The sequence below is a fragment of the Diabrotica virgifera genome, chromosome 10 (genome assembly GCF_917563875.1).
Source record: "Diabrotica virgifera virgifera chromosome 10, PGI_DIABVI_V3a".
Taxonomy (NCBI): Eukaryota; Metazoa; Arthropoda; class Insecta; order Coleoptera; family Chrysomelidae; genus Diabrotica; species Diabrotica virgifera.
The window spans coordinates 65,691,664-65,835,842 of record NC_065452.1 but is presented as its reverse complement, the minus strand read 5'-3'; the positions used below and the strand labels follow the sequence as shown (position 1 = coordinate 65,835,842).

Below are 144,179 nucleotides of genomic sequence, written 5' to 3'. Positions count from 1 at the left end.
TCACATTGATGGAGAAAATTTAATCGCACCGCCAAAAATTATGCTCATTTGATAGTTGATTTTCTCGTGACGAATTCCACTTTTTTTATTATTGTAGATTTTTTCTTTGGTATTTACACTGTTGGGCAAAGGTTTACTCAAACTTCTCCCTTGAGTTTATACCGGAGATGAAAGAAATGTTTTCTGGTTAAGTTTGAGACACCCTGTAGGAAAGACAAAGTACAATGGTGAGTATACATTAAAATCATGCTATAGTCTCTTTGTCAGGGTGGTAGTTGGTCTCGGACATAATCCATTAGCCACAGATTTTCTATAGTGTCTTGTTTTGTGAATATTTTGTTTTTTATTTTCGGCGATATCTTTAAAGACAAAGAAAATAGAAAGCAATACTAAATTAACAATAAAAAATAACAACAGTTGACAAAACTCTAAAACAGGCAGAAACATAACGTAAACTCAGGGCCGCCGTTACCATGTGTGCAAAGTGTGCATCGCACACGGGCGGCCGATTATAGGGGCGGCCAAAAGCAGTCCACTAATGATAATTTTTTTAAACGAAAATAAATTCAAAAAACAAATAGTAATGATTCAGATATTTCTATAAATTCTAATATTCCAAACAATCTAAACAAAAATGCCAGAAAATGTTATTTATTATATGGACTGCCCTTTTGCAGCTGTAGTCATAAAGTAGTTCTGGGAATGCGTTTTAATTCAAAGTGGCTGGCGGTTTTCGGACTTTAATACCGCATTTATACTCAGTCCTCTTGGACAGGGAATTGGGCAGGGAAGTGGGCAGCGTGAATGTGTAAATAGCTCACTCGCGCTGCTGCTCGTCATGTTACTGCCATTGCACCTACATACCCAAAGAGTCGGTTTTTGTGGCGGAAGTCAAAGGAGAGGCAGCGCGAATACGAGTGGGTATTTACATTCAGCTACTCTCTCTCACTTGCAGCCGGCAAAGCGGCAAGTGAGTAAGGGAGCAAGACGATGCTGTTGTCACATTCCTTTCTTGTGAGTCGTTCGGTAATAAATTCGGTCGATATCATATTTCGGGCAATATTTCCGTCAACGGCAGCAGCAGTGACAGTAGCTGAGTATAAGTCCGGCATTAAGGATATTTTTATCTACGTGGTCCATATGTGAATTTTTCAAATTCTGAACATTTATGATTTGTTAAGAGAGTACGACACGACAATAGGATACTTTCCGAGAATTTAGATGAGTGCTTGTTAAGTTGCTCTCATTGAGTAATAAAAAAGTCTTTTTTATTACTCGATGGTTTAAAAAAATCTTTTTTATTACTCGATGGTTACTCTGTTATAATATTGTTCCTTTATGCTTATGTATGGTTATAGATGGGTTATAGTTCAGTCTAAGTTGAGCATTTGATGATTTTAGACACGCTTTTGATAAACGATTTTGTTTGTAATAGATATATAGTATGGTTCATTCCAGGATTATCGCGACAACGAATATTTTAGTGTACAACATAAGAAGTACGAAAGTAAATGGCTCTAATAATTATCAAAATAAACAACAATGTAATTTGCAATTTACTTTCGTTCTTCATATTTTGCACAATAAAATATTCGTTGTAGAGATAATCCAACACAGTCGTATGTCAAAATAGGCCTGGATCCCTCGTGCCAAAAAAAGTCGATTAATAGCAAGCTGCAAAGTTGTTAATAGCTTAACGGTGTCTAGTCGTGCAACCTTTGATGTACGGGAACACTGGAACAGGGAAAGTTTTAATTGTGGAACAGTTTAAAAATTTGGAACGTCAGATTACGAAAACGTCCCACGTATTTTGTCGGACAGAACATCCAATTGATTTGTTACCCTTTCATTAAACTCTCGTGCAAAAATCAGACTGCTATTTACCACCAACACGATTCCTGTAATTTGACATGTTCTTCGTGTTTCACTCATTAAAATGCCCAGTTGGTCATAGACACCAGTCTGATTTTTGCATGAGAGTTTAATGAAATGGTAACAAATCAATTGGAAGTTATGTCCGACAAAATACATGGAACATTTTCGTAGTCTGACGTTCCAAATTTTTAACCTGTTCCACAATTAAAACTTCCCCTGTTCCAGTGTTCCCATACGTCAAAGTTTGTCCGACTAGTCACCGTTAAGCTATTAACAAATTTTCAGCTTGCTATTAATCAACTTTTTTTTGGTACGCGGGTTCCAGGTCTAAAAGTAACGTCGAAATCTGAGCAATTATTTTTCATATTATACCCGTTACAGTTACGATGTATCTCCTGCACATTTCTTTAAATACTAGTACCTACGTTGAAACCACTAAAGTGTTAAAATAGTCTAAGAGCTAGAGCCGAAAAATCATCGTCATAAGTAATATGGAGTTTGGCATGTGAAATGTGTCTATTGTATATTGATAATTATGACCCCTTTCAGGCTGACACCACAGTGGATACAGGAAGTAGCAATAAGGGATGGAAGGGGAAAGTCAGTGTAGTCTTTAAAGGTTTTCACCTCCTATTTTGTTAAACCTCCATCGATTTGCATGAAAATTGGTGACTAGTTAGAGCCCCAAGAAATAAAAATGATTTGGTGCCAACTTGCGCTTTTACCCTGGGGGTGAATACCACCCCTTCTCGGGGGTGAAAACTATTTTATTAAAAATATCCCCCCAAATCGATAGAGGGACAAATTATAAGTAAAATTTGTTATATCATGTTATTAAAATAAATCAATAATTTTTGAGTTATTAACGATCAAAGATTTGTCTGTTTAAGAGCACATGCGTGAAGTTACGGATAATAAAAAGAACATATTAATTAATTGTAGGTTACTAAAATATTATTTTTATATTATTTCGCTATTATAAATTTAGCAAAAGTGTATTCGAATATGTCAAATGTACCCATTATTGGACACCCCCCGTTTCTGGACATATTCAGTTTATATTGATAGAAAATATTAATAATATAAAAATAATATTTTACTAACATACAATTAATTAATATATTCTTTTTTTCATCCGTAACTTCACGCATATGCTCTTAAATAGACAAATCTTTGATCTTTAATAACTCAAAAATATTGATTTATTTTAATAACATGATATAACAAATTTTACTTAAAATTTGTCCCTCTATCGATTTGTGGGGATATTTATAATAAAATAGTTTTCACCCCCGAGCAGGGGTGGTATCCACCCCCAGGGTAAAAGTGCAAGTTGGCACCAAATCATTTTTATTTCTTGGGGTATGTTCTAACTAGTCACCAATTTTCATGCAAATCGATGGAGGTTTAAGAAAATAGGAGGTGAAAACCTTTAAAGACTACACTAACTTTCCCCTTTCATCCCTCATTGCTACTTCCTGTATCCACTGAGGTGTCAGCCTGAAAGGGGTCCTAATTGTCAATATACAATGGACACATTTCACAGGAAAAACTCCATATTACTTATGACGATGATTTTTCGACTCTAGCTTTCCGTCTAAAAGGGGGGCGGCAAATATTAAGTTGCACACGGGCGGCCAACACTTTAGCGGCGGCCCTGCGTAAACTAATATAGCGTGTTTCTCTCTCTACTTCTGTGATGAGAGACGAGTGAAGAGAGGAAAGTTTGTTTAATAGAGGCTCTGTGATGTTTTAGGGTGGAATTTCCTTCACATCAAGAACGGATTTGGTGTCTTTATCGTATCGCATGTTATTACTGAATATTTAAGTTAGGTAAATAATCAGAAATTAAATTGGCCCTCTCACAATCCCGACATGAATCCTACAGTCGGAAAATGAAAGAATACCCATGGACGAACATATAAAACACGCTGTATTTTCCTGTCACCGTGTCACAAAGAAAATTGTCCAGTGCAAGTACATATAGTACATGTAACAATAATTATTAGATGTACTTGCGCTGGCCAACTTTTTGTGTGACACGGTGACAGGAAAATACAACGTGTTTTATATGTTCGTTCATGGGTATTCTTTCATTTTTCCTACTGTATTGAACACTTATCGGATATTGTCGGTAGACAAGACTTCGTCAGCGCCTTTCTGCTTTTTGCAAGATATAGAAACTATGGTTACTGATATCTGCAACGCCATAGACCAAAATCAAATAGCCAGTATATCCAGCATACCTATTTAGGCGATGCTGTTATTATAAGTAGAGGGGAAAACACGAAATATTAGTTTACGTTGTTTGTTCTGTTTTAAAGGTTTGTTAACTGTTGTTATTTTTATTCTTAAGTTAATATTGTTTCAATTAAAAGACATGTTTAAGAATAAAACCGTCCATTTTCTTTTTTTTTTATTTATTAGGAAAATTAAAAACCAAAATGTTCACAAACCATGACACTGCAACATGATTTCGATGCTTACCTACCCTTGTATCTACCTTGTCCTCCCCACAGAGTATCTCAAACTTAACACAAGTAAACAACTTCTTTTCTTCCACCTGATATAAGCCCAAGGAAGTTTAAGTAAACCGTTGCAGCAGTATAAATACCAAAGAAACAAATTAATCTAAAATAGTAAAAAAATTAACCGAATCTATTAATCCGTTCACCAGAAAATCAATTATTAAAATGAGCATAATTTTTGGTAGTGCAAAACTTTTGCGGTTAAGTGTACCTATATTAATGACAGTAATTGAAAAGATAGAAATCACTATAAAACTTCAGTAGAGAAAAAATGAGATTAGAAAAATCATTTGTAACGTGCGTCAGTTGTAAATAACCTGTGGTTATTATCAACATCCAACTTGCTGCGCGAAATGTTAGGCATAGTCTTTTTTCAAAAGTAGCCATTCTTTTCTGTTTTGAATCGGTTGGATCCAGTGTTTGCACAGTCTGTTATTAGACTTGTTCATCATTTTAATATATTATCCTCCAGCCTCCATCATTCAATGTTATCACAAGACTAGTTAAGTTCCGCTTTAGTTTGGTAATAAGTTCAATGCATATTTCTTTTCCTGTTTGGCGTCATCAACTCATCGACTGTTTGTCCGCCACTGCTGTTATGTCGTATATCCATCTCATTTGACCCCTCCTTTTACTTATTTCGTCTCTATTGGTGTTGATTTTAGGATTCTTATCAACTATACTATATATTTCTTTTGTTTGCAATTGGCAGCTCATTACAAATAATGCAAATCGTCACTAATCTGCAAACAACAGGTAAAGTGGTCAAATTGAAATAACTCAAAATAATATCCTCTCCTGTTGAAATGTAGTTTTAGTTAAAGATATTATTTTTCAAATAATCCACCGTGTTTACATAGAAATAACAATACAAACCAAAGGATTATACACCTAAGGCAAGCCGCACACCAAAGAAACATGAAACAAAAAACATGGAACATGAAACGTAAAACATGTTTCATGAAAAGAAAACACTGCTAAACAAATCTCAAAGTCCGCCTACCAATGAAACGAGTGTGATTCATGCTCATGACACATTTTTATTTTCGGAGAGTTTCATAAATGGCCGGACGTATATTTGTTTAGCAGTGGTTTATTTCCATGAAATGTAATTTACGTTTCATGTTTCTTTGATGTGCGGCCTGGCTAAGAGGCATGAAAATCATATATCAGTGTTGGAGAATCAAAAAATGACAGATATATTATGTTAAATAAAATTAGCGTTAAAGCGGATACATTGTACCTATTGATATTTGACATTTAAGCAATGTGCATAAATTAAAAACTTACTGATTTACTTATATTTTGGATTTCCATCTCTTCCTCTTCTTTTGCGTCAGATTCGTTGTCCGGCCAAATTGGAATGATTAAAAATTGATAAAGTTCTTTAATGTTATTATCAACATTCCACAATCTTTCTTCCTCTTTTTATTACGTGGTTTACGTCATTGGTTCAGTTATCTTTCGTTACCTTTTCTATGGAATTTAATAAAAGTTTGACATTCTAAATTTAAAAGTTATATTTTGTTTGGTAACTTCATTTTTTACTTGAGCCCATATTAACTCTATTGGATTTAGTTGACAATAATAAGGTGGCAAACGTAATACCTACTGTTATTCCTTTTGTTTTTGCCATTACGTCCATGACATATTTCTTATAGTACGATTTATGTTGCCTTGCAATTCGTAATAATTCCGTTATGCATAGTCTAATCATACAGTACGTAAATCGTTCAGCTGGACATAGGGAATATACATTGAGATAATTGTGGCAACTGCGCTCTCTCGACGACAATATGATTGTTAGCATTAAGGGGCATTAACCTCAAAATTGACAATTAATTTCGGCTGACACAAATAAACGTCAAAACATGACAATGTAGTAGCTAAATATTTTTGGCCTAACCTAAGGGAATGGGAAAACTGTCTGTTTAATTTTGAAATTAGATTTTGAAAAAAAATTATTTTAAAAATTAAAGTAAAAGTATTAACTGATTAATAATAATCTTTGATTTTGATTTATTTATGGACAGCCTTCCAAACTCACTTATTCTATTCGTTCTAACAGCTCTATTGCACCAGAAACTCGTACTCGAACAGAAGTTTCAACTAACACAAGTTAGCGCAGTTGCCACAATTACCTCAATGTATATTCCCTATGTCCAGTTGAACGATTTACGTAATGTATCATCATAATATCTATAATAGATATTGTTAGGCTATTGATTATGTACTTTAGAAAGGAACTACGTTAACGGGGTTTTATTGTTTCACATGGTCAATGGACCTCTAAATATGAAAAAACCGCGGAGTGCTACCATTTATAGGGCAGCGTTTTTGAGAAAGGGGTAAATTAGTCCCTAGGCACAGGGTGCATTAGGGTAAGTTCTATGCACTTTTGGTACAAACACGTCTACAGAAAAATTGTTGCAGATTAAATTTACTATCAAAATATCATTTTAAAATCAAAAATGTTTTTTTTTACAAAAATATATTAAGAAAAAAGCAAAAAAAAACACGAAAGAAAGGAATTTTGTTTTTTGTCTCATAAATTTTTTCCACGGGAATATAGGTATAGGCATTGCTTCACAAAAAAAATTCTTGGAAAACTTTTTTATTATCAACTTGAAAAAAATTATTGTTTATAAAATGCTCTGCATAGTCGAAAACCCAAGATGCAATCATCAGATATAAAATTTTATCAATAGTATACGATGTACAGTGGAACTTCGATAACTCAGATTAATCGAGACCGCGGCCGATCCGGGTTATCGAAAATCCGGGTTAGCCAGAGAATATGGTAAAAATTAATAAAATACGGTATACTTACAGATAAACTCCGTTAGAATTGAAATAACATGAAATATATATGTTATGGACAAAGTGATTATGTTAGCCATTATGTATAATGCCCAGTCATTATTAATAATGACTAACTTCAGCGGGCAATTTGATAACTTTTTACAATTTATCATATTGTCTGGTCATTATGAAAAATGCTATACTATGGCCGGGCAATGTGATAAATCGGCGTTCTTAGTAAATCATACGATCTTCAGCAGCGAATCAACGCGCTGTATCCAAGGTTACAGTCACCGAAGCACGTCGGCCATTATTTATAAATCATATTGTGTTGAATGTTAGTAATGGTATATACGACAAGTGGTTTGTTTGTGACATTTCTTTGTTAATTCTTTGTTTATAAAGTATTGCATAGTGAACTATGGAAAAAGAAGAACCATTAAGTGATATGAAAAATCGATTTAACAATCGGTTAACTGAATTAGTTTCAGTAAAAAGTCAAAATTCACAAATTTTCACAAAAACAGCCTACATGGAAATGATACAGAAGGTAAAAAACTCTAAAAGTAAACAGACAAATAAAACGCCGAGTGAATATCAGCGCTTACGAAGATTCGACGTTATGACGATTAGAGAAGTAGAAAAATTGATTGTTCCTGTGAAAGAAGATAACGTAATTAAATACTACGTCCATACAGAAGAAATATTTGATACATTGCGCGATCTTCATATTACTATCGGGCATGGTGGTAGAAACCGAATGGAGAAGGAAGTACATTCTAAATTTAAAAATATTACAAGGGATATGATTGTTATCTATTTAAATTTATGCATGACCTGTCAGAAAAAACATAATGTTCCAAAGAAAGGCTTGGTGGTGAAACCAATATTGAGCAAGGAAATGAATTCAAGATGCCAAGTCGATTTAATCGATATGCAGTCACAAGCCGATGACTGTTATAAAATTGTGCTTGTTTATCAAGACCATCTTACCAAATTTGTCCAACTTCGACCTCTTAAAAGTAAAAGAGCAGAAGAAGTATCGCATGAACTTTTGGATATTTTCACAATATTTGGGGCGCCGAGTGTGCTTCATAGTGATAATGGCAGAGAATTCGCTAACCATATTATCAAAGAGCTGTGTAGCATGTGGCCCGAGTTAAAAATGGTACATGGCAAACCCAGGCATTCTCAGAGTCAAGGATCTATAGAAAGGGCCAATCAAGACGTAGAGAATATGCTTAGTTCGTGGTTAGAAGACAACAATACAAACAAATGGTCTGAAGGCTTACGTTTTGTTCAACTAATGAAAAATAGAGCTCATCACACTGGTATAGGTTGTAGTCCATATGAAGCCATGTTCGGCACAAAGTTGAAAGTTGGTTTAAAAAGCTCTCTACCCCAAGAAGTTCTGACTGATGTTAATTCGGAGGAAGACTTAGAGGTCCTGTTCAAAAATCAAGAGGCTGGGCTATCTACAGAACCGGATATAATAAAAAATAATAATATAAATGTGGACTCTTCAATAATGTTGCCCGAATCAAGTTCATCTCATGTTCAAAATGCATCTCGTGAATCTAGTCAAGTTCCAGAATTTTTAACAAATGCGGTAGAAACGGCTATTGTAGTTAATTTAGAAAATAATGAAAATCTGGGTTCCAATATAGATATTAGAATAAACGATGTAAGGAAGAAAAGAAAATTGGCTTTGACGAATCTAGAAAAACAAGCAGAGAAGATGTTAAAATTTTCCAATTCCAAATATCCATCGGCTAAACTAGGTAACATGTAGCAAAAATACTACTTTGCAGTAGTATTTGTTGAACTAAAATGATAAGAATGAAATGAGTGAAGGAAGGGTGATGAACTGATAATAGAAATATGGAAAGACAGAGGCAAACTAAATAGAATTGGCTCGCAAGAGAACAACTTGACACTCAAGTATGGGTACGGCTCGTTTTCATGCCTGACGAAGAACAGTAGCTCAAACTAAAGAGGGATGATGACTAGAAAAAGAAATGTGAATATGAAAAGAGATGCTTATAACATAGATAGAATAAATATAATAATATAATAAAAATAGAAGAATATAGGAGATAAATACAATAGACTGAATTATAGGCGCCAGAAGTTGGGATGGACCAAACTTCCAGGTATCTTACACTGCTGTTAAATATTAAATATATTAAATTCAAAAATGGAAAAAAATAATTGATATACAAAAACAAATAAATATTTATTAAATATAACTACTTAGATTTTTGACAACCTCTGAGTTAGAAAAATACAACTATGTAACTCTAAAATGACAATGGGAAATAATTACCTATAGTAATATAAATATAATCTATAGTTACATTAGTAATGGAGTAGCTCTTATATGGAGCGTACCCCCAACTTACATATACTAGGTTAAATAACAACCTTCACCAAATAATTGTACGATTGCAATACGTACCGCAACGTTAAACCCTATAGAACTAATGAACCAGAATATAATTAAGGGAGGATTATTCACAATGAATAATTTCCGTAACTCTCAAAGAGTTAAATAGGCACTAGCCTCATTAAGGTGAACCTACGGTCTACTTGATATATAAAAATCAGTTGCTTCGACACGTAGTCACTAAAAAATATAACAAGTAAAATGGATAGCTATTCAAAGGGAATAGCGTCCAAAGATATAATTAAAAATTGATTAAATGAATTTAAGTAAAGTTAAGCAAATAAGTTAAATAATTATGATTGACTAAAGAAAGATAAAAGTTATATGAATAAGTTAATAAATTAAGCAAATTAAGAGGAAAAAGTATATAAATTTAAATTGATAAGTGGAGACAAGCAAGGTTAGTACTAAAAATATAAAGTTAATTAGGTAAATAAATGGTACAAGTAAATTTCAGGTAATATATAAAGGTAGAGAGAATCTCATATGGGGAAAAGATGATCTGAGCTCAAACCTCTTTGACCAGAGAGTTTACTGGTTTGGGGAACACTATCAACTATTATAGATATATAAAAACAATATGCAACTTAAATATTGAAACAAAATATGTGCGATAAACTATAAAACTTAATCATCAAAATAAATGTCCCGAGTCTTATACAAAAAATGAATGTGGTGTAATAGTGGAAGTGACAATCACTAGCAGATACCAAGTGTCCCAAAACAAACCCTATATGGTCCCCGAGAGTGTCCTTGCTACGGATTCCAAAATCCCTGGTAGGCGAATTAGCACAGGGATGGTGCTAGCTTGTACCAAATAATATACCGATGCCCTTCTGGTGTGCAGAGGGCAGGATACAAAGTAGGTATGTGGGAGGTTCTCCAGACTGGTCTCCAAATGACCTGGCTTAGACTTGGCGTAGAACGGTTGCTCCCAGTTGTGAGGGGAGCTGACGGACTGGTTACAGTTTAAGATTTCCCCCAAGTGGCCGATGACATGACTTCCAATTCCTCCGGGATCTCCCAAAACTTAGTCTCCTAGCTTCTCCAAAACACCACCAATAATTTGCCACTAAATATCACTTATAAAAGCTTGAAACTATTGTATTAAAATTTCCGTCCTTTTCAATCAGTCATCCGCCACTTTTCCGTTCTAGCGTACCAAGCGAAGTGTCCAATATTTCCCGTCGTTAGACGAGAAGCCCCACAGAACGAAACTTACATGACAGCGAATGGTGTCTAATACCAACTGAAGTACTTGTGCCAACTAATAGTTAAGTATGACGTCAGTCAAAGATTTATTTTATTTAGATCTTATTATTTTTAAGTATAATTTAATGACAAACCGTTATTAAAATTTAAATAAAATAACTATAAAGATAATTAAAGTTAACGGACTGTTATAAACACAGTTAGGATACGAGTGCCAGATGTGGACCGAGCTCGTAGTGATCAAAGAAATCTACTAGCTACCGTGACAGAGATAACTGAAAAAAAGCTTTACAAACTAGGCACAAAATATGGCATACTAAATCAGTTATATTCAAGAAACCAGTTTACCGTTTGTAAAGAAAAGTTTATCTCCATAGAAGAGATTCCAGACACTGAGATATCTCTTAGAGAATGCGCAAGAAAATCTTCTAACTGTGGGGGACAAGGATACAGTAGGTGCGGTTGTAAAGGTGGGTGTAAATCTGATAAGTGTAAGTGTCGTAAAGAAAAAAAAAATATGTAACTCCAAGTGTCACCATAGTGGAACATGTTTCAACAAATAGTTATGTATTGTAAATCATTCATACAAAATAAATTTCGATGATGTAGCACGCAAAGGTGGTAAGTGTATTTTTATTTAAAATTGAGTTTGATTTAGAAGAAAAACGATTTAATTTCTCACTGGCCGCTTTGTGTGTTACCATCGATTTCGGTCATTAGAAAAAAATGCAAATAAAAACACAGAATTCTTTTTTTGGTTTCCTCAATTACCGTTAATACGTATTATATTTTTTATGTATACTTATTCATTAAATGTACTCATGTGCCATTTCACAGAAGACTGCAAGACTGTTTTCATTAGTATATAAGAAATATTTTAGTTTTTACTACATATTTGATTGTATCAAAATAAATATATTTCATATTTAATAAAAATAAAAGTAGTTTTAATCATCCTGTCTAGTAGATGCCAAGCATTATACATAATGCCCGGGCAATGTGATGAATTTAATAGTATTTATTATATTGACCGACAGTATTGGGCATTTTTTATATAGCCCGGGCATTATGAAAAATGACCAATTAATCATATGGTCCATAACATATATAAATATGCACAGTACCTACACATACACATCTAAATTACTAAAAACACGCAAACACAAACCTAAGCAAACGGAAGCGAACAATACTATACTGTATTCATACAGTCACAATCGGAACGATATTTTGTTATTACCTATGTATTAAGAACAGTGAAAACTAAGACCATTGATTAAAAAAGAATTTTTTAAATAGCCTTTCTTAAACAATGCTAATACAGTTTGAAATAAAAAATAAAGGAATACTACAGACAGGTGCCTGTTGTTTCTGCCGGCTTGTGGCATGAGTCATTTTTACTATCGTATAGTTCAAATTACACAAATACACATTATCTCTCAAATATTATATTACATACATACATTTTTATTGTTGAAATGTTTATCTGATAATTAACTATTTTGATGGGAAATAAGCCACAATTAAATTGAAAAAATAATTTTATTAACATTTCGACGCCCAGAACGGGTGTCATTGTCAAAATACAAAATATGTACTGAAAATCAAAATGTTTATCTGATGAAAATCGGTCCGGGTTAGCCGGACTTCCGGGTTATCGGGGCCGACTTATCGGGGTTCCACTGTATGTTAAAGATATGAATTTCGCTCAAGAGTAAAGTACCTTTATATTTCACAATATTGATGTGTTATTAAAAAAGTTATTTAGAATTTAAAATTGTTTTTTTTTTGTTTGGCTTTAAGGTAAAACCCACACAGCCAGATACAAATTTTGTAAAAGAGAGTACAATGATTTTACACAAGGATTACACTCTTCTCGCCCAGGAGCCGATCAGGGCATTTTATAAACGATCAACGGTAGGCCTCGGATAGATAAGGTATACATTAAGGAAAGACAAAAGGTAGCAGCAAAAGGTATTGTTGAAAATTATGTTATAATATGTAATTATATTCTTCTAACTGAAAAAAAAAAATAAAAAATTTCAAAATTTTTCTTAAATTACTGATATCATTGGATATCCTACGGATATCTTGTTTAAAAATAGCACTAGAATTTTTTACAATACACCATTTTAAAGTAAAGAAAATAAACCTTCTTTTTTATTGCACAATGTATATACCTAAATGTTCAAGAAAAAAAGTTATAATGAGAAATTTAAAAAATAATCATAAAAAATATCAAAAATCATTAAAAGTATAAAACTTTGAAAAACCGTAACGCTTAAAAATGGTCGAAATGCCTTCAATAGACAATTTTAAAGGTAATTGACTTCTCTTCCTACTAAATGTACCTATAACTAGAAATGCGTAAAAAAAAAGTTACAGAACAATGGTTGCGAAATAATGGGGAAAATGGCCCAAAAATGCTGTGAGCGGCGAACTTTCAAAAATCATATTTCGGAAAATATAAATTCTATAGACTTTTACCAAACCTCATTTTAAAGATGAAGGATGGAAGTTTTTCTTCTGTGAAGCAATGACTATACCTATATCACCGTGGAAAACAATTATGGGGCTAAAAACAAAATTGCTTCCTTTCGTGTTTTTTTGCTTTTTTTTTGAATATATTTTTGTAAAAACAATATTGTTGACTTTAAAAGGTGATACTTAGCTCGATAGTAAATTTAACCTGGAACAATTTTTCTGTAGACGTGTTTGTACCAAAAGTGCATAGAGCTCACCCTAATTCATCCTGTGCCTAGGGACTAATTCACACCTTTCTCAAAAACGCAACCCTTTAAATGGTAACACTCCGCGGTTTTTTCATACACTGGGGTGCAAAATTAACCGGACACCTTAAAATTCGGTCATTTTTGATGTCTCAAATTTTCTAAACCGGTTGTCCGATTTAAGTGATTCTTTATTATGTTATAGCCTTATTCTTTAACAATATCGCTGTAATAATATTGATGCTAAACAGGTAAATTTTCATTGTATACCGGGTGTAGCAATGAAACTGTGTTTTTTTCTCAAACTTCGCATCACCCTGTGAAATATTCTAGCATTTATAAAATACTCAAATTAAAACCCAACTATAGCCTCATGTTTTCTCAACATTCTGTTTTTTGATTCATTCGCTTATGTTAAACCGTAAAAAATTTAGGTACTTTAAAAATTAACCATGTTTTTCATCAATACAGGGTGTTTTTCAATAAGCATATCAAACTTCAAGGGGTAATTCTACATGAAAAAATAATGACAGTTTGCTTTATAAACCTATGTCCACAAATGCTTCGTTTCTGAGATCGAGGGTGTTGAAATTTCTCTTACAAAGTGAATATTTATTTATTGCTTTAAAACCGGTTGAGATATGCAAATGAAATTTTGTGGGTTTTAATATTTTTTTATTGTACATCTTTTGATATACAAGCAGGAATTTAATGTTCACCATTGGCGAGCATACGGGTAATATGACGGCTCATATTACCCGTATGGGCGCCAATGGTTAATATTAATTTCTTACTTGTATATCAAAAAAATGTAAAATAAAACAACCTTAAAACCAACAAAATTTCATTTGCATATCTCAACCCGTTTTAAAGCAATAAATAAATCTTCAGTTTGTAAGAAAAATTTCAACACCCTCTATCTCAGAAACGAAGGATTTGCGGACATACTGTTTATAAAGCAAACTGTGATTATTTTTCATGTAGAATTACCCCTTAAAGTTTGCCATACTTATTTAAAAAAACACCCTGTATTGATGAAAAACATGGCTAGTTGTTAAAGTACCTAACTTTTTTATTGTCTAATGAAAGCGAATGAACCAAAAAACAAAATGTTGAGAAAACATGAGGCTATAGTTGGATTTTAATTTCAGTGTTTTACAAATGCTAGAATATACCACAGGGTGATGCGAACTTTGAGAAAAAAGCACAGTTTGATTGGTATACTCGGTATACAATGAAAATTTAACTGTTTAGCAACAATACTCTTACAACGATATTGTTAAAGGATAAGGCTATAATATATTAAAAAAATTACTTAAATCGGACAACAGGTTTAAGAAATTCGAGACATCAAAAATGACCCATTTTTAAGGTGTCCGGTTAATTTTGCACCCTAGTATATTTAGAGGTCCATTGACCATATGAAACAATAAAACCCCGTTAACGTTGTAGTTCCTTTTAGCCCTCTTATTTTTAACATAATCAATAGCTTGTTTTGCGTTGGAGCCAGTTAATTATATCTACGTTTTTCCATGAGACCATCGGTAACTTTTCCACTAATTTTAAGTGATAGCTGACGTTATCGAAAACAACCACAGCAATATTTGGTAGACAATTCAATACCTGAGAAAAGTAATATGTACTCAAAAACATCGGAGGTCATTTCTTCGTGGTAATCTTTAGTGGAGTTTGAAACGAACTCAAATAAACCATTCTCCACAAAACCAAGTTCGCTACCAATGTGGATTATGAATCTTCGACTATTGATCTTATTAATATTGCAATATTTTTATCTACCCATACTTTTAAAACGGTGTGATTTTCGTTTAGCCACGTTTCATCTAAATAGAAAATGCATCTTCCTTCTAATCTAAATCTTTTTATAGTTCTCAAATATTGCCTTCAGCAACAAACAATCTCTTCTGTATTATTAAATATAGGTTTTTTTCTTGGATTTTCATAGCAAAAACCGATTTCTTCAAATAATTTTCATAACTTATCTCGACTAAAGTGAGGAAAATTATTATCTCTTATTGCGTTTAATATTTTATCTAATGTAGGAATCTCCTTGTTTACTTTTCTCCAAACTTTTCTCCAAAGGACGTTTCTATGAAAGTCAGCAATTTCTATTGGTTGTTTTCCTTCATGTCTTTTTGGCTCAGTAATATTTATTCGGTTATTAACATTGTTAATAACCGTTGTTAAAGTGTTGATTGAGGTATTGGAACCCTCCAATACCTCAATCAACGGTTAAAGGTTGTTGATGAACAAGGGAGTCATGAAAACTTAACACAATAATTTTTTCTCTAAGAAAAAACGCGCTTTTTTAAGTTTAGCAGTAACAAATTGAATTGATGATGCCATTTTTACAGTTTTATTTCAGACTCACCCTACTGAGTTTGAAATAAAACTGATACCACTACATACATGGCAGCATACTATACTGGAGACCATAACAATTGTTTTGGCAAGGAAGACTGGCGTGTGGCAAAAATAGTGGTATATCAGGACAAACTAAAATAGGCCATAAACTCATTTGAATCGAATATATACGGGAATATATACGGAATTTATCCAATGTAACACAATGAAACACAATCACAAGGGCGATTTTTCTAATAGAAATAAACGAAACAAGCTGATAGATTACTTATATGCAGCGAATAAGTAGCAGATACAGCACAGGTAGCCAGATTATGTCCACAGTGGAAGCCTCATTTCCTGTCTTGTGGGACCTGGCATAGATAAATGGACAGTTAAGCTCATTAACGGCATATATCATATCTTGGGCTATACGGATGTTGTGGTCATCTCAGCCCACTACACCACTATCCTCTGGCTCGTTGTCCCATCGGCCCTCTTCAGTGAACAACTTTTCTGATTTTTGCACTTTCCTCTCGACTGATTACATGCCCTGTCTATCTGAGGCGTACTATCTTGATGACTTTTACCACGTCAGATTCCACAAAGCGTCTATACAACTCAAAGTTGTAACGGCTGCGTCACAAACCTTGCTCAACAGTAGCGTACTGATAGATAAGCGGGCCCTGGTTCCAGTTGGGTTGCGGGCCCCCGCCCAAAACATTAAATACATATAAATGATCATATATCATAAAATATATCATAAAAACTGAAGCTAATTTATAGTCCATTTACTCGCGGTTTTTGCTGTACATTTTAAAGAACTGCTCGGATTGAGATGAAATTTGGCATACACATAGCTAATATGTCAAACAAAAAAAGTAATACCTATTTTGCCGATGTGCGCTTCTGCCCTAGGTATGTTTTACCCCTTCTCGGGTGAAAAACATACGTTCAAGATAAGTCCGGAATTGTATAAACTGACTAATTCTAAGCAACCTTTAAATTCTATAGAGTTTTTTCACTAAGTCAATACTTTTCGAATTATTTGTGAGTGAATATGTTCATTTTTCAAAAAAAACACGTTTTGAGACGGTTTTTCGCAAATACCCACAAATAGTAATTATGTTATCGAAAAAAATGTTCTTAGTAAAAATATAGCTTATAAAAAAGTGAAAAATGTGATACGAAGTCTTTAAACCCAGTAGGTCATGAAATAATGTAGGTTCTTATTAGTCAAATTCCAAATCGAATATTTTAACGTGAAATAACTAAAAATGAATCAATTTTCGAGAAAAAAAGTTATCACAACTTTTTTAATATATTTTTGTCATTTTTTGTTTCTAGCATCAATATTAACTATGTAACGCTGAAAATAAAGTTTGACACTTTTTTTGGTAAACAAATCGTAAAAATCACCCCCTAATTAGCATCCCAAATGAAATTAATCGTTACCGCTTCACAAGTTACTTGACTTATGTATCGCTTATATGATCTGTAAGTTTTACCGCTTCACAGTGCTCATTTTTGATAACAATTTGGTTTTAAATTAAAAAAAATTTATAATTGTGAAAAAATTTTGTTTTTTCAAAATAACTTTATTAATTATTGGTGATACCAAAAATCTTAACTAGTATAAAAAATATAGGTTTTGCTATTGTGAATATTTTGGACTTTTTGTTTTCCTGAAGACAAAAATTGGTTATAAGCTATGTCTGTTCAAATTTTGCATACACTCGTGATTAGTGACTCGTTTAAGCCCATTTGACTACAGCCTTTTCAAAAATAGGCAATTTGAACCAACGAATCTTACATATCTTACAAACAATAAGTGAAGTAATTTGTGAAGCGGTAATATCATTTCGGATGCTAATTAGAAAGTGATTTCACGACTTTTTTACCGACCAAAAAAAAAGATATCAACATTATTTTGATCGAAATTTACTTACTTTTGATGTTAGAAACTTTTTAATAAAACAATAGACTATTAAGACAGTAAATTAATATTTATCCTATCGTTTTTCATACTCACATTATTGATCACTTTACGCCAGCCGTTTTTATAAATAATAAAACTCAAAAATTTTCTACATCTAAAATTCCAGTCATAATTAAAAACCTTATGATTAAAAACCTCATTAATATCGGAAAAGTAACACAGCTTTTAAAAAATGAACATTGGAATAAAATTTATATCAACAAAATAGATTCTGAAATTGCATAATATGATACATTTATAAATAAGTTAAATAATTACATACACACCTCTAGGGAGATAAAACGCTTAAAAAATATATCAAAAAAACCCTGGATATCGCTAGGGTTGATATATTTTATTAAACGACGAGATTTTCTTAAAAATAAATTAGTGTCTATAATATATTATAGTGCCTTGTTATCCTTACCACTATTGTCTATATTTAGAATTTAATTTCAATTTTTAAGAATTACCTACCTCTATAAAAGTACAGGCTGATGATAACGGTTCAATAAACACGATTATCGAGCCTATTGTATTGGGATTATTTTTATGGCCGTATAAAACTTGAAATGCATATTTACAACTTTGTAGTTTACCTACATCTTATTCATAATTCTTGCTAATATACAAGTGTTTGAGTTAACACGTGTAGGCAGGCCCTGTCGGTTAGTCTTTACAATTGTTGAAACATTAGCTTTAGAAAGCAGGTAAAACGTGTAAGGAACCTTACAACAGGGTTTCCTGTATTTCAATAAATTTTATTTTCAAATTTTTTGAGAAATAGGTTTTCTTCGTTTTTTTTATAAGTACCTACACAAAAATTAAAATCTATTAAGGAGTTACATTTCCTATGTGTGTACTTCAAAATGTCTCCATCAAATTAGAAACAAAAGAAGCAAAAAGCGCATTAGAGCGGGCCCCTCAGTGCGCCACTGTTGCTCAATTATTTCTCTATACATTCTTCTGGGATTTTCTACTCGAAACGTTTGTTCTTGGACATTCTGTGTAAGTAACCACGTTTCTCCTCCATATTTTAGCATTGGTTCTATTAGTGTGTTATAGACAATCACTTTAATTTTCCTGGGTAGTTTTGAGGCTATCGGTCTTCTAATGCCATAGTAACACTTATTGGCAAGCACTATTCTTCTTTTAATTTCTTTCCCCACCCTGTTATCTTATCTTTAGTCAACAGCGGCTTATGGACTAACGATGCTTGTGCAATAATTTCATCAATTTTAAATGAATTATTAACACACTCAAATATACACTGCAGAAATAATTGCAATTAACAAGGCCTCGTAACAAGGCCAATTAACCTCTTTGTATTGAAAGAAATATTAAAGAAGCAATAATTTTTTCAGATGCTAAAAGCGCAATCGAAAAAATACATAACACCACCTGGGGGGCTAACAACCATATTTATTGTAAACCTAACTGAAAGACTCATTATTATATTGGGTCAATGGAAGCAGGATTTAATTTAATCGTAGCTTTTATTCCATTTCAGACCATAATGGAGTAATAGGAAATACAGAGGCTGATAAATTAGCAAATAAGGCAACACTTTAAATGTTCCTGCAAACTTAAAAGTAGATAAACTTGACTTTAATGGCATATATATTTTTATTAAAGAAAAAATTAGAAATGAGTTTAAAATTGAATGGACAAAACAGTTTAAAACAAAAGGGAAATGGTATCAACAATGCCAAAGTGAATTCTCTACTAATCCTTGGTTCCACAAATTCATATTTGTGGATCGAAGGCACAAGAGATCAATTTTAGGATGCGAACGGGTCACTGCCTCACACCAGACCATTTGTTTAAATCAATTGTAGTGATACTCCTTTTTGTGAATGCGGACAAATAGGAAGCTCACATTATGTTACTTGAATGACATTAACAAAACAAATCAATTTGATCTATATCAGGAACTTGTTAATATAGGAAATCCAACCCCTATTTCAATACAAAATCTTTTACATGATATTAATGACCAAATCTTAGGAAAGATCAATCAATTTATAACAACTTTTCAAATTAAAATATAAAATAGTTTTTTGACAGTCATAATACAATTAATTTAACAAAGAAAATATGGAAAAATCCAGAACCCGTGAAAAGAGGATTCCCTCCAACTACAGTCCAAATACGAAAACTGGCCAAGTACCTAAGATGTGGAGCCAAGAAACTAAAAGAAGAAGAACTATTAAAACATGGGGATTTATATTGTTAATAGTAATATTATAATTATTGCCATGTATAATGTATATACAGTATGGTGTAAATGTTTGGAATAAATTCGTTATTTCGTAAACCAGCAACTTTAAGGAAAAATCCTGAGAGAGGTCGATTTTTATTTTTGAATTATGATTGTTTGACATATGTAGATATCATACTAGTGATGTCATCCATCTGGGCGTGATGACGTAATCGATGATTTTTTTAAATAAGAATAGGGATCGAGTGCCTGTTCATTTGAAAGGGTATTCAATTTTCTATTCAATAATATAAACAATATAATTATTTATACAGGTTGTCTAAGAAAAATTATTTTAAATTAATTTAATTGACACATGAAGAAGAATGTATGTAATTTATTTTATTCAAAAGACATTCTACTGCTATCAGAAAACAAAAAACAATGTTTATTTCAAAAATAAACATTGTTTTTCGCTTAAATTAAATGTTCAAACTGTCAAGAGGCAGATGCGTGGCAGCTTGAACATTGAAATTAAGCGAAAAGCAATGTTTATTTATCAAAAAAAAAAATTTCTCATCGTTTTCAAAAAACGATGAGATCCAAAGAAATCTATAATATTAGTACCTATTCACCAAAATAAACAGTACCTACCGAAAGTGAACATTGTATTTGTTTTTACTTTACATATTCAAGATGAACACAATTGAAGCGCAAATAAACTTTACAACGATTTTACAGATTATCCAACATATTTATAAAGATTGGTTGCTCCAGTTGTTGAAAATTTCGTAAATCTTTACCAAAAGGTGTAATAATGATCCCCCTATTACGCTTTTGGTTAACAGTAACTGGATGCTCATTCTCATCTTCAAGAAAATAACGACGGGACCAATAATATCCATTCACAGTACACCAAATGGTAACCCGTTCACTATATAGAGTGGCTTCTCTGCAATGATATTATTATCTAAGCGTGAAAATCCAAGAAATAAATGTGTTTGTCTATTAATATAACTCTTGCACGTTTGGTTGCAACGTTCAGTCTTTGTCCAATTTTAATGCGGTAAGGATAATCATCAAGAGATCACCAGTCACAAAAGTCGATGTGTAGATATTTCACTAGTATTCAGTTTTGGAGATTGTAAAGGCACGTATCCACTATGTTCTCGAACCTTTTACGCTCCGAGCTCCCTTTAACTGCTCCAATGGATACGGCATGCGCTCCTCTACATATAAAACGCCACTGATTGGAGCGATGAGGCGGAGTGCGCTCTGTTGCACGGTCCGGGAGCGCTAACCTATCCACTATGTGGAGCAGTTTCAGGAGCGCGGAGCGCGAACATAATGGATATATGTTACGGTTAAATTTCAGAAGTGGATAATCTCGACATTAACCGGATAAAAACTTATTGCATATAAGTTATTATCTATGTCTTTTATGTAGTTTGGGTTTATCTATTTTATTACCCCCTACCCCCATGTCAAATCTTACGCCACTGTTACTGAAGCGCCTTCATAAAACTGAGGAACGTCCACAACAAGTGCTCCTAGAGCAGCACAAGACATCTCACGTTTTCACGCATGCAGAATAGAGAGCGTTTAAGAAACATTAGAAACAGTAGCGTTTGCAAATAGCCTAGATTCCTAGATGGTTTCCAAAGAATAATGCCGCGAATATCAGATATATAATAAAGTAGGGAAGATACATTATTAAAAAGGACTTACTGATGTATGTAGGTATACAAGTTGAGACAAGGTTTAAGTGACAGTTTTCTCATGGTTTTGTTCGATATAGCAGCAAATATAATATAATAATAGCAACAATTTGTTAGTACATACAATAGTAGATCGTCTTAGAACATCGCCCGTTAAAATAAGGTTTATTGTGCAAAACATTGGATCGAATATAGTTGTGCCATAGCTCCTTGTATTTGACGATTTTTTTTTTCTAAAAAAATCTTAAAAGAGATTCTGCATAATATGCATAATTTCTATGTAATAACATGATATTTTAGGTACTGTAGATGCAGTAAGTTCTTCATTTTTAAAAATTATGATTCAGCGTTTTTTTGAAAATCAAATGGTGATGTTGCTGAGATCAGGTTTATATTCTGCATGCGTGAAAACATCTTGTACAGCTTTAGCAACTTAATATAGACGGAGAGCTAGAGCAGAAAAATCATCGTCATAAGTAATATGGAGTTAGGCATGTGAAATGTGTCTATTGTATATTGATAATTATGACCCCTTTCAGGCTGACACCTCAGTGGATACAGGACGTAGCAATAAGGGATGAAAGGGGAAAGTTAGTGCAGTAATTAAAGGTTTTCACCTCCTATTTTGTTAAATCTCCATCGATTTGAATGAAAATTGGTGACTAGTTAGAGCATACCTCAAGAAACAAAACTGATTTGGTGCCAACTTGCGCTTTTACCTGGGGGTGGATGCCACCCCTTCTCTGTGGTGAAAACTATTTTATTAAAAATAACCCCACTAATCGATAGAGGGACAAAGTTTAAGCAAAATGTGTTATATCAAGTGATTAAAATAAATCAATACTTTTTGAGTTATTAAAGATCAAAGATTTGATCAAAGATCAAAGCGGTTTTTCATAAATAATTCAAAAACTCTAAGTTTTAACAAAATAGTTATGATTACCTAAATTGAAGATAATAAAAAATCAAATAAATTCTTTACATGAAAGACCTTTTATAATTAATTAAAAGTGAGTTGTAGTTGATTGAATATATATTTTTTTCAGCTAGTACTCAAATCTGAGTATTCAAGCTTAAATAACTGGAAAACGATGCATTTTATAAAATATACTTAAAAACATTTGCCAAAGTACTCAAGAATACCTATCAAGTTAGCTCCAGATGAAGTTGATAACATCAAAGCCAAGCAAGTGATGATGAAAATAAGAGAACCCTTTCGATTTTTTTTAGGAAAAAGTGAAAATTAAAACATACGCTATATATATTTATTTTGAAATTAGTTAACAGAATAATTTTCAAAGGAATTTCGGGAATGAAGTTAGGATTATAATTTAATAATTAAATTATCAAGTTCGTTTTATTACAATTCAAACAAGTATAACAAGCTAAAAATGCGAGCATTATTATAACGAAAACTTTGTTTATTTATGTATTTAAATTCCATATAATGAAAATTGCTCTTATGAAAAGTTGTTTAGAATTAAAAATTATGTTTTAATGTGCAATTATATCCTATATTTAAATATTGTGTAATATAGTGTAGCTATAGTGTAGATATATATATAGATACTTTACTGAGCGAATTTCATATTTTTTTACATACCTCGATTAAAATCGATACAATTTTATATATTATATGATGATCTTGGATTTTAGACCATATGCAGATCTTTTTATGAAGAATAATTTTTGTTCGTTAAATTAATTATAAAAGAGTTATAAATAAAAATGATGATGGGTATTTGTAATTTGAGAAAAAATTTAAATATTTTTTTTTATTAGAAGAATGTAATAATTACATTATTATAATAATTATTAATTAATTAATTATAATAATTACAATTATTGCATATATTATATATATATATATTAGCATATATATTATGAATATATTATATTGCATATATAGTTTTTAATTCCAAACAATTTTTCGTAATAACAATAATTTGGTAGGTACTTTACTCTTGAGCGAAATTAATATCTTTTTAAAATACCCCGTATAGTAGGTATAGATAAAATTTGCTATCTGATGGTTGAATCGTAGGTTTTAGACGATGCCGAACTTTTTATGAATTATAACTTTATTTCGTAAAATTAAAAATAAAAAAGTGTCCCGTAATATATGTGTACAACTTAAGTAGACACACTCTATATAATATACAATATAATATGCCTAATACATAAATCATTTGGTAGACAGCTCAACAAATTTGTAACCTGCCATTTAACATTACTTCCAAGTATAATAATAAATAATATTTATTTATTTGATATTTCAATTCTTCTCCCGTTTTTTATGTGTCAAAAGAAACAAAGACTTGCATCTCGGGACAGCAATTTAGGATCTTGATCGCAAGCATTTTTAGCCGATGTTAGTCGAATCACGCGCTAGTTTGAAATAATATAAAATATTCATTTACATTGTTACGTACATTAGGTTTAATGCATTTTAGCAGTGTCTCCATTGTAGAATTATCTCGCTATCTAAAATTGCTAAAAGATCCGAAATTGCTGTCCCGAGATGCAACTTGTCTTTGAGGTCGGTTACCTCGTACACGGTTTGAGATATCGAAATGCCGTTTTCAGATTTGGATTCAGGAGACAAAACTACATCGATATATCAGTAGATAAGCTGCAGATATTGCAGGGGCGGCAACGCACGAACGAACGAACGGACTTTACGAATTTATAAACAAAAACAAAATTTTCGTTGAAAATACTGGGGTCGTGAGGACATATTAGGGGGGCGCGAGACAAGTAGAACATTAAATTAAATTTAGTTAACCGCTTGTTAAATTGTGTTTGGTAACACAGAGTAAGCAAAAGTTATCTCAAATACCTCTTTTTGACACTGTGAAACGCCGGCGCCGCATTGATGATATGACCGAAGACATACAAAACCAGTTAGTTGATGCAGTAAAATAATCGCCATTTTTTGCTATTCAGCTAGACGAGAGTACCAGGGGCGTCATTTGGGCGTCCAGGGGGGGGGCATTTGCCCCCCCTGGCCCTAAAAAATGACTGAAATTTACAAAAAATACATCAATATTCATCATAACATCATATATAATGTATTGTATATATAGTGCTTGCCCCCCCCCCAAACAAAATTTCAAATGACGCTCCTGGAGAGTACTGACATAGCATAACGTTATCAGTTAATTGTTTATGTTCGGAATATTCAAAACAAAAGAATGAAAGACGAGCTACTCTTTTCTACAGAGTCGGAGACTGGAGACCACGACAAAAGCTATTAATGTTATGAAAGCAGTGTGAGAGTTTTTTGACAAACATGAACTCTCTTGGTTTATGTACAGATGGCGCACCTTCAATGCTTGGTTTTCGCTCAGGCTATTTGCAATTAGTAATAGAGAAAAATGCTGATGTGGTTGGGATACATTGTTTTATACATCGACAAGTCTTGGCAGCAAAAACCCTCCCAAACACATGGCTGTCTTAAAGTTGTGTATTAAAGTAGTGAAGTACATAAAAAACAGTGCGTTGAATACTCGACTGTTTAAAACTCTTTGTGAAGATTTAGAAAGTGATCACAAAACACTGCCACTTCATACAGAAGTACAATGGCTCTCAAAAGGAAACATGTTGGCAAGATTATTTGGGCGGAGGTAAATTCCTCACCAACCAGTAAAAACATATAATCCGACAGGTATTTTCCTCACCAAATTAAAAGGTTCCTATTAATCCGGTAGGTAGTTTCCTCACCAACTCACTCAGGTAATAAAATAAAAATATAGGTTTAATTTAAGAATGTCTATTATGAAAGCATCCGAAATCCGAATACAAGACATTAATTTCCTTACATTGTAATAATAGTTTATAATATAGATAATATGCAAGACTATAAATTATTATTTAATATTTACTATAATAAGACAGACACTTTACAAAATTCATTCTAGTCATTTGGTTAGACTGATATCTTATTAATAAATTTACTATATTTTTCAATTTCAGTTTAACTTGTTTATCTTTGATAGGTTTTGCAATATGCAAACTTTAAATTTTAACATACGTATCTACCTGAAATTCTTTAATTTTTTCAAAGAAAATATATATGGATGGATGCGTATTACAAAACGATAAATTAAAATGCGAATGAAAAGATTCGCAAGCATTCGTAATACGAATAACAAAAGAATTTGCCTCTGTTCACAAATATGGGGAGAATATGGCATTTTCGTCTATATAAGTTTAAACTAAATAATCAACATATCTATCTTAAATTTCATTCGGGGGCGTTCAAGTATTACGTAACGCAGTTTTTAAAGATTTTTGACTCCCATCCCTCCATGTAACGCGCCGTAACGTTATGCAAGACCCCCTCCCCCCAAGGTGCGTTACGTAATACTTGAACGCTCCCTTTCCTGGTTTGCATGACATTAAATCAAACACAAAACAATCTGATACGTCTTCTGGTTTTATATGTAAGGCCAAAAGTATGTTTGAGCCACTTGCCTCTTTCAGAATCATTTTTATATTCTGATATTAAATCAAGAGTCGACCAAGACATTTCTATACCAAGCTTAGTGTAGCTGAAATTTACAACCATGTATTTCAGTGTTCGGACACATTTCAATAATTGCACTCGTTTTCTAAATCTTCAAAAATTTTACTAGCATTAAACTCAATTTTGAGAGCTTTAAAAATTTCTGATTTTAACAAATAAAAAATATTGTTGTAAAGGACATCGCACACATCTTATGGAAAATATAATGTCACTCAAATTCAATAAAATTTATACGAATAGATTCGTTTTAAATTAACGGTCAAATCTTATCATTGCGCCAACTCTTAATTATGATTAATTACGGCGCAAATTGCAATTAAAGTTTATCGAAATCACATTTTTTGAGTCAGTAAAAGTGTCAGTTACAATTACTATTGCTCTGGGTGCTATTCACAAGAGCTTAAACCCCGCTGGGTCTAAGCGGATTAGTGAAACTAATCCGCTGATTTATGGAGTACCGACAATTTGGGTATTTTAAAATATTTTTTCTCTCTCTAACTTATGTACGTACCCATTTGATTTCAGATTTATTTATATCAATTTCTGCTCTTATTATTGAAAATATAGAGTTGGCGCAATGATAAGATTTGACCGTTAATTTAAAACGCATCTATTCGTATAAATTTTATTGAATTTGAGTGACATTATATTTTCCATAAGATGTGTGCGATGTCCTTTCTATTTTTTTTGTTTGGCAGTAAAACAGTATAATAAAGAAATATAATGCCCATTAATTAGCCCATGAATAATGAATAATTGCAATGTGCCATCCATATAATAAAATTAAATGTGGCTAAAAGTCTTATATTTGTTTCACAACTAAATACAATTATCCTACTTTTGACACAGTTTATAAAGAGAAAATTTTCTCTCTTGGTTGTTTTTTGAGCACACCCCGTCACAAATTCTTGAACCTCATCAACATTGGAAGGAAGTCGACCAGGCATCATTTTTCGTCGATAATTATATATTTTTTCTTATGTAACCGACAACAATCGTAGTAATTGTTTCAGACAAATTAGCTGCAAGTGCTTGGCGTATAATTTTTGCTGGTTTTTCAATTCTCTTGGGCTTTACGTTTACAATAGTTATAAACAATTTTTCGATCTAACTTCTGACAATCTGGTTCATGATTATGTTGTCGGCTACTTCTAGATATTGTAAAAGTTGCACCAATAGTAAAAAATTTCGCACTACAGGTTGTTTTATCCTCGAGAATACTTCTTCACTTTTTAAAACTTTCACTTTATAAAAAATTAAATTTTCAAATACCAATACCGCGTAAGGTTTACCGCTTTCACTTTCTATTAAACATTCCATTTTTGTCAAAATTCCAATTGTAACTAAAAATAAAATACTATAATTAATTAATTAATTATTATAATTATAGGTACCTACTGTAATTTAATAGTAGATAAATAATTCAATTGAATGCCTTTTAGTAAAATCTACCTGAAATAACCATTTTGGTCTTGGTGAGGAAAATACCTGTGGGATTATGACATACCCTTATAAACGCAGGCAAAAGATTATTTTGGTGAGGAAATTACACCCGCCGGATTATTTGACCTTTGAGATGAAGTAATCACCTTGGAACATCAAAAAAGCAAAACTAGCTAAACATGGCCTTCAAAAAACATTGTACCCAAGTAATATTGACTTATTTGCCAGACATCTTTGACTCGTTGAACATCAACCAAAAACTGCAGGGTGGAGACTCAAATATAGTAGTTACTCATTGTGATGGAGGCTTAGTTACTCAACTTTGGAGGAGTAAAATATCAGCAAACCCCTGAAATTATTTAAATTTCTCTAAAGTAGAGACAATCTCAGAAGAAACACGCTTCAAGGACATTTATGAAGGATCAAGTTTGAAAATCCAAATATCAAACCATTTGGAGAGTCTAATTGAAGAGTTCCAGAAATACTTCCCAAACACTTGTGACAATTTTATTTACAGAATGTCAACTGATCCATTCCATATCAACATAGACTCCCTGCCTGAATCACTTCAAGAAGATGCTTTGCAAATACATCAAAATGATTTTTTGCATGATTCCTCTGCCAAATACTTTGATATAATGGACAAACCTTTATTTTGATTGAAATATTTCAAAGTGTATCTTAGTGTATCACGGGAAGCTCTTCATTTATATTTACCTTGTTCAAGTAACTATTTGTGCGATCTTCAACACTTGTGGCAATTAAAACAAAGTATCGGAATAAACTTGATGTTGCTAATGACTTGTGCTGTGCACTTATTAAAACTCAGCCACAAATAGGCATACTAGTAAATAAAATGCAAGCACATCCATCTCACTAACCAATCTAATCTATTTTTCTTTTATTAATAATTTTTGTATTTTATGGAAACTGATATTGTTGTATCTTATGGCAGAATAAATAAATGTTTTGTTTTCAAGCTAATACTTATTTGATTTTGTTTTGTTCCTATTTAGGCCCATACAGTTTATTGTAAGGGGGGAGGGCGCGAGAAGATTTCATTTCAACAAAAGGGGGCGTGGTACAAAAAAGTTTGGGAACCCCTGCTCTAACTAGTCACCAATTTTCATGCAAATCGATGGAGGTTTAACAAAATAGGAGGTGAAAACCTTTAATGACTACACTAACTTTCCCCTTTCATCCCTTATTACTACTTCCTGTATCCACTGAGGTGCCAGCCTGAAAGGGGTCATAAATATCAATATACAATAGACACATTTCACATGCCAACTCCATATTACTTATGACGATGATTTTTCGACTCTAGCTTTTAGACTATTAGAGGTTGTTGCTCAGTTCTGAAGGAGCTTCATTAGTAGTGGCGGATCGAGACATTTTCCTTGGAAGGGGGGACTTCCAATGAAACACCAACTAAAAGACATAAAAATTACAAACTGAAACTAGGTACATAAAAGACGTAGATAAAAATTTATATGCAATAAGTTTCCTTAATTTTCCTAACTGTTAAGTTAATTAGGTTGAATTTTTCTGTCTGTAGTTTTAGTTTCATGTCAGCTAATGAATTTTTATGTTTCAACAATTTCTTCTTTAATTCCGGACAGTGTTACGGGGGCAGCACCCTTATTCCCCCCGTAGATCCGTTACTGTTCAGTATTTTTCTGAAGATAACAGGAACTGCACTTATGCTGGTATTGGATAAGTGTCAAGCTTTCATGAAAACATGCTAATTCTTATGTCGCTCTAGCAGCACATTTTTTTATCGCACTTATTCAGTTTACAGAGGAATTTTCGGAGATTTTCTGATGACTAAAATACGATGAAAATATTTTTGACCACGAATTCATATGCAACCTGCAAATATGCATGAAGAGATTGAGTCCCTATTCAGGAGCGGATCTAGAAATTCATAATAGGGGGGTCAGACTTACCTCAAATATTATATTTTCCAGATTTAGCCATACCTACGACTCACACTTACTCTAACGATAAAACACACTATATTTATAATCCCAGATACCTACAGTATCAAAAAGATTGACCTCTGATGGGACTCTTTCCGTATTATCAAGCCGTATTTGCAAGTAAAATAAAACGGAATTATCATAAATACATTTAATATTAAATCACTATTAATATACACAATTTTAAATATGAAGTGACAAATATCTTTATCTAAGGTCGGGAATAATATAACAATAAAGACAAATATATTAATATAACGGTTTCTACAAGTTGTGAATAAAGTAACTATAAACCAGATTTACAGAAAGCAATACATACCCTACTAAACACAATTCGTGATACTGGGAACAGTTTTGTTTAACAATACACATAAAGGAAACAAAACTAAGTTATCCTAGTTTATCTAAGAAAACTTACGGTCATCAGTAAGAAATATAAAGTCATAACAAGAATCCAGATAAAAAATGAAGATACTGAACAAATGGACAAAATGAAATACTTTAGGAGTCTGGATTAAGGAAAATCTAAATATGCAATCAGAAATTTAATCAAGAATAGACCAATCAAAAGCAGCCTTTGTGAAGATAAGGAAATTACTAAGTATGAGTAACCAAAGACTCAAATTGCAACTCCTATATCGAGTGGTAAAATGTCCACTCTACTCTATTCTTCTTTTAAGGTACTGAAGCTTGGACTGCTAATGTTGACATAATTAGAAAGTTGGAGACTTTTGAGGTTTGAGATGTGCCATCTTAGAAAAATTTTGAAAATACCATGGACTGATCATATTACGAACGAAATGGTGTTGCAAAAACCGGAGGAGACAGAGAACCTTTGACCACCATTAAAAGGAGGAAAACAGCATCTTTTGGGCACATACTTAGAAATGATAAATACGATTTGTTATAGCTAATTATGAAGGGTAACATCAAAGGAAAAATGGGTCCTGGCAGACGACAAATGTCCTGGCTAAAAACATTCGCGACTGGATCGGGTTTAACACACAGACGCTTCTAAGAAAAGCAGAAGATAGAGACGAATTTGGAATTCGTCAAATGATGGCATAAATGAATATTATGTACGTTAGAATGGTACAAAAACAATGAATTAACCTTGAATGACAGAATAATAGTAAATAATAGTGATATCTAATAAAAACAGATTCGCACAAAATGCAGTTAATAAATGTAATGCAATAAAATAAATATAAATATACAATTATACAATACAGTTTATGAACTGCATTATGTCGGTTTGAATCTTTCGTTTGGACATATTCACTATTAATAATTAATGAATAATTATTAGTCAACGCTAGCAAACACAATTCACGACTATTAATCTCACTGGTCACTTTTTTCCAACTAGAGGTGTAAATATTAACGTTTCTACCATCAATGAGTAGGTATGCGCCCCTGGATTATCTAGTAAGATTCAAATTTTTATATCTTTATTATACCTACCGCAAATTTGAAACGTGACTTTTCAGGAGGTAAGGTTTATACCCAGTGTAATGTATTTGCATTTTAAGATATCATTTCTGTTATTCTTTGAATTGAGAAAAATATTTCAGTTGTTTATGGCTCCATCAGTACCCAAACAAATGAGGCTTCAATTTATTTTTCAGAAAAGGCTGGTTTTATTAGATTTTATTGCTTGTTTCAATAATTCTTTGGAAGCGGTTGTCGTTTAATTTAGTGTTCTACTGATGGCTTAAAGTTTAGAGTTGACAGAAAAAAATAATAAATAATAAAAAAATACTTATAGACTAAATACAATAGGGGGGTCTATAGACCCTTTGCCCCCCCCCCTGTATCCGCGCCTGTCCCTATTCCCTCTTGTTTCAATAATAAATATTTTCATTCACTTGACAGAGAATTAGTGCACTTATAACGTAGACCGAGCGCTTGAATCGAATAACTTTAGAAGGCTGTAGCTTCAGAATAATAGTTTTTCAGACCTAGGTCCCATGGACTTTTTTATTGACCGAACTTTCGTTAAATTTGACCGGGGCCACTTTTCCATAAGGGGTGTTGCGGGGTCCTTTACGATACCTTGACTATATTCTAGGAGTTCGATATAATCTATTACAATTAAAAATTATTAGACAATTCAAGACGATACAATGTAGTTTGGAAAAAAGAACAGGTTGGATACTAAATAGGAACTTGGTTCAAATGTAGGTGTATCAAAAGATCTGTTTACAGCAGAAGAAACCTTACAGTAAGACTTAAAGGATGAGAAGAAATACTAGAATCTAAAATTAAATGGAAGTAGGTGGTACTTACATATTTTATGATCGCTTTCTTCACTAACATTGGTATCCTTATTGCAGTCTTCTGTTTTTTCGCAACTTTTTTCACAACTTTTTTCCGAATTAGTTTCGTCGACTGTCTTAACTTCCGAAGAACTAAGATAAGGGTCCTGAGATTGGATAGACAAATTATTTTTGCACCACTTGGTCTTTTCGGAATCACATGTTTTCTCGGGGACAACACTAGATGTTTCTGAACTTTCATTACACTTTTCAGTAAAAAAATTTCGTGATGGATTTAACCGCAAGTCGATCCCGACGGTGGTATTTACAGGCTTTTCTATATCCGAGATCAACCAGTTTTTGGGTTTTTTCACATCATCGCACAGTTCTTTCTCAATTTTTATGAGAGGACTAACGGATGAGTTTTTCACTTCGAACGTCATGTGACAGTGCTCGTTGTTGTTATTTTCGAAAGACTTTGAGACGAATTGTGTTAATTTCTCCATGATTATAAACGATAATCTGAAGTATGTTTTGAAAGAGTCATATGGAACTGAAATCACCATTTGAAATTCAGGGATGGTGGTTGCCTAGGTAACTACACAGGGTTGTGAGGGTTGCGGTTACTGCTGTTTCCACCCTTAACTGCGGAAGTTGCCGCTGCTATTGGTCGCGCTTAAATAGGGGGTGGCACTATACATTAAAATCCTGTTTGTGCTATTCCCCCTTTATTTATTATTAGTCGATTGCTCACTCTAAGTGGCTGAAGTTTTTACTACTTGTTTTTCGAGCTGTGTAATTATGTAGATTCCTTTTGAAACATGCGGTCGTAGAAGAATATTAAATATCATTGCATTTAGCTACATTATCGGCTATAAATTTGAAAAGACATTAGAGGTCATAATATCGACAAATCGATTCTTCAACGAAAATAAGTATAACTTTGTAAAACATTGAAAAAAATATGTAAAGAAACTTATGTCTACCGGAGAGCTACAAACTTGCTTTTCGAATTATTATTAAACAAAATTGAAGTTTTAAAAACTTCAATCGAACATAAAATTTAATTGAGTTTTGTTGAATTGTCTATATAATAATATATATAATAATTATATATACAGTACGTAAATCTTTCAGCTGGACATAGGGAATATACATTGAGAAACATGTGGCAACTGCGCTAACCTGTGTTAGTTGAAGCTTCTGGTCAAGTACGAGTTTTTGGTGGAATAGAGCTGTTAGAACGAATAGAATGAGTGACTTTTGAAGCAAGGCTGTCCATAAATAGGATCAAAAACAAAGTTTATGATTAATGAGTTGATAATTTTAGTTTAATTATTAATTTTCTTTCCAATCAGAAAACTAATTGTCAACAACAGACACAAAACATCTGCTCCTGGAAATTCTTTGAATTTCATAGTTTAAAGTGAGTCTTTTATTTTGCAAATAATATCATTTTATGGATAAACTTGTGAGTTATACAGTGGCTGTATCCGTTTTTATCCTATTTTTGAGGAATTTGTGTAATTTGCAATATACTGCTAAAAATAAAATACTAAAAATTTAATTGTACAAAGAACTAGTTCTGATAAGGTAATTTGAAGATAGGCCAGTTAATGAGTTTGGCTTGTATATGGATTTAATTTAAACAAGCAGAACCTTTACTCATTATAGGCCAGGTTTTAATTTGATTTTGCTTCATCAGTGTACTTAATATCTCCAATTCAACTTTAAAATGGTTAGCAAATGTTCCAGTTGTAATGATGATCTTCTTGACAAGTTTGTCACATGTGATAGGTGCTATGTTACTGTGCACCAATCTGAACACTGTACTGGTTTATGCGCCTCTGAACTACGCGCTGTTGTTATCCAAAAAAGAACCTTAATGTATTTTTGTGCTGATTGTCGTTTATCTTTTAAAAGTGTACCCAAACTTATTAGGGAAATTGACAATTTTAAAAAGGAACTTAATGCTTTGAAACAGGACATGTTAAAACTTAAGGCTGAAAAAGGTGCTAATTCATTTTCTGTTGATGATGTGGTAAACGAGCTTCATGAACGGGAAAAAATATCTAAAAACATCCTCATTTTTAATCTTCCTGAATTAAGTAACACTTCTGAAGATGCTTCTCAAGTAAAATCTATTTTATCAAAGGTCCATGCCTCCATCAACACAAATGAAGTCAAAATCTTACGCTTTGGAAATGTGAACAAGAATGGTCCTCGTCCCATTAAAGTAATCTTTTCTTCAGCAAGTGATACTCTTCATGTTATTAAAAACAAACAAACAGTTAGTCGCGAAAAAAAAGATATATTTTATTTTAGATCAAACCCCTAACCAAAGAAAGCTGTTAGATAGTCTTAGGTCCGAGCTCTCAGAGAGACAAAACGCTGGAGAAGTTAATCTCACGATTAAGTATTTTAATAACATACCTAAAATTATTCAAAAAAACCTTTAAACTCTGTTGTAAAACTGACTTGGGCAAGTTTACAGTCTATTACCAAAATGTCCGGGGTCTCAGAACAAAACTTACTGAATTAAGCCTCAATGTTTTTAATTGTACCTATGATATTATCATTCTAACAGAAACTTGGCTCAATAGTGACATTGCTGATGCTGAAATTGGTCTTGTCAATTACAATATCTATAGACAGGATCGTACACCTGCCTCTAGTTCATCTCTTAGAGGGGGTGGAGTATTGATAGCTATTTTAAGGAAATATTCATCATTACGAATCCAATCTGATCCTTCTATTGAACAGCTGTTTGTGCGGTTCCATGGCAAACTTATTCTGGGAGCTCTATACATTCCACCCCAATCTCCAGCCTACACCTATCAAGTTCATGCTGACCAACTGATGCTTCTAAGTGAACAATTTTCATCCCTGAAATTTCACTTATTTGGTGACTATAATCTCCCCTCAGCTAGGTGGAGAGTTGAAGATTATTGCTCTTCTGCAACCTCACAAACTCCATCACCGCTAGCTGTAGTTGACGCCATTGAGATTGTTTCAAATATGTGTGCTTATCATAATCTTTTTCAGTGTAATTTTATATTTAATAGCAGGGGTGTTATTCTGGATCTTATCCTGGCCCCAGAAGAGCTTGTCATTTCTGAACCTGGCGATGCTCTGGTTTCACCTGACTCTCATCATCCTCCTCTGTTAACATCATTGCAGCTTAATGTTTTTGATAGGTCAATTTCTGGTAACGAATATTATTATGATTTCCGTAACGCAAACTTTTCAGCAATTCACCAATGTCTAGAATATATAGAATGGGATAACCTGTTTCGTGGTAGAGATCTTTCAGACATGATTGCTATGTTTTATGACATTATTTACTCTCTTATTGAACGTTTCACTCCAGTTAAATATTTTAGTACTAAGAAATTTCCTTGTTGGTATTCTTCTGAGCTTGAGCAATTGTTAATCGAAAAAATAAAAGCTCATAAAATTTATAAAACCTTAAAGACTCCTGAAAGCTATGCTGATTTTTGTCATCTGAGAACAAATTGTAAAAATCTATCTAAATGCTGTTATGAAAATTACATACGTTTCACCGAATTTTCTATACAAAATAACGCAAGGCATTTTTGGAAATTTGTAGGTAGCAAGCGTGAAAACAATTGTATACCTGATTCAATGACCCTGAATGACTCTGTAGCTTCATGTGGCAATGATTAATGATATTGCCAACTTATTTGCAGATAACTTTTCATCAGTTTATAGTGATATTACTTTAAATTGCAATGTTGACCATATTCAGTCTAAACTCAATATCTCATCATATCGTATCCAGATTTCCAAAATTTACGAAAAGCTTTCATCATTAAGTGTCAACAACGGTCCTGGGCCTGATGGTATACCACCTAATTTTCTTAGGGAATTCAGTTTTATACTATCTCGACCTTTGTTTCATATATTTAATAAATCTTTGGATGTAGGTCAGTTTCCAGACTTTTGGAAACTTTCTTATGTCACACCAATATATAAATCTGGTAATAAATCTAATATTAGTAATTACCGCCCTATATCTATTCTTAGTGTTATACCAAAGGTTTTTGAAAGTATTATAACTGATTTCCTCAGCTTCGATAGCTCCGGGATCCTAAACTCTCAGCAATTTGGTTTTACTACAGGTAAGTCTGCTTTAACTGAGTTTTGTGACCTATGTTGATTTTCTGTCTGAAGCCTTGCAAGAGGGACTTCAAGTTGATTCAATTTATACTGACTTTTCCAAGGCCTTTGACAGAGTAAATCATGAACTCCTGATTCGAAAGCTTAGCTCCTATGGCATAAGTGGACCTCTGTTGCAGTGGTTACAGAGTTATTTAACTGAAAGGTTTTAACAGGTCCGAGTGAACCACTTTTACTCACAAACTTTTTCAGTTAAGTCAGGTGTACCACAGGCAGTGGCGTAACAAACTCCGTCTGGGCCCCCGCAGAATTGGAAATGGGGCCCCCTTTAAAAAATTACTAAATGCGACATATGTAACAAATACCTATATGTGTTACAGCCCAGTAAATGAACGTAAAATATGGCGATACCGTGTAATTCTCAGTGTCACCACCGAAGTGGTTAACTCAAGACTTTTCGAGTTATTTATGAGTAAAAATGTTTATTGTTCAACAAAAAAAAACACGTTTTTATGCGATTTTTCGCAAATAGTTCAAAGAGTAAGTATTTGATCGAACAGAATATTGTTAGCAAAAATGTATCTAGCTTATAAAAAAAAATGAAACAAAAATGAAGTCTATCGACCCAGTAAAAGAAAAGTTGAAGCTCATGAAAAGTTTTTCTTATTCGTTAAATTCCAAATCGAATATTTCAACGTGAAATAACCAAAAAAAATACTTTTCGGGGCAACTCATTAGAACTTTTTTAAAGTGTTTAAAAGAAGCTTTATTTTTTACAAAAGTTTCTAGCATCAAAACTAAGCCAGTTACGCTCAAAATACAGTTAGTCCCATTTTTTGCTAAAAAAATTGTGAAAATCTCCCCCTATTTAGCACCCCAAATAAAAAATGAAACTAATCATTATCGCCTTTCAAATTATTTATATGAACAATTTTTTATATGACCTGCAAGTTTCACCGGTTCAAAGTGCTTATTTTTAAAACGAGTCACGAGTTGAAAGGGCTTGAACGAGTCACTAATCACGAGTATATGCAAATTTTAAACAGCCATATCTTAACCAATTTTTGTCTTACAGAAAAACAAAATAAAGCCAAAATATTTATAAAAGCAAGACCTACATTTATTTACTCTTTGAGATTTTTCTTAGCACTAATACTTACTTTGTTGTTTTGAAAAAAAGGCATTTTTCCAAAATAAAAAAACTTTTTTTACTATAAAACCCAATTTTTTCAAAAATAAGAACATCGAACCGGTCAAACTTACAGATCATATAAACAATAAATATTTAAAGTAAATGGTAAAGCGCTAACGATAAATTTTATTTGGGGTGCGAAATAGGGGCAGAAATTCACGATTTTTTTTACCAAAAAAAGGGGCCAACTTTATTTGAGCATAACTCGTATAGTTTTGGCTATACTCGTAAACATTTAAAAAAAGTTTTAGTGAGTTTTTCCCGAAAAGTGCTTAATTTTTTGGTTATTCCAGGTTGAAATATTCGATTTGGAATTGGACGAATAAGAATAATTTGTCATGAGCTTCAACTGTGCTTTTACTGTGTTGATAGACTTCATGAATAAGTTCACCATTTTTTTGTATCCTATAAGTTTACATTTTTGCTACAAATATTTTTTCGATATCTAATATTTAATTCGATAAATACTTATTTTTGAGTTATTTGCGAAAAAAAACCTTTCTGAAAACGTTGTCTTTTGTTAAAAAATAAGCATTTCCATTCGCAAACGACTTGAAAAGTATTAACATAGGTAAAGAAACTCTATAGAATAAAAGTTGCTTATAATTAGTCAATTTATGCATTTCCGGACTTACTTTAAACGTATATTTTTCACCCCATGGAGGGGTGTTACCCACCGAAGTAGAAGCAACCAATGGCATAAGTAATACTTAGAAGTGGAGTGTAACTAGAACCTAAATCTCGTGACGCTGATAATTTCACTCCAAAACTGTCATTTACTGAGCTATTGGTGTATTCATGCATTGTTTATAACGACTTACATTTTTCATCTTTATTGGTATAGACTAAAATAGAATAAAAATTACTAAATGATTACATTAGTACATAGTATTATTCTATGAGATGAACAATTTTCTTCGTGCACTATGTACTATCAGCGAATATATCCACAATTCTATTAATTCGAATGGACAACTTCATTTTCAATACTGCACTGCTTAAAAAAACGTATGTATGCAAATAATATAGCAACACATTTTTACATATATTAGACGACAAGATGGGGCCCTTGGAGGTATAACCTTGGATAGGATACTAAACGTAGATAAAGATTAAAGAAGAAAACACATTTCTAGATTTAGAAATTTTGTTCTAAAATTCGGCAAATAACAATTCTCAAATCTTTTATAGTCACGTACAAAGCATTATAGTTTATTGTCGTCACCATAAAAGTTCATGAAACCGGAAAGGATTAAGTTTCTAGATATGAGATGATTCACTTGCCGAATACGCCTATTTAGAAATTTACATTTTTAAATTTAAACACATAAAGTAAAATTCTCTACCTATAAAAGATTTTTACATAATATCAGACGACAAGATGGGGCTCCTGATCGATTGGGGCCCCCCGCAAGCTTCACGCTGCGGGGGCCTCTGTTACGCCCCTGACCACAGGGGTCCCATTTGGGTCCATTACTCTTTAATATATTTATTAATGACATTACCAACTGTTTTCATGATTGTAACGCCTTGCTATTTGCTGATGACTTGAAGTGCTTTTTTTGGCACAGGCTTTTGCCATTCAGAGCCAGTCACAACTTTTTAAGTTCTTCCTAATGCAAAGAAAAGAAAGTAATTATCACAATACCTATTTGATTATCAGTAAGGAATACACATGGTTACTCGCTTCTCGTCTAGGGACCCATCAAGACATTAAATTAATACACAAACTAGACTGGGTCACGGAAAGAAGGTTTTAAACAAATGGGGTAAAACAAAGGTTACTAGTTTAACTGTGCTCACAAGTTAAGGTTACTTTTTGAAATAAATTCTGTTAAATAGTCATATACGGTTTTATTATTTAATGACAAAAGGTAGCAAATGTTATAGGGAGGAAGGATTTTATGTTTGATTAAATTTTTTATTAAGTCATCAGTTTGTTGTATATATTTTGTACATTCAAAAAAATATGGTTTATATCTGCTTCTTTTTGACAATCTTCGCATACATTGGAACTTAAAATTTTAAGTTTTGCCAGATGGGCTGGATAACACGCGTGTCCAGATCTCATTCTGATAATAGATGTAATGTATCTACGTGGGACAGAGTAATTTTTAAACCAAAATTCACTCGGGATTGTGGGTTGTATCAGTGCATATTGTGAGTGGGAGTGTTGACTATATTCATAATATTCTTGTTTCCACTGCTCGTTTAGATCATTCTTGATTTTTATAAATACATCTGGAATGCAGAGCTTATAATCTGTTTTCACACCAGAATCAATGGCTTTCTTAGCTAATATATCTACATGCTCATTATACTCGAGCCCTATGTGAGCTTTAATCCACAAAAATCTAACTGTTCTTTGCTCATGGTGTAATTAAAAAATAATTTTTTTAATTAGAAGAATGTAAATATTTGTGTTTTTACTCGGTAAACACATAGTCTCAATGGCTAAAAGAACCGACAAAGAATCAGACGCAATTGTTGCGGAGCTGTCATTGGAACTCTTAAAATACTTTAATGCTTTATAAATTGCTATGGCTTCAGCAGTAAAAATTGAAAAATTATGATCCAGTGTAAACATGTTTTCTATACTTTTTGAAGGGATATAAAAAGCGCATCCAGTGCCAAAAGAAGACTTTGATGCATCTGTGTAAATAACTGTTGATTCTGGCCAGTTTTCTAATAAATTTCTTAAAATATTGAAGCTGATTGCAGTATTTACATGGTATCTTGGTTTAATTACCGTAATAGTTTGCAAAAAAGCATTTAAGTCTTCAAAGTTTGAGCTATTATATGTATGTGAGTTGGTGTAATCGCAATATGAAAGATTTCTAAAAGCCTCACATAGTGGAGGAGAGTTCTTGTGGATCCAATATTTATTTATTAAATCTGCATTATTAAGTTTGCTAATATTGGAGTAGAGAGAGGGGTTTCTATGACAAATATTAATCAGAAATTTTTGACTAAGATATTCTCTTCTATATCTGAATGGAAATTCAAGAGCTTCAACATATAACGAATTGGTTGGAGTTGACTTCATAGTACCCAGGCAAATACGTAATATTGTATTTTGAAACACGTCTATTTTTCCCAAGATATACTTAGCTGCTGAACCATACAAAACACATCCATAATCGATGATTGATCTTATGTACGATCGATAAAAAAGCAATGCCGTTTCTACATCGGCTCCCCACCAAGTTTTAGAAATTGCTTTAAGGAAATTTAATCCCTTGTTGCATCTGTTTAACATGAATTCGATGTGTAGCTTCAAAGTTAATTTACGGTCAAGAATCAACCCTAAATATTTAATTGAGGCACAGAAATTATACTCACGATTCCTTACTGTTATTTTGTCTATTTTTGGGAGATTATGTCTCGTGAAAATACATATACTGGATTTGCTTGGTGCTATTTCAAATCCATTTTCTTTGAACCAGCTATTAGAGAAGTCGTCCATTTTTCCTAAAATTTGTATGCACTTTTCGTATGATTTGGAAGATGAGTAGGTATATCAGAAAATCATCAGCATATTGTATTATATTAAAGCTGTTATTTACCATTGAAATATTGTGCAAGTCAGCTTTATACAGATTAAATAATAGAGGGCTTAAAACTGACCCCTGTGGAAGTCCTAAGTTATTATATCGGGAACCTATTAGTTTATTATTATTAGATCTCAGATAAATTTTTCTGCAAGTGTAAAAGTTGAGTATGGTTTTCGCTAATGCAGCTGGTATGTGAAAATTTCTAATCATTCTTTCCATTAGGATGTCAAGACAAACACTATTATATGCACCTTCTATATCTAAACATATTGTAAGTAGATATGCATTATTGGTAAATGTATCCTGAATGTCTGTTACTAATGTAGCAATAGCGTCTATAGAACCACATCCTTTTTTGTATCCAAATTGAAATTCTGGAAGTAAGTTATTCCTATCTAACCACCATTCTAGTCTATGTTTGATCATTCGTTCTAATGTTTTTAGTAAACAAGACATAAGGGAAATGGGTCTGTACGAATCTGCTAAGTTGGAATTTTTACCTGGTTTGAGAATAGGAATAATAATTACTTCTTTAAATTCATGAATAACTGAATTATTGATAATTATGTCTTTAAATATATCTAATAAAAAGAGTTTAGCAATTTTAGAAAGAAATTGAATCATAGGATATTTAATATTGTCTAATGTGTTGCATCTGTTTTTGAGTACATATTCTAACTCAGCAATTTTAAATGGTTCTAGTAAAAATTCCTTTTCATTATTTTTTGTAGTATGTATTATAATTTCTCGTGGTTTAACAGATGGTGGTGCTATCAGGTCAAAAAATTCTTCCTCTAATGTACTGTCAAAGCATTTTGTATTCGATATTGGTTTTCTGTTTATTTTCCTGGCTTGATTCCATAAGTATGATGATGGAGTATTTTTGTTTAGGGTGGAGACAAAATGTTTCCAACTTTGTTTGGCGATTGCTTTCAGTTTTTTCTTACCGTTTGCTATGGTCTCTTGGCATTTCAAATAGTTCTCAAAATTCGAATTGTGTTTATAATTTGAAAGTTATTCTTGTCTCTCACTGATGATTTTGTCACAATCTCTATTCCACCAGGGGGGAGGGGTTCGAATTTTGTTTTTAAAAGGTTTATACCGTGGAATTGAAATTTCTGCTGCCTGGTTGATCCCATCTATTAAGAAATTGTATTTTTCTGATATATTTTCCATTTGGTATTGCTTATCAAAAAATTGTTCTACAGAAGATGTATATAAATACCAATTGGCCTTTTTTACGTTCCACTTGCTTGCAGGATTAATCTCCTCATTTTTATTCTGGCAATTTATTTCCATGTTGATTATAAAATGGTTTGAACCTAAAGTGTCAGGATATACGGACCAGTTTATTTTACTAGTTAGTTCAGGCGAAACAAAAGTTCCATCAATGGCTGAAGTATTTTGGTCAGGTTGGGTAAAAATAGTTGGTGGACCATTATTTATTACTATATAATCCAAGTCATCTGCAACTGTTATAAGTTGTTTTCCAACTGCGTCATTAAAAGTTGATCCCCAGATTGCATGATGAGCGTTGAAGTCTCCACCTATAATTGCTGGTTTACTGATTTCCGAGAAAATATTTGTCCAGTCATCTACTGTGCTCTTACTTTTAGGTGATCTGTATATAGATAATATGCTTAATTCACTTTTTTCATATTTAATCTTTGTACCACAAACTTGAATATCCTTATTAAAATTACAATTTAAGTTTAATTCACTAAAAGAAATTGAATTATGAATTAATATTCCCACACCGCCAAAACCATCTTCGCGATCATTTCTGATAAGATTGTAACCATTAAATCGATACTGCAAATTTCTTTTAAACCATGTTTCACTTAAGAGGAGAATGTCTATTTTTTCTTTGTTTAAATTATTCACTAAGCTACCTTTCTTGGCAACCGCAGATCTAGCATTCCATTGACTTATTTTAAAAGTATTTTTAAGAGACATTAAAATTTACTATTATCTATTTTATACGATACTAGTTCTAAACCTGAAATTATTGTTTTATCGTCTATTATTTTTATGTCTTCCAACGTACGAATGTTACTTAAAAGATTGATTATAAAAGATGACACACATTTAGCTAATTCATTTTTGTTGTCAGCTTTTCCATAGTTTGGTTTGTATGGGTTAGGAGGTAAGGGTTGTGAGGGTCCAAATGTGAATGGAAAATGTGGTTGATGTGCTGGTGATTGCATAGGAGGAGTGTTGGCTTTTCTTTTCTTTGCTGTAGGAAGGTTTTCACTACTAGAATTAGTTTGACGGTGTGTTTAAAATTGGTTATGTTTCATACTTATATTAGGCAGATTTAAAGAAGCATTATTGTTATTTACAGGGAGTGTGGGAAATTCTTTATCATAACTTGAAAGAACAGAAAAAGGATTGTGACTGATTTGGCCGGAGAATGAATTTTCGCAATACAATTTTGCTTCTAAAAAGGTGGTTTTTTGCTCTATCATAATGGTCTTGATTTTTTTCTGCTTTTCATAAAAAGGGCAGTTTTTAGATATTGTTACATGGTTACTATTTTTACAGTGAATGCAAAACATACTTTTCTCACATGTATGATCTGGATTTTTTATTTCACCACACTGTATACAGGATTCCTGTGAGCTTTTACACTGCTTAGAAACGTGCCCAAATTTCAGGCACCGGTGACATTGTACAACCCTACCAACAAAATGCTCAACAGGAAAATAAACACGATTGAAAGCAACGAAACTGGGTAGAATATTTCCCTCAAAAGTTATGACTACAGTTTTCTTATCTACGTATTCTATTATACTTTCTTTTTGAATCCTACGTTTTGTTCTATATATGACTATATATATTATGACTACAGTTTTCTTATCTACGTATTCTATTATACTTTCTTTTTGAATCCTACGTTTTGTTCTATATATATTTAAAACTTTTGACGTACAGTCAATATTCTCTAAAAGATAATTAACATCAAACGTCGTATCCACGTCTCTTACCAACCCTTTCACTTCTAACAAGTGATTTGGTATATAAGCTCGTAAATTATGTTCTTTTAGAGACTTATTATTTACTAAGTTGTTAGCATCTAAACGAGAATTTAATAAGACTTTTATCCTGTTCTTCCCAATACTGCGTAATTGCTGTATGTGAGTAAATTTTAACTTTTTAAATAGTAAATCCCCTAAAACCATGGGGTGAAATCTTGATAAATTACTTAAATCACCAATTCTTTCAATATATACCCAGATATTATTCAAATTGTACTTATCTGACTGCAAATTAAAATGCTTTATCTCCTTTTCCTTGGACTGCAAATCATCTTTTTCCTGAGGTGTTTTCCTGAGGAGTTTTCAATACACTATTTCCACTAGACACGTCCATATCAATTTCTTTCCTCAAAGAGGACGTCTTTAGAATTTTTATCCCCCATTACGGGGTAAATGCTATTTATTTAAAAACACACAATTTATGTATTTATTTTTAAACGATCACCAAAACACAAAGAAAAAACTAGAACTAATTAACAAGCTATTAAACCAAATACGATTACTAGACACGTCCGTATCACTTAAAAGTATGCAGTAGAATGTTGAAGTGCTTTAAAGTTATAAAAAATCATTATGATGCTGCCATATTACAATTAGAACTGACTAACCTCTCTGCATGGTGTTCACTTAATGGTATGAACCTTAATTCCAGCAAATGTCATGTAATTAACTTCAACCGTACTCACCACCCAATATTATCAAACTATTACATTGATGGCCAATTGCTCAACACCAACACTGTAAATAAAATCAAGGACTTAAGGATTACACTGGAAAATTCTTTTTGTTTCAATACTCACATCATCAATGTCATTCAAACATCTATGAAAATGCTGGGTTTTGTAAAAAGAACAACTCGTGATTTTACAAACATATCCAGTATTAGAGTTCTTTATTTCTCCTTGGTCAGGTCTCACCTCGAGTATTGTTCTTCAGTGTGGTCCCCACACTACTTGGTCTACATTAGGAAACTTGAACAAGTCCAAAATAGTTTCTTCCGTTACATTGCTTTTAAGCTTCATACCTATCAAGATTACACTGTATGGCAGCATCAACTGCAGGTCCCCTCCCTTGCAAGCCGGAGAAAACAAAGGGACCTTTTGCTATTATTCAAGATCTTAAATGGTATATGTAGTTGTTTTCAAGTACTTAATAAGATTGCACTATTTGTACCACCTCGCACCACTAGACAAGTGCGAACATTTTATGTACCATTCCATAGGTTTAATTATTCACTTTTTTCGTTCGTACCCAGAGTCTTGAATTTAGCAAACTCCCTTTACAATTTACAACTGTTCGACAACTCCATCAGTCGTTTTAAAAGAAATTTACATGGGATCAATATTTGAGTGAAACGTCTGTAATTTGTTAACTTGTTTTATGATGTTATTTCCTATTGCATATTTACTTCTATATTATATTTATATTTCTGTATGTCTGTTTTTTATATTATATTATGTTATTGTTTTTATCTGTACACTATTTATTTATGTAACACTTTATGTTCAATTAAAAAATGTAATGTATTTTTATAGAATTGGGCTTGCCCGTAAAATAAATAAATACATAAATAAATAAATAATTTTTATTTCAAAAATAATTTCAAATCTAAACAGTTTTCTCATTCCCTTAGTTAGGCCAAAAATATTTAATTAAGTATACTACATTGTCATAATTGGACGTCTAGTTGTGTCAGTCGAAATAATTTTGAGGTTAATGCCCCTTAATACTAATAACCATAGTGTCATCGAGAGAGCTCAGTTGCCACAATTATCTCAAGGGACCGTTCAAGTATTACGTAACGCAGGTTGGGGCAAAAATCTTCAAAAATTGCGTTACGCAATAGTTAAACTCCCATAAGAGTGCGTTACGGGGGGGGGGTTAAAAATCTTCAAAAATCGCGTTACGTAATACTTGAACGCTCCCCCAATATACTACAATATATGTATTTATGTATCTAAATATACGGGTAGCGGGTAGGAACTCTTTTGGAGTCCTATGGATTCTATTGGATAGTCCTAACAGGGAAAATGAATCAATCCCTGCTCCCGCAGATTCCAGGAGCTTCTTGACCCGGGAAGCTAGCACCTGCTAAGGGTCCCTTGTCCAGGGTCACGGATGAAGTCCAGAACGGCATCCAAGGCGAAGAAGAATACTTTCGGTACGGCGAAGATGGCAGAGCTGGCACCCCTTGATTTTAGGGATAGTATAGGATCACAAATTGTAGCGTCTGATCCAGAGTGGGCGGCTACGAACAGCGTCTGATCCAGAATGGACGGCTGATTAAACACTCACCAACACGTCTGGCCAGCGCGGTGTTTTAAGGCTAATAACCTCCCCAAAACTATGGCGAATTCTAAAACGATAGGAGTAGGTCCCCAGGTGGGTAAGTCATACAGTGTTGGCAAGTCCCACTCCTTTATAAAAAAGGACAGCTTCACGGAATCTGGGGGAAGCAAGAAATTGCTAAAAACTACAAATTTGAATATAGCAACACTCAACGTAAGGTCATTAAACAAAGATGAGAAAATCTATGAGCTAGAAGAAGAAATAAAGGACCTGAACTGGGACATAATTGGTCTCGCAGAGGTAAAAAGGAAAGACGAAGAGCGCATAACATTGCAATCAGGTAACATCTTGTATTACAAAGGGCACGATGAGTAAAGTCTAAACGGCGTAGGATTTCTGGTTTCTAAGAAATATGCTAGTAGAATAGAACAATATGTGGGAATCTCGGAAAGAATTGCAATGATTATGATGAATATACACAAGAAAATCACCCTAAAAATTATTCAAGGGTACGCCCCAACTTCAACACATCCCGATGAAGAGATAGATGAGTTCTACGAGAAAATAATAGAAACCAACACTGCTATCACAGCACCTATACACTAATAATAGGAGATTTCAACGCTAAGATCGGACAACGACTAGAAGAAACTGAAAGCTATATTGGTGAATTCGGCTATGGTGTTAGAAATGATAGAGGAGAAACTCTTGTGAACTTCCTACATAGCAACAAATATTTTGCAATGAACACATTTTATAAGAAAAAACCGCAAAGGAAGTGGACGTGGTTATCACCAAACGGAAAAACACGGAACGAAATTGATTACATCATGTGTAACAAGAAAGATATCGTAGAAGATGTAACAGTAATAAATTCGGTCTCTCTGGGAAGCGATCATAGAATGGTTAGAGCTAAACTAAGAATTGGGTATAGCAAACGTACAACTAACTTTAAGAACACGACACAAATAGATACAGAAAAGCTAAAAGCCGATAAAGAAAAATATGCTAGTAAATTAAAAACCGCCCAAGCACTGAATCTGGAACAACTCAGCATAAATAAAATTAACTCAGTTATAACAAAAGAACTATTGAATACCAGCTCTGAAATAGCGACCCGTCATAAAAATAAAAAATCCAAAATAACTGCAGAATCGCAGAATATGCTGAAATAACGAAGAGAGCTCTTGTCACGAAACAAAATAAATACCACAGAATACAAGGAACTTAACCGAGCCATACGAAAACAGATAAAAGACGATATTAAAAAACAGCAAGAAGACCATATAGAAGAAGTGATAGAGAAAAATCGAAGTCTGAAATATACCAAACCGAAATTAGGCAAGAAAAATATTATAGCTATAAAAAATCAACAAGGCCAACTAGAAACAAGCAAAGCTCAGATATCGAAGATAATTGAAAACTTCTATACTGAATTATACCCCCCGACTGTTCAAAGCAAAATCTGAAAAGACAAATAACAAACGTAAACTCTGAATTAATGCCCGAAATAAGCGAAGCAGAAATAGAAAATGCACTTAAAGAAATGAAAAGAAATAAAGCACCGGATAACGATGGAATTCTGGCAGAAATGCTGAAAGACGGCGGGGAAGAAGTTATCAGATACCTAAAAATACTTTTTAATAAATGCCTATTTGAAGGAAACATACCAAAGGAATGGAATACTGCTAACACAATCTTAATACGCAAAAAAGGTGACAATACAGATCTGAAAAATTATCGTCCAATATCACTACTATCACAACTTTATAAAACATTCACAAAAATAATTACAAATAGATTGACAACAAAGTTCGATGTATATCAACCAGCAGAACAAGCCGGTTTTAGAAAAGGTTTCAGTACATGCGACCATCTTCACACACTAAAGATCCTAATAGAAAAAGTTAACGAATACAATTTACCAATCTGCTTAGCATTTATAGATTACGAAAAAACTTTTGACAGCATAGAATTATGGGCTATTGAGGAAGCACTGGTCAATAGCAGAATCGATTCTAGATATAGGCTATTAATACATAATATATACAAACATGCTGAAATGGTAGTCACGATGGATAACGACATGAAAACTAGGCCAATCAAAATCAACCGAAGAGTAAGACAGGGAGACACCATATCTCCAAAACTATTTACTGCCGCACTTGAAGACATCATTAAATCATTAAATTGGGAAACAAAGGGACTCTCGATAAATGGAAAGTATTTAAACCACCTAAGATATGCAGATGATGTGGTACTAATAGCCGACAGCTGGAAAGAACTGAAGGTGATGATCGATGAGCTTCATAGAGAATCCTTAAAAAAAGGACTAAAAATGAACTTGAGCAAAACTAAGCTAATGTCGAACAAAGATGATCAACCAACGATAACCATCCAAGAAACAAAAGTGGAACATGTAAAAGAACATGTCTAGGTCAGAATATCAAGGTAAACGAAGAAAACCAAACTACCGAAATAAGCAGACGAGTAAGAATGGGATGGGCTGCATTCGGAAAACTCTCATATATACTAAAAGACAAAAAGATACCACAATACCTTCGAACCAAAGTGTTCGATTCTTGTATCCTTCCCGTTCTCACTTACGGAGCTCAAACCTTTTTTTTTTTTGAGTAGGTGGTAAATATTCTAAATACCGTACCAAGCCGTGTCCACTTAAGGATGGCTAAGCGTGTGTTGGATTCAGAGAGGAAGAGTTTACCCCCATGCATTTCCCCCTAAGAAGTCCTGCCTACGGACACCCTCTGGCTAACTGCCTACCAACTAAAGTCCACCCCCTTCTCCCCCCGGTGCACACGGTACAAATTCCTTGGCGGATGTAACTTCGAGTGCAGCGGGGCAGTCTGTCAAGCCTAATACGGCTCAGATAACTTTCCAAAAAGATAAAAGAAAAAAGAAAAGAAAATAATGTATACAACAGGCAAATAATTATCTGTATGATGTCATGCTTAAAATATACACATATTTACACATACAGACATTCACACATACATAGTACACACAAACACATATACACATATATACTTCGTCCGTAGTTTAGTCCCATCAATCCAGTACAAGTCTATCCACCTTGATCCTCTCTCGCTCTCTCAAGCGTCTCCTTTTTCTTCATAATTCCGGTTATCAGATCGACCACCAAATTAAAGTTATCTTTGCTTTGCAAAGATTTTTCCATAACGTTATCAATGGAGATTTCTCCTAACCTTGTTTCTAGAATCAATCTCTCTCTTTCAAAGAGCCTGCAGACAAATATGCAGTGTTGAGCGTCGTCTCTGATGTTGCATTCTGAACATTGGTCATCTACTGTCTTCTTGATAACATACGTATACGATCTAAAGGAACCATGGCCGGTGAGGAACTGTGTAAAATAATAATTTAATCTTATATACTTACATGCAGACCAGGCCACCACATCTGGAATGAGCCTTTTGGTCCATTGAGCCTTTTCGATTTGTGCCTCCCATTCACCTTGCCATTCTTGGTACATCTGTCTTCTTACCTCAGACTTTATGTGGGGCAAGTGGCCGTAATCATTTGCATATAATAGCATTCTTTCTTTGGCTAGGAGGTGAATGGGGAGCGTACCTGATATTGCCTGAAGGGCAATTGTCGAGGTAGTCCGGTACGCACTTGTTAGTCTCAAGAGGGGTGTCCTTTGTGATTTTTCCAGCATGTTTTTATACTTTGTCATTCTCAAAACTTCGTACCATATGGGGGCACCATACAGAAGAGTAGAATGCACTACCTGAAGGTACATTCTTCTTTTATGACTGCTTGGTCCGCCGATATTTGGCATGATCTTTGATAATGCAGTGGTCCTTCCTTCTGCTTTCTGGACTATTTTACTAAGATGTTTGGTATATCTAAGACCTGTATCCAGGTGTATGCCCAAGTATTTCGTACAATTTGTCGGCTCTATTCTTGTACTACCTACCATGAAAGTTAGATTGGAGTCAAACCTGGACATTCACAAAAATGAACATGGACAAGATTAGAAAAACTCAAAGAGCCATGGAACGACAGATGCTTGGTATCTCACTCATAGATCGGCAAACAAACGAAGCAACCCGAAACAAAACAAAAGTAAGGGATGCCGTGGAACAAGCGGCTAAATTAAAATGGAAATGGGCTGGACACAACGAACGTCTCGAAAATGGTAGATGGAGCAAGGAAGTTGGAAACTGGCGACCGTACGAAGCGAAGAGACCAAGAGGAAGACCTCAAATGCGCTGGAGCGATGACATCAGAAGAGTCGCAGGACCAATGTGGAAACGCCTCACACACAACAGAGATGAATGGCGAGAAATGGGAGAGGCCTTTATTCGAAATTTCGAATAGAAAAAAGGCTATAAAAAAAATGTTCCCTATGTCCAGCTGAACGATTTACGTACTGTATACAGGGTGTTTCATTAATAATTGTCCATATAGTAACTGGAGAAACCTTAGCACAAAATACGAAGATTTAACCTAAAACACTTAAATAAAATGTGGTTCCTTACTGAGTTACAGGGTGTTTTTTCTAAAAATTTAAAAAATATTTTTGCTCAGAATTTTAGAACTATTCGACCTATCCTTTTCATACTTAACAGAAAGTGCGACTACTAGACACCCTACTAAATTATGATAAACAAACGTTTCTAGCTACTACCAGAGGCGTACGACAGGGGATGGTGAATGGTTGACCCTTCTCAAATTCTACGCCACTGGAGGAATTACTATTTTAGTGCCATTTTTAAAATCCCCAATACTTTCTACGTAAATAATATACTCTTAATTGATAACGATAAAGTCATTATTTTTCGAGATATTTGAAGTTAAAATAAAACGGCACAGTTATTTTGATTAATTTATGATATGACTCATATGATTAAAATTTAAAAATTATTTGTACCCAGTACTTTAAAACTACTTGGCGTATCCTTATCATACTTGGCAGAAAGTGTAGGTACTGGACACCCTACTAAATTAAGATAAATAAACGTTTCTAGCTACTACCAGAGGCGTACGACAGGGGATAGTGGCTGGTTAACCCTTCCCAAATTCTACGCCACTGACGAAATTGCTATTTTAGTGTAATTTTTTGATGTTGCAATACTTTTTATGTAGATTATACACTCTTCATTCGTAACGATAAAATTATTAGTTTTCGAGATATTTGAAATTAAAAATGAAGCGACACAATACACTAATCACAATAACCGTGCCGTTTCATTTTTAACTTCAAAGATCTCGAAAACTAATGACTTTATCGTTACGAATGAAGAGTATATTATTTTCATAGAAAGTATTGGAGAATCCAAAAATTGAACTAAAATTGCAATTTCGCCAGTGGCGTAGAATTTGGAAAGGGTCAACCATTCACTTTACCCCGTTGTACGCCTCTGGTAATAGCCAGAAACGCTTGTTTAGCATAATTTAGTATTTTTTATAGTACCTATACTTCCTGCCAAGTATGAAAAGGATACGTTGAATAGTTTTAAAATGCTGAGCAAAAATAATTTTTAAATTTTTAGATAAAACACCCTGTAACTCAGTAAGAAACCACATTCTATTTAAGTGTTTTAGGTTAAATCTTCATATTTTGTGCTAAGGTTTCTCCAGTTACTATATGGACAATTATTAATGAAACACCCTGTATATAGGGTGAGGCAGATAAAGGGCCTATTAGAAATATCTCGAGAACTAAAGACAACTGAATTATGAAAATTAGAATAAGGGGGTTTTGAAGACTGATCTATTTAATGAAAATATTTTCATCTATTTGGTACTTCCGGTTATACCGGAAGTTGCTTATAACTTCGTTTTTTTAAATAGGACACCCTGTATATTTTTACATTTTTGGATTCTCCTCGATTTTTTCTTTCTTAGAATATAAGGTTTTGTCAGATTATACAGGGTCGGTTAAAAGATAATTACTTTTTCTTATTAATTTCGTAGCAATATTCACACCCTGTAGGATTGTAGTAGTTTGACATAATAAACTCTATTTATGTTCAAATGATTTTTAATATAGTCTACTATTGTTACCAATTATTAGTGTAGCTAAATTTTTAATTTTAGTATACAGGGTGGGTCGAAACTCGGAATGAGTATTTTCTGAGTTTTCTTAAATGGAACACCCTATATTTTAGTATTGCAATGAAATGATATTTCATGGTACTTTTTACTTCTTAAGCATTACCTATACCTAACTGCTTTAGTTTGTGCTTAATTGTTAATCGCACCAACAATCTTAACTTCGATGGTATTTTGATACCTCAACCACTATTGGCAATTTTAAGTATCAGTATAGATTAATATGTATTTATTTCCAAAAAATTATTTGTGACTGAATATTTTCACGGCCAACCTAATACAATTTCATTCACCTATTTTGTGTTGCAATTAATGTTTGGTTTGATCACCAATAACTCACAAATTAAAGGAGTTAGGTATAGGGAATGCTTAAGAAATTAAAAAGTACCATAAAATAACATTTCATTACAATACTCAAATACAGGGTGCTCCATTTAAAAAAACTCAGAAAATACTCATTCCGAGTTTCGACCAACCCTGTATATTAAAATTAAAAATTTAACTATACCAATAACTCTTAACAATAGTAGACTATATTAAAAATCATTTGAACATTAATATAGTTTATTATGCCAATCTACTACAATCCTACAGGGTGTTAATATTGCTACGAAATTAATAAGGAAACGTAATTATCTTTTAACCTATCCTGTATAATATTACAAAACCTTATATTTTAAGAAATAAGAAATCGAGGAGAATCCAAAAATGTAAAAATATACAGGGTGTCCCATTTAAAAAAAACGAAGTTACAATCAACTTCCGGTATAACCGGAAGTAGCAAAGAGAAGAAAATATTTTCATTAAATAGTTCATACCTCAAAACCCCTGTATTCTAATTTTCAACATTCTCTTAGCTTTAGTTCTCGAGATATTTCTAATAGGCTCTTTATCTGCCTCACCCTGTATAATTGACATTATTGTTATATAGTAGGGGTGTCCTAATGCGACCGATATTATAGTGGTAATTACATTGCTGTCAAATCTTCCGTTTTTCTGGAAATCTAATGAACTTTCTTATTTTAAATGGAACAGCCTGTATATTTTTTGTTTTCAAGTCCTTAAGAAATACTGATTATTTTTCATGTTATGTTCCCTATACCTAAATGCCATAATTTCGGAGTTATTGCTACATTTATAAAAAAAAATTGTAACAATTTATAAAAATCAATTTTTTCGGCCCAGGTAGACATTATTTTAGGTTTTTTTGGATCATTGGAAACAAAAAAGGTCTTTTGTAATTTTCCTCCAAAGTTAATCGTTTCCGAGTTATAAACAATTTAAAACTGAAAAAAATCGAAAAATGATGATTTTCAAGGTTCAAAAACACAAGTAAAAGAATCATTTTTAAAATTACGAAGTACCTAAATTCAAGCTCAAACCTTTTTCTATCAGATCCCTATAAGAATTTTTGGCATATTTTATTCTAAAACATTGTTTTTTTAATTGTTAATAAAGCTCATAATGAGAGGACGGGCTATCGCGCTGCATAAACAACTAAAAAATAATGTTTTAGAATGAAATAAGACCAAATCGCTTATCGGCATCTGATAAAATAAGGTTTGAACTTGAATTTAGGTAATTCATAGTTTCAAAAATAATTTCTTTTACTTATGTTTTTGAACCCAGAACATCGTCATTTTTCGATTTTTTTTTTCAGTTTTAAATTGTTTATAACTCGGAAAAGATTAAATTTGAGGAAAATTACAAAAGACTTTTTTTGTTCCCAATGACTCAAAGAACCTAAAATAATATCTACCCGGTTCAAAAAAATAAATTTGTATAATTTGTTAAAAAAAAAATTTTTTAGTAAATGTAGCAATAATTCCGAAATTATGGCATTTAGGTATAGGGAACATAACATGAAAAATAATCAGTATTTCTTAAGGACTTCAAAACGCAAAAAATATACAGGGTATTCTATTTAAAATAAGAATGTTCATTAGATTTCCAGAAAAATGGAAGATTTGACAACAATGTAATTATCACTATAATATCGGCCGTATTAGAATACCCTTACCCACCAAAATTTATAACAATCGTTTAAAAGGTTTCCGAGAAATTACCGTGTTTCGATACATTTTCGCTACCCTGTATAATTTTTATGGGAAAAATTTAGAAAACTAATTTATGTCAAAGACCACGAGATCATAGATTTCCATCGCCCTGTATATGGCCAAAAATTGTAAATAGTATAATTTAGTTAGTAAACAGTGTTTCGCGGAAAGAGGAAAAGTTCAGTATAAATGATTCTATGAACGGACTTATACAATTAATACGGTCGGATTAGAAAGTACATGCATTCGCTTTGAAGTGAACAATAGGACGTTTATAAATGCTTCTCAGAAGGATAGACGGCAGAGGCGGCTTTACCTATTGTGCAGGGTGTGCGGTGCACACGGGCGCCGGGATGTTGGGAGCGCCGAGCGCCAAAGAGCGGATTCTATATTTTGTTTCAACATAAAATATGCTTTAAAATAATTAATAAAAAATTACATTGGCACATTTATAGATTGCCGCCCGCCCATCTGTCCGTCCAACGGGCGGGCGGCAATCTTTTGATTCGTTTGAAGACATATCGACAATGATTTCGAAATAGGTTGTGGAGCCTATAAAGGTCAAATTGCTTGGGACATGCCGGGCATTTTCAAAAGCGTTTGTACACGTATGCCGCAGGGTAATTTTGCGAAATAAGCTTTGACGGAATGGATTAAGTATTAGATTTAAGTCAACATGTAAATATAAAGTAAAGCGGCTTTTCTTTTGATTAAAATTATTTAAAAGGAAGATTTTCTTTTATTATTATTCAATTATTGCGACTTTCAGCGGAGTCAGAGCTCCTCAAAAATTATCCATATTAACAATTTGTTGAGGATTCTTGTGCAGTGAATTTGTTGAGGAGTATCAACAAGATATGCGTGGTCAAGGTTACGATAATGGATCAAATATGAAGGGGAAGGATATAGGTTTACAAAAACGAAGTTAAGACTTAAACCCGCGTGTATTTTATGTACCTTGTGCAGGGCACAGTCTAAACCTGATAGTGAATGATGCTGCTACATCTTCATTAGAAATTTTCAATTTCTTTTCAATTGTATAAGAAATTAATTTTTTTCTGCGTCAACAGCACGCTGGCAAATACTTGCTAAAGAAGTGCCAACTTTAAGTCTAAAACCACTAAATACCCGATGGGAGAGCAGGGTTGAAGCAGTAAAAGTTCTTCGTTTTAATCTGTGAAAAGTAGGTATACGATGCCTTGTTTAGCATATATTCCGACAACACCAAAGATACAAAGTCAAAAAATATGGCAAATTCAATATTGGCAAAAATTAAGTCATTTAAATTCATCTGCTCTTTGGTTATTTGGTTTGAAATTTTAAGCAAGATAAATATACCTAGTTAGCAAGGCTCTTCAAAAGTCAGATGTATTGTCAAAAGCCGTAAAAATGATTGATCACGCAAAAATAAGTTTGTCTGAATTACTCAATGAGTATGCTTTTAAGGAGTTCATTAATACTGCGAAAACTGTAGCAGAAGGAGTCGAGGCAAATGCAGAATTTTTCACACCTGCCCGCCCTCGTGCTCGTAGAACATTTCTTAAGTATGAGGCAGAAGATGAGCCAGTAACTGACGCGAAAATACATTAAAGTAAACTTTTACTATTTATTACCTATTAGATACCGCAATTACTAAGTTTGACGAATGCTTCGAACTTAAAAAAAAATAATGAGACTCTTTCGTTCCTTCAAAAATTAAAACACTGGAAGGGTTTAGAGTTAGATACAAAAAGAGCATATTGTTCTAATATAAAAAATAAATTGTGTCATGTTGGCTCTTCAGACGTAGATAGGTTTGAGCTCTTTAATGAAATAGAATTATTATCAAAGTTTATTGATGATTCTACTACACCTTTGGATATTTTAAATTACTTGTATACAAATAAATTACTTTCAGTGTTCCCAAATTTGTTCACTGCTCTTAGAATTATTTACCTCACATTGCCAGTGACAGTAGCGCACAGTGAAAGATCATTTTCTAAATTAAATTATTAAAAATTATCTAAGGTCAACATTGTCGCACAGTCGCTTGACAAATTTATTACTATAGTAGGTTCGCTAAACTCAGACAAAATTGGCTAGTGATTTTAGTAAGTTTGCCAATGTGGTAAAATTGCCAAAAAAATAATTACTAAATAGTTAATAATTACTAAATAGTTAGTAATTTTGTAAATTTTGGCAAAATTGGCCAAAAACAAAATAATTACCTACTAAAATCACTAGCCAGTTGTGTCTGAATTCAGCGAACCGACTATAGTACCTAAGTATTGAACATGAAATAAAAATTGAAGTAAGTGATATTATTCAAGATTTTGCTAATGCAAAAGCACAAAAAGTATCTTTTTTATAATTATATGTTGTAGTATGTGCGTCCTGTAATAATTCGATAAATGATTATTATTATTTTTTAAATAATCACAAAGTTGTTTGTTCTTTTTTATTCATTTAGCCAATTCCTTCCTAAAAGTCCTATTTACTCGTGTACTCAAATCTGTCAAATTTCCTCAACCTTACCTCATAGATAAAAAAGTTCATTTTTAATTAAATATTTTTAACAGATTTGAGTAGGTTGTTCTGACACGGCGAATACCTATTGATACGGGAGCCCAAGCGGGGATTTTTGCAGTTACTCGAGCGCGTCAGATTATTACATGAGGAGAAACCTTGTACCCTGAAAATGTACCTCTACGATATATTGGCTCTTAATGCAGGAGAGTTCGTTAAGGGGGGGCCGAAAAAATCTATCCTTAGAAAAACTCGAAATCGTCAGATTAAGATAAGGTTAAGTACATGCAAAACAGTGTATATTTCAAAAATCTGACGATTTGAGCGGGGCGTAAGGAAATGGGTGAGTCCCAAAGTTTCACAAGAAAAAAGCGAATATTTCGCGAAATGAATGACAGATAAAAAAACTAAAAAATATGTGCTGAATATTTTTTAAATAGTATTCATTTGACTGTTCAAGTGTACACACATAAATACTGAGAGTTCCGCTATCTAATCAGTGGTAATTAAGTAGTAATTAAGATATCAGTAGTCGTGAGTAATATCAACTGCCATGGCTGTAAGCCATCACGATAAATTCAAGTAGCCCTACCTAAGTAGGTAAGCTCATGTCACGTCATTAACGTCACGTCATTCACGTCACGTCATTCACGTAACGTCATTCACGTCACATCATTCACGTCAAATGTCACGTCCTGCGTCAAACGAAACGTCCTGCGTCGAATGTAACGTCATTTACGTCAAGTCATTCGTGTCATATTTTATGCCAAATGTCATATATCTACGTCAAATGCCACGTTCTGAGTCGCATGTCACGTCCCAAGTCCTACGTCAATTGTCACGTTCTGCGTCGAAGAGACGCGCGGCTCATCGCTGATAACGTATCATTTGACGTAGATATGTGACATTTGGCATAAAATATGACATGAATGACTTGACGTAAATGACGTTACATTCGACGCAGGATGTTTTGTTTGACGCAGGACGTGACATTTGGCGTGACGTGACATTTGACGTGAATGATGTGACGTGAATGACGTGTAGTAAATGACGTTACGTGAATGACGTGACGTGAATGACGTGACGTTAATGACGTGACATGAGTGACGTGACGTGAATGATGTGACGTGAATGACGTGACGTGAGTGACGTGAATGACGTGACGTGAGTGACGTGAATGATGTGACGTTTGTGACGTGACGTGAATGATGTGACGTGAATGACGTGACGTGAATGACGTGAAATTTGTCGTGAAATATGACGTGAAAGACGTGACGTGAATGACGTGACGTGAATGACGTTACATTCGACGCAGGACGTGTTGTTTGACACAGGACATGACATTTGGCGTTAAATATGACGTGATCATAGACACGCTAACAGAAGGCACAGACGACCATAGAAGGGTACCAGAGACGTACAGACGTCTTCAGAGACACGCTAACAAAAGGCACAGACGACCACAAAGATTACCTGAGACGTTCAGACGTCATCAGAGACACGCTAACAGAAGTGCACAGAAGTATAAATATACAAAGATTCAAAGTCATTCATGTGAGAATTCATTTGTTAACATGTCTTCAGTAGAGCGGTTCAGGTAAACAAACGTGCGGCAATAGTGAGAGAAAAGTACAAAATTCTCAGAAAAATGCAAGCTGATGAAAAAGAACTTCTATCTCATTAAATAAAATTTACGATGAAAAAAGGAATGTTTATGCGTAAAAGCGGTGAAGATATAAAAATGGAAGGGTGAAGAGAGCACAAATGAAGAAGAAGATGTACACCTTCAAAAATATTGGTATTATTCCCAGATATTGATAGAGCTTAAGGTCCACAGTGTGTTTGGAAAACTGATAAATGGATAATGGGCAAAACATCAAATTTGCTCCTAAAAATGTACTGATTAACGATAACAAGCACAAAACTACTTGTGGGCTAAACAATTTAATATTTTATAAGAATCCTCAAGACTTTACGACAAAGGACAGCCTCAACTATTAAAAATATAAGAGGTCACAGGTATTCATAGAGTTTCTCCTGGATATTTGACATATTAAGCATTCCGGGATAAATTTAATAAAACCATCAAACCTTTGTTTAAAAATGAGCAAACACGTCGTCGAAGTCGTTTTGAAAATGCATAGAAAAATTAGAAAAAACGTCGTAATAGTAATGAATAATATGCCAACAATTTAAATAGCGCACAGACATAGAATATGAGACACCTTCGTTTAACCGTTATTCCGTTAGATCCATGGATGAAAATGTTAAAATAAATTGGCTAGTTTTTTAATTATTACTAACTTTAACAATGTACTCGTATGAAATAATTTAAAAAAAAATAATAAAAAAAATGCATAGTGTTATTTACTAACCCACTGCAGTAGTAGGATTGTCAATATATATTTTTATAAAATAAAAAATACGCTGGGACGTGTATAAAATGTAACATTATTATTATCATACTACTTACTTACTTACTTAAGCCGTCCTCTTGTACCTTACGGTGTCGAGGTAAGTGGAGAAATGAGACGTCTCCATGCCGTTCGGTCGGTAGCTAGTCTTTCTGCTTCTCTCCACCCAATATTTCTTTTTCCGCAAGCCTTTCCAATATTTGCATTCCACGTTCTTGCTGGCCTGCCTCTTCTTCGTTTGTTGTCAGATGCCGCTTTCCATACCCTCTTTACAGTTCTACCTTCACTCATTCTCGCCATATGTCCGAACCACGATAACTGTTTCGTTTCAAGTCTGTCTAAGGTCCTTCCAACACCGCACCTTTCACGTATGTCTTCATTTCTTATACGATCGCGTCTAGTCACCCCGGATACCGCACGTAAATATCGCATTTCGCATGCTTGGATTTTACTACGGATGTTGTCGTTCACTGTCCACGTTTCACTACCGTAGAGTAGCACCGGCTCGTATACGGTTTGAAATACTTTCATTTTTGTTTTCAGGCTTACTTCTTTCTTCCTAATAAAACTTTTATTTAGTGCATAGTATAATTTTGTTGCACTCATTACCCTGCTGTTTATTTCTGGTTCTATATTTCCTTGTCCATTCATTGTTGATTCTAGATACTTGAAGTCCTCAACTTGTGTAATGGTCTCATTATTCAACTTAACATTTATATTTTCTTGTGTTTTCGATATTACTAAAGCTTCTGTTTTTTCAATATTTATTCTCATCCCAAATTTCTTAAAGGCTTCATTCCAAACATTCACATTTACTTGCAAGTCTTTTTCTGATTTTGCCACAATAACCAGGTCATCGGCATATATCAACTCTGACACGCAAACTTGTTGAAGTTTATACACCCCAACCCTAGTTCTTTTTACCTTACCCCTGCATTCTTTTGCAATTTCGTCCATTAGAGTGATAAATAACAAAGGACTCAGAACACCACCTTGTCTTACACCTGTCCTTGTGTAGAATTCAAGAGATGAGCAATTGTTCGTTCTTACATTATTACGTGTACATTTATATATACTCTTTATTGCTTGGATTAACTTCGGTTTCACATTTCTACGGTTTAATATTTCCCAGATCTTGTTACGTGGCGCCCGATCAAATGCTTTTTCCAAGTCCACAAAACAGAGATACAACTTACTGTTATGCTCTAGGGCTTTTTCTGATAACTGTCTCACCGTGAATATGAGATCGGTTGTACCTCGCCCTGGCCTAAAGCCGCATTGGCTGTCATCCAGTGTGGCCTCGATCTTTTCTCGCAGCTTTTTCTCTAGTATTATTTCGTAGATTTTACTAGCAACTACCAACAATGATATTCCTCTATAGTTAGAACACTTAGGGCCGGTTGTTCGAACGCTAATCAACAATGATCACTATCAAATATTTAATTACTGTCACCAAAACTGTCAATGTCAACTTTTATTGGGTTGCTGAAAACATAATTGATTAAAATTATGAGATTAGTTAATCAATTAACATAACAATTATTAACATAATTGATTAAGTAATTTGAACAAAGTTGACACTGACAGTTGGTGACAGTAATTAAATATTTGATAATGATCATTGTTGATTAACTTTCGAACAACCGGCCCTAATGTTATAATACTATTAGAAAATAAATATTAGCTGTGATTGATCGTATATTGCTAAACAGAAGAAGTATTACGGATAAAAAGCTATTATTTTTTAAATAAAACGTAAAATCGATCAAAAATATAAGGACAAATGCAACATACAATTTTTAAAAAAACAACACATAAAAAATACATTTAGATTAAATTAGAAACAAAAAATAAACCGTAAAATAAAATATTATTATCCTATTGTGGATACCAACAACCTCTCTCATTTATTTGCATAACAAGGAAACGATAAAAGAAGGAGTACTTTAGAAATGTGTCATTAAAGCTATTATTTTTTAAATAAAACGTAAAATCAATCAACAATATGCGGATAGGTGCAACGCCGAATTTAGAAATAGACCGTAAAAATCAAATGCAATTATCTTAATAAATGTTAAATGGAAATGTTAAAAGAAGTAAAATTATATTTGTCACTACATATTTACTAAATAAGAATCATTTACCTTATTTAAGATGTGCACACTCTACACTGATTTCACTATTCGTTTCGTTCGTCTAAAATGTTATGTCATAATGATGAAAATCGTATACTAAAAAATATAATCGATGCTTTTTTGTTCGAACTTGCGGTTTTAATGCATCATTGTCATATTATACATTCTTGCTAATTTCGCACCATCAGATTAAATCTGCACGAGACAAAATACCTCTAGATATTGTAATAAAACGAGCGATTTCGTATTTATATACGACTTTATTAATTTATTTATACAAGTTTTCTTTACAAATATCTAGCTTAAACTAAACTCAAATAAAAGCGCGCTACCATTAAATAGCATATAACGTTATACTCGATCATTCCAGACTTCGCCACGTAGCTATGGTGTGACCTTCCACATACCGCGCGTCAATTCCACGTATATCGTGCTTCCGCCAGAATATTCTCGGCTTACGTCTCGAGGTGCTACTTGCGGCCGGTGATTCATTGTTTTGCTACACTGCTCCCCTCTTAAGATCTGAGCGTCCCGATCAGCAACTCTAGATGGCCCAGGATGGCGGAATCTACAGGAATCTCCAGCTCTGCATACAGCCCTAGAAAAGAAATAACAGTCTACTGTCTTTGAAGGGTATGACATCTTCGGGTTCATGCAACACACAGTAATTCGTACGCCAGTTTCTCTGAAGATCACTTCAAGCATGCTTCTCACAATCTTCCAATCCAGATTTTCTACTGCATGGCCTATTTTTGCTAAAGCCAAATCTTTGATGTCATAATTATTACACACGATTTTTTTCAAATTAGTTAGAGCACGCCATATGTTCTCGTAGCTTGGCGTGTCCGTATAAGACTTCCTGGTCACCATATACAGCAAATATCGAGGACCGTCTTCCAATCGCAGTACTCTTCCAATTTTAGGCTGCTGATTTCTTAACTCGACCAGGCGGCCGAACTTTCTATTGAATACGGACGAGATTCCTTTAGTCATCTCAAGGTCTTGGGCAACACAGTGGGCTAGAGAGACGTTTTCTGGAACACCAAACAGATCTTGCTGAACTTCTGTGGTCACGCCGAATCTAGCACTCTTTCTCTCTGCGTAATTTGACATAAATTCCTTAAAAGTTGGCTGTGCGGCATCTTTCATCTCCTGTTGGAGGATTCGGGCTTCTTCTGTTTCATTTGAGCCAGCATATGGCCAAGACGATTTATGTGAATAACTTTTGGTTTACCGTTTGGCAACTTCTTAATTCTGTATGTTACGTCATTTATTCTCTTCTTAACTTCATACGGACCTTCCCTTTGTCTTTGCAGTTTAGGACACAAGCCTCGACGACGTTGTGGGTTATAAATCCAGACAAGATCACCTACTTCGAAGCTTTCATTCTTGCATCAAAAATCATATTGATCTTTCATTCTGTCACTGGCTATCTGGATGTGTTGTCGGGCAAGGTCATGAATGTTGTTCATTCGTAACTTCAGGCGATCGACGTATTCTTCGCCTGCAACATGTTCCTCGGAAGGTCTGCAGCCAAACTCTAAGTCGCAGGGCAAACGAACTTCACGACCCAAAATCAGGCAGGTTGGTGTTTGACCTGTAGTTTCATTCACGGCCAAGCGGTAGGCCATCAGGAATAAATGAATGTGCTGGTCCCAATCTCGTTGATGTTCAGATACAACTTTGGACAAGTGTTTACCCATCGTTCGGTTCATCCTCTTGACCATCCAATCTGATTGAGGATGCAGAGGTATTCTTCTAGTCTTATTGACACCAATCAATTTACAAACATTTTGGCAAAGAGCTGACTCAAAGTTTCGCCCTTGGTCGGAGTGGATCTCCAAGGGAACACCAAATCGACTGAAGAATTATTTAGCAAGTACCTCTGCAACGGTAGCAGCTTCTTGATTCGGTAACGCATAGGCCTCGGTCCATTTCGTAAAATAATCCATGGCTACCAGAATGTATTTATTTCCAGCATCGGTTTCTGGAAATTGACCTGCAATGTCGATTGCTACTCTTTCCATAGGACTGCCAACATTTTACTGTCTCATGGGTGCTTTCTTTTTACCAACTGGACCATTACTGGATGCGCACAGTTCACATTTCCGGCACCAGCTTCTTACATCATCTTTACAGTTCACCCAATAGAACCGTTCTCGAACCTTTTGCAGAGTCTTCGTAATACCAAAGTGTCCACCTGATGTACCGTCATGCAACTGACGCAATACTTCTGACACTTTACTTTTAGGTACAATCAACTGAAGCTTAGATTCTGTACCATCATCGTTCTCAAAGATTCTGTAGAGAAGATCACCTTTTAGTACCAGGCAATTCCATTGGCTCCCGTAGGCCTTAATTTCCGGACTACATGCACTAATGTTTGGCCAACTAGGTCTCTCACCTTGAATACTCTTTTTATACATGGATCATCTTCTTGGGCGTCTTGTAACTGTTGGGGCTGCCATTGCTGATTAACTAGGGTGGTTCGTCTCACGGGGCAAAGTCGTTCTTCTAATTTGGCACGGTGATTACAATTTGCAATGCATGGTCGTCTCGAAAGGGCATCAGCATTCGAATGAACTCTTCCGGCCCTGTGTTCAATCTCGTAATCATATTCTTGTAATCGTTCTAACCATCTTGCCATCTGGCCCTCTGGATTGAGGAATTGTATGAGCCATTTTAGAGCAGCGTAATCTGTTCGAAGAAGGAACTTTCTGCCATACAAGCATTTATGGAAATGTTCGCAAGCCTTCACTACGCCCAGCAGTTCTCTTCTGGTAACGCAATAGTTACTTTCTGGTTTCGACAGGACTTTGCTGAAATAAGCGATGACTTTTTCCTGTCCATCCTGAATTTGTGAGAGAACAGTTCCTATGGCACTGTTGCTAGCATCGGTATCCAAAACAAATTTTCCTGCCTGTCCCGGGTAGCTTAATATCGGTTCACTAATCAGAGCCATTTGTAGTTGCTCGAAAGCTTTTTGACACTCTTCGCTCCATGTATATTCTGTACCCTCCTCCGTCAACTTGGTTAGGGGCTTGGAGATATTGGCAAATCCTTTGACAAATCGTCGGTAATATGTACATAGGCCAAGGAAACTTCTAATTTCATGTTTATCTTTTGGTACTGGCCAATTTTTAATTGCTTCAATCTTTTCAGGATCAGCTGTTACACCATTACTCGATACAATATGTCCCAAGTACTTAACTTCTCGTCGAAACATGTGACATTTCTAGGGACTTAACTTCAAGTTCGCTGCCCTCAATCGTACAAAGACTTATATTAGATTCTTGGCATGTTCATCAAAGGATCTTCCAACCACAATTACATCATCCAAGTAAACCAGGCATGTTTTCCATGTTAGACCTCTTAAAACTGTCTCCATTAATCTTTCAAATGTGGCAGGAGCATTACATAAACCAAACGGCATAGCCGTGAACTGCCAAAGCCCTGATCCTATCGAAAATGCGGTTTTCTCCCGATCGGCTGGCTCCATGTCTACTTGCCAATATCCACTTTTTAAATCGAGTGTGGAGAACCAACGAGAACCGGAAAGAGTATCCAATGTATCGTCTATTCTGGACAAAGGATAACTATCTTTTTTGTTACCGCATTGAGCTGGCGGTAGTCGATACAAAAACGTGTTGAACCATCTTTCTTCTTTACCACAACTACTGGTGATGTCTATGGACTGTTCGATAGTTCAATTACCCCTTGTTTGTCCATGTCCTTGATAATCTTTTCAGCCTCATCTTTTTTCGCAAATGGAAGTCATCTAGGCCGTTGTCTGATTGGCTGAGCGTCTCCGGTATTTATTTTATACGTTATTATGCTTGTTTTGCGCTTATCCTTCTTATCAATAGCAAAAACATATTGATACTCTATCAGCACAGACCTCACTTGTTCCGTTCGTTCATGACCAAGATCTTGGCATTTTTCAATGATCATCTCGACAAGGTACTTTGGATACTTCGACTTCGATGATTTCTCATTGGTATTCATAGAGCAAATTGAAGCCACTGGAACACACTGTCCGATCAAAGCTCCTCTATTTAACTTGATAGCAGTTTCCCTTAAATTCATAACTCTTACAGGGATGACATCTCGAACTCTTATTAAAGTTTTTGCCGTTAGAAACTCGACATTGTCCACATCTTCGACCATCTTTAAACTTCCCTCTCAGCAGTGTCCATCAAGCATGGTCATCAGAATTTTCTCACTATTACCGGGTATGGTTACGTCGCATGTAGTCAGTAAGCGGATATCTTCTTTGTCGTAGTGAAAGGGCAACTCTTCGCCATTTATCTTGAGAACTCTGGCCAATGGATACTGACATATTAGCCTCGCCATATGTATTAATTAGCTCACCAGTCCCTGTTCTAAGCTTTACTGTTGCAGGTGATGGCATCGTACTACGTCTGTACGTGCGATAGTTCTCGTTGCACATGTATCCACCAAAAACGATCTACATCTATTATTGATACGACCTTCGATGTATAAGTTGTGGATTCCACCGGAAGACGTAAGGTTGACAGTTACTATGGGGGCTCTAGTTACTATGCTGGACGATCTTCTTACAATTACGACGAATGAGGCCTACGTCGCCGCAATTCCAAAATCTAGGCTCGCGTCTCTTTGGCATCTCGTTACGAAATACTCTCCGTATCATTTCCTCCAGACGTTCATCGTTGTGTTCGTCACTTTCTTCAATGGTTCTTACTCTATGGCTTCGTGAAGTTTGACTCGCCGTTTTATGTTCCAATGCAATAGTAAGTGCTTCATCTAAAACTTTCGGTCTTGCTAGTCGTAAAGCTTTCTGTAGTTCACTATCTTTCAGCCCATTGACGAAGGTATCTACCGCAATTTCTTCTAAAACGCTGTCTGGCACCTCTGGATAAGCCAACCGCACCACACGAGCAACATCTACTTCAAATTCTTGCAGATTCTCACTTGCTCGTTGACTTCTACTTCGCAGTTGTGCTTTGTATACTTGTTGTAGATGGGCATCTCCATAGCGTTTTTCTAGACGAGTGAACAAGGTCTGGTAACATTTTTCTTGGCCCTTAGGAATTGACCTTAGTATATCTGCTGCATCACCTCGTAAAGCAGCAGCCAAGGAAACAGCCTTTTCTTGTTCGGTCCAATGATTGGCGGTCGCAATAGCTTCAAATTGTCTAAGGTATATGGATTAAGAAGACTGTCCATCAAATGGTGGTAATTTAAATCTCATATGATGCGACGTTTCGTCTCTCGGTGATTCTTCTTTCACTAGAGGATCTAACGCTACTATATTAACTAGTGGTTGCATCTTCGTATTGGTTATTATGCTCTCTAATTCTTTGATCTTCTCTTCTACGGTCTCTAATTGTTTGATCTTCTCTTCCAACATTTCTTTATTGTCGTCTACACTTTTCTGTATCTTAAGGCGGATTTTCACAGATCCGATATCCGAAGACACGAAATACGAAATTTTTTCGTACGATTATATTTGATTGTAGTATCCGAAATTTTTTGACATTTGTGTCATATGTCAGATTATTCCATGGATTGATATATGATAAAAATGTTTGCTGTTGGATATTGAACAGGAACAGATAGGGTAGAGACTCCGGTTATGGCCACTATACCAGTTATGGCCACCTGATATATTTATTTCTATTATTAACCGCTTAACCCACACATTTATTTGCAAAAATACGTCAAAAAATTACCTATTTATTTTATTACAGTAAAATAAACTACGAACAAGACTATTGTCACTAGATATAATCTAAAGTAAAAAAACGCATATTTTATTAGAAAAATATAAAATAACAAATACCCTCATGCGCTCACCCGAGTTAACTCGGTCGTAACTTTTTACATACAAAATACTACAAGTAAGAGAAGAAAACCGCAATTATTCAAGTATAATACTGTTAAATATTGCTATAACAGTGTAATACACTCTAAAACAACGGGTTACACACAGAGGTACGTCACAGTCAGGGCAGAACGTGACGTCAGCAAAATAGAATTCTACTCATCGTGATCCCACCCCAGTCGGCAGTCGATCGTAGAAAGTTTAAAATTAGAAACGAGAAAACAAGAGGGCACGGGCGCCCATATAAAAATTTTTAGGGGAGGCCAGACGTGAAGATGTTGCAGATTACATTTCGTATACTTTGGATAACCATATATAGTTTAAAGCACCCGAAAAGCTAGGGGGGCACGGCCCCCCTGCCCATAGGTACGGGTGCCCATGCAAGTGGGGATACCGTTATTTAGCGCTAGAGGAGTTAAAACGCGTAGGCGCCTTATATATCGTACAAATATTTTAAACACGAGTTAACTCGGTTAAGCGAAAATAGAAACGTAGTTTAAAACCGAGTTAACTCGGGTAAGCACGTTAAGCGGTTAAGGTCTACTTAGGTAACAGCGATTCCTTTATGCTATTACAGTAATCTACAAACATATTTACTTTAAATACTTCATACTAGGTGGTGCTGATAGTTCTACAAAAACTTGTGACTTTTGACTTTTGCTGTGAAACTTCATAACTGTTGATTTGTTAAGAAATTTGGTAAGCAAATACTTTTTCATATCTAATTTTATTTAATGCATCCGATATTTGTTTTTAACAATATGTAGACATATGGCGCGATTATATGTTACATTTTCAATGTTTAGTAAAATATTCTAATAATATTAACCTCCAACGCTTATAATCTTGGTGGCCATAAACGGAGAAAGATATATTATGTTTTCCTATTTATGGTCATGGCATGGCCATAAGTGGATTTGTATAAAACTAGTTATGACCATATTATGTGTAAATGACAAATGATTATCGGATTAGTATGCCATAACTTAAAGTAGTACCTGTAGGTAATTTTATTCTACTTCTTTTCAGAAGTATGGCTCCAATTTCAAAAAAAGATTTTTATATTCACCCTCGAAGGTAAAGCAAGCCCTGGATGCTGTTACCAAGCGAGCAAAGTATTTCAAGTACCCCGAACAACTCTTCGCAATAAACTATCTAGGAAGTGCCCAATTGACGGTCCACGTCACTGTGGACCAGACTCGATCTTAGGAAAAGAAAATCAGCTTATACTCATCGCACTTCATGCTAATTCCACACATATTTTACAGCCTCTTGATGTGGCAGTTTTTGGTCCCTTAAAAAAGATGTGGCAAAAAACTGTTAGAAAATGGCGTATTGATAACAATGGAAAGGAAATTACCAAAGTTGATGTTCCAAAGGTTTTGTCAGATTTGATAAATGAACCCAACATGACAGAAAATATAATTTCGGGATTTAAGATTTCTGGTTTAAATTCATTCGATGCAAATAATGTAGATTATTCAAAAATTATTCAGAGACAAACTCTAACATCAACTAATACTGATACTGAAGAAGTAAGACATCACCTTCGATTCATTGAAGCTCACATAGAACCATCGATTCTAGCACAATTCAAAGATGCAAAAACTAAAAATTATGTTTGGGATGGTAACGTTGAAGCAACAATGTTGTATGACTTCTGGTTACGATTAGCTAATAAGATTGAGGAATCCAAAGATAATGGTTTTCATGTCACCGCAAACACTCCAATAATATTTCAAAGTTCGTCACCTGAAGTCATCAATCGCGAATCAACCCTCAACACTTCAACACCCTTAACACCTGAAGCAAACACTTTCACACCTGAAGAATTTGGTGAAAATTCATCATCAAATGTAGTGAAAGATTCAATAGGCTCCAACAATTCACCTCATCGTGAGATTGATGTCCATACCTCAACATCAAATATCATTGAGATACCCAAGAAAAATTTAGCATCCATATTTAATGACATTGTTCCATGGCCAAATCAAACATCTACATCTGGAAAAAGAAAAAAAGACTACACTCCAAGTGTCATAACATCTGACAGATGGGTGCTTTATCATGAATTAAAAGAACAAGCCAAACTAGAACAGCTAAAATTAAAAGAACAACGGAAAAGATAACGAGAACTAAAAAAGGACGAACAAAACAAAAAGTCTAAAAGTAAAAAAAAGAAAAAAATGTGGAGTCTAGCTCAGAAGAAGAAGTGGAATGGATGGAAAGCGGAAGTAGTATAGACGACATTGATGATGAAAATGAAGGTATTATCGATAAAGATGATAGTGACACTGAAAATGACAATACTGTTGAGTTTAGTCCTGGTGATTATATTTTGGCGTCATTTGAATCAATCAGCAAGAGAGGGACTGTTACTTTCAAATATGTTAGCAAAATCATTAATATCTTGCCCGAGAATGAATACGAAATTCAAGGCTTGCGGAGTATAGATGAAAGTAATTTAAATTTTAAACTTATACACACTGACATATTATTTCATCAACAAAACTGATATTGTCATTAAACTACCAGATCCACAATTTATTCAAGACGGAAGGATATTGAAGATAGTTTTTCCAAATAAGGTAGATATACACGAGAAAAATCATGTGTTATACCTATTAAAAAAATAATGACTTTATTTTGTATTAAACTTATAATTAATAAATAAAAAAATGATACAATAAAGGGTTACATTGTTTTTTTTTAAGATAATTATTAACTTCTTAGTGGCCATAAATAGGGAAAAATGATGGCTATAAGTGGGGCTTTTGTGGCCATAAGTGGCAAAAGTTGCCATTTTGTTTTTAATATTTTTTTTCTTGGAATGGTTTATTTTTAGGAGGCTGAAACTTTGAAGGCTCATTGGTAAGATTTCCTAGATAGTTTTATTTTGATTTTATTCTTATTCTTGTTTGGATCATCATGGATTCGTCAAATTATCTGTTTGAAAAGGATAAAAATGTGAGTTATTGTTAGAAGTACCAGCACATCCATTTATAATTAACTGTTTTTAATGGGAAATAAGCCAAAATTTTACTAAAAAAATAAAATCAATTTTTTTTTAGTAAAATTGTGGCTTATTTCCCATTAAAAATAGTTAATTACAAAAATGCCACAAGAAAATAGTTTCAGAACAACATCCATTTATAATTACGATTTTCTTGTTCCATTTTAAATATACACTTACCGGCACAAAATTCCGCCACCCAAAATTTTTGATTAAGTTTGACAATCTATAACTTTATTATTTGTACTCCAATTTTCAAGATTCTTGCATCAGTTTATAGGTACATGTATTAATGTCGTTTTTTGTTATTCCGGTAACAAAATTTTTTTGCTTAGATGGCATTATACGGGGGTGAATGCAAGCGTTGTATTTTCTCTTAACTTTAAAAAATTCTGTGAAAAAATTTTAAGCGCTGATTTTGTTTCAAACTCCTTTTGTTTTATCCTGGAAGTATCACTAAGGTTTTTTTTTGAATTATCTAAATATCTCTTTTCTTGTAAGAGCTGTAAATAAAAACACTGCTTTGAAGGTTTTTGTAATTAAAAATATCAAACTCACTAAAATTAACAAAACAAAACAAAATTAACAACAAAACCAAACAATTAAATAGCGTGTATGTCCAGCTCTTGCAGCAACGACTGCTCGCAATCTGTTTGGCATCGAATAAAGATGTGTTATCCTTGCCTCGGGAATAGCTCGATATTCCTCTTCCAGGGCCATAACCGTACTAAATTTTCTGGAGGCCTAGGATGACGGCGAATAGCTTTTTTTAATTCATCCAATAAATACTCAATAGGATTGAGATCTGGGCTGCATGCGGGCCATTCTAATCTTATCAATCCAACCTCTATTTTATGAGTCAATCAGTGTTTTTATTTACAAAAAATGGTACAGCTCTTACAAGAAAAGAGATATTCGGATAATTCAAAAAACTAAATTTTAGTGATGCCTTCGGGATAATATGACAGGACTATGAAACAAAACCAGCCCTTCCATTTTTCCACAGAATGTTTAAAAGTTAGGAAGAAATACAACACTTCCATTCACCCCCGTATAATGCAATGCAAACAAAATTTTTGTGTTACCAGAATAATATCAAACGATACCAATACATGTATCTTCTACAAACTGGTGCAAGAAGCTTCAAAATCGGAGTACAAATAATAAACTTATAAATTATCAAACTTAATCAAAAAATTTGGGTGGCGGAATTTTGTGCCGGTGAGTGTATATCAAAAACATAAACACTTCACAAAAGTAAGGTTAAAGTTCAAGACGTTCAAGATAGAATGTCAACAGTGTCAAAATTCATCAGATTTTCGTGCAAAAGTTAAAATAATTTTAACTTCTTCCGATGACTTTTTAATTTCGTACCAAAACCCCATATGTCACTTTTCAGCCAATGAAATTCTCTGAAATTTCTATCGTATCATCGTACCGTCGGGCATCGGATCTGTGAAAATCCACCTTTATCGGTTGTTCTAAAAACTTCCTCGAATTTCTCGTTGTTCTGTCTACAAACGTCTTCAAGTTTTTCGTTGTTCTGTCTACAAACCTCTTTAATTATTTGAGAAGTCTCGCCAAAAATGTTGTAGCAACGTTTTCGAATTTCTCGTCGCTTTTTCTAGAAGTTTCATCAATCTTTTGAGAAACACTTTGGAATTTCTCGTTGTTCTGTCTACTAACTTCTTCAAGTTTCTCGTTGTTCTTTATAGAAGTTTCATCTATCTTTTGAGAAACACTTTGGAATTTCTCGTTGTTCTATCTACTAACTTCTTCAAGTTTCTCGTTGTTCTTTATAGAAGTTTCATCGATCTTTTGAGAAACATTTTCGAATTTCGATAAGATTGCTTGTTCTGCTGACTGGAAGTGGAACGTCTTTGGGTCATCTCCATTCATCTTGAGGACCTCCTCGAGTCGTGTTTTCAGGACTTTCTTGGACCCACTGGCATCTAACTCGTACTCTTCTAATTGTTCACGAAGCTGTTTTACGGAAAGTTCTTCTAGCAACATCTTTGGTCGGCACACACGTACTTTCCACAATGTCTTTTAAAAGTCTTTCCGAACACCGAACAATTAACGCACTTTAATTCTCCCCGACGAATAAAGTCAAAAGTCTTTTAAAATTCTTTCCGAATACCGAACAATTAACGCACTCCGATTATTCCCGACGAATAAAGTTCAAAAGTCTTTTAGAGTCACTTTTATTTTATTTAAAACAACTTATAATCCGACACCTGACTCCACTGTAATAAAACGAGCTATTTCGTATTTATATACGACTTTATTAATTTATTTATACAAGTTTTCTTTACAAATATCTAGCTTAAACTAAACTCAAATAAAATCGCGCCCCCATTAAATAGCAAATAACGTTATACTCGATCATTCCAGACTTCGCCACCTAGCTATGGTGTGACCTTCCACATACCGCGCGTCGATTCCACGTATATCGTGATTCCGCCAGAATATTCTTGGCTTACGTCTCGAGGTGCTACTTGCGGCCGGTGCGGTGATTCATTGTTTCGCTACAATATTTTATATACGCATAAAATATCCAACGTCCATTCCAGTCTCCACAAAATGTGACGGAACTACAACTACCCACTAACTAAGAGAATAATTTTGTACCTTCGCATATTGGTACTGTGATAAAAATGAAAGACAGAATATTTGCGTTTTTATGTGCAACGAAATATCCGATCTGCCGCAGACCAAATGGGCGGGAGCGGAATGACAGATCTGATCGTAGGGATAGATCGTTCAGAAATCCTCTCCGTGTGTGCCCAGCTAATGGTGAGTGCGAAAGAGATGCACCATTCAGGCAGTCCAATGGTGAATCTTACTCGCACTCAGATTGACGGCCGCCTCAATACGCTCTTGGCGCTCATTGGTAATAATTAAAAATAATAACAGCTTAATAATAAATTAATGACACACATTTTTTCAGGATCATGTAGGGGGGGGGCTTTAAACTTTGATTTGGTTAGTTTCTGACTTTCATAATAATTATTTTTAACCGAGTTATTAAGTCTTGAAAATACTTATTTTCGCGTGTTTCAAATTTTAAATCGCATATAACTCGACAACAATCAATTTTAGAGAAAAATCATAAGAGACTTTTTTGTTCAGAATGACTCAAAGAATTGTGCGAAGTGAAAAAATTTATTTTTTAAATTTGTTTAAAAAAAATTGTTAAAACAATTTTCCGACCGCGGCACCTCCCGACCAAGGCCGGATTTAAGGGAGGGCAGGCTGGGCAGCTGCCCGGGGCCCCCATATTCCAGGGGGCTCCCACAAAGCTCCACGTATAATTCTTGTCAATCAAATAACTGCGATATTTCGTTATATGGAAGGTTTCACTCATGTTGAAAGCTTTCTCATATGCTTGCCAAATCACGGTCATAAAGCAGAAAATATATTTATTTCTCGAATGACATTCTTGCAAGAAGATAATATTGATTTGAAAAACTGCAGGGGACAGTCCAATGATAACGCGTCAGTTATGAGTGGAGAGGAAAATACAATGGTTTTCAAGCTAAAATTAGATATATAACATAATATTTTGGTGTTGTGGATTCCGTGTGTGCCGCCCACTCTCTAAATTTAGTTGAAAAAGCTGCAGCTGAGTGTTCTGCTGCAATAGTATTCTTTGATTTCTTGGACTATATGAACTAAAATATGTATTTTCCCCTTCCTCTACATACAGATACAACTTGTTAATCGAATGTTTAAAAGTGGCGTCTTTAAGCGAGACAGCAACGCCGACCGTAGCAGAACTATTATTGTTCCTAAAAGAGTAAATATTACTAGATATTCATCTAGTAATCATAAGGTCATCAAAGGAACATTATCCAAAATTTCAGAAGACGATGAGCAACAATTTGAAACTCGTAGCGATGCAAATGGTTAGTATAATCGAATGTGTTTACTGCGGAAACAGGAATATTTTTGCAATATTTTGGAATGAAATCTTAAAGAGGACAAACAGCACAAGTCGTATTCTCCAAGATCCAAATATTGACCTTAATTCAGGAGTGGCGGCACTTGGATCATTTAAAGATTTTATATTGTTTTAAGGAATATTTCAGAGACTGAAATGACAACATCAGTAAAATTTAGGACTAAAAAATTGTATCTCTATTATAATAGATCACTTCATTTCCTCTTTAAGTCAGAAGCTTTCTGCGTATGAATCCATTCATTCCAATTTTGAATTTTTACATTATTTGAAAAATTTAACTCCCAATGAAATTGAAGCTCACTCACTAAAGCTTACTGACATTTATAGCAATGATTTAGATGAAAACCTAGGTGTCCAACTGGTACCTACAATTTGTAGAATTGTTCAATTCGTTTAAAGAGGAAATCGGCTCATCAAATTAATGTAAATAAAGAACTTCAAATGTACCGACTGCTAAAAGAAAAGAATGTGATTGATGCGTTTCCAAACGTTGTGGTGACACTTCGTTTATATTTAGTTCTGATGCTAACTAATAGTCCAGGGCGCATCTGTTTTGAGATGGACGTTGAGAGGTGACTCAAATTTTTTTGCAGAAATTGCTTGAAAATAACTCAAATAATATTATTTGATTTATCCTCCCGCTCAAAATGGTCCGGAACATTGTTTAAATAATCAAAATGTCAAAATATGAAGGAAAAATTCGATTTTTTTCTTGGTTTTTTGATTATAACTTTAAAACTATTCATTTTTGAGAAAAGTTGTACTGACATAAAAGTTGCGTAATTAAATTTTCTACAATATACAATTGGTTATAAATTTAAAAAATAGTCACACTTGTTGCAAAATAGCCATAATTGCGAAAAAAACATACAAAAACAAGTATTCGCATTTTAAGTTTTTCAAACATTTACGCTACACTTAGGACCTTCATGTTTTACCCAAAAAAACTTTATGATACAGTAAAACAATACTGTAAATTTCATTAAGATCGGTTCAATAGATTTTGCAAAATAAATTTTGCAATCCAGCTTTCGCAAAAAATATTCATTTTTTCAAAATGTCACAGGACTGAAAATAAAGCAGATAGCAAGTTGAAATTTTTTTTGCTTATAGAGCTGTACTGTACCTTTCATTTGCAATTTGCAAAATTAAAATCGATTAATTACCACGGCGTCAGGAAATTTTTTAAATAAACATTAATTTTTGGTGCTACGCGCAGGACAGCGGTGTTCGATTCACACAAGTTTATTTCCACCAAAATTTCTTCCAATCTTTATCTAATATATTATTTTCTTACTCTATATTTTGTTGTATTTTAATATTGTAATTCCACAAAAATCAAACTAATTTTATTATTGTTTGTGAAATATTGTTTAAACAATTGCATATGTCTAAAAATAATAAACTTTTATTCTCTAAGTTAGAATATATGAACAAAGAAAGTTTTTGCTACAAAAAGTGTTATTTCAAAAGATAGAGTATGTGTTTTTATTTTGCAATAAACAAATTTATTTATTTATAACGAAATGTAATAAAAATTAAAATGTATCAATATTTATCAAAGGTCATTGGAATGCCCAATCAGAGCAAACTATCAGCTGTCCTGCGCGTAGCACCAATAATTAATGTTTATTTAAAAAAATCCTGACGCCGTGGTAGTTAATCGATTTTAATTTTGCAAATTGCAAATGACAGTTACAGTACACTTCTATAAGCCAAATAAATTTCAACCTGCTATCTGCCTTATTTTCAGTCCTATGACATTTTGAAAAAATGAATATTTTTTGCGAAAGCTGGATTGCAAAATTTATTTTGCAAAATCTATTTAACCGATCTTAATGAAATTTACAGTATTGTTTTACTGTATCACAAAGTTTTTCTGGGTGAAATATGAACGTCCTAAGTGTAGCATAAATGGTTGAAAAATGTAAAGTTCGAATACTTGTTTTTTTATGTTTTTTTTCGCAATTATTGCTATTTTGCAACAAGGGTGACTATTTTTAAAATTTTTAACCAATTCTATGTTATAGGAAATTTAATTACGCAACTTTTATGTCAGTAAGACTTTTCTCGGAAATGAATACTTTTAAAGTTATAATCAAAAAACCAAGAAAAAAATCGAATTTTTCCTTCATTTTTTGACATTTTAATTATTTCAAAAATGTTCCGGACCTTTTTGAGAGGGAGGATAACTCAAATATTATTATTTGAGTTATTTTCAAGCAATTTCTGCAAAAAAATTTGAGTCACCTCTCAACGTCCAAATGTACTAATATTTTTACAGATGCGCCCTGGTCTATAACTCCAGTGGAGAGAGATCATTCTCAAAATTTAAGTTAATTAAAAATTGACTTCTATGATAGACCAAGCAGAGCATTTGAATCATCTCTTTATAATGACCATTGAACACGATGTGTTAAAGCAACTAGACATGTCCGACATAATCAAGGAATTTTCAATTAAAAAATCTCAAAAAGTTCCCGTACTTTAACCAAATATTTTACTGTAACAAGATACAGCTCTTGTATTTCTATTATTTAAAAATATATTTATAAAAGCAGATCAACATTTTTTTTAATTTCTAAAAGGGAAAACTCTGTAGCTGGTTGTATCATAGTTATAACAACAATTTTTTTAATGGTAGGAGGTAGGGCCTCACACTAATAATTCTGCCCACGGACCCCCACTGCCTTAAATCCTGATCTGCTCCCGGCACCCTGTGGATTTGTTATAAGGACCTCTTTTTGAAGTAAGTGTGTGCAAAAAATCGAATCGGAATATTTTACCTAACGGGGCTGGCGATAAAGACTGGTCTATTAAGTGAATTCATAAAAATACTTTATATTTTGAATTATTGTTTATTTGGAAAATTATCATTATTTATCGTCTTAAATACATTGTATTAATTTTGTTGTAGTTGTAATTTATAAAATTAGAGTGCTAATAATGCGACTAAAGTGATATGTTTATCATTGTTTGTTTTTTTGTTTTTCGCGTGGGTATATATTTGCAATTATGTACAATCTAATCTAGAGATTATCCACGCTTTTAACAAATAATAAATATTAATAAAAACAGTTGTGAATTTATTTTTAAATAGAAGTACTAGTACGCGTTTTACAATAATTATTTTAGTTGATTTTGTAATTTCTACTTGAAAATTTGCTTAAATGTATGCAACTAACATTGCAGAACAAAAAGGAAGTGACATTTTTTATGCTAATGAAAATTTAATCTCTTACGTTGTGTTAATATATAAAGAAACCGGTCCCAAAATCGTTTAGTCGAATATAGATTGTTCATATTACTATAATATTATTATGTGGTAAAGATATAAATATATTCTGACGTCACACAAAACGTTATTGATGTCAACATTAAAAAACGCCTGATGGCGTCGCATTTCTCTTTTGTTCTGTAAACAAACGATGGAAAAAAATTTTCCCTGTTCTATCCTTTCAAGTGTCGAACCTTGAGGTACACACACGATATATTTTTTAGTTTGATTTTTTTCATAAGTGAATAATCAAACTAAAATAGCGCTTTACTACAAGGCATCCTGGTAAGCACTGAAACAAAATGACCTTAATGTTTTGACATAATTTTTTGTGAATGAAAAAGGTTACAAGTTTTTGTTGTAGGTTTTAGGCCTTCTCCTACTTTTGCTGTTACCCTTTTTTTAACTGAAGCTAAAGAAAGCGGTGGAATGGTTACTGGTCTCTACTAATTAAAGAAGAATCAACAGCCATGGACAAAACGGTCAAAAGCAGGGGATGGCCTTTAACAGGTGCTAAGTGTAACATCAAACCATTACTATTTGATCTCGAGGAAGCACTTTCTGTAGAGAACACCTACAGGCCCAGTGTATTAGCAATTCAATATAACGTTAAACCAGGAGAAGTTACTCTCAAGTCCAGGGATGGTATTGTACATCTTCTTCGTTTCCTGAAGTCTTGGTTTGATACCCCAGAACAAGTCTTTTTTGTAGCCGTCGGCTATCTGGATGCATTTATAGCACGTATAAAGGTAAGTCTTTACTATTCTCTACTACATACACAGAACTGTTCTCTACACTTTCTGATGCAACTTAAGAATTATTAACCCATTCGCAGATACAACTGCATGTGCAGACACTTACAAAAGGAAATGACTGTCTGCATATAAAAATGTGTCCATTCGAATACAAATATAATGTGAAAAATTGATAAAGCAGTGTTCTTTATTATACTGTAGTCTCCAACTAGTTATGTTTATTTAATATTTTAATTATTTTGAAATCATATATTTATGACCTCTTAAACTTTTATTATTTATAAGTTTTTGTTTCCTGACAACATTGTTCATAATAGATCCGTTCAAGGTTTCTTCTCTTTTAAGTACCATCATTCAATTTAGAATCTTTCTATGCTAGTTTGTATGTTTTTATTTTAGTCAATCAAACTACACTCTATTTTAAATGTTAGAATCAGTACCGTTGTATATTACAACAGCGATAATCCTCTACAAGTACCTACCTGCCTAATACTACCTTTCATGGCTGATGCCGTGAAGAGTGGCAATATTTTCAAGAAGATTCTCATTTACTCAGTTTGTATTGGGGTATCCTTCGTATACTGAATCTCATGTCAGAAATACGCTGTAACTTGATATTAGTGAATAATTGATAAATGTGTTTTATAAACATATTGTGGTTAATTCCCAAAAAAAAAGTAGTAAATGATATTAAAACACTACAAAAAAATAGGAGAACAATATTGTTATTTGTCATTCTCTCAGACGTCCACACAATTATTTTTTATTTAGAATTGTTTTAAAATTTATAAACCAGCACAGTGGCTGATCCAGGGGAGGGCGATGGAGGCGATCGGCCCCCCGTCTCAAACCAAGTTATGTAGATTATAAAGACATTCATTTATTCATTTATTTTTCATAGAAATTTAGCCAATTGGCCCCCCTCTTGACGATGCTGGATCCGCCACTGAACCAGCATATAACGCAGTGCTGTAAAATTATCATCAATCAGCCCTGATTTGTTCATTGTTTAACATAGCAACCTTCAGATATTTCCATATTCTATTCCTCTGCTATCCAATTTGACATTATTCTTTTGAGGTTGTTGGTCCATCGCAGGCTGGTCTTCTTTGGCATCACTTGTCTGCCAGTGGTCTCCTTCCATAATATCTTGCACTACAGTTCGTCTACAGTTTTACATATGTATATTTAATATGGAAAATATTAACCAAAATTTTACTTATTCAAACTTCCATACAGTTTTGCATAGTTTTATATATTTTAATGTGCAAAACATTAACCAAAAAGTTACTTATTCAAACTAAATACATTATGTATTCAAACCTGAATATTTATTGAGAAATAGATTCAAAACTTGAAACATTTTTTGTAACAAAAGCTATTTGGAATTTGGAAACCATCTCTCCACAAGCTATCCATATTTTTTCCATTAAAACTCAAGTAATAATGTTTTCAATAATTCTTTGTTTATTCACTCTCTAATTATTATGTAGGACTATACATGCTGTTCTTTGTTTAAATATTAATTACATCACCTCTAGAAGTGGGTCAAATGAAAATAAATTTAAATAAATTAGCATTTTACAGAAATAAAAATACGCGTATAATAATATTGTAATAAATAATATTGTAGAACTGTGAAAGTTTTGGTGACATACATGAAAATATTTAAATATCATCCTTGATGAAAATTTGTTTTCAATAGCACCATGCACCATAAAATATCTTTTATATGAAGCAAGAAAGTTTTGCAATCTACTTCAAAATTATTAATATCTTTTTATTTTTAAACTAACAAGAACTAACAAGTTTTATTATCATAAATTATATCACAAATACCAAAAATTTCCATATTATTTATGAGTCACAAAATTACTAAATCAAAAAACCTAATATCAAGATCAGACTTGTCTGAACTTCAATTGAATTGTTTAAAACTGTGAAAGATTATAAAGATTACATATTTTGTTATAAATTCAATATGATACGGAACTCATTATCAAAGTTGTTGACCTATATCAAACAAAGGATTATAGTTTATCAACCTTACATGTTTTGGATTATTTTTGAACAATGATAATAACATCAACCCAAAATAATAGATCTAATTTAGGTTAAGGATTTTAAAGCTTTTAACAAGATGATGTTTTTACTTAGTAATTTTTCTTTGATAGAGTAAATTAGACTACTACTATTCTATGAAGGAACTTTAGAGGTAGAGAATACAGCCACTTACACGTAGTTGAAGACATGAGTGGATAAAGGTGTCATGTTGCATTTTCAAAGTTTTGAATAAAAAATTACAAAACACATTTTGTATTGGAACTTTGGAACTTTTTTATGTTGTACCAATGAGTGAGACTCTAATAAATAAATGGTTTTAGACTATTTTTGTTTTCAACTTCAGTTTCAGAACCATTGTTAATTAATTGTTGTTAATGTCTTTATTTTTTGCACATCTAGAGGGTAGGTGACTGATCAGGCGGTAGTTTAGATCTGTGAGGATGTCCTTCTTAGTAATTGACAAAGACTAATATGTCTTTGTACACACATATGACAAATGAATAATGGAAAAAGAAAAGTATTTTCAAAGTGTGTAAAAATATTTAGTTCCTAGCTGAGGGATTTCTGTTTACAAAGGCATCTTTAGAGCAATGATCAAAACCTGTAAAGTACCACTACTAAAGAGGGATGCCATTTTTTATGGAAAAAATTTATTATAGAATTCTGCTTCCAAGTTAAAAAAAACTTAGAGGATGGTTGAAAAATTTATTTAAAATTGCCTGCTATATCTTCTGAGCCTTCAGAAACTATTGGAATATTTGTTATGTCATGGTTAGTGGCATGTTTTTTGTATAGCATGTGTAGTAAACTTTCATTATTTGTGTTATTTTTTCTTTATCTGATATTACTGTACCTTCTGGGTCACGGAGTTAATAAATATCTTGTTTTTTCTACTGTTCTAGATTTTTTCTAAATGATTTTAAGCTTTTATTTGGGTCTATTATTTCCGAAATAGTTTCTGTATTAAGTATATGTTTTTTCATACATCATAATTTCTTCTCTCTTTGGATATTTTATTGTTTATTCTTCTATTCTACTGTGGCTTCCTATTCGGTTCATCTTCATTTTTCAATAAGTTCTTTTGTGTGTCGACTTATTTTATCAGATGTTTTTTTCTTTCTACAGCGTCTACAAGCACTTATTTATTTCCTTTGGGTGATGTGTCTCCTGCCATTTATTAATACTTTTCCTCTCATAGCTTGATAGTCACAGTCTACGTAAACTCAATACATATCTTACACGATTTTTCTTTTCTACTAGGCATTATGTAAATATTATGTTCCAGTGTAGCAGTCTGCAGGCAAGTTGTGCTTCTTTTGCTTCTTATAGCCAATCTGTTCCAACTCATTACTAATTCTTCTTAATGAATTTTATTCGGGATTGCATAGAGCTCCAGGTAAATGTTCTAATCTCTAGCTATAATGTTTTCTTTTTTTTTTTAGGTACCAGAAAAGTACTTGATGTGTCTTGCATTTGCTTGTTTCTTCATAGCTGCCCGTGAAGAGCAACTTGACATTCCTTTAAGCACTCTGATCTACATGGCTAGGTGCAATTTTACTTTCCAAGACGTACTAAGAATGGTGGACGTTGTTACAAACAAGCTCCAATTAGGGTCCAAAATCACTACTATTGGAGATATTCTTCGGCTGTATATCCAGTTTTTAGGAAGCTGTCACTCAACCGTAAGGTAAAAATTATAAGACTGACAATTATTGTTCGCTGTAAAGAATTGTAATTTAATTAATTAACACATTCCGTACAGATGGCATACATGTGAGCCACATGATGCCTTCACCAATGGCGGACGCGCACATGTATGCCATTGATTATACACATTTCTAAGATGTTTTTTTTCTGTTCAGAGTATAAGTCTTCAGACATCCGCACGTAATGTGTTAAAGGATCAAATAATAAATACAAATGATGTGAATATTAGCCAGGGACAAATTGTTTTTATTTTATATTCTTGAAATTATTTTTGAAAAGATAAAATGTATGTTTATGCATAATGCATAAAATATGAAAATGTAAGTAAAAATCTTCTAAGTAATGCCAAGTGGCTGGTATATATTTTGTTTTATGAATGTTTATTACAAGTCCCATAGTTTTGAAGGTTCCAAAACTCGCCCTGTATAATAAACCATGGGAGCAGACACTTTTTAATGGGGATTTAAACATCCCCATATGCGTTTCCATACTAGGTAAGAGTATGTTCTCATGACTCATTCTATATAATTCAAAATATCTTGCCAAGCGGATATTATATCTTGCTTGTTTGTTAATAAAGTTCCCTCTGCCTATTTAGTGAGTTGTGTTAGGTTTATATCTTGTTCTTGTGAAATTAAATTGTCTATAACACATATATTTTAATACCCTGAAGAGGTTTTAAATATCTTTCAGTTATTTTCCTGTTCAAGGTCTTCATACAATACTACCTTTTCTTGTTCTGTTTTCTCTTCAATTTAAACGTGGGCGTTGATTTTCCCCTTATTCTTACAGTCTAACCTGCCATATCCGTATCAATGTGGTGACAGACCGATCCGGATATGAAAAAATCCGGATATCAAGACCACTACTTTTACAGTCTCTGAAACGTCTTCTCCTTCATACATTCCAGTAATCAACGCTGTCAATAACTTTCGTCGATAGACACGTTTTATAGATTCTATAATACATTATTTTGCCATCTTTTAGTTCTTTTAGTGAGTTGTCCAACAGCAGGACTGCCTTTCTCAGTAGATTTCGGTAGATCTGGATGGCGCAGAACCGTCTGGATATGGGGAGGTCCAGATATGACAGGTCCGGATATGGCAGGTTGTACTGTATTTTACGTATTAGGTGGTTGATGGCTTTGAAGTCTTTTACAGCTTTCCAACAATGAATCCGACCTCAAAGGTATGTTAATTTTCATGAAAGCTGAAGTAGAATGTGTCCCTTTCCACCTCATCTACTATACATCTGTTATGTCTAACTTATATTTCTCAAGAGTGTCCTTAATGCACCTGTTCGGTACAATATTCAGATGTTTCATGCTCTTATTTCATGCTCTTATTTCATTTGCCATACATCATTGTAGAAGCCGTCCGGTCCTCCCCTTAGTAAGATGACATAATCAATATATTTTTCAGGATACAGGTGATTAACGTGTAGTCCAACCGCTTTATGTAAGGACCTTACTTAATGTTCTTCACCTCTCATTAGCCCAGATAGTGTTTCCTACTGGTATTAGTTTCTCGCAGTCTTCCACAGGGTTACTTCAATAGGGTGCATCGAAACAGACGAAAAAAAATTTTTTTTGCTATGGAAAAGTAATACCTCACAAAAGTTGCCCAATCAACTGTTTAGTATTTTGGTAAAATCTGGTCGAAATTGGAAAATATCTTCTGCCCCCCAAGACAATTAAAAATTGGGGTACATCGAAACAGGCGAAAAAAAAAATTTTTTTGCTATGGAAAAGTAATACCTCACATAAGTTGCCCAATCAACTGTTTAGTATTTTGGTAAAATCTGGTCGAAATTGGAAAATATCTTCTGCCCCCCCAAGACAATTAAAAATTTTGAAATAATATTAACAGACAAAATAATTTTTCGAAAATGTAATACCTCACAAAAATTTCCTAAAACACTATTTAGTATTTTAAAAAAATTGCGTTGAAATAAAAATATATTTTCTGCCCCCCCCCCTCACGGCACTCAAAATTTGAAAAAATACATTCAAAGGCGCATTTTTCGTTGTAACGGAAATGTAATACCGTTGATTGATAAATACGGAAAGATACGAAAGCCTATGCATTATTTTGTTGTCTTTAAAACCTGCCTGTATAGTGGCGCGCCTAGCTTAAATTTGTTGGAACTAGCCTTAGAGGGAAGTGTAAAATTCCCCCTACTCAAGGAACTAGCCAAGAACACGCGGTTATTTTGCATGGCCCGTATTCAAAATTTTAACGCAGCAGTCACTATCATATTAATCTGTATTATTTTTTTTTATTTTTGTTTCTGCAAAAATGTTGGAAATATAAATTGACTATAGAGTTTTTTTCACTAGTCTTGACCTCACAAGTAAATACTTTTCGAGTTATTTGCGAGTGAATATATTCATTTCTCAAAAAATAGTACGTTTTTAGACGGATTTTCGCAAATAACTAAAAAAGGAAGTATTTCACCAAAAAAACATTCAAAGCAAAAATACAGCTTATCAAAAAGTGAAAAAAATGTTTTATATAAATATGACATATTATGAAGTCGTAGACCCAGTAAAAGCAGAGTTGTAGCTAATGAAAAGTAGGTTCTTATTATTTGTCAAATTCAAAATTGAATATTTCTACATGAAATAACCAAAAAATTAAGAACTTTTCGGGGAAAACTCATCATAACTTTTTTAAAAAGTTTAAAAACAGCTTTATTTTTTTTGAGTTTCTAGTATCAGAAGTAAACAAGTTGCGCACAAAATAAAGTTGATCCCTTTTTTTTGTAAAAAAATCTAAAAATCACCTCTTAATTAGCATCTCAAATGAAATTAATCAGTAGCGCTTCATAAGTTACTTTACGTATGTATGCTTATTATAGAGGATCTGTAAGTTTCATCGGTTCAAAGTGCTTATTTTTGAAAGGCTGTAGTTGAAAGGACTTCAATGAGTCACTAAACACGAGTATATGCAAATTCGGAACAGCCATATCTTAACCAATTTTTGTATTACAGTAAAACAAAATATTCAGAAAACCAAAACCTTTACACTTTGGGATATTTCGTATCACTGATAATTAAAAAATTATTTAAAAAAAAAAGGCATTTTTTTCAAAATAAAAAAAATACTGTAAAACTAAATTTACGATTAAACTTACAGATCATATGTATTATAAACAATACATAAGTAAAGTCACTTGTGAAGCGGTAACAATAATTTGATTTTATTCGTCTTGAGGGGCCAAACGAAAAACACAAACTACTTTTTTTCTTTTTAAATCGTGTTCTGTTGTGATTTATAGCAAATTTATAGCATCTCTTTCGAAATAAAAATTTTATGCAAGTTCCCTTTTAGAGGGTGATTTTCACGCTTTTTTAAAACTATTTGTACAAAAAAGGACCAACTTTATTTTCAGCGTAATGTGCTTACTTTAATGCTAGAAACATTTTTAAAAACAAAAACAAAGCTTTTTAAACACTTTTAAAAAGTTGCGATGAGTTAGCAAATTTATAGCATCTCTTTCGAAATAAAAATGTTATGCAAGTTCCTTTTTAGAGGGTGATTTTCACGCTTTTTTAAAACTATCTTTTACAAAAAAGACCAACTTTATTTTCAGCGTAACGTGCTTACTTTAATGCTAGAAACTTTTTTAAAAACAAAAACAAAGCTTTTTTATAAACACTTTAAAAAAGTTGCGATGAGTTTTCCCAGAAATGTGCTTTATTTTTTGGTTATTTCACGTTGAAATATTCGATTTGGAATTTGACGAATAAGAACTTACTTTTTTAGCTACAACTCTGCTTCTACTGAGTATAAAGACTTTATACAGACATTTTTTTTTTAATTTTTTATAAATTATATTTTTATTGACTACTCTTTTCGATAAAATACTTGCTTATTGTGTTATTTGCGTAAAACCGTCTAAAAACGTGTTTTTTTTTTGTTAAAAAACGAACATATTCACTCTCAAATAACTCGAAAAAATTAGCTTATTGAAAAAACTCGATGGAACAAAACTTGCTACAATTAATAAAAAATAACAGTAAAAAAAATTAAAAAAAATAATAAAAAAAAACAAATTAACAATACAAAAAAAATACAACAAAAAATACAAAAAAAATAAAAATTTACAAAAAAAAATGAACAACCAAAACAGAGTATTATTTAGATAATTGTAGATAATAATGTTAGTTTGTTATGTATTTAGAGTTAGTAAGTACAGAAAAAATTCCTCTGATTGAAAAATCAAATTTGTTTGTTTTTAAAATAACAAAATGTCTGGCTAATTGGCTTGGCCAAGGCCATCAAATTCACAAAAAAAAAATTAATCAGTTTATCTACTTGATAGATACTAGATAGTATTAGACTTATTGATATTATAGCTACCTAGCCTTATACAAAGTGGATTTAGAAAGTCCACATCTACATTAGACAACCTAGTGGATATTGAATCTGTAATTCATGGGTCATTTGGATGTGATAAAGTATGTTTGGCTTATGGCTATCTTTTATTATATTTTATAACGCGTGCCATTTGGGGATTAGATATAAAAATTCTATTAAGTTGGTCAATTCCAGGAAATATAAAATTTATTAATAATTTCCTATATAGACGAAACTTATTCGAATAAATAACGTTCTTTTAGACTCAAAAATCCAATTAAACGACATTCCTCAATGGTCTACTCGTTGCACTTTTCCTTATTGCCATCAATGACATCGCTAAATCACTTAACCCACTAGTCATTTAGAAATTAGAGAATTGGTCAAACACTACTGGCCTAGAATTTTCTCCCACTAAAACGAAAACAATAATCTTCAGTAAAACTCCAAAGAAGCACATACTACCAAAAATCTACCTAAAGAATTTCTTCTTCTACTTTTTCTTTTATATAGGCAGTACTGCCTGTTTTTCTTCAACGGTGCCTTTCATTCTGTCCCTAAATTGTCATTCCATCTTTTCCTTGGGTGTCCTATACTTCTTCGGCCTAACGGTGACTTGTCCCTGGCTATTCTTACTATCCTTGATTCAGACATCCTGCTTATGTGTTGATTCCACTCTTCTTTTCTATTCTTTACCGGACATCATAGGGAAACCTGGCGAATTTGAACGTCCCCGTAAGATTTGGGCAGCCCTTAATCGAATTCGAACAAACTGTGGAAGATGCGCCGACTCCCTCCACAGATGGGGTAAACTCCCCTCGCCTTCTTGTGACTGCGGCGCTGCAAGACAGACGATCAGTCACATTGTTCAGGACTGCCCACGCAGAGCATACACAGGCGACCCTATAGACTTTGTAATAGCAACCGAAGGGTCAATCGAATATATAAAAAAATTGGACATCTGTTTGTGATGCATTGTATAATGCATAAATCTAAATATATTCTGTGATATACTTAAGCCATACGCTAAATAAATAACCCTGTCCCGTAGTCCTTTTCCAGCAATCCTTCTTAAGATCTTCATTTTGTTGGTATCCAGACGTCTTTGTATTTTGCTTGCATCTGATCTTGTTTAGGCAGTGTAAGTCATAACTGGTCTAATAACTCAGTCAAATGACTTATATATTCGGTCCTTTGTTTCCACTCTAAGGTATTTGTTTTTCCAAATTGTGTCGTTTAGGCATCCGGCCGTTCTACTGGCTTTAATTATTAGTCTTTAACCTCTTCTTCGATATTATTGTCGGCTGATAGATTAATTCCCAGGTATTTACTTTTATTGTCTAAGTCCAATTTGTATCTTATTGGTTCTTTGGATATTACTAAGCTTTTTGTTTTTAAGCTGATATTTTCATTTCTTTTGCGTTAATGTTGAATTCGTGCAGTAATCTTTGTAGGTCGTCTTCGCACTCTGCTACTAACACGGTGTCATCAGCGTAACAGAGTATTTTTATCTCTTTATCGCCCATTTTTTACCCTCTTTTTTTCTTCACTTGTTTTATTATTGCATCCAGCGTTATGTTAAAAAGTAGAGGGATTAGTGAATCTCCTTGCTTGATTCCTGTGTTTGCTTCTATAATATGGGTTCTGTTATTATTCCATTGACTTTCATTTCTATTTTATTTCGTACATAAATGTTTTCTATCAGTTTTATAATATCCAGTGGTAAATTTTTGTCATATAGTAGGTGTATCACGTCTTTTAATTGTATTCTATCAAACGCTTTCTCTAGGTATATAAAACAGAAAAACCCTCGCTTGTTATACTCTAATGATTTCTCCGCTATTTGTCTTATCACAAAAACTGCATCGTTATGATCTTCCCCTTCTAAATCCTTGTTGTTCAACCGATATATTTATGCACGCCATTATTTTCTTCATCAGTATTTTTGTTGGGAGTTTCAGTATAGTGCTCCGTAAATTTATCCCTCTAAAATTACTGGGGTCTGCCCTATCAATTTTCTTAATAACGCTATCATCTGAGTGGTATTCCATTCTTCTGGAATTCTTCCTGTATTTATTATTTTACTTATCAGGATATTCAGTTCTTTGTGACGTCTCTCTCCTCCGTATTTTAAAAGTTCATTAGCTATTCCATCTTTCCCTGGTGCTTTTCGATTTTTCATCTATTTTAAGGCGTTCGTTATATCTTCCTCTTTCATTTCTGTTTGCTCATCCGATTCTAATCCTGGTTTTCCAGTTCTTCATGATTAGCTGTTTGATACAGGTTTTCTAGTTAAGTTGTCCATGTATTTGTATCAATATGTTTTACTTCTATCAATTCCTTCATCTCTGCTGTTTGACCTCTTATCATTTTCCACATTTCCTTTTGCATCCCGTATAAGTCGTGATTCATCTCTTTTGAAAATGCTTACCAATGTTCTGTTTTCTTCCTTCTTACTATTGAGTTTAACTCATTTCAAACTCTTTTAGATTCTTCACATATGTTTGTCTCGTTCTTTTGAATTTGTATTCTAGCTAGATTTTCTTTTTTTCTTGGCATTTTATTTTTATTTCTTCACAGGTCCATGGGGTGTTCTCCTTTTCTTTCGTATATGTTTACTTATCTTAAGTTCTCCAAGTGCGTACGTTGCTGCCATTTTGATATTATCTCTAATCTTCCTTCAACTTTCTTCTATGTCTTCATCTGGTGTTATGTAGTTTTCGTTCAGTACTTTTTGCAGTCTTGTCTGGTATAGATCTCGTGTTGACAAGTCTTGTAGCTGTTCTACTTTTATTCTTGTCTCACATTCAATAGGGTCTTTTTTCCTGTTTTTTGTAGATGTATTCTGATTTTTCCAAGTACTAGGTTGTGATCACTTCCGATATTAGCTGCACTTAAACATCTTATGTCTAGTACTTGAGAATGATGGATGTTTCTGTTTGTCAATACACATATAATCAATATCGGATATGTGTGCTCTTGTATTTTTGAATGTATATTTTTCTTGATCTTTGTGTCTGAAGAACGTATTGTTTATTCGAAATTCGTTCTGAGAGCAAAAGTTAATAAGTAGTTCCTAAAGAGTTTACAATAAATTATTCAGAATTGATTAACTTCTTGGGAATAAAACTGGATAATCGTCTATCTTGGTAAGACAATATACACTCACTCCGACTGTCAGCTCAAACGGGCTTAACTTAATGAAAAATATCTCTCATAAACAATGGGATGTCGACGTCCAGACTCTTATGACTGTTCACTGAAATTTGGGTTTCAACCTGAGATACAGTCGGAAAAATCAAAGAATACCCATGAACGAACATATAAAACACGCTGTATTTTCCTGTCAACATGTCGCAAAGAAAATTGCCCAGCGCAAGTACATGTAATAATAATTATTACATGGACCTGTGCTGGCCAATTTTTTGACACGGTGACAGGAAAATACAGCGTGTTTTATATGTTCGTTCATGGGTTCATTCTTTCATTTTTTCTACTGTACAATACGCTGAAGTGTTACGTTTGGCTTGTTCTCTTGTATGTAATGAAAGCATGGATAATAAAGACCAGCTCCACTAACAAACTTGAAGTCTTTGAAATAAGGTGCCTGCACCGAATGCTTAAAATATCATGGACATACTTAGGGACATATTGCGAGGAGAACGATATAGTTGTCGGCAACTGGAACTCGAAGGAAATATAGAGGGTAAGAGAGGTCTAGAAAAAGATGTCATGGCTGGGTAATATTCGCCAAATGATATTAATGAAATTACTCGTAATAGAATAATGTAATCGTGACTATCTAATATCTCACCTGACAATACAATGCACAGTGGACGCCTACGCAGAAATACACGGCACCTTTAAGAAGTAAAGTTAATAATAAATAATTCAATACTTAGTCACTATTTTCCCCCTAACTCGGAAAATATCGACGGCACGAAAAAACTTGGAAGAAATTGTTGGAAATCGCGATTGCAACAATTCATGAGTCCTTACCCTTTTTCTCCCGAAGAGTTTAAAGTGCCCGAGCGGGTTACTAAGTCAATTTCATTTAAGTAAATACGTTTGCAATATCTCCAAACAAAATATACAATTATCAGAAGAGACTGTAATTAACGAAAATAACTACCTATTTTTTTATCGAGATTATGAGGCAAATACGAAATGTACAATATCTAAAATCACCCAGTGAGTATTTTTCTCGTTAAATAAATTTTTTATTAAATAAATTATATTATTATATATATTATATAAAATTATTAAATAAACTTTATAATATTTAATGATTTGTTTCAAGAATTCAAATTAGAAGACAAATTACAACTACAAAATTATTCTTGCTAATTTAAAAACGAGTTTAGAAAGTAATACATAGGTACACTCCAATAATTATTTTAAAGATTGCCATTGTTATCGTTGAATGAGAACTCAAATTTAAAAGCATCAAAAGAATTAAATAATTTTTATTATAATCCGATCGACCCGACCGACCCCAAATTCCGATAACCAAAGCTACCTGAATACGTCTCATCGTTGTCTCAGGTAAATTCAATCTCGCACCTAGAAAGCTGCTAACGCCATCTATTTCTAAAACCACTGGTGTCGTACATAAACGCTCATTTAGTTTCGTATCTTCCAGTAAATTTATCAGTCAACGGTAATACATTAAAAAGTTGGATTAATAAATTCGGTTTAAACTGCAAAATATTTTCTGGTTTCACAAGGCAATTAAAAATTTCAGTTAAGAAAAATATGCTCCAACATTTTTTTATAACACAATAGCCCAACTTTTCCTTATGTCTCCCTGATGTCACCAACGTTTTTTAATACTGAAATAAAAATAAAAAAAACTATAAATTTAATGGTGTATTATAGAAATATTACAAAAATATGGTAAAACAATTCTATTTGAAGGTGTATTCTGATTTAGTGTTAAAGCGAGGCATAGTTTTTCTGCAATCAATTCGCGTTTTTATAAATCCATCCCTCGAATCCACTCCACAAACTGCTTGAGAAGCTTCTGTCACAAGCTTGACACATCGTTCTACACATTGTGTGTGGCAGTGATATTTCTCAATGTTAAAAGGGTCTAAGTCCGGATTCTTAATAAAATCTCGCAGATCGTCATTCGAAACTCTAGAGAAGATAGGTGGTTCTGTAAGGTTACACTCTTGCCAATTAATTAACTCAAAGTAGTCTTTTGTATCAAAATTTATAGGAGAAATTTTGAATACCCTCACGTTTTTTGATTTTGTCGCTGGAAACCTTGCTTTTAAGATGCGGCGTAATCCAAGTTCCCGAATCTGGAGTCGTTCATCCGATATCATGCTTAAAAGTATATTTTCACAATGACCGAAATATGCAGCTTGTTGAATTACAGCGTCGACTACAGCTCGTAATTGGCTATTTAAGTACCGAGATAATTGAATGGTTTTAAAAAGATGTTTTGCACCATATTTACATGTTGGTTGGGATTTTATGTTGAACCACATTGGAGCGTATACCTTCATAATATATTCTGTGAGTGAGATTAAGTTCACTGGTGGCATGATACTCGATACATAGAGCCGAAGAATGCGATTGGCAGTTGTTACCCACCTTGAATGTGCCAGGGGTCCGGGTTTTCGATCTATTACACTGGTAGTACACTGGCCACTGGATACTACGGGGCACATTTCATACAAATACTTTTGATCTGTACTAAGCTCTTTCAAAATATCTTCGGGAATCGTGGGTAAATTACCTTTAATTGGTTTGAACGCAATGATTGGCAGTTGGTCGCATTGTAATAATTGCTTACCAATAGGACCTGAAAATCCTCTAGGTCCAGAAGTATCTCCATCAAGATGGTGAAAAAGATGTCGAAGGGGTAGCTCATTTGCATGTAGCAGACATACAAACCACTGAAGCGGTTTTTGAAGATGTTCTTCTCTGATCTCTGATCGATTCGGGTGACCATAGTAAAACTATTAAATACATTAATAATAGACCCACGATTGTCAAGAAAAATAATATAAATAATCAAAAAAACTAAAAATTGCACCTGATATACAACTTAATACAGATGTTATATATATATAAATGCTCAAAGTGTTTTGCAAAATTTAGATCTAATTAGGGAAAGTCTGTTATGTTTTAATCCGAAGGTTATTTTATTAAGCGAGACCAGGACCACCAAGGACATAGAAGATAATGAAATAAGAATTGAAAACTATATGTGTGTTCGTTGCGATTCATCAAGTAGGTATACTGGTGGAGTGTTAGTATATGTTAAAAGTGACTATAGATGTTCTGTTGTAAGAAAGTATGTCCTTGACAAAAATTATTGGTGTGTAATTTTAAAAGTTAATTTTTTAACATCAACTTGGTACATAGGTTGCATATATCATTCGCCTTCATCATCAGATGCTAGGTTTATGGAAGAACTGGATAATATTTTTGATTTTATTGTTTCAACGAACCACTCTTTCATTTTAGTGGGCGATTTCAATTTAGATCAATTGTCAAGAACTTTTTATGTCAAAAAAATAAATGATCAAATGTTGAGCTACGGTATTTGCCAATTAGTTACAGAACCTACTAGAGTGACAAATGTATCTAAAACACTGGTAGATTATGTCCTGTCAAATACTAATAATATCATAGTAAATGTTCATGAAACTCCAAAATTAACTGACCACTCCATTATTTCTGTTAATCTAAGAAATACTAAAAGTACAGAGCATTATAATGTTAAGAAATTTAGAAATTTAAGTCAGAGTAATATTTTGACAATTCAAACTAATTTAATGTATTATAACTGGAATTTGAATTCTGTTGATGTTGACTCGATTTTTAATGAGTTATTTTTAAATTGTGAGATTGAAATCAATAAAACAGCACCTATTCAAATCTGCCGGTTTAACTTAAAGCTACCTTGGTTTGATAACGAAGTTTACTCTCTTATAAAATTACGTGATAATGCTTATAGAACTTTTAAAACAGCACTTGAACCGTTTAAACAGGAGTTGTGGAGTAATTTTAAAAGATATCGTAATGAAGTTGTTAATTTGTTAAAAACTAAAAAAAATCTTTATTATTTTAATAAAATAGATAGATTTAGACACAACCCCAAAGAAATGTGGAGAACATTAAAAAATTTAGTGAACATTAAATCCAAGGGTTCACCTCAATATGTTCAATTTGAAACAGGTATGTATTCAACATGTCAAGATAGCAAAGAAATCGCTAACCAGTTCAACAGTTACTTTGTTTCAAGTATCAACAATATTGTTGGAGCTTTGGATTTGAGGCAAACCTGGTGTAATAAAAATAGTAACTTATACCTACCAATAAATAAATTTAAATTAGTATCTTTAAACGAATTATGTATGTATGTTAATAAATTAGACAGTAAATGTTCAGTTCATGATATATTAAACGCTAAAATTCTTAAAGACATTTTTGAAACAATTGGGCATATTATACTAAATTTAATCAATACTTGTCTGTCTACTGGTAAAATTCCGAATCAACTTAAAGTTAGTACAATTGTACCAATTCAAAAAATCAATAATACAGTGAAAGCTGAAGAATTCAGACCCATCAATACACTACCCCCAATTGAAAAATTGATTGAGCTTGTTGTGTATGATCAAATTATTGAACATGTTAAAACAAATGCTATTTTGATAAGTAATCAATCTGGTTTCAGAAAGCAACACTCTTGTGATTCGGCACTTCAATTGACAATTAGTAAATTTAAAACTGAATTGGATCAAAACAAATATGTAGTATCTGTATTCTTAGACCTTAAGAGGGCGTTTGAGACCATAGACCGTAATATTTTACTGGCAAAATTGTGGCAGTATGGCATTAGGGGTGGAGTTTTTGACTGACTGAATAATTATCTATCAAATCGCAAGCAGAAGGTTAAATTCAATAATTGTATGTCAGATGAACTTAACATTGATCTAGGTGTACCTCAGGGCAGTGTCCTGGGGCCATTACTTTTTATTCTCTACTTGAATGATATAGATCTGTTTGTGGATTGTGAGTTTGTCAATCTTTTTGCTGACGATACGTTAATAGCTTGTAGTGATGTGTGCTTGGAAAATGCAGTGGCAAAAATGAATTCAATTCTAGAGGCTGTTTATAATTATTTAACATTAAACAAGTTAAAATTAAATGTATCAAAGACAAAAGCTCTAATTGTAACCAGTAGATATAAGTATAACAAAATCAATATAAATAGCATTAATTTATCCATAAATGGTGAAAAGATTGAAATAACAACAACTATTAAATACTTAGGATTTCAACTTGATAACACTCTTTCATTGGAAGATCATTTTGTTTATATACACAAAAAAATCAGCAAGAAATTATTCTTTTTTGCAAGAATAGCAAAAAATTTATCTTTAGAAACTAGACTTACTGTATATAATTCAATAATCCAGCCACATTTTGATTATTGTGCATCATTGTTCAACCTAAATAAAATGGGGCAACTTCAAAAATTACAAAATCGTGGCATGCGTATAATATTAAGAATGGGTCGATGGACACCAATAAATTTAATGCTGAATACATTGAACTGGTTTTCGGTATATCAAAGGTTTCAATATTTTGCATTGATTTTTGTTTATAAAATTAAAAACAATATAGCTCCCGATTATTTTCAGCAATTTATTAATTTTCCTAATACACACATACACGATACTCGAAATAAAAATAACATATACTTTTCTAAAATGAATTATAGCAGCTCAATGAATTCATTAATATTTAGAGGTTTCAGAGAATTTAATGAATTGCCTAATTAATTAAAAGACTGTAGGACAGTTAAAAGTTTTAAAGATAAATTAAAGGTTTTCCTTAAAAATTTAAAGTAGTATGTATTTGAATTGGCGGTGAACGTGCACAATATTTTTGTTTATTTTTATTGACTTTTATTGGTTGGGGAACTTGTTAATTTGATTATAATTCGTTATTAATTTTGATTATAATTTGTTATTATTTTTTAATTTATTATTACATTTATTATTTTTTCTATTGAATTTTTTTATTGTGAATCATTGTATTGTATTTTAATTCGTTTTATATGTAAAAAAATGTATTTAAGTTAAATTTGTATATTAGGTTACCTATTTTGAAATAAAGATATCTATCTATCTATCTATATTCTAACAGTCGTATTACACCACTCTTAACGCCAGTATTTACGACTGTTCCATCACATCCAATAGCTTCAATTTCTTGTAACGCGATTGAATTTTCTATTAGGAATTTAATAATGAAAGATTTGATATTTTCGGATGTACCGGACAGCGGAGAAACATGTCCCAAATATTTGCATCCTGGCTCCTGCACAAGTGTTATGTGTTCTTCCATGATCGTTTTTATCATAAACCTTTGCACCTTTTCTTACTTAGCTAAAGTTTTGTTTTGTCAAATGTTCTTGTAGTCTCTGAATATTGGAACGAGATTTAAGCCTTTCTCTTCTAACTTTATTTTTGTCGATAACGTTAGAAGAGTCCGCTGATGTAATTATTCCCATATCGGTTAAAACGGCGGATGCAAGAGCAGCTGCAGATCTATCAGATATGCCGTGTCTGTCACATGTTTTTGCAAAATTTTTCAACTGAATTCTCATCTGATTTTTGTTGACATCTTTAGAGGTTGAAGGTACAGAGACATCATCTTGAAATGTTACATCATCAACATCATTAATACAATTATTTGATTCTGAACTTGAAGAAGAATTGCCTACAGGTACTGGATTAAAATCATTCTCAATAACTACGGTATCTTTCTTCTTTTGTCGTTGTTGTCTCTGAGTATATTTTCTTGTTCTCTCTCCGTTCTCTATCACCATTCTTGTTCTCTATCAACCGAGCTTATCACTATTTTTCTCGGACCTCTTTGATCTAATAAAAATTCTCGTTCATCGAGAGGCAGTTTTTGAGATTTGCTACAAAAGCAATTCAGTAGAGTATTACATTTGCATGCTGCAAGATCGAAAATAGTTTTACTTTTCTCCTGAAAACATAGAATTTTATTTTGGTAAAACTTACTGTTTTGCCTGCTCTTAAATGGCTTCATAAGCTTGGTGTATTTGTCGTGGTAGGATTTTAAAAGCTGAATTTTTCTTGTACGTGTAACTATTGGAATTGAAGCCTTTTTCCATATTTCCTCGCAATTTCATGGCAACCTCTTCGGCGATAACGGAAAACGCTGGCTCTTTCTTGGTAAGCTTTTTGTTTAGCCTCTTCCAAGCACAAAATTTCATCACTTGTTCAAACGTCGGTAACACATTTTCAGGAATATTTGATGGTTGTCCAAAAATGGCGCAGTCCACAGCACATCTTGTTTTTATTCCCAAAGGTCCTGGCTTATCCATTTTAAAAAATCTTTAGTTTACAAACAACAATAACAGAAAAGTAATGCACCGCACCAAACAAGCAAAAATTACACTCACGGACTGTATGGCACAGATGCTAGATGCTTACTGATACGGAAATCGGGCAGGAATTTTAACGATTATTACTCGAATGATTTTAGCCAAGCATCAATGACATTGCACCATTGCATCTCAGAATGTCTCGGACCAATGATATTAGAATATTAGGATCTATACGATAAGCGTGGTTGTCGATTTTGTTTCATTGGTACTATCCGTTGCAAGATAATTCGGATGGGATTCCCCAGATTAAGAGACTGGGCCGATATCAAGCACAAAATAATCTGGGTAATTCCATCCGAATTGTCTTGCAAAACAGATAGTATTATGAATTTTCGAATAGCAGATATTAGTAGAAATAGACGTTTTGCGGTAATCTTCAATGGGGTTGGGGACACTTAATAAACAAATAAAATTTTAAATATCGTTTAAATGTGTAATTTACAACATTTTAAGTGTCATTTAATTGATATTAGATCGAGTTAGCACATGTTTTAATCCAAATAAAATAAATTGAAATTTCCATAAAAATCAGATATTTAATAAAGTTCAAGGTCGTTGGGGGGGCAGAAGATTCGTTTAGAAAAAAAATAAAAATGCTAATATGCTAAAAAATAACACTAGCAACTTTTTCACACTATTAGATACAACATTTCCAACTTTTATTTTTTCGATGCACCCTATTGCTCAAGCTTTCAGAGTTCACCAGCTTGCAGGTGAACCTCGAAATTAGCTGGAAATGCTAAGTGACACTAGCAGGATATCGTATCCTATATTGCGCATTACTACTCCCATTTGAAGCCATTCTCAAATTTCTAGGGAATATAATAACCTGAGAGAAGTTAGCATGGATAAATTCTAGAGTGCTATGTATTAAGAGTATAAGTCAAAAATGAAAATTTTTTATTAGGACTTTTCAAAGTCTTTTTTACCACTGATGAAATAAATATTACAACTAAATATCAAAATGGTGACGAAATATGATTAATAAATTAGTAATTAACTATTTTACTTTCTACTTTGGTAATACCTTATTAATTATATAATTCAAAATATGGACGAATCCCGAAAAATCTTTTTTATGACTTATACTCTTAGTACATAGCACGTTAGAATTTGTTCACCAAGTGGAAATCGTAACTTCGTAACTAAATTTATTTAAGGTTTGTTTCAACACAACTGAGAACCGTCATGTAACGATCACGTTACTATATAATTAACGTTCCATGGGTTCCATGGAAACGAAATAATATGCTCCATGGTACTGCGCATGACGGTGATCGTTACATGGACAGTTCTCAGTCGTGTTGGAACAAACCTTTGAAATTACATAAAATTAGCTTCCCAGCGAACCACAAGATGACGTCACACTAGTCACCTTGTGATTAGTATGACAATCAGCTGTATACTGATGGTCCTCAGTCCCTTTTTATATCACTTGATATTGTTTATTGAAGTTATATTTACTTTGAAAGTATCAGTGTTGCGGTCTACACTTTTTAATATAAAAATAGATATGACTCTGTTACCTTTTTTTTTTTGGGTGGAGGAAATCTTCATAAGACCGTCAGAGTAGACTGCAGCACCCCAAGAAACTGGTGTTCTGCCCTCTACCCTGGTGTGTGGGATTCAGTCCGCTTGCCCGATTCAGACACCCGTAAATCCGAGCGAATCAATCGTGAAACGCAACTGCCTACCCACTAAAACCCCCTCATTCCAGCCGTGGACACCCGGTACATATTTTTAGCAAACGTTACTTCGGACGCCCCGCTGCTGACCCTATCTCTACTCCATGTCAGTGGAGCCGACTGTGAGGAGTAGTTATTCTTTTATTTGTTCCATAAATAAAACATTGAGTACTGTGTACAGAAGAAAAGTATATGAAAAAAAGGATAAATTAAAAAGGAAGCATAAGTGTACACAACTAAATAAAATAAAACTAGATGAAAATAAGTATTCATAAAACAGTGTAAAGGTATTTATTTTATTTAGCGTATGGCAATTTGATACACAACATTATCACACATATGTTATAGTCTAACATCTAATGTATTAATATATTCAATCGACGCTGGTGTTGCAGAGGCGAAGTCCAGAGGATCTCCATCATACTTTCTCCGAGGGCATTCGGCAATCATATGCTGGATGGTCTGTTTCTCGGCGCCGCAGTCGCACTCAGCAGAGTTTCTCATTTTCCATTTATAAAGGGAATCTGCGCAGACTCCATGACCCGTTCTTATCCTGTTAAGAGTTGACCATGATTTTCGGGGGAGGTCAAAACCTGGTGGAGTTTCTGTGATGCATGGTGTGTTTCTCATTATTAGGTTCGGTCTGTCGCTCTGCATGTTGTTCCACTGGGAGTTCATTTGGAAATTGTTGGAACTCAAGTTTATTGCATCTCTAGTCGGAGGTTTTCTGGAGCGCAATCGATGTGAGTTAGCGTCGGCGACATATGTGTGTATAGGTAACTGCGGGTTGTTAAGCAGCTTTTGGAATTCTCTAAGCAGAGCATGCTGACGACGAAGGTTAGGTGGAGGTATGTGGCTCAGTAGTGGAAGCCACTCCACAGGTGTAGACTTGATCGTTCCAGATATGAGACGCATGGCGACATTGAGCTGAGTATCTATAATTTTTGTGTGAACGCTGTTCAGCCAAACAGGGGAGCAGTATTCAGCTGCGGAGTATACGAGTCCAAGGGCTGAACACCGAAGTGTACTTGCTGTTGAGCCCCATGTAGTCCCGCAAAGCTTCTGTATGATGTTGTTACGGGTTCTCAGCTTTGCTGCGGTGTTCTCAAGATGTTTCTTAAAGGAGAGTGTTCTGTCCAGGGTGACGCCGAGGTACTTGGGATTATAGTTGTGCGTGAGCAGTTGGTTATCAATGTACACTTTAAGTTTTGTGTGGGCCATATTGTTGTTCAGGTGAAAACAGCTAACCTCGGTTTTTTTGGGGTTAGGTTTAAGTCTCCATTGTTTAAAGTACTTAACCAGGCGTTCCAGATCTTCCGTTAGGATTGCCTCGGAGTTTTGTATTAAGGAATTTTGAGTTGCAAGTGCCCAGTCGTCTGCATATCCAGATTTTTTAGATCTGGTAGGGGGCATATCAGCTATATACATACTAAATAGCAGCGGTGCAAGTACGGAGCCCTGGGGGAGGCCGTTGTTAAGCGTTCTCTGTTTGCTCAGTGTAGTTCTCATGGTTACACGAAAGTTTCTACTGTTCAGCATAGTATTTGAGTCGGGCGGTTGCTTTGCAGGGGATTATTTTCAGGAGCTTATAGATGAGGCCATATTTCCAAACCGTGTCATATGCAGCCGATAAATCGATGAATGCCACAGACGTCTTCAGTTTTCTTTGGTAACCTGCCTCTATGTAGGTAGTTATAGAGAGCACTTGGCCAGTGGTGCTTCGTTGAGGCCTGAATCCTGCTTGTTCAATTGGTATTTTTTGAAGTAGCTTTGGGCCGATTCTGTTCAGGACCAGTCTTTCGAGGAGCTTGTAAGCTGAACTGAGTAAAGCGATAGGGCGGTAACTGGCTGGGTTGTCTGTTAGTTTTCCAGGTTTTAGAATGGCTATGATTTTTGTTTGTTTAAAGATGTTTGGTAGGTTACCTGTTTTGAGTATATCTGTATAGAATTTAGACAACCAGGTTTTTGCAAATTTCCCACAATGGATCAGGAATTCGGGAGGTATACCATCTATACCAGGAGCTTTGTTAGGTTTAATGTCTTTGATGGCGTTTGAGACTTCTTCTGGAGTGAACGGTGCGGAGTACTCTGTATCTGATGGACAGGCAGCTTTTAGATGTTTAAGCTCCCTTTTTATAGTAGTGGTAAACTTTTTATCACATGCTCCTCTGGAGGTGGCAACTATATGTGATGCAATTTTATTAGGGTTGAAGTCGTGGATTTGTCGTGTTGCCAGTTTGTCACTTCCGAGTTTTCTTAGGAGCGACCACGCTTTACGGCTAGACTTTTTGAAATCTAACGATTCGACTTCATTTGTCCATTTCTTCCTTCTTGCTACATCAAGGCTCAGGAGAAGTTCGTCCGCAATGTCACTTTCACCGGTTTCAAGATATTCTTCGTAGAGGTTTTGGCTTTCCTCACTCCATCCTGGTATGTATTGCTTACGATGGCCCCTGGGAATGTGTTTCTTTGCTGTAGCAATTATTGCCCCTCTAAACCTTTCATAATTTTTGTATGTTGGTGGAATCCTTCGTAGGATTTTATCGAGTTCGTTGGTAAAGGCGGGCCAGTTACCTTTGTTAAAGTTCCAGCGTGGTCGTGGAATGGTTGTGACTAGTGGGATTTGGATACCAATCTCAATAATGATCGGCCTGTGCTGGCTATGCGGGAAGTCATGAAGTACTCTTCTCTTGGTTGGTAAGGGGTAGCTTTTCTGGTTTTTGCTCACAAAACAAATCTGGATTGTACTCTTGTTTCCATGCCGCCGATTTAAAAGTGCCCCGGTCTTTGGCATCGAAGACGTGATGCAGGTGGTTACTCTCTGCCCAGTCTAGCAGTGTCTCCCCGTTTTCATCGTTATTTCTGTATTTCCATTCTTGATAATGGCTGTTAAAATCACCTAAATAGATGGCGGGATGGGGCCTTATGTCTATGACGTGGCTTGGCCATGTAATACTTGGGGGTTTATAAACATTTGTCACTTCCATTTCACCTATTTTGGTAACGGTCAAATGTATATTATCTTGCATGGTGGAAGATATGAGGTGAGCGTTTTCTACGGAGTTTTTTACGTAGTTGGCGGTACCATAAGCATGGTGATAGGTTGCTCCCAGAAGATCATAGCCTGGAATTTTGCCTCTACTTGTGAGTTGTTCGTTCGCAGCATGGGATTCCTGTATGACTACCAGGTCGATGTCGTTAGAAAGTAGTATGTTTGACAGCATTTCGCTTTTGGATCGACTAATGCCTTCAATATTTATCTGACAAATCCGGACAATGGGTCCCAGAGTTCTAGTCGCTTGGTTCTCATAAGAACCATTTCTTGGTTGGGCGTTCATGTTTGCAGTTGTGTATTGGCCAGGAGATCGTTAGATAGTTTGGCCGCCTGTTCGTTCTAGCTCATTTAGTGTTAACCAGAGGGCACGTGCAGAATTCTTCTGCGGACGCGAGCTAGTTTACCCTCCAGTGTAAAGGTAAAAATGTATAGATAAAAGATGTATATGTAAAATAAAGGATAAAATATCCTTAATAATGTCTTCTGTCACTCTCTCATCTCCCATCTTGTCTCGCTCTCTCTCGCGTTTCTTTTTTTTTATTGTCTCTGTTATTATGTCTACTATCACATTGAAATTTTCTTTGCTTTGTATGGCTACATTCATTATAGTCTCTGGTGTTGTCTCACCTAGTTTTGTTCTCATGTCTTGTTTATCGTGGAAAACGTTGCCTCTCGGATACCTGGACAATATCGAGAGAGAAATGTTTGTATCAAAAAAGGTATTAGAACAGAGTACTCTTTATTCTCTGTGATAGCATGATGACTATGCATTTACTCTGCTTGACATTTCTCGTTTCTAGTCTTACAACTGAGCTCTAAGCCCAGAATATGACTAGATTTGCAAATTGGTCAGTTTTTGACAATGCACAATTGAAAGAAAATTTGATGTACAGAGATGTTCATAATTTTTGAAGTCTGTAGTACAAATAAATATATATTCTTACAAAATCATTGAATGTGTAAAGTTTGTTTTTTTCTAAAAGTGGTGTTTGTTTTTCAGTGAAATTCTGGATGAAGAAGAGTTGTTGACCAAGCTGGGGGTTCTGCTGACTGACAGCAGCTGTGCATTTTTCAGACCATCAGTGTTAGCCTTCACACTTTTGAGATTTGAAGTTGACAAGCAACTATCTCATACTATTAACAAAACAGCAAGTTTTGGTGACGTCATCCATACATTAGCTGTGATGAAGGAGTTACAACTGAGATGTGAGGTAAGACTTCTTTTTTTTCTTTCAGTACTCTGTCCGATTATCGAACATTGGCGATCATATTGGCAATAATAACTTTGTTTACGGCAGCTCTAAACAGATTAGCGGTGGTCTATTGATACCACTCCCGGAGATTTCGGAGCCAGGATGTTCTTTTTCGGCCTGGGCCACTTCTTCCGGTGATCTTGTGCTGTATTATGAGATGTAGGTGATACGTTATACCTCTCTGGATGTCTCATTACATGGCCGAAATAATGTAGGTAACTTTAGAATTTTTATTTTTTTTGTTATTTCTGTGCTGTTATTTATGAGGTAAAACTGTTTCATATCTTATTCGATCAACCCAACTGATACATAATACCCGTCGATAGATCCACATCTCCAAGGCTTCCAATTTTTTCATTAGTGTCTCTGTAAGGGCCATACAGCAATGTGGAGAATATGTAGCAGCTTATTTATTTATTTAAATAAATGTTACCTACTTAAAACCATGTCGCAACTATATATTGATTCATAAACAATAAGAGAAAAAAACAAAAAACAGTCAAATTATTAGACTGTCCACCTGTCTACGAAATTTCGCTAAAGAAACCCCTGTTACATCTAGATTATAACAATTTCATGAGCTGTGGCAATGGAGCATGGTATCCGTAGTTGGTTATATGACTATTAGGGGCAAACAAAACATTGTTCCTTGTAACTCTTAAAGGCACACGAAATTTAAACAAGGGTAACAGTTCTTCTGAACCAACAATTCCGGATATAACTTGTAAACAAAATTATGTATTAGTCTGATTTTAGGTTTAACGTGATATCTCTATTAATAAGAATTTTCTTTAGTTTATATAAGGCGGCTCTGGCTTTTTCAATGCGTATTCTTATTTATTTATATCCCAGTTATCGTTAACGTTGGTGCCCAAATAGGTAATATTGTTGACTCTTTCTAACGTTATTCCATACGCTCTGCTGTTCATTGGTTGTAACTCCGTGCTGACAACCATAAGTTTTGTCTTAGAAGTATTAAGTTGTAGTCCATATTCATCACATGCTTCTGTCACCCTATTTATTAGTCGTTGTAAGTGGTCTTCATTGGAGGCAATCAATACCGTGTCATCTGACATTAATTCCGTTGATTTTAATGCCTACATCTTCATCTAAGGCTTCTTTGAAAATTAATTTGGAGTAGATATTAAAAAGTAAAGGCGATAAAATACATCCTTGCCTCTGCTTCCGTTGTGACCCGTTGCAAGACACGTATCAGTTTGTCATGGGTTACTTGGTCAAAGGCCTTTTCGAAATCAATAAAACACATGTAAACCGGTTGTTGTATATCCCTAGGTACATCTTTGAACCATGACCTTCAAGCTGAATAATGCTTCTCTGCTTCCAAGGTTGATTCTGAAAACAAACTGTGTTTCGCTTAGTTGTTCTATTTTGTTTTAAATTCTCGAGTGCATAAGAAAATTTTCAGTACATGACTCATCAGACTGATAGTGCGATGATTGCTACACTGTTTAGAGTTTATTTTCTTTGGTATCATGACAAATGTTGACAGTAGCCAGTCTGTTGGTATATGCCGTTTCATATATTTTATTAAAGAGACTTAGAAGAGAGTGTTACCCTTATCGTCTAGTAGTTTTGATTATTTCGCTGGGAATTTCATCTGGGGCCTGATTCTAATTCATTTCAAGGTCGAAATTTAATAGCGACTTCGCCATGATAGTCGCAATTTATAGTGAGTCTTATTCATTTCGATATTAGTTACAACTGGGGATATTAACGTTATCATTTTGACACTGCTCAGAATTTGGATTGGCCCCTCAGGGAGTTTGAAAAATCCCTGATTTTTACCTAGACTTCTCTAGATATTCTCTTATTTAAATACTATCGCTTTAATATTTAATCCCAAACTTCTCTCAATATACAGTTCTGGAAGACCAGAACAAAGACGACATAGAGCTGTCCTTATTTGGCGGCATAGAGTCATTATTTTATTGTATGTTCTTTCTTTAAACCGTTCCTTTACCAAATAGTGATCCCTATCTATGTTTACTCCTGAAAGGCCTAACATCTAAAAGGTTAGAACAGTGTTTTGCATGGATGACTATTTGGTTAATCGTTTCATTATCAACAGAGTTCTACATTCACAATCTTTGTGGGGTTATCGTGTTCCACCTATTGCCATATTTTTAATCATAACTAAGTTTATCGTAAGTTTGTTGTCATTAAGTCTGCATATAAGTTCTCTTATATGCTATATGCCGATGGTGGGAAAAAAGATATTCTCTCTACCGACTTTAATTGTGCAGTTTTATCATTGGTGTGTACGAAAATTGGCGCATATTTGAGGTTGGTGCAAACGATTGGCAGGCGGGAACAAAATTTATTCGATAGATAGTTTTATTGGTAGTGTGTAGACAGAAGTTTGACCAATCATTCAGTTTGTTCACAAATCTTGCTGTATGCGGGTATGTCCGCGCACGTCATAATATGTCGCAAGAAGATTGTAACGGAATTCGTTAGAAATTGGAAGTGTTTATCCAATGCTATAGAAATAAAGTGGAATAAGGAAAGTAAAGATTATCATGATCGAAATAAGAAAAATACGATAGACTAATTATTCCTAATGCCAATAGGGAGACGGTAGTAAAGAAAATAAATAACTTGCGGACTTCTTACAAGAAAGATTTCTCTTTTTGTACAAAATAAGTCAGGCTATCGCAAGCACGTGTCGTTTTCTATCGCGGATGACATGTTTATAGCCTAAGCTTGTGCAAGGAACTGGTGGGACGGCGTTATGCATAACTCGACCAAGCGCCATTTCTTTAAAATTGAGATAACATCGGATTCTGGTGACACATAACTAAAACTATCTTGGAAAAAATCCCTGTTATTGTTACATTAACGGTTACTAAGAAAAACTAAATTAAACTAAGCGACATTCTGTCTATTGAGGGTTTTTAGTTTTGCATAACAAGACTATATCCATAACGACTATTCTTAGTTTCGCAATAGTAAACTAAGCGCCGAATAAGCGTCTTTGGTCTGGTTAAAATAGTTCTAAGAATAAAAAAAAACACGATTCACTTCAGACTGCTTCAAATACACTAACGCTTTGTATAAAAACAAAATACTGAAAATTCTACAAAATTCAATTCATATCAATTGTCAATGGTTGGGACTGCAAGTTAATAAAAAATAAATCTCATTTTACAATGTCTTAACATTGGCTGAGCCATAAAAAAAGGTATCTACGTACCGCTATTTAGTACACTAACGCTTCGAATACCAACAGATTTTAAACAATTCAACAAAATTCAATTTATGAATTGTCAATGGTCCTTACTGCAATAAATAAATAAATATCATTTTACAACAACAACACAGTCTTGGCAATAAAAAAAGGTATAGATGTAAAATTAGAAGAAGAAAAAATGTAGAGGCTTTTATACAAATAGCAACTTCTTGTTTTTTTTTTAAATTTACCCCTGTTTAAAATCTCTGTATAAGTACTCCAATTTTTTATTGATATAATTTTAACTGCATTGGAATTAACGCTATTGAATGGTAAAATGAATTTAGAGCAATAAAATGCAAAAAATATATTTAATGATAATTGAATTGATTATGTTGTAGCAATATACGTTTAATATATAAATTTAAAAAATACTAGTTTATTTATTTAGTGATTGCAGGAGGCATATCGCAATATTTTGTTTTGCATTAATAGACCAAATGACATAAAAATGATAGTTGGTCTAGTAATGTATAACAGCTAAACTTCCTAAAATATATTTAAAGCATAAATAGACCAAGCGACATTTTATTTTTTTCTAGAATATGGTAGGTGTGATTATATTGAAACTTTGCAACCAAAAAGAGTTATAGGTGATCATTCTTCTATTAAGATTTTGTACAAATATGTTAATAAATGCATTTTTAAGAAACGAAAAACTTTGAAGCCATTTATCTCAAAACTATGTTTTGGCGCTTGGTCGAGTTATGCATAACGCCGTCCATATATTAAATTTGATCAATATTATACGAGGTATGTCTAAAAATGTGAATTTCGTTAGAGTAAAGTATCTTTATTTCTCTCAATATCGAAAATTCTTATTATGAAAAGTTGTTTGGAATTAAAAAGTAAGATCAAAAATGCAATTACATTCTTCTAGTTGAAAAAAATTTTATTTTTCAAATTTTTCTCAAATTTATGGATAAAACTTCGTTTTTATTTATTACACATACCTATGATAACTCTTTTATTATTACTTTTACAAAAAAAAGGTATTCTTTATAAAAAGCTCTGTATGTCCTAAGATCTAAGATGCAACCATCAGATATCACATTTTATTAATTTTATACGACGTATGTAAAAAAATATGAATTTCAATCAGGAGTAAAGTACATTTATTTTACACAATATTGTAAATTGTTATAACAAACAGTTGTTTATAATTAAAAACTGTTTCAGTATGCAATTACATCTTTCTAATTGCAATATTGTGAAATATAAAGGTACTATAACTCACGAGCGAAATTCATATTTTTTGACACACCTCATATAAAATTAATAAAAGTTGATATATCATGGTTGAATCTTAGATTTTAGACCATGCTGAGCTTTTTATGAAGAAGAACTTTTTTCGTAAAATGAATAATAAAAGAGTTATCATATTTGTAATAAATAAAAACGATGTTGGGTATTCATAAATTATAGAAAAATTTGTAAAATATTTATTTTTTCAATTAGAAGCATGTAATTGCATATTTGATCTTAGTTTTTAATTCCAAACAACTTTTCATAATAACAATTTTCGATATTCAGAGAAATAAAGGTACTTTACCCTTGAACGAAATTCATATTTTTTGACATACCTCGTATAATATTGATAAAATTTGATATCTGATGATTGAATCTTAGGTTTTAGAGCATGCAGAACTTTTTATGAAGAAGTAACTTTTTTTCGTAAAATTAACAATAAAAAAGTTTTCCATATACGTTTCCAACTTAAGTAGACACGCTGTATATATTATAGTATGCTCCAGTTGTCTCCCGTGCAACCCCCGAACAGAAAAAAACATGAAAAAACTGCCATACAAACGTTGCGAACACGTTAAAACTTTGTTCATGGCGTGGGCATTTCACCCAACCATCATGGTTGGAGAGGAATAGAATAACGCGAACATATAAATCATGCTGCAGCTCACATACAGTTCAAGATGATAAAAACTTCTTACTTTCCTCGTGAACATTTTCAAATCATTGTCCTGATTTCGTTTGTGAGTTCGTCATAGGTTAAACAGTCCAGCTTCTTTCTTTGTGACAAGGTTGGATAGTTAGCCCAACGCCAAACTCTTTTCGGGGGATAATTTTATGCTCTCTAGTCAGTTCCCGACCCAACTTTCTGCCCTGATTGGATACCGGATCTCCAGTTGGGTCACAGAAGAGGCAATGTGGAGTAAACAGGAATGTTTCCATGTTTTTACATTCTGCTCCCATGAAAAAGTGATTACACTCAAACTTTTATTTATTTATTTATTTTACGAGAAAACCCCATTAACAAATTACAATTAACAAAATAAATAACAATATGTAAACAGATTGAAAATAAACTTAATTCTAAATTAAAAATTTATAATAAATTATTTCCATTATACATTATCATATACACCCTTAAATAGAGACTAGGTTACATCACGTCATATTGCAATCTAAAAATTTATGCTCCTTAACTGACTTTTAAAATAATATAAACTAATACCAAAGACCTCTAGATGATACTGATTTATAATTCTTGCATATCTATCTAAAGGAGAGTAGTAACCATAGTTTGTTCGGTGAAATAGTACAAAAAATGAGATAGAACGATTTCTCCTATTTCTTGAGGGAATCCCAATGTGTAATTGATTCAATAGATCTGTACAATATATTGTACAATTTACTAATTTGTACAGAAATATTAATCCAGCACAAATCCTGCGATCTACCAGGGATTGTAACTTAAGTTGCTTTTCGATTTCACTAACTCATGATCTACTATAATCAACTTAAGTTTATAAGAGCACACCCGCAAGAATTTATGCTGAATGCTTTCAATTGTTGCAATGTGCACTGCATGATATGGAGACCATATCACCGAAGCATACTCTAATCTAGACCTAACTAATGAACAATAAAGAATTTTGAATGTATTTACAGAAAAAGTTTTACAACTCCTAACTATAAAACCTAGCATTTTTGATGATTTCACTGTAATTGTATTAATGTGTTCCACAAAAGTTAAGTTCTCATCAAATATAACCCCTAAATCCTTAATTTTAGAAACATAATTCAGTGTTATCCCTTGTAATGAATATGAAGTATTCAATTTTCTAATTCCTTTAAAGAAGCTTATGTGACAACATTTAGAAATGTTTAACCTTAGCTTATTTATCCTACACCATTGATCTAATCTATCAACATCTTCCTGCAGAAGTTTTTGATCCTCCAAACTGCCACTTACTCTAAAAAATTTCAAATCATCTGCAAAACCCAGGACTTCACAGTTCTTAAAACATTCAAAAATACTATTTACAAATAAAACAAAGAAAATCGGAGAACAGTGTCCTCCTTGGGGAACTCCTGAGGTAACATTTATAGAATCTGATTGATACGAACCTATTTTAACTCTTTGCTGATGGTCAGACAAAAAGTTCTTAATCCATTTTAGAGTGTCTCTGCTAAACCCAACATTATAAAGCCTATTGAGTAATGTGTGGTGATCTACTTGGTCAAAGGCTTTGGAAAAATCAGTATATATAGAATCCACTTGTTGAAAGTTTTCAAGTGCTTTTGTAATTTGCATCTGATACGATAATAAATTGGTGACCGTAGATCTACCTGCACAAAAGCCATGTTGGATATTGGATATTAATCCTCTACAGAGCCACTTCAATTGATCACTTACTAAGCTATCAAATAGTTTTGGGATTGATGACTGGATACAGACACTCCTATAGTTAGTAACAAGATTTTTTGCCCCACTTTTAAATATAGGCATTATAAAACTATGCTTCCATTTATCTGGAAATATTGAGCACTTCAAAGATTGATTATATAGTAAATATAATGGAACAACTAAAGTGTAAATACAGTGCTTAAGTAAACTGTTTGGTACCCCATCTGGACCTAGTGTGTTTTTATTAGGAAGCTCCAAGATTTTGTTAAAAATTTCTACTTTTGAAATATAAGTGAAGCTAAAACTTTCAGAAACATTTTCAGGTATCTCTATTGACAGTGAATCATCCTGGTTCCTGGAAGTATATACTGATTCAAAAAAGTTTTTAAACAATGCAACACTTTCTTGACCATTTCTGGCTTCTTTGTCATTGTAAATTATGTTTTGAGGCAGAGAATGATTTGACTTTAAGTCTCGGATATATTTCCAAAAATATCTAGGATTTAATTTAAATTCTTGATCCACCTTAATTAAATAGTGTTGCCAATATACCTCCCTGGCTCGTTTACACTCCCCTCGCAACCTAGAAAACTCATTATAACTAGCATAGGATTTCGTATGGACATAGGCTCTGTGTGCTGCTCTTTTAAGGTAACAAAGATTTCTAAGCTCAGATGAAAACCACTTAGGATACGTCCCAGTTTTATATTTCTTTAGAGGCACAAAAAAAGAAATTCCCAAACTCAAGACTTCAAAAACCTCCAAAGATGTATTTATATCCTGGTACAACAGACACCGCTCCCAATCTATACCTGCCAAATAATCATTAAGACCCAAGTAGTTGGCATTTTGAAAATCATAGTAATAGTCTTCATAAAATAAACCAGAGGGATCCTGTTTCTTATAAATATTTCTAATAATACATTCATAACTGACATGATGTAAGCTATCTCTGAAAATTTGTTCCCTTGCCAAACTTAATTCTACATCTTTATCATTTGTGAACAATAAATCTAAATAAATGTTCCTTTTATTTGGAATATCTATCTTTTGAAGTAATTGAAGGTAACCAAAAGACTGAGCCACTGGAAGTGCTGAAGAAGTACTAGGACAAACTACTTTAACACCAAAATCATCATTAGACCATTGAGCTTCCGGAAGATTGTAATCACCAAATACATATAATTTATGAGATGGGTAGTTTATCGATATAGTTTCCACTGCGTCACAATGAGTTCTATAGTAATTTATGGGCATGCTAGGTGGAATATATACTCCTGAAACTATTGTTTTGTTCTTCTTGCTTAAGTATCGTCTCCTTTAAGAAAGTTGGCTATCTTTATCTTTGATACTGCTGCTCTGAACAGCTCAATAGAGTTACGATTGTACCATTGTTTCAAATTGTTTAATCAGGATATATGTCATCGTCCTATGCTTTTTCTGACCAGTATGTTTTTGTATTTTAATTGTATTTAATATCTCCTTTCTTGTTCGTTCTTTTTAAAGCGTCTGTGTTCATAATGGACCCAACTTATTTTTAAAGAATTCTTGTGTAAACCCACATCTCAAACGCTTTTAATCTGTTATATTCTTTATTAGCGTCTAAGCCTCCATTCCATATAATAACACGGAAAATACATAACACCTCAGTATTCATACTTTGAGTTGTAGACTCTGTAGATTATTGCTGCAAAGTACTTTTGTCATGTTATTGAATGTTGATCCGACTTTTCCTATACGTGATTTGATCTCCTGTGTATAATCATTTTTTCGGTTATGATTGTTCCAGAGTATGTATATCTGTCCACCTTTTGCATGAGTTGGTCCCTAATACATAACATCTCTTGTTGTTGTGTCTTTGCAATGGTCATGAATTTCGTCTTTTTGATATTTTTAACGTAAGTGCGGCCTCTTCACTACTCTCTACGATCTTATTGATCGAAAACTGCAATTCTTCAACTGGCTCTGTGATTACTAACGTATCATCGGCGTATCTGATGTTACTTATAGGTTCTCCGTTGATTTTAATTCCACTTTATGTTTTCTTTAGGAAACATCTTGAGGTTTTTCTTTGCTTTCTGGACTAACTCATCTGAATATAGGTTAAAGAACAGCTGAGAAAGTATGCTTCCCTGCCTTACCCATCGTATTTATATATTTCTTCTGATAGTTTGTTGCCAACCTTTACAGATATAAATTGTCAAATTTCTCTTTGTTTATTGTCTCGGCCGGTAATGGGTTAAGCTGATGGTTCAGTGGTCACAGCATTATCTATGACGCCTTTATTATATCTTCTTCTACGCCACTACAGCCCAAATTGAGCCTTGACCTCCTTTATTTTTTGCCTCCACCCTTGCTTGTCTGTGGCTGCTCTTCTCCATACACAGACTCCTAAAAGGGCTTGTGCGTCGCTGTTTACTGTGTCTTCCCAGCGCTTTCTTGGCTTTCCAACCGGTCTCTTTCTGTGCATTCTAGCATTCAGTGCTCTTTTTGGTATCGTATCCTCTCCCATTCTTATCACATGTCCGGCCCATTGCAATCTTTGTATTCTAATGAAGTGTGACAGGGGTGTTTCCTTATAAAGTTGATATAGCTCGTTGTTGTATCGACTTCTGAAGATTCCGTTTTCCCTCACAGGTCCTGGTATTCTCCTCAGTACTTTCCTTTCGAATGTGTCGAGTTTGATTTTGGATGTTTCTTTCAGGACCCAGGCTTCACTACCATAGCATGTTATTGGTCGAATTAAGGTTTTATAGATTCTCATCTTTGTATTTCGGTGGACACTTTTAGACCGAAGTATATGGGAGAGGGCATAATAAGCTCTGTTTGCCTGTGTTATTCTCTTCCGTATTTCTCCATCTTCTGATCCGTCGGCATATATTTCTTCTCCCAGGTATGTAAACTTTCCAACCGTTTCAATGTCATCTTCATGTATAATGTTTTGTGGGACTATATTTATTCTCGTCTGAGTCATTATTTTTGTTTTTTTCTGTGTTAATTTCCAGACCTAGCATTTTTGTTTGTGTTTTTAACTGTGCATATGTTTCCTATGCTCCTGTTGATGTTCTACTCACAATATTAATATCATCGGCATAAGCAGCCAGTTGAACCGTTCGGTTGGTCAGTAAATTTCCTCGTCCAGTTTGCATTTGCCTAACCGCATACTCCAGTGCCAGGTTAAACAATGTTGGGGCCAGCCCATCTCCCTGCGAAATTTTGAAAAAGTCTCCGGTGGTTTTGTATTCGTACACATGCCTGAGTTTCATCCATTGTGGCTTTAATGAGTCTTATTAGCTTGTGTGGTGTGTGGTATTGCCAATTCAGCCAATATATAGTATAGTTTGTTCCTTTTGACTGAGTCATATGCCTGTTTGAAGTCTACAAACACGTTGTGAACATCAATATCGTGTTCCCATGATGTGCTCAAGATCTGTTTGACTGTAAATATTTGATCCAGTGTTGATCTTCCCCGTCGGAAGCCCGTCTGATACTCTACAATAATATTTTCTGCTAGTTGTTGGAGCCGCTGGTTTATACATGAGGACTTTATATGCTGTACATAGTAGAGAGATTCCACGGTAGTTTTTGCACTGTAGTTTGTCTCCTTTTTTATAGATCGGGCATACTATACTTTTCTTCCAGTCGTCGGATATTTTCTCTTCTTACCATATGTCTTTGATGAGCGTGTGGATGTGACTTGCTAGGTGGTCGTCACCTACCTTATATAGTTCTACTGGTATTTCGTCAACTCCCGGAGCTTTATTGTTTTTCTGGGCCTTAATGGCTTGGAGAACTTCCTCTATGGTTGGAGCTTCTACTCCATTCTCTTCTACGTAGATCATACCCATTTCATCTTCTATGTCTACTTGTGTTCCAAGTAGGGTCTGAAAATAATGCTTCCAGGTTTCTGTGACTTTCTGTTGGTCACGATTATTTGCCCACTTTCATCTTTACATATAATTGTTTGAGGTTTTACCCACTTTTTATCTTTTTTAGGTATTCGTAAGCCCCTCTAATTTCGTTGTTTTTGAAATTTTCTTCCATTTTCATAGCCTCTCTTTTTATTTCTACATATCTGGTCTGCTTTCCGTCTTGCGACTTCAAATAATGTTCGTCTTTCCCGTGTTCTTCTTGTTATGTACATTTTGTGTGCTTCATTTCTTTCCTCTATTGCTTGTCTGCACTCATCATCAAACCATGCTCCTCTTCTCTCCGTTTTCTTGTTTCCAGGGTGGATGCTGCTGCTGTCAGTACTGCTGTGTTGATGTTACTCCATTTGCCCTCTATGGAGTGCAGTTCTAGCGTCCTTAACTCATTTGTGACTTATTGTTCGAACTTCTCTTTACATTCCTGAATTTTCAGTTTTTCCAGGTCCAGTTTGTTTGTTGTTTGTTCTTTGTTGTCTTTCGTTTCTTTCTCTGTTAACTCTGCATCTAAATTTGGTTTGTACTGAAAGATGGTCTAATCCACAACATGCTCCTCGTGTTCTCACATCGGAGATACTACTGGCTGCCCTTTTGTCTATCAGCACATGGTCAATTTGATTGGTTGTGGTTCCATCTGGTGAAATCCATGTCATTTTGTGTATGTCTTTATGTGGGAAGCATGGGAACTTATAACCATGTGTTTACTAGTGGCAAAATTTATCAAAAACTCCCCATTCTCGCTTGTTTCATTGTGCAGTGAGTGTTTTCCTATTGTGCCATAGAACTGCGGCTCCTTGTCTATTTTAGCATTCATATCACCCATTATAATCTTGAAGTCATTTTTTGGCGCATTATCATATACTATCTCCAGCTGTTGGTAGAAGCTTTCTTTTGTATGTTACTCTTGTTCTTTTATTGGGCAATGAATGTTTATCATTGTTAGGTTGAAGAAGTAGGTGCCAATTCTCAACTTGCATATCCTTTCACTGAATTCCTGGAAGTCTATGATTTTTGACTTAAATTCATTATCCACTACAAATGCGACTCCACATTCTTTGCTTCCTTGTTCCTTCCTAGTGATGAGCAAAACAAGACCAGGCTAGTCTTGGTCTTGTTCTTGCAACCTTGGTCTTGGTCTTGCAGCTAAAAGGCAGTCTTGGTCTTGCACTAGCCGGTCTCATTCTTGGTCTTGCTGGTCTTGCTTTTTTGGTAGTAATAATTTGAACCAAACAATTTCGAATAAAATGTACATTGAAATAAATAAAGATGTGAAGAATGAAACTATATTTTTTGCTTTAAAATTTTAAAAGAATGTAGAATGTAGTTTCAAACGGATACCAATTTTAACATTATACATTCACCTAATTATTTTATTAAAAAGTATGTTTCAAATATAGAGGTTTATTTTCAAATTTCAATTTTAAGTTGAATTGAGACACAATCTGCTTTTTATACATTCAATAGCATATGATATAAAAGAAAAAAAAAAGTGAAAAAAAAAAGAAGAAAAAAAGAAAAAGTTATTAGTTACATTTTATTTTATTTGGAGGAAATACGCGCTTTATTTAATTATACATACTTATATACAAGGCAAAAGCAAAACTGTTTTTATGTGGAGAAACATTTAAAAAAACCTTCAATTTTAACCAGATGTAAAATTCCTATTGAAATGATGTATCGAATGTGAACACTGATTTCTCATTAAAAAAATAGTTAATTCTATAACAAGGGAGGAAAGTGCTACTTTTCCTCCCGTGAATGAAGTTTACTGCCCGACGCGTAGCGGAGGGCAGTAATCATTCAAGGGAAGAAAAGGCACTTTACTCCCATGTTATACATATGGTTGTTCCACCTTCCTCAAATAACAAGTCATTTTTTCATTTTTACTTAATTTATTTATGTAACTAACCAACAAAATTTATTAGAACTAAAACTAACAAGTAGGTACAATATAACTGTCAACTGTCAAATATAAGTCAAATTATTAATGTAAACATTGTTAAATGAAAATAACAATTTACTGTTTTTTACCTTTCTGCAAAATACAGGGTGTTTTATAAATAAACGTTAAAATGTATAGATACTTACGTAATAGAAAATATATTTTGTACAGGGCGTCAATAGCTTATATTTCATGAATGAAATACCATGACGTCCCTAGGGAGGAAAAGTACAACTTTGCTCCCTACAATAAGGTCCGGAAAATTATACTTTCGGTAGAGGTAGGTGGAAAAATTTATTTTCAGTTCATCATCATCATTCTCTTTACCTTTCAGTTCATATGAACGTTTAACCTATAAAGTTTGTACACATACTTAAACATTCTGCATATACAGGATGGCTGTATAGTGTGACAAAGCTCGATATCTCGGAAACTGTTCATGATAGAGAATAACTGAAAATAGAACAATTAAAGAAAATCATTTTCCGAAGAATCCAGTATCACTCAAAAAAATTTATTATTTTTAGCTTTTAAGTTCCAATTAGAAACAAATATGGCGGAAAATCTATTATACTGGAAACTGTTGAACTGTCATAGGAATAATTTTACTTCTGTTTCTACATATACGGTTTTTTAAATGTCATTTTTGGGTACTACAGAAACGACGTCATCAGTATTCTTTTTATAAAATTTGTTCTTATACGACAATCTAATACGGAGCATTTTTTTTTAAATTCGATTGTGCCTCCCTTTTTTTTGACGTTCGATTACGTTAAATACCCTGTACTTTTTTTTTTTTTTTGGTTTATTGGCTTTGGGAAGAACCCGTTTTGCCACGAAAATTTATAACATTTAAAAGACTATACATATAACTGAACACAATTTGGTACAAATACAATTTTTACAAATCTGTACATATAAATACAGTAACTGAATACAATTATTTGGTACAAATACAGTTTTTACAAATCTATACATATATATATTTAATACCTAACTGAATAAAATTTGGATTGATTGATACAGACCTAAAAGTTGAGGAAATTATAAGCGTCTCCTCGTACGACCTAAAAAGTTACAAAAAATAGCTCTTACTTCGGGATTATGGATGCACTCCAGCATAATGGAAAGATAATTTTGAGGAAACGGGATTTTTAGTTTCGTTAGTTCCGTAATAAGGTAAGAGGTGGCATTAGAATTATGACTGCATTGAAAAATCCAGTGATTAAAGTCGTCAAAACTGTCACTGCAGTCACAGAGGGGGGATGTGGCCAATTTCATCTTATAAAGCTTAGGTTGACTGCTCCGTGTCCAAAGAGCCACCTAATGTATTTGGTGTTAATTTTTCTATTGGGATGACTTCTTTTAGCAAGCTTTGTAGAAGGAAGTGTTGGAAAAAGCGTGCAGTACTGAAATGCATTGTTAGATCTAATTGTTGTCAATTTGTCTGCCCATTTAGTTCTTAAGTTTTGCTTACATATAGATAATGCGTCTTATAGCGTTAATTCGGGGGCTTGTTTGCCATCAGTGATAGCTCTTTTTGCCAGTTTGTCAGCTGTTTCGTTTCCCGTTATGGAGGAATGCCCTTTGGCCCATATGAAGAATGTATTTATCTGTTTATAATCTAAGACTCTTAAGGTTGTCAAAATTTCCACGATTATTGAGTTATTGTATATGGAGGTAACCGGGTACACTAGAGCTGATAAAACAGATTTCGAATCCGATATTATAGCCAAGTTTGACAAGGGTAGCAGTGAATTGTTTGCCCAATCCAAAGCCTTAAATATAGCAAGTGCCTCTGCTGTAAAGATTGTAGAGTTTTTGTTTAGTTTAAACAACAAACTTTCGTTTGTGTTTTCCCTGTACACTGCACATCCTGTTCCAGTAGGGGATTTGGATCCGTCTGTAAAAAATTTATGTACATTACCTAATTTCTCTAATTCTATTTGCATAGATATGTTATTAATTGCTGGGTTATCATTATATTCTGGAAAAATAATATTTGGTTGTGTAAGACATATATCGAATTTAGCCGTGAAGAACGGCAAACCAGAATCATCACGTAGTTCGATGTTTGAGACTGTTGCAAATGCATCAGCTAGAGGGGGACAGTTTCTGTTGTGCCAGTATTTATTAGTGTAGCTATATGCAGTTAAGATGCCTAAATTTTTAATAAGGTCGTTGTGTGTAAATCGTTTTTGTTTAACGACGAATTTTTCAGCTAGTAACTGTCGTCGAAGTTGCATGGGGGGTTCGCCACACTCTGCAAGGAGCGCAGCTGTGGGAGTGGATTTAAATGCACCAAGAACAATGCGTAGAGCCTTGAACTGTACCCTATCTATTTGTGAAAGTCTGGAATTAGTGGCTGATCCATACAAGAAACAACCATAATCTAGGATAGATCGAGTGTACGCTCGGTAGAAAATCAAGTTAATGTTAGGGTCAGCGCCTCAATGATATCTGTTAATTGCTCTTAGGATATTAAGACTTTTTTCACTTTTCTTAATGCATCTTGATATGTGATCAGACCAGGTCAGTTTGCAATCAAATGTGATACCCAAATATGTGTATGTTTTGCAAACAGGTATAGTGTGATTTTGAATTGTAAGGCTATTAAGTTCTGGCAATTGGTGTCTGGTAAAAAATACAATAGCAGATTTATGAGGTGATATCAAATCCCTGTTCAGGAAAGTATTTAAAGCAGCAATGCACTATATACTTAAGATTACTAACACATTGAGAGTAGTTTTTATGAGTAGTGTATATAGAAAAATCGTCAGCATATTGTAAAATTCTTGCGTTCATACCAAGGTTGTGAACATCGAGGGTATAGATATTAAATAGAAGCGGGCTCAACACCGACCCCTGTGGCAGACCAGAGTTAACCTCTCTAGGACCTAGAGTATTTGTATTGCATTTTATAAAGATCTGTCGTCTGAGGAACATATTAATAAGAACAAATGCAAATTGTGGTGGTATATGGATGTATGTTAACTTTTCATATAAACAATCCAACAGCACGCTTTCATAAGCACTAGAGATATCTAAAAATAAGGCAGCTGAATAATGGTTTTCTGAAAAAGCCAACTGAATTTCCGGCAAGATTGGCTGCACAGTCGAGAGTACCTTTACCTCGCCGAAAACCAAACTGGGATTGGGGGAGGATGTTATTATTTTCTAACCACCATTCTAATCTGAGTTTGATAATTCTTTCCAAAGTTTTTAATACACAAGACATTAGAGAAATGGGTCGCAGAGCTTTGTTGTCACTGACCTTAGGAATAGGAATAATTAGACACTGTTTTAGTGAGGGGTAATCCGTATCTCCTGAAAGTATATTGTTATATATTTTGCAAAGAAAGTGTTTCGCCGAGTCAGGGAGCTTTTTAATCATCATGTAATTGATGCCATCTAAGCCTGGAGCGGTAAGTTTTGACGATTTGATATTAAGTTCTAACTCTCTTAGTGTAACTGGGGCTAGAAGAGAATGACCATGATTACTGGTGGGTGTGTAGTGAATGTAAGGACTAACAAAACTTGGAGCTAATTTATGAAAAAGTATTTCCACCTCATGTTCTTCACATGGTTGGATATCATTTTTCTTCTTTTGAAATCTATTAATCCGGCGCCAAATTTCCGAGGGATTTGAATTCCTATTAAGTTGAGTACAATAGTCTGCCCAAGCCTGTTTGGCTTTCAATTTAAAGGTTCTTTTGCAGAGCGCATCTATTTTTTTTACATTGATATAATTTGAAGTTATCATATTGCGCTTGTACGTTTTGTAAGCTTCCTTCCTTTGGGTAACTAACTGTTGACATTCCTCATCCCACCAAGGGGGATGAGGAGCCTTTTTAGGAGAGAAGGGGTAAGTTTTTTTAAGAGCTGAATCCGCCGAGGATGTCATTGAATTGGTGATAAAGTTAATCATTTCGTTAGTATTGTTGAAAAGCGGAATCTCGGAGAAATCTTTATCAATTTTTGTTTGAAACAATGCCCAATCAGCTTCTCGCATAGACCATTTATGAATGGGAGTAATATTAATATTATCAATTCTGAGTTGTTGTAACACAAATGTGATAGCATAATGGTCAGAGCCATACGTATCTGCTTTAACAGACCAAGAGAATTGTGAGCTAAAGTTGGACGAAATGAGGGTAAGATCAACACATGATGGAGGAGAGCCAGGGGCAGATACTCTGGTAGGAGATCCGTCATTTGCAATGATAAAGTTGTCGAAGTATTCTAAAGCTTCCATGAGTATGTTACCGCTATGATCATTGTTTATAGAGCCCCAGGCTCCATGATGGGCGTTAAAGTCGCCACCAATAATAAAATTATGCGGAATTTGTTGAAAAAGAGAAACATAGTCGTTCACTGTGACTGCAATGCTACCTGGACGATAAATACTAACCACAGATATTTTGGTGCCATTGACATCAATATCAATGCCACAAACTTCAATATTTTTATTAAATGTTTGGTTGAATACTATATTATTGTATTTAATATTATTAGAGATAATTATGCTAACACCTCCACCTCGTTTATTACGTCTATCTTTTCTAATAATATTAAATCCCTGTAAGGACATTTCATACTTAGGTTTGTACCAAGTTTCCGAAATAAGAGCTATATCAAAGTGTTCTTCTGTAAAAAGTTGCGTAATAGAGTTTTTATTAGAGTACGCTGATCTAGCGTTCCACTGGACAATTTTTAAACCGGCCATATCAGGTAAAGAAATGTTTAATCACGCTGTTAATTATATTTTCTACATCTTGTATAGAGGGAACTGAACTATTAATCGCAGGGTTTCGAGCAGGAATGTCTGAAAAGAAATTATTGATTGAATCCTTCAAAGTAGTAGCGAATTCATTTTTAAGATGTTCATCGTTATTTTTAGATACATTTTTATTATAGTTTCCGAACTGGAATACGGGGCTAGCACAAAAGCTAAATTCGCTTGGAGCGGTAATAAGCGTAGGAGACGATGGGTGTATTTTTCGTTTTTTTCTAGTAGAAGCTGCAGTATTTGAAATATTTGCAATGGAAGGCAAATGTTTTGATGAGCTTTGAGCAATATTGGAATAGGTATTTGGCCTGGAAACTAATGAAGGGAATTCAGTAGTGGATGACAGTAACGGAGCAAATCTGTTTTTTTGAACAATACTAGTGTAGACAGGATTGTCAATAACTTTTTCGGCCTCTTTGAAAGAAATATTAAGGTGTGCCATTGCTTCCTTAGTTCGTTTTTGTTTTTTATACTCTGAACAATCTCGATTTGTCGAGTTGTGTGAATTAGAGTTACAAAAAATGCAGAAGTTATCACATTGAGTGCATTCGTTATCATTTTCTTTGCCGCAGTTTCGGCATTTCTTTTTTCCTTTACATTGAGATGCAGAGTGACCGTAACGAAGACAATTGTAACATTGCATAACAGGATGAACGTACGTGTCTACAGGACATCTCACTTTATTTATATAAATAAATTGGGGAATTTTGTTCCCTGCAAATGTGACAACTATCATTTGACGGGGGATTTTTTCAATCACTCCGTCTTCTATTACTTTTCGAAACATTCTTTGAACCTTACGAACAGAACACTCTGATTTTATAACTTTAACAAGATCATTTTCAGTCAGATATGTATCGACCGATCTCACAATACCTTTTTTTTTTCAGTTAAATGTGAGGGGATATAAGCTATCAGTTTATTGTCTTTGAATACCGAATTTTCCACTAATTTGTTCACAACTAACCCTGAATTGACTTCAATTTTAAGTCTGTTACGACCCACGCTACTAATTTCTAAGATCGATTTTTCGTATTCCGAAAGTGCTAACAGTTTTTCACCAAGTCTCATTGGATGCAATCTTCCCACATTCAAAACTTCGTGTTCCACAAAAATTAAGTACGGACCTGTATCTCATGATGTAAATCGATTATTAATGGAAATATCGCGTTTGAAAGACTGGTTTGGCTGGTCTAAATTACTTGCTGTTGTTGTTAATGAGCTTTTATTGTTATCATTATCTGCTGGAAAAACTTGATTTTTGTCCCCTGTTGCAATATTATTCTTATCGGCTTCTGTAAATCCACGAAAACCATCTTGATTAATATTTACATTTGAATCGTCGAGTTCCATGCCATCCAGAACCCTGATATCCTCGATTCTTATATTTGAAGATCGCGGCGGCTTCCCGCCGCCAGGTGAAGTTCCCGACATCCGTCCCAGACAGAAGTCGGATTTTTAAGTATAATTCCCCAGGACAAATTAAGTAATGAATCGACTTACTTGTAGAAATCCAAAAAACTTAACCAAATAAATGAGTAAAAGGTAAACAAACTGTGTATTTTTTGCGGCAATTAGTGAATCGACTTTTAAATCAAACACGTCTAATCACTAAGAGACTTGATAGACGACTGACCCTGTACTTACTGTTGTAAAATTATAAGATACCGTTAGAAAAGTTAGAAGAGGAATGTTAAAACCAATTCCCCTTAATCTGTTTTACTACCGATCAAAGTATATATCAAAATTGTTGATTTTTAGCTTAAAATATTATGTATTTTAAAATTTTTATATTGTTTAAGGTTTATTACAATGTCAGTATATATTATTGAACTAAAAAAATAAAGTTAAATAATAAAAAACCAATTTCGCAAAAAAAGTGCAAGAGTCTTGCAGGTTGGTCTTGGTCTTGGTCTTGCTGCAAGACCAAGACCAGTCTCGCTGCAAGACCAAGACCAGTCTCGCTCATCACTATTCCTTCCCACTAATGCCTTTATTATATGGTGTTGTATGTCTTTTAGTATATTTATTTGACCTTCTGCGATTGATTTAATAATTACTGACGGTATCTCGTCAGAACCTGTAGCTTTATTATCTTTTGCTAATTTTATTGCATGCATTCTTTTGTTATACTGAGCCCACTTTCTCTATGTTGCATGTTTCCTGTTTGCCTCTCATCTTTAAATAATTCCTGTATGTATTGTTTCCATCTTTCTATTTTCTTGTTGCCAAGGAGAATTTTACCTTTTTTATCTAACAGGGTGCTACTGTGGTTTGTTGTTTTTACTTGTTTGTTACTGTGTTTATGTAGAGTGAAGTCATCGTGACCTTCCAATTCCAATAGTACTTCTATTTCCTCACACTCGTTTGAGGACCGTTTTTCCTTGGCTTCTCTTATTTTCTTTCTAATTACACTAATATGTCTTTATACTTTTCAATGTCTATGTTCTTGTACAATCTTCTCTTTTCCATCAATTGCTTTATCTCATTAATCCACGATTTTGTCAAGTTACTAGTGTGCTTTCCCTTTAGGATCTCCTTCGTTGGATTCAGCACTATGTTTTTATATGTTTCCCATTTTCTGTTCGAATCTTCTTTTGGATCTATATTTATTTTTATTTCCTCGTTAATTTTTTTGGACTGCTGATCTCGTACAAGTGAATCTTTCAAAAATGAATGCTGTGTTAGATTATTATTGCAACGTGCAGTTAGTTTTTTGAATCGGCGATCGAATGTTACAACAACCGGATTATGGTCTGCATTAGCCCCAGGATATGTTTTTGCTGATTTAATGGAGTTTAGAAACCTTTTTCTTATTAAAACATAATCTATCTGGTTTCTAATAGCTTTCCTATCGCTGTTGTCAGACCATCTCCAGGTGTAGAGTCTACGATTAGTTCTCCTTTTGAGTTACAAACGCCCATAATAATGGTGATATCTCTATGCATTGTGTTATCCAGGGCTAGTTGTACATCTTTATATAGTAGAGAATCCGATATAAGGTCGATCGGCACCGATCTGTTTAATAGATAAAAATTGTTGGATATGTAATTTAGTATGTTAACAATTATAAAAGACAAGGGGTGCCCGATCTAATTTTGTTCTGACTATAATTAATTAATAATTAAAAAATTACTTTTTTCAAAAATTTAAAAAGTTTTTTCAGTCCGGGCAGATATTATTTTAGATTTTTTGGATCATTCTAAATTCTAAACAAAAAAGGTCTTTTGTAAATTTTCTCTTAAGTTGGTCGTTTTCGATTTATAAACAATTTAAAACGAAAGATGACGATTTTCAAAGCTCAAAAAAATATCATTTTTGAAATTACGAAGTACCTAAATTCAAGTTCAAACCTTCCATTAGGTCCGGATAAGAATTTTTGCCGTATTTTATTCTAAAATACATTTTTTTAATTATTAATGAGGAAGGTTCCTTATGGGAAGGCATTGACAACTAAAAAACAGTGTTTTAAAATAAAAAAAAGTCCAAAATACTTATCAAGAACTGATAGAATACGGTTCGAACTTAAATTTAGGTACTTCGTAATGTCAAAAATGATATTTTCTACTTTTTTGAGCCTTGAAAATCGTCAGCTCTAGTTCTTTTTTCAGTTTTAAATTGGAACTGAAACTAGAAAACGATCAACTTAAGAGAAAAACTACAAAAGAACTTTTTTGTTTATAATGATCCAAAAAATCTAAAATGATATCTGCCCGGGCCGAAAAAACATTTTTTCTACTCTTATACTTTAATATATCAATTATGATTCACTACCTGTGTCATATTGAGCTTCATTATGATACAGATTTTTAATCAATAGAATCGCGAGATGACATTCGCGATGAAGGTGGTACATGCGCAGTGGCCAATGTCGAGTCAAATACATACGCTTTGACAGTTCTCAATATGTAAACAAACTGACTAATTTAAAAATTAAATATTTTTAAGAAAATTACCAAGACGATGGGATATTAAAAATTTATTTTAATGATTTGTAATAATTTGAAAATATAAATGTATAAAATGTAAATATGTATATATTATAAAACAATTAATTGAACCATATAACTATTTAATTTGTTTGCGTTACAAAATTAACAGATTTGAAAATATTTTTAGTTGTGAATCATAGAAAAAATCATGTATACAACTTGCATTTAATTATCATTTTAAAACTCATATTCCAAACGATACTCGCCGCTACGTGTCTCATTTCGTATCTGTCATACTCGCATCATAGTGACCATCATTAAATGCTCGTTGCATAATATACTATTTTAAATTTATTAAAAAAAGTCATTTTTTAATTAATAATTATTATGGTCACAACAAAATTAGATCGGCCACCCGTTTTTTTTTTAATTGTTAACATACTAAATTGCATATCGATGGTGAAAGTTCCCAACCTCCTATGTCAATTTTTGGCTATTTTGTCTTGTTACCCTAAATTAAAGAGAATATGTATTTTTACTGTTTTCAAGCTATGTCGTTATTTCATTAATTGGCTTATGGATGGCATATATGAAATAACGGCATAGGAGCTTGTAATGTAAATAGTAAAAATACATAATATTTCTCTTTAATTTAAGGGTAACGGAAAAAAATATCCAAAAATTTACATAGGAGGTTGGGAACTTTCACCATCGATATGCAACAATTTTTATCCATTAAACAGATCGTTGCCGATCAACTTTCGTTGGATAACTACTCTATCGGAGATAGGAATGAAAGATGTCACTGACTGACGTAAGTTCGTATTAACAGTAATTGCTACTCCATTTCAATGGTTTGGATCATTATTTCCCAAATACTATATTTTGGTATTTGAAATCTGCTGTTTTCACCCGAGTCTGGCCATCTGGTTTCACTTAGTCCCAATATTTTGATGGACATTCGTTGTATTTCTTTTATGATGTCTATCTTTCCGGCTTCATAAATTGTTTTAATATCCCAGGTGGCGATATTTGCACCTTTATTCTTTTTTAGGGGTTTTCACTGGATCTTTGCACCTTTAATCTTTTTGTGGGGTTTTCTCAGGTTAACTACTGGGGGAGCCGTACAGTCTTTTGGTTGTCTACCCCTGCCAGATCTTGATAACCGAAAATCATAATCAGTAACTTGTTTTAACCATCTTGTATAGCTCACTGATCTTGACGTCGATAGTACACTCATCGGCAAAATTAACAGTCCACCTTGTATTTCTTTGAATTTGCAGAAATTTTCAATCAGGGACCATATTTTGTAAAAGATAAGGTATAAATTGCTTTGAGGAAAAGAAAACAATAAAATTATTGAAAACAAAAAGTTTATAAGGAATGCTTAGCAAAAATCCAATGTTTAAAAATCATCAAAAGAAAATTCAGACAAGCATAATTTTAAAAATCGTGGTGTAATTAAAAAAAGTTATGAGTAATAATAATGGGTGTTGCCGCCTCTGGTCCCTAGGACTTCTAGTCATTCTAGTTATTGCCAGTTCGGCAATATATTCATGATATCCTGGATATCCGATTGGGGCATATTGTGCCAATACTCTACCATAGTCATCTTCAAAGGTTGTAGGGGCTGAACTATGGTACGGGATGATATCAGGCGATTTTGGGAGATAGGTTCGTACATCCGCAGGCCAGAGGTGGGATTCTGTGTACAATCGCTAACGCCGATCGCTTTCTATCAATGTCAATATATTTGAATTTTTAATTTTAATTCAAATATTTTCTTGTTTTACTAAGTGTCACTTCAGCATCAATTAAAGTATAACCTAGCAAAACTAGAAAATAATTCAATTAAAGCTAAAAATTCAAATATTTTCACAACAATTGACATCGATAGAAAGCGACATGTAGATACATATCTACAGTGCACGGAATCTAGCCTCAGGTCAAAGCCGACATCGATGCACTACAATTCAAGATGACTGCTTCATTGTCAGCAACGTGTTGAATCGCTTTTGCGCTGCTACTGAAGCGTTTTGAGGTGAGAAATGTTAGTGTGAGTAAACATACCATTAGAAGAAGACTGACAGAAAGAAATTTGAGGGCTTTCCATCCATCTCACGCCCCACAGCTACTCCCACAACGCCATAGGGCAAGACTTGGTTTTGTGTGATAATATGCTGACTTGACTGTAGCAGAATGGAAAAACATACTATTCTCAGATGAGAACAGAATAGCTCTAAGAGGTCTGCTGGACGTAAGGGTATCTACAGGCGTCAACATGAAAGGTTTGTTCCATGCTCCATGCAGTATAACCGAAACAGTGGTTTACCGAGGAGACTCAATAATGATTTGGGGAGGTTTGGTCTCTTACGACGCTTATACTGATATTGTGTTTGATAGATGTAGTGGGCATGTTCAAAGATATGTGGAAGAAGTTCTCCAAGATCATGTCATGCTTTTCGCACCGTTTATTGGTGAAAATTTTAAATTATTGCATGACAATGCTCGTTGCCATACCGCAAGATTCATTCGTGCATACCTTAATGAGGTCGGGTTTAAGTTTTATCATGGCCAGCACACAGTCCCGATCTTAACCCAATTGAACATAACTAAAAAACTGGTAAGAGCCAGAGTATCAACCCTTACATCCTTTGGAGAGCTCAATATTGCTGCAGTAGAGGAGTGACACAATATCCCCCAATCGAATATGCAGTGCAGGATATGAATGGATGGCCGAACCAGCCCCAAGAAGTCCTAAGATCCAGAGGCGGGCCACCCATTATTAATACTCATGTTTTTGTTAATTAGACTATGATTTTCAAAATTATGTTTGAATTTTCTTCGAAGATTTTTAAACATTTGATTTTTGTTAAGTATCCCTTGATAAAAGACATTTTTTTAAATAATTTTATGGTTTTCTATTCCTCAAAGGTAGTTTTCACTTAATATTTCATAAAACGTGGTCTAGAATTGACAATTTCTGCAAATTGAAAGAAATACAAGTTGGGCGGTTAATTGTGCCAGTGAGTGTAAGCCCCTCCCTCAAGTTGAGCACTCACTAGAATGCTTGTATATTTGATGCAGAAATTATTACCACCACCGGCCACGTTACAGTCGGTGAGCTGTACTATTGCCGTTGTTTTGTTGTAAGTGTTTAAATATTGTGTATCAATTTTAACAACAATATTATTTTATAGACATCAGCTGCTGACTTGGTTAGTTGTTCCCAATTCGCATCCAAAGTGTTAAAACGCTACAACAACCATGAACCCTGCGGAAACAATGCGTACCTGAAATGGAACTTTTTTCCATCATTCCGTAGACGTGACCGCTCCTCCCGATCGACCCTGAGTGTAATCAATGAGAAACCTAATGGGCAAATCAAAAATGGAAGAATCAATAGGAAGAAGAATCGTACTAACTAATTGCCAAATTTCTATGCAGTACTATTGTAAGCACAGTTTGTTTTAAATTCTTATAAAAAAATGGTCTTAGCTTTTAATGTATAGTGTGTGTTAACTGCAAGTTTGTTCATGTGTAATTAATTCCCAGAATCGTTTCAATATTAATTTATATATCCTTATTCATCCTCATTTGTATTGTGGAATCTTGCATTGACACACACTTACCTAATTTTTAAAGAGACAAACGATAATTTCTTCTTTGTCCGTCAGCTCCTATATTTTTTGAACATCTTCAATACCATATTTACTCGTTGGAAAATGGACTGCAAGAAGTTATGTTTGTCTCCTTATTTTTATTCTAGAGTACCTATATGTAACCTAAGATATCTATATCGAAAGTGATGTGAGTGTAAATTATATGTTTTTATGTAAAGAGTTTACTATATATATTTTTATGAAAAATTTAAATCTAGTGATATTAAATATAAGCTGTGAGTCTCTATTGAGCGCCATTTTTTGACTTGCTACAAAAACTTGCGTTCTGGTAAATTTTGCATGATAAGCTACACCACATCACAAAAATTTGTAAAATTTTATATAAAAAAATATATACATAATTGCAAAATATGCAAAAAAAATATAAAATGTTTTAAATATTAAAAAATATCTTGGTTAAAATGTTACATATTTTTAGTTTTATTTTTAAAAAGATTTTGATTGATTATAAATGTGCTTACTCATTGTCTGTTCTGTCCTGAAACTAGTCCTTCTGATTTGTTACCATGTAATGGCATATCTTTTGAATACGCTAATATACATCTCCACAGAATTTTGAGTTTTATTTCTTTTATCTATTAATATTTGCAATCCGTAAAAAGAATTAGCCCATAAATACCCCCCTACTGCAGAAAAGAAATATGATAATGATGCCGAATCATTCTATAGCCAATTAAAACAGAAACTTAAAAATCTAAAAAGGAACGAAGTCATAATATTCTTGGAGATTTTAACGTGAAAATGGATCAAGGCCGAAGATCTGACCTGATAGGTAAATATGGACTAGGGGAGAGCAATAAAAGAGGCGATAGATTATACCAATTCTGTTAAGAACATGACAGGATAATCGCAAATACATGATTTAAATTACACAAAAGAAGGTTATACACATGGAAGGCACCGGGAGATAATTCACTTAGGCCCGGTCTTTTCACCTCTGAATAAAAGTTATTGGGAAGTTTATCTGACAGATAAAAAAAGTAGCGTCTTTTCACTCTGGAATAAAGTTATCCGGCAGATAAATTGACATTATATGTCAAATATTTAACTGCCGAATAAAAAGTTATTTGGAGGATAAACTTTGCTTTTTGTGTATTTCATGGTTTCTGGTTACCACGAAACTGACGAAACTAAAAATATAACCTAAAATCTTGTAGGTCTGATTGAATTTATTGCAAAAGTAAAATTTGGTTCTTTCTAAAAATTCTCAATCACAAATTTTTTGTTATTTTGTTTTTTATTTATACATACCTACTGTAATTTTTTGAGCAGAGTTATTAGATATTAAATTAAAGAGGGGTTATACTGTGAGAAAATTATAATAGGTATGTATTATTGTATTAGGTACCTACCCAACTATATTCATTTACAAAGGAAAACAAGTTGTAAAAAATAAAAATAGAATAGTTTTTTATCCCATCTTGCATAAGTACCTACCTATCTTCAAGATACCCACCAGAATAATCTGTGAAACATGAAATTGGTAAAAGTTTTACCTCTAGTTTTGTTAAAAAATTGTTTATTTTTCTCATTTTTAAAAGAATGGTTTCTTTGAATTGCCAAATATTTTACGATTCCAAAATGAAAGGTATTGATACAGTAACTAGAATTATGTATGCACACAAGGCCGGACTGGCACATAAAAAAAGCGCCAACCCAAATCCTAAAAAGGGCGCCAGACCCCCCCCCCTTCATGTTATTCTGAAGATATTTCCTTGTGGCATTTTTATAATCAACTATTTCTAATGGGAAATAAGCCACAATTTACCAAAACAAAAAAGTGTTAATCAAACTTTTTTCTTTACATCAAATTTTTTCAAATCCTAACATGTATTTTCAAGTAACGCTATAAATATTACAGTAGAACGTCAATAATCCGGATTAATTGGGACCGGAACCCATCCGAATTACCAAATTATCCGGATTATCGAAATTACCTTAATAAAAGGCCAGTATACACATTTAAGACCCAGTCTTTTCACCTCCGAATAACTATTTATCGGGAAGTTTATCCGACAGATTACATGTAAATCTGTCAAATAAACCTCCGGATAGCTAGTTATTTGGAGGTGAAAAGACCGGGCCTAAATACAACAAACATTTTAAAAATAGCTTCAGTTTCCCAGTATCCCTTTACTCCGTTACATTTTTTGGTGATTTCTGGAGATTTAAAACAAATTTTTGAAAAGTTTGAGTAATTTTTCAACCGCTTCTACAGAGGTATCTACTGGTTTAGAAACAATTAACAAAAATCATGATTGGTGTTCAATATAAGTCACTAACGCTCCATATAATAGAAGAGTAAACCTAGATAAAATATCCGCAACCACACGGTGTCAGGCGATCCGTGCCTGAGTGGTGAATGACCTAGATCAGACAGCCGTAAACGGAGCCCTCGGAGAACTGACGCAACCCTTTGAAATTTGAAATTCAAGCCTTAACGTGGGTAAGGGCGAACTGCCTTTACGGTCGTCAAACTGGGAAGAGGAAATAAACCTCCAGGCGACTTAGTAATGGTCTTGGAACCTGGACTTCTAGGTGAAGGGAAAAGGTCCAACGACCTGACCAGGAAAAAGCGAAACTGGTAGTAAGTACAGTAGGTGCATACAGACCAAGAGACCTCCCACTTAATCTATGATCACAATTACAAGGTATGAGTCAGGAAAAAGAGAACCGGGGATATCGTCAGACTATTTTCATGATCCCTGTAGAGAAAGGGGTGACGGAAATGAAAAAGGGACAAGAGACTACTGACAATTATCTCTAAATTATTGAGGGAAGACACAGAGACACTGGAGACCAGAGAGGCGTCCCTAAGAGTATAGGGGGGGCTACAGAGGTAGGAAGCTCCTAGAAGTCACCTTTGTGAGTATGGACCTCCACCTCGCGCTGGAGAAGTATGAACGTGGTGACGCAAAAGGTGATCGTGAAGGGAGGTGGAAAATGCTACGCCGAGTTGCTAAAGCTAAACAAAGGCAGTGCAGACACGAGCAAGAGTCAAATTGGTGTCAAAAGAGCTAAGAAGATTAGGTACAGGGACCTAAAGCTCGAAGTGGCATGTAAAGAACAGGCCGAACACCTGAAGAAGATAAGCGTGGCCCGCATGTAGGAAAACGTAGAAGAGAACGTCCGGGCCTATCAGGACCAGGTGGATATATTTAATATATATACAGTGATGTCAAAAAGAAAGAAATCATGAGACAGGTTCGCAGGTATACCGGCAGCAGAAAATCACATCAAACACAAAAACACATCAAACTCGACTCTATAAGGGAAAATAGAGAAGGCAACACAAACGTTACAGTCAGACTGACGCGCATCGCAGCCAAAAAAGCACTGGAAACAGAACATATTGGCTATAACTCGTGCAAGATACGAAAGAGAGACTGCATGTCCAGCGATGCTTCAGATGCCTACAGTTCGGTCATGGTAAATCCGACTGCAAGGAAGACAACAGAGCGACTCCTGCTACAGATGTGGAAAGGGAGGCCATCAGGCACAAGAGTCCAGTAGTGAGGCGACTTTTTGCCTCACTTCAGTGCCCGGAGTATAAATGGGAGGTAAATGATTAATGGGATGTTACAATATCGGCAAGCTCTTATTTTTAAAGGATGCATATCGAATTTCTTAAACATTTATACCAAACATTAAAATGGTCACTTTTTGTGCATTCTGACAAAGTTGCGTTTCTACTACGCCCACGGGCTTCATTATGTAGGATTCTAGGGCGCAACAATCTTACAAGTATAATGTAGTTATGGAGCGCAGAAGACTGCCCTCATATATTTTAGGCCAATTGTGAGATGTAACACTCTTATATTATAATAGAAAGAGCGGATATTGATACCTACGAAAGGCGCCTGAATCGTAAAATTGGTCTTCGAAAGCGCCGTGCGTCGCATCTAAGCCATTTGATTACCTAATAATACCTGATACAAGTTGACAAGTTGTATTTTGTTGTACCCAATGGCTTCATTATGGTACGCGATTGACTCTACTATTTTATTTATTTATATCTTTAGTCACTAAGTTTAATTTAAATAAAGGAAGACTTACTTATATTATTTTATTTACATCACTTATTTATTTTTAATGATTACAAATAACACCAACTAACACATCTAATTTATTTACAACTCAAATTTATGATTTAATTAACTAAACATAACGATAACTAATACAGTGGAACCTCGATTATCCGTCTCTCCATTAACCGTCACCTCTGTTAACCGTCATCGTCAGGGTCCGTACATAAGTTGTATTGAGTAAATAAGAAAAAATTTGAGTCATCAATTCATTTTTTTTTAACATTGCGATAAGCCAAACGAAATTCGCTGAAATGTACAATGCTGTAACAAATGAAGTTATGGCTGAATCAACTGTTTTGTTTTCATTGCCTAAAGATGACTTAAAGGAATGGTTAATTTGTGATGAGGACGCAAGCGGCTATCGATTGCTGACAGATGATTGGAATCAGAATTGGAACAGCTTCAGAAGCTGACACAATCTTGGAACTTGACGGTGGCGATGTCGATGATGCTTTTGCAACTGACAAAGATTTGTCTAAAGAAGCTAGAGAAGCTGCATCGCACATGCAACCATTCATCGAGTGGTATTCTCGACAAGAAGAATCCAATAAAGTAGATTGGATGATCTTACGACGATTAAGAAATTCAGCCCTTGCAAAATGTGAAGCATCAGTAAAGCAAACAAAGATTTCAGAATATTTTAAACCAAATTCGACAATATTAACACGAACACAAATTCTTCTTATTGTATTATCAAACAAAACAAACAGATAAAATTTGAGAATTGTATTATCAATTTTTAACTTTTTTTAATGTTCTGTTAACCGTCTTTTCGATTATCCGTCACACCCTTGGTCCGGTGCCCTGACGGATAATCGAGGTTCTACTGTATATACATTTCATTAGATCCGAATCGAGTACAATTATATTACGCGTCGCGGCTCATTCGTTGACTGACTGGCCTGTGATCGGATTCCTGTTCTTTATATATACTTCGGCAGCGCTCGCTCCGAACGCCGTGGATAGGAATGGTATTGTCTCGTAACGCCGAGAAGTATCGAGAAGAATTAGGCCGGGTTGTGAGGCGTCACATTGCCCCCTCCTTAAAAGATGGTTCCTCCTGGAACCTTGTCGGGACTGGAACTGGATGCTGGTATCTGCAACTGGACCCTCTTTTACAACTCCCAGTTGTATAAAAGTGACAGGGGACGGTCTTCTCTCCGCACCAGTAACTATGCGGATTGCAACAGACTAACACCTGGACCTCGGTGTCTTTAAAAATTTCTTCTACCATATTTCGGATAACTCTCCAGTCTAATTGGCGGCATTCTAACTTTGGCATGGCTAACTTTTGCACGTCGGACTCCAACACGTGCTCTCTCGATTGAATTAATGCATCCCATACATCTTGGTAGGTAGGTTGGTCATGGACAGTGTCTTTTGTTACCAGATAGAATAGGTAACGTGATGCATCTTGGAGTTTCAATGCTTTGCCAGGAGCTGGCAGTTGGCATTGAAGTTCTGCAACTCGACCAAACTTCCTTCGTAAGGCGGATGCCAACCCTCGTGCGTCTTTGATACTGGCCGGGATGGTATGGGCCAGCGAATAGTCATCGGGAAGTGCGACAAGATCTCGCTTTTCTTCAGTGGTAACACCATGTCTTGCTTTACCGGTACCTCCGTAGGCACCCATGAACTCTTCAAAGGTAAGGTCAGGTATTTCTCGAACTTGGTTGACTTCCACTTCTTCATCTACGTCGTGGTCTCCCTCGTACGGCGCCAACCGGTTATGGTGGACTATCATCGGCTTTCCCCTAGGAATCTTGCTTATTCGGTAGATAACGTCATTGATTTTCTTGACAATGAGGTACGGACCTTCCCAGAACTGCTGCAACTTGGGAGAACAACCTGTTCGCTTCTTTGGATTATAAAGCCAGACTTTGTCGTTCTCCTTGAAACATCCCTTCTCAGCTTGGGTATCGTATCGTTTCTTCATTCGGTCGCTAGCGATCTGAAGATTAGAACGGACCAACTCATGTATATCGTCCATTCTTCTTCGTAATTCATTCACGTAATCCTCACCAGCAACATCTTCTCCAGGTCGACATCCAAACTCTAGATCACAGGGTAGACGCATCTCACGTCCAAATAGGACTTTTGCTGGTGTTTGGCCAGTTGATTCGTTAACAGCAGATCTATAGGCCATTGCGAAGAACGGAAGGTACTGGTCCCAGTCTCGTTGATGATTGGACACCATCTTTGTCAAATACTTGCCAACTGTCCTATTCATACGCTCCACCATTCCATCCGATTGCGGGTGATAGGCCGTGGTTCTTGTCTTCTTCATGCCTAGTTTATCACAGATTCCTTGAAATAGATCGCTCTCAAAGTTCCTTCCTTGGTCACTATGGATCTCCAGAGGTACTCCAAATCGGCTGATGCAGTCTTTGATTAACACATCTGCAATAGTGGCGGCCTTCTGGTCTGGAATTGCGTAGATCTCCACCCACTTCGTGAAGTAATCCATTACCACCAACATGTATTTGCATCCATTGTCACTTTCTGGAAATGGCCCGGCAATATCCAAAGCTATTCTTTCAAACGGACTTCCAACATTGTACTGTCTCATAGGAGCCTTTCTTTTCCGGTAGGGTCCGTTACTTGTAGCACAGGTAGTACATTTCTTACACCAGTCCTTCACATCGTCGGAACTATTCATCCAATAAAATCGTTCCCGAATTCTCTGAAGGGTTTTCTTTACACCAAAATGCCCTCCTGATGGACTGTCGTGTAACTGACGAAGTACTTCGGCTATTCTGCTCTTTGGAATCACCAACTGTGTTCTCCTCACTGAACCATCATCATTTTCTATTACTCGTTTGAGCAAGCTGTCTTCCAAGATAAATGAGTCCCACTGGGCCCAATACGTCTTAACTACTGAGCCTAGGCTTGATATTTCTTGCCAAGATGGTCGACGATTTTCTTCTTTCCATTTTCGAATCTTCTGTAAAACTGGATCTTTTTCTTGTTCTTCCTTGATCTTGGTAGGCGTCCACTCGTCGTTGACCACTGTTGTTCTTAGTACTGCTGCTTCCTTTGACTCTGTTTTGTTACAATGGGAACATTCTGCTGGACACGGTCTTCTAGATAGAGAATCAGCGTTCCTGTGGCTAACTCCGGCCCGATGCTCGATCTTGAAATCATATTCTTGAAGTCGTTCAATCCATCTGGCTATCTGACCCTCTGGATTCTTAAACTGCATTAACCATTTAAGGGCGGCATGGTCGGTTCGGATTAGAAACTTCCTTCCGTAGAGGTATTGATAGAAGTGTTCCACTGATTTGACTACTGCTAGAAGTTCTCTTCTCGTGACGCAATAATTTCGTTCAGGTTTTGAAAGCACTTTACTAAAATATCCAAGGACTCGTTCCTGTCCTCCTTGGATCTGCGACAGCACTCCTCCAATTCCCACATTGCTTGCATCCGTATTTAAGATGAACTCTCCTTCTGGCAGTGGATACCCTAATATTGGCGCTGTAATTAAATGCCTCTTCAAAGTTTCAAAGGCCGTTTGGCAGTCTCCATCCCAGCAATAATCCCTTGCTTCCTCTGTAAGTCGCGTTAATGGCTTAGCAATATCTGCAAACTTCTTAATGAATCTCCGGTAGTAAGTACATAGTCCCAGAAAACTTCTCACTTGATGTTTATCAGTTGGTTCAGGCCATTCCTTAATGGAATCGATTTTTCCTTTATCCACGGCCACTCCTTCTTTGCTGACTATATGGCCTAAATAATTGACTTTACTTTGAAATAGCTGGCATTTCTTGGGGTTTAACATTAACTGGGCAGCTTTAAGTCGATTAAAAACGTCTTCTAAATTCTTCAGGTGGTCTTCAAACGTCTCCCCCAAAACGATTATGTCGTCTAAATACACCAGGCACGTCTTCCAAGATAACCCTCTCAACACATTTTCCATAAGCCTCTCAAATGTCGCAGGAGCATTACAGAGTCCGAACGGCATAACGTTGAATTCCCATAATCCAGATCCTGTCGTAAAGGCCGTCTTCTCCTTGTCCACTGGATCCATTTCTACCTGCCAATATCCAGACTTCAAGTCCAACGTAGAAAACAATTTACTTCCAGCTAATGTGTCCAACGTGTCGTCGATCCGAGGCAGAGGATAACTATCTTTCTTGGTAACATTGTTCAACAAACGGTAGTCCACACAAAACCTCGTAGTTCCATCTTTCTTCTTGACTAGGACCACTGGAGAGACCCATGGGCTCGTAGAAGGTTCTATCACTCCGTCTTTCTTCATTTCTTGAACAATCCTTTCAGCTTCCTCTCTCTTCGCCTGTGGTAATCGTCGAGCTGTTTGACGAATTGGCCTAGCGGTACCAGTGTTAATTTTATGTTTGACAACTGTCGTTCTTCCTGTCTTTCCTCCTTTCGGTACGAATATGTCACGATATTGCCGAAGAAATTCCCTTAATTTCCTTTTTTCTACTTGGTTTAGAGACTGGCCTGCAACTGCAACCATTTGGTCGAACTTGTCGTTGGAATTATCTGATGTTGTCGTCTGACGGATTATGGACGTCACGGGTACACAAGTTCCTACTTTTGTCTCCTTCTTGATGGTCACCGGGTAGTCATTGACATTAATCAATCTCACGGGAATTTCTTTAGCAGAAGTAACCAATTCCTTTCCAATTATGATTCCTCGGCCAACCTCCTCGTCGTGGTTCCATGGCTCCATCATAACAGGTGTTCCTTCTTCCACAATTCCCTGTAGCCGTGCTACGATGATCGTTTCACTCCTCGCAGGCACAACTGTATCTTCTTTAATGGCTGCTAGCACAGTTCTGTCATCATGTGGATGAAGAAATACCTCCTCGTTGCCAACTTTTATTACCCTATTCTTAAAATCCAATTGAAATCCATGCAAATTCATTACGTCCATTCCTAATATAACATCTTCTTCGATGTCTGCAACTATGACAGTATGGACGAACTTTTCTGCTCCAATCCCTAATTGTATCTGGATTTCTCCGTGGGTGTTGGCATTTTCACCTGTGGCAGTCCGCAGTCGCAACCTCGTTGGTAAGAGTTTCTTACGGCTGTTTATAACTGACGGTCGTATAATGGTCCTGGTCGCTCCGGTATCCACCAACAATGTATACTTTTTACCATTTATTTCTCCATCTACATATACACTATCTTCACGACATTTCAAAGAAGCTATTAGTATGAGATGGTCTTTAGAGTAGTTCTGAGTCGAGGCTGCCCCCCTAAGGTCTGTGCGCTCTCTTATTTCCTGCTGGTGAGTTTCTTGATTTGCGTTCTTCCTTAAACTCCGTGCGTACCCCTTTTCACCACAATTGCAGCAATTCATGGTCTTCGTTTTCTTCGATGTAAAGCCTTTCACCATATTTACCAGCTGGTCAAGTTTGTCTTCATCCTCTTCCTCTTTCACGGTCCTAACTTTACTGTACCCGCCAGAGGCCTGGGTAGCTGATTCGTATTCGAGGGCGGCAGACGAGACATCGACCAGCGTCTTGTGACGAGCTAACCGCAGTGCTCTTTGCATTTCATGATCACGAAGGCCATCAATGAATGTTTGAACAGCCAACTTTTCCATCATGTCTTCGGGAGCTGTCGGATATGCATACCGTACTAACCTGGCAATATCGACCTCGTATTCTTGAAGAGCTTCATCTTTCTTTTGGCGTCGATTTTTAAGCCGCGCCTGATAGACATACTCCAAATGTTCCTGCCCATATAGCGCATGTTTAGTCTCTTCATAAGTTGTTCATAATCATTAGTTTCCTCTACTGCTATGGTCACAAGTACATCTAAAGCCTCTCCTCGAAGAGCAACAACCAGGTTTACAGCTTTGTCTTTTTCAGACCATCCGTTCGCTCTTGCACCTGCTTCGAACTGTTTCACATAACTGTTCCAGGAAGACTTTCCGTCGAAATTTGGCACCTTAACACGAGCATGACCCACACTCCCTTCAGCTATCGACCGTGGCTCCAATTTGTATTTGGTTTCATCATCTTTAATGTCTGTTAAGATGGGTTCCATACCTTTGTCTACTTTATCCGTTTCCTGCATTTTCTTTTCTATTTCCTTGATCTTTTCTTCAAAAGTAGATTTTATGGACGATATCTTGTCGTCAAAATCCAAAGTGACCCTAGAGATCTCGTTAGTCATTTTGCTGTCAAGGGATGAAATATCACCCGAAACTTTCTTCTCTAACGATGCAATGTCTGTCGAAACTTTCAAAACATCCGAGGAAACTTGGGAAATTTCACTAGAAACCTTTTTCTCTAACGATGTAATGTCTGTCGAAACTTTAGAAACATCGGAGGAAACTTTCGAAATCGACGAGATCACAGCAGCATGCTTGTCTTCAAACAAATAGGTTTCTGGATCTTGACCCTCTTCCTGAAGAGCGTTCTTTAGACGTTCGACTAGATCAGCCTTTTTCCCAGTAGTGTCCATGTCTCTCTCTTCTAACTGGTTGCGGAGCTCCTTAACGATCAATTCAGTGATTTTCTTATGTTGTGAAGACATTGTCACACACTTTATTTATTACGATTTATATTTTATTTATTTTTAAAAGTTCCACACTCTATTTAAACCGAAAATTTACGTTAAATTTATGTATTTCAAGTATCCTCACTTCTGCACCATTTTGGTACGCGATGGACTCTACTATTTTATTTATTTATATCTTTAGTCACTAACCCTAATAGCACAAGGACGTCCAATGGACGTCCATTGGACGTCCTTCACGGACTTTAGGGACGTCCTTTGGACGTCCGTTTTCGTCCGAGGAACGTCCTTTATACGTCCTATTTTGGTCCAAATGTCGCGCTACCGAACGTCCATTGGACGTCCATCTAAGGTCCGAGGGGACGTATATTGGAACTTAATCGGACGCAAATTGGACCTTAATCGGACGTCCTAGGGGACGTAAATTGGACCTTAATCGGACGTAAATTGGACCTTAATCGGACATAAATTGGACCTTAATCGGACGTCCTAGGGGACGTAAATTGGACCTTAATCGGACGTAAATTGGACCTTAATCGGACGTAAATTGGACCTTAATCGGACATAAATTGGACCTTAATAGGACGTAAATTTGACCTTAATCGGACGTAAATTGGACCTTAATCGGACGTAAATTGGACCTTAATCGGACGTAAATTGGACCTTAATCGGACGTAAATTGGACTTTAATCGGACGTAAATGGGACCTTAAGCGGACGTAAATTGTACCTTAATCGGACGTAAATTGGACCTTAATCGGACGTCCTAGGGGACGTGAATTGGACCTTAATCGGACGTCCTAGGGGACGTGAATTGGACCTTAACAGGACGTCCAATTTTGGTCCAAAGGCCAAGTTGTTAAACGTCCAATGGAGGTCCACCTAACGTCGGAGGGGACGTTCGGTGGACGTCATTTGGGCATTCATAGGATGTCCCAGTTTGGTCCAATGTCTTGCTGCTGAACATCCATCTAACGTCCTGGAAGGTCATTCGGTGGACGTCTAGCGACGATATTTAGACCTGTGGAGAATGTATTGTGGGAAATAAAAAATATATTTTTTAAGGAACTTATATTTCATCTTATATCAAATTACAATTATTGGATATTACAGTATTTACATTAAATTACAATACACTTCTCCAAGAAATTAACGCACCACCTTAAATATGGGGTATATTTGATGTCTCGTATTTCCTAAACCTGTTGTCCCATCTAAGTGATGTTTTTATAATATTATAGCCTAGGCTATAGGTTACCTCCTTAAGCTTGTCATGCTGTAATATATGTATATTATATCATATCGCTCTCTATAGTAATGTGATATAATATACAGGGTGTCCCGAAAAGATTGGTCATAAATTATACCACAGATTCTGGGGTCAAAAATAGGTTGATTGAACCTCATTTACCTATATACAATAGTGCACACAAAAAAAGTTACAGCCCTTTGAAGTTACAAAATGAAAATCGATTTTTTTTCATATATCGAAAACTCCTAGAGGTTTTTTATTGAAAATGGACATGAGGAATTTTTATCACAGCAACATCTTAAAAAAAGATTATAGTGAAATTTGTGCACCCCATAAAAATTTTATGGGGGTTTTGTTCCCTTAAACCCCCCCAAACTTTTATGTACGTTCCAATTAAATTATTATTGTGGAACCGTTAGTTAAACACAATATTTTTAAAACTTTTTTGTCTCTTAGTACTTTTTTGATAAGCCAGTGTTTATCGAGATATTTTGAATACTTGTCGAATCCACCACCTATTTGTATATGGTTCAGTATGATTATAGACACCTGTTAATAATCTGAAAATTTATTTATAACTTAAATTTTTTGGTACATTTTGAAAAAGAAGCCACATCTCGATAAAAGTTGACTTATCAAAAAAAGACTAAGAGGCAAAAAAGTTTTAAAAACACTGCGTTTAACTCATGGTACCACAATAATAGTTTAATTGGAACGTACACAAACATTTGGGGGGTTTAAAGGAACAAAACCCCCATAAATTTTTTATGTAAATATATTAAAAAGGAAGCCGCATCTCGATAAAAACTGGCTAATCGAAAAAATACTAAAAGGCAAAAAAAATTTAAAAACGTTGTGTTCAACTAATGGTACCACAATAATGAATTAATTGGAACGTACACAAAAGTTTGGGGGGGTTTAAGGGAACAAAATCCCCATAAATTTTTTATGGGGTGGACAAATTTCACTATAATTTTGTTTTAAGGTGGTCCTGCCATAAGAATGATACATACCCGTTTTCAATAAAAAATCTCTGAGAGTTTTCGATATATTGAAAAAAATCGATTTAAATTTTGTAACTTCAAAGGGCTGTAACTTTTTTTATGAGCACATTTGTACTAAGGTAAGTTAGGTTCAACCGAACTATTTTTGACCCCAGAATGTGTGGTATAATTTATGACCATTCTTTTCGGGACACCCTGTATATTACAGTATAGCTCCCTGTGCATGACAAGCATAAGGAGGTAACATATTCTAGGGCCTAGGCTAAAATATTATAAAAAAAATCACTTAGATGCAACAACAGGTTTAGGAAATTCGAGACATCAAAAATGCCCAATTTTTAAGGTGGTGCGTAATGGGCTGTATATACAGGGTGTAACAAAAATACAGGTCATAAATTAAATCACATTATTCTGGGACCAAAAATAGTTCAAATGAACCTAACTTATCTTGTACAAATCTGTGGCTATTTGCCAAAAGTTGATATGTCAAAAATCATGGTTTTCAGCTTTGCGAACCGTGATATGTGTTTAAAGTTATATTTTTATTTGCCAAAACTTGATAGGTCTAAGGACAATATTATTAAAGATATAAGTTAAAGACTAAACATGATGTATTAAATTACCTCATTTTAATATTTGCCCAAAGTTGATAAGTCGACATATCAAGTTTTGTCACCATCAGATTTAAAATGTGGACTGATGTTTTATAGACATATCAAGTTTTGGTTAAAGCTGACGATAACATAACCTAATTTTATTGTACTAAATTAAGGTGGTTCTTTGGTTGTCTTAACAAAACTATTAGTAAAAGTAGGTCGCGTGGAAAGCTGTTAGTTGATATGGTTATTAGCCAACATGAAGATTCGGCGGTTTTAGTAAATATCGAAGAAACAGTATTACACACTGAAAGTGAGGACTTTAAAAAATCAGTGGGAAGTGATATAAGAGGATTGAAAAGGTGTTTAGTTAATGCCGAAATTAAAGAAATAAGTTCAACTTCTGGATCCACTGGCCATTCTGAAGAATTAGTGTCATATTTGAATAGTGATAATTCAGATGTAGATGAAGATTATATTCCTTCGGACACTTCATCTGACACAAGTGACAATGAGAGGCCATGTAAATATCAAGCAATGCCATCTAAAAAATGTGAAACAACAGCTACTTCCAGTAATAATACGGATGACATAGTAAGTAATGATACTTTTACAAATAAAAGTGACGATGGCAAAGACCAAATAAATAACTCTAATGTTCAACCTAAAAAACCGAAATATAACAGAGTAGAAATGAAAGAAAAGAAGATGTTAGAAGAAGAACATATTACAAGAAAAGGTATACAAAAACCTGCAAAAGTATTTCAAGCGCTTACTAGTTGCTGTCGCAATAAATGTCACAAGAAACTCTCCATAGATGACCAAAAAGAAATTTTTTATGATTTTCTTAAAAAAGTGCAAGACAAAGACCAAGTAATTTCTGTGAGGATTGAGCCAAAGAAGACAGAAAGAAAAGATAAAGGAGAACGAGGAAATAATAAAAACAGACAAATTGTGGTATCCTATAATATCACATATAACGACAAAACGTTAAAAGTTTGCAAATACATGTTCCAGAATCTACATGGTATCACAAGAGGAAAAATTGATATTTTGATAAAAAAAAACAAATATCACCCTCGGGGTTTATAGTACCTAATGGATCTGGAAAACGCCAACCACATAACGCTCGAACAGACGAAAAGCTGAAGCTATAAAACACATAGAGTCTTTTCCAAAATATGAGAGCCACTACTCTCGAAGACACACAAGTCGACTCTATTTAGCTCCCAATCTAAATATTAAACTTATGTATGATCTTTATGTATCAAACAGAACAATGCCTGTATCATATTCATTTTATGCTAAGATTTTTAAAGAACTTGGATATAAATTTAAAAATCCTAGTATCGATACATGTAAGACTTGTGATTATCTAGAAAACAAGAAAAAATCCTCTAATAGTGAAGAAATACGTGCAGCCGTGGATGAAGAGAAAAATAAACACCTTCAGCTAGCAGAGATTGCCTATGGTGAAAAAAAAGCAGATATAGAGTTCTCCAGAAACAGTAGCGGTAAAATGGTTGTTTTAGTATTTGACTTACAACAGAACCTACCAACACCCAATTTAAGCACAAATGGAGTCTACTATAAAAGATTGCTCTGGACATATAACCTCACCATCAGAAATTGCACTGAAAATACCACTTCATGTTTTATGTGGCATGAGGGGTTGTCAGACCGTGGATCAGATCAAGTTGCTTCTTGTCTTTTAAAATACCTTGACAGCTTAGTTGATTCAGTTGAAAAAGTTGTTCTATATTCGGATTCTTGTCCCGGACAAAACAAAAATAGCATTGTTGCAGGAGCACTGTCTTTATTTGTTTATAGATCAACAACCATAAATGAAATACAACACAAGTTCCTGGAAGTGGATCATACTAGAATGGAATGTGATGCCGACCATGCAAGAATTGAGCGTGCCAAAAAATTGTCACAAATTGAAATAAGGATATATCATGACTGGTACCAGTTTGTTAGAACTGTCCCCGGTAAGAAGAAATTCCAGGTTATCGAAATGCAGAGGAAAGATTTTCTAGCGTATTCAAAACTTTTCCAGAATATCTATGTAAAGCGTGATAAAGGTGTGGATAATGAAAATGTGAAATGCCATGATATAAAAGTTCTACGTTTTGGTAAAGAGTTGGGTGTTATAGATATTAAATATGCCTTGACGTTTCTACCTTTAATATTAAACGCAGAGGGCAGTAGATGGATCCTACATTAGAACCTGTTTATAGTGGACCTAAACCCATAAAACATCAAAAAAATGAAGACTTGCTTTTCCTGCTGCAATACCTTGATCCAGTGTACCATCCATTTTACCACGGACTCAAGACTGGTGAGAATGTAAATGATGGAATTTAATGTTTTATTTTTAAATGATAAACATTGCTTTTTTATGTAGATTGATAACAGTGAACAATAAAAATAATTTTTCTAATTGTTATTACTCATTTCAAAGAGATTTATACTGAAGTTTAAATTTAGATATTCAATAAATTGGTGAATTTTACATTATTTTATAAATTGATTAAAAGTAACCATCTTTATTAAATATCAAGTTTTAATTTCAGTATAAATTTCTTCAGTTTTTATTTTGTAATTATGATATTCACGTATTTTATATACTTCACTTTGACATGAT

The 144,179-nt window shown here is 34.2% G+C and overlaps 2 protein-coding genes across 3 annotated transcripts; both read left to right on the top strand.

The window, feature by feature from the left end:
* Window positions 1–8,733: 8,733 nt before the first annotated feature.
* LOC126893041 (uncharacterized) lies at window positions 8,734–22,286 on the top strand. Its single transcript, XM_050662981.1, has 3 exons — window positions 8,734–8,986; window positions 11,064–11,354; window positions 22,150–22,286. The coding sequence occupies exons 1-3, from the start codon at window positions 8,734–8,736 to the stop codon at window positions 22,284–22,286; spliced, it is 681 nt and encodes a 226-aa protein (XP_050518938.1).
* A 55,095-nt stretch (window positions 22,287–77,381) lies between these two features.
* Window positions 77,382–128,648, top strand: LOC126878681 (cyclin G). 2 transcript variants are annotated; one of them, XR_007695733.1, is made up of 6 exons: window positions 77,382–77,885; window positions 77,965–78,349; window positions 81,862–82,106; window positions 102,675–102,885; window positions 102,973–103,138; window positions 127,613–127,803. XR_007695733.1 is itself a non-coding variant. In XM_050641536.1 (5 exons), exons 2-5 carry the CDS (start codon window positions 78,071–78,073, stop codon window positions 127,838–127,840), a joined length of 963 nt encoding a protein of 320 aa, XP_050497493.1. In that variant the 5' UTR covers window positions 77,382–77,885; window positions 77,965–78,070; the 3' UTR covers window positions 127,841–128,648. The 2 variants fall into 2 exon arrangements, 1 of the variants encoding a protein (XP_050497493.1); XM_050641536.1 differs by lacking the exon at window positions 102,973–103,138 and having other exon boundaries at window positions 127,613–128,648.
* The last annotated feature ends 15,531 nt before the right edge of the window (window positions 128,649–144,179 follow it).

Excerpts from the sequence above, each read along its gene's own strand:
- LOC126893041 (XM_050662981.1), top strand. The coding sequence starts at position 8,734 with ATGTTGCCCGAATCAAGTTCATCTCATGTTCAAAATGCATCTCGTGAA. Across the intron at positions 8,987-11,063 it reads ATATCCATCGGCTAAACTAG|TTAGGATACGAGTGCCAGAT; the intron begins GTAACATGTAGC and ends TTATAAACACAG. Across the intron at positions 11,355-22,149 it reads TGGGTGTAAATCTGATAAGT|GTACTGTAGATGCAGTAAGT; the intron begins GTAAGTGTCGTA and ends ATGATATTTTAG.
- LOC126878681 (XM_050641536.1), top strand. The coding sequence starts at position 78,071 with ATGGACAAAACGGTCAAAAGCAGGGGATGGCCTTTAACAGGTGCTAAG. Across the intron at positions 78,350-81,861 it reads CATTTATAGCACGTATAAAG|GTACCAGAAAAGTACTTGAT; the intron begins GTAAGTCTTTAC and ends TTTTTTTTTTAG. Across the intron at positions 102,886-127,612 it reads AGTTACAACTGAGATGTGAG|ACATCAGCTGCTGACTTGGT; the intron begins GTAAGACTTCTT and ends ATTATTTTATAG.